This window comes from Ranitomeya imitator, chromosome 9 (assembly GCF_032444005.1).
Source record: "Ranitomeya imitator isolate aRanImi1 chromosome 9, aRanImi1.pri, whole genome shotgun sequence".
NCBI lineage: Eukaryota > Metazoa > Chordata > Amphibia > Anura > Dendrobatidae > Ranitomeya > Ranitomeya imitator.
Genome location: NC_091290.1, coordinates 42,713,701 through 42,842,994, shown reverse-complemented (window position 1 = coordinate 42,842,994; position 129,294 = coordinate 42,713,701). Strand labels below are relative to the sequence as shown.

Genomic DNA, 129,294 nt, shown 5'->3' with positions numbered 1-129,294 from the left:
ACGGGCACAGTCCGGAAGAAAATGGCCGCTCCTTACTCTCCGCAGTCACTGCCCAGTGCCCAGCGCCCACATACTCCCCTCCGGTCACCGCTAACACAGGGTTAATGCCGGCGGTAACCAACGCTATTAACCCTGTGTGTCCCCAACCTTTTACCATTGATGTTGCCTATGCGGCATCAATAGTAAAAAAAGTAATGTTAAAAATAATAATAAAAAAAAAACCCTGCTATACTCACCATCCGTTGTCCGCTCGCGCCTGCCGCCATCTTCCTTTCCCAGCGATGCATTGCGAAATTACCCAGAAAACCTAGCGGTCTCGTGAGACCGCTAAGTCATCTGGGTAATTTCGCAATGCATCCTGAGAACGCAAGATGGCGGCAGCTGCGCGCTCATCGCATCGGCACAGCGCCGTTGGATCCCAGGAGGCAGAGAGACGGGACGCTGAGGAGCAGCGACGAGAATGGTGAGTATGTTCAACTACAAGGGGCCCTCGGATCGTTAGGTGAGTATGTTTATTTTTTACTTTTTTAACCTGTGACATACGTGACTGGGCAATATACTACGTGGCTGGACAATATACTACGTGGCTCTGTGCTGTATACTACGTCACTGGGCAATATACTACGTGGCTGGGCAATATACTACGTCACTGGGCAATATACTATGTGGCTGGGCAATATACTACGTGGCTGGGCAATATACTACGTGACTGGGCAATATACTACGTGACTGGGCAATATACTACGTGGCTGGGCAATATACTACGTGGCTGGGCAATATACTACGTGGCTGGGCAATATACTACGTGGCTGGGCAATATACTACGTGGCTGGGCAATATACTACGTGACTGGGCAATATACTACGTGACTGGGCAATATACTACGTGACTGGGCAATATACTACGTGGCTGGGCAATATACTACGTCGCTGTGCTGTATACTACGTGGCTGGGCAATATACTACGTGGCTGGGCAATATACTACGTGGCTGGGCAATATACTACGTGGCTGGGCAATATACTACGTGGCTGGGCAATATACTACGTGACTGGGCAATATACTACGTGACTGGGCAATATACTACGTGGCTGGGCAATATACTACGTGGCTGGGCAATATACTACGTGGCTGGGCAATATACTACGTGGCTGGGCAATATACTACGTGACTGGGCAATATACTACGTGACTGGGCAATATACTACGTGGCTGGGCAATATACTACGTGGCTGGGCAATATACTACGTGGCTGGGCAATATACTACGTGGCTGGGCAATATACTACGTGGCTGGGCAATATACTACGTGGCTGGGCAATATACTACGTGGCTGGGCAATATACTACGTGGCTGGGCAATATACTACGTGGCTGGGCAATAAAATACGTGGCTGGGCAATATACTACGTGGCTGTGCAATATACTACGTGGCTGTGCAATATACTACGTGGCTGTGCAATATACTACGTGGCTGGGCAATATACTACGTGACTGGGCAATATACTACGTGGCTGGGCAATATACTACGTGGCTGGGCAATATAATACGTGGCTGGGCAATATGCTGCGTGGCTGGGCAATATACTACGTGGACATGCATATTCTAGAATACCCGATGCGTTAGAATCGGGCCACCATCTAGTTAATAATAACAATGTAATCTTTTATCTCATGTATGGATCTCTTCTATCAGCAAAATAACTAGAATTGTAAGTCCGAATTTGGTTATATATTGTTTGTGATGTAAAAGTGATGATATGATACACATTCATATTAAAGGAATTGGCCATTTTATCTTTGTTTTAAAAAATATGTGTCGGTGGCATGATTTGGTGGTACTTACCAGTGGCTTATCATTGATGCAACCTGTGCAGCCACACAGGGGCCCAAGAGGTAAAAGGGCCACTACTGCCATCTCCAAAGTGAGTGAAATTGTGCATTATGATGAGTTATTGGACTGTTAAGGGCCCATATATTGTTCGTGCACAGTCTTTCTGTCTGTGTCTGCCAGTGGCCTTTCCTGCATCCCTGTTCATCAATATACCAAGCCCGTCCACCAGCCTCCTCCAACTGAAAAACACATGAGAAAGCATATGGGATGGTTTGGCAACAAGCTCCTCCACCAGCTGCCATTCTGCGAACAGGAGCTCTCTGCAGTCTGTGAGGAAGGCTGTGCATTGAGAATGTATCCAATTCCTTTAGAGGGAATATAAGCAATGCTTTTCTTTTACATATCACAATCTTGATTACACAACAAAATTAGTAATCTTGCAATGTTCACACTGGCCACTGAGAATTTTTTTAAACTCATATGTCCTATCCTTTCAGGAAGAGTTTTCAGCAGTTTCATTATCATCAGAGGCAGGATTACAATGACATGATCCTCCAATCACAATAGACAAGGTCACAGCTGATGTCCCTGCTCCCCCTCCCTTGAAGATGAACTTTGCACACGCTCATTAGATGTTTTAATACAATAGATAGGGTCAGAGTCTGTTCAGTGCTGCTAATGTACATGTGTGTTTCCTGAAACAACAGGAAGTTAGGGTCTTAAAAAGCCCCAGTGGCCAGTGTGACTATTGCAAGGTATCTATTTTTCATAAGTATTAGGATATGAAAAATTAATTGTCAATCCATGAAATAAGGGAATAGACAGGATCACGTCTTTAGAAAGAGATCAGTCTTAGGCATCATTCAGATGTAAAGAAAAAAAGACCAATTTTCATTAGTGAATTTCTGTTTTGCAAAATAAAATAAAAATTGGCACAGCGCCTTTAGTTTTTGGGATTCAATTTGTGAGGTGGATTCACTTAGCTGCAGTGCGGGGTGAACACACGGGCCAAAGGTGATGGCTCAATAGGCAGAACCTGCCAGATGGCACCTTGGACAAGCAGACAAAAGAAGCAGGACACAACAGAAGACACAGAGCCAGGGGAGGAGACAAACACAGTGTTACAGCGGCTGCTCACCGCTCTGTTCCTGGTCCTCAGCGTGCCGCCTCCGCTCCTCTCGCTCGCTCTTCTTTCAGCGCTCGGCGGGTTGTCCTCTCCTCCTCTCGGGCGGCGCCATCTTCTTCCGTCATCGCTCGTTCCTGCGCTCCTACTTCCGGCGCTCCTGCGCAGGCGCGCAGGCTTCAGCATTAGATACAGCCTCACAGCTCCGGATCACCTAGCACCGGGTGTGGTGCATCTGCAGCCAATCACCATGGAGAGCACGGTATTTCAGGCCACCTCCTCTGCTAGGAGGTGCCTGAGTATCTTTAGTGTTTGCTTAGTCTCTGGCCGTTCGCTGTGTCTCTGTACTTGCTCTGCGCTCCGGCGCTAGTATTTACTGTGTTTGTTTTCCGTTACTTTGTTTCAGTTCCCTCTCCGTCCCTGGTTCTCCTCTGCCGATTCCTGCCTTCCGTTCCCGTGTCTTCTGCCTCTGGATTTTCCGCTGCTGATTCCGGTCCTCAGTTTTGTCTACTCTTCAGCCTTCCCTTTACTTGAGCCGTCCCTTCTGGTATCCGCTACCGTGGTAAGGTAACCTCTGGGCCTGCTCCTAAACAGCCCCTGTATAGGGGTTGGTTAACACCGGGTCTGCTCGCCCATGAGGGGGACTTCCACGGTCCAGAGGGTCCACTCTCGTACCCATCTCTGTAGTCCTAACAGTATACTCAGGCCATGGACCCCGCGGGTGCCGCGTTTTCTGCTCAGAAGGAATTGGCGCACATACGCGACAATCAGCAGCGCATCATGTCCTTCTTAAAAAATTTGGAGTCTCGCCTAACCTCTTTGCAAACCGCCGACCCTGCTAATACTAATCAAATTGCAGCCATGCAGCAGGAACTCTCCCAACAACACGATACGCAGGCGCGTATGCTATCCTATTTGGCTTCCATAGACGATCGTTTATTTAATTTGCAGTCTCTCTCTACGGCTTCCGCCCAGGCTTCGCAAGATTCGACTCCCTCGCCCCATCCGCTTCCTCGCCTCGGCAAACCTCCCAGGTTTAGCGGGGATCCCAAGCTCTGTAGGGGGTTCCTGAACCAGTGTCGCCTCCACTTTGAGCTCCTTCCCCAACAGTATCCCTCCGACCGGGCCAAAGTGGCTTTTATAGTATCTCATTTAGAGGGGGAGGCTTTGGCCTGGATCAATCCTTTGTGGGAGCGGGATGATCCTGTAGTTACCCAACTAGCTTCTTTCTTAGAGACTTTCCACAGGGTTTTTGATGAGCCCGGGCGCCTAGCTTCCACAACTGAGTCGCTTTTCAACCTCCAGCAAGGTTCTCTATCTGTTGGCCAATACGCCATACGTTTTCGTACTTTAGCCTCTGAATTAGGGTGGAACAACGAGGCCCTGGTAGGAGCCTTTTGGCGAGGCCTGTCCAGTCGAATAAAGGATGAGCTGGCTGGACGGGATACCCCAACATCTTTAGATGACCTCATTTCCCTGTCCACGCGCATAGACCTACGCTTTCAGGAGCGAACGCGTGAGACTACTAGAGAAAAGAGGTCTGTTCGTTCTCTACCTCCCATCCGCAGGTCAGGAAGTCCGCGTCCCTTGTGGTCTACCACAACTTCCTTGTCAGAGCCCATGCAAATAGATCGGGTCAAGCTATCAGAGCAACGCCGTCGGGAGAGATGATCCCAAGGACTCTGCTTTTACTGCGGTAGCGCCTCACATTTACTACGAGCATGTCCTGAGAGGCCGGAAAACTCCTCCGCCTAGGACAGGTAAGGGAGGCCTCCCTAGGTGTTTCTGATTCCTCTCAACCCTTGTTTCTGTCCGTTTTGTTAGTGCTAAATCAAAAGCATTTTTCTGAGGCCGCGTATGTGGATTCAGGCGCGGCGGGCAACTTTATCAGTCTTGAGGCGGTTCGGAGGCTTCGCGTTCCAGTTCTCTCGTTGGATTCCCCTCGTCAGATTGCTTCCGTGGATGGGAGACCCTTGCAAGATGCCGTCACTTTGATTACGGAAGAGATAGACCTATGTATCGGGGCTCTTCATCGTGAGAAGATAACTTTCTATGTTTTGCCTAATCTAACCCATACTCTGCTTCTAGGTTTACCTTGGCTCCGTTTGCACGAACCCACCCTGGACTGGCGTTCAGGTGATGTACTCCGTTGGGGATCTACGTGTCAAACACAATGCCTTCTGCCTGTTCGCCCTGTAGTTTCGCTTCCGACTGATTCCGTTCTTCCCGGACTACCTACTCCATATCTGTCCTACATTGATGTTTTTGACAAAAAAGAAGCAGAGAGTCTTCCTCCGCATCGACTCTACGATTGCCCGATCGAACTTCTTCCCGGTTCCATTCCACCTAGAGGGAGGATTTACCCTCTGTCTCCTGCTGAGACTAAAGCTATGTCTGAGTACGTCCAAGAGAATCTATCTAGGGGATTCATCCGAAAGTCTTCTTCCCCTGCCTGTGCGGGGTTCTTCTTCGTCAAGAAAAAAGACGGATCTCTTCGACCCTGCATTGATTACAGAGGTTTGAACAACATTACTATCAAGAACAAGTACCCTCTGCCCCTTATTCCTGAACTCTTCAACCGATTAAGAGGGGCACGAATCTTTACGAAGCTGGATCTTCGAGGTGCTTATAATCTTGTTCGAATCCGGGCCGGCGACGAATGGAAGACTGCCTTTAACACTCGGGACGGGCATTATGAATACCTAGTCATGCCGTTCGGTCTCTGCAATGCTCCCGCAGTCTTCCAAGAATTCGTCAATGACATTTTCCGAGACCTTCTTTACTCTTGTGTTGTAGTATATCTAGACGACATCCTAATTTTTTCGGCTGACCTACCATCTCACAGAAGAAGCGTCCGTTTGGTTTTGCAACGCCTTAGAGAGAATCGTCTTTATGCTAAGTTTGAGAAGTGTCTCTTCGAACAGACTTCACTGCCTTTTCTCGGATACGTCATCTCGGATTCTGGTCTCAAGATGGACCCTGAGAAGCTGAGAACCATTCTCAGTTGGCCACGTCCCTATGGAACAAAAGCCATCCAGCGCTTTCTAGGGTTCGCCAACTACTACAGGCAGTTTATTTCACATTTCTCCTCGGTAGTTCGGCCTCTTGCTGCTCTCACTCGTAAAGGTGCCAATCCGAAGACTTGGACTCCAGAGGCCGAAAAAGCTTTTGAGCTTCTGAAGCAATCGTTTTCCTCCGCTCCCGTTTTACACCATCCAGAGATCAATAGACCATTCATTCTCGAGGTGGATGCCTCTTCTACCGGTGCCGGGGCAGTGCTCTCTCAAAGATCTTCTACTGGTCGCCTGGTTCCCTGTGGCTTCTTTTCCAAGACATTCTCAGCATCGGAACGTAATTATACCATTGGGGACCGAGAACTCTTGGCCATAAAGCTGGCTCTTGGGGAGTGGAGGCATCTTCTGGAAGGAGCCGTTCATCCGTTTGTGATTTTTTCTGACCACAAGAATTTGGCCTATCTTCAGACCGCACACAGACTTAATCCACGGCAAGCTCGATGTTCCCTGTTTTTTGCCCGCTTCGACTTTGAGCTTCGTTTTCGTCCTGGCGACAAGAACGTCAAAGCAGATGCCCTGTCCAGACTATCGCAGCTTGAGGACATCGACGAGGAACCAGCGCATATTGTGGATCCCGGTAAAATCGTTACTGTGGCCCCTTTAAGTATAAGCTGTCCACCTCCGGGTAAAACATTTGTCACTGAGAAGGACAGAGAGACAGTGCTGCGTTGGGGACATTCCTCCAAATTGGCAGGCCACGCCGGGATTAGAAAAACCTCCCTTCTCATCTCTCGCTACTATTGGTGGCCCTCGTTACGTCATGATGTCGAGGAGTCCCAACACTTTTCATGTGTCTCTGCTCAAGCCTGTTGTTCTTAATCGCTTCCATCCTTCTTCCTGTACCTCTCCTCAGCCTGTCCATGCTGATAACATCTTTGAGGTGAGGGATATTCTAGCCAAGAAGAGTATTCGCGGGAGAGAGTTTTTCCTAGTGGATTGGAAGGGGTTTGGGCCTGAGGAAAGATCCTGGGAACCTCGAGAGAATATCGATGCACCTCGTCTACTTAACAAATTCCTCTCTAGTTTTAGGAGGGGAGATTTTAAAGAGGGGGGTACTGTTACAGCGGCTGCTCACCGCTCTGTTCCTGGTCCTCAGCGTGCCGCCTCCGCTCCTCTCGCTCGCTCTTCTTTCAGCGCTCGGCGCGTTGTCCTCTCCTCCTCTCGGGCGGCGCCATCTTCTTCCGGCATCGCTCGTTCCTGCGCTCCTACTTCCGGCGCTCCTGCGCAGGCTTCAGCATTAGATACAGCCTCACAGCTCCGGATCACCTAGCACCGGGTGTGGTGCATCTGCAGCCAATCACCATGGAGAGCACGGTATTTCAGGCCACCTCCTCTGCTAGGAGGTGCCTGAGTATCTTTAGTGTTTGCTTAGTCTCTGGCCGTTCGCTGTGTCTCTGTACTTGCTCTGCGCTCCGGCGCTAGTATTTACTGTGTTTGTTTTCCGTTACTTTGTTTCAGTTCCCTCTCCGTCCCTGGTTCTCCTCTGCCGATTCCTGCCTTCCGTTCCCGTGTCTTCTGCCTCTGGATTTTCCGCTGATGATTCCGGTCCTCAGTTTTGTCTACTCTTCAGCCTTCCCTTTACTTGAGCCGTCCCTTCTGGTATCCGCTACCGTGGTAAGGTAACCTCTGGGCCTGCTCCTAAACAGCCCCTGTATAGGGGTTGGTTAACACAGAAGCTGAAGAGGTCCAGGAATTGGAGCAGTATTTGTAATGTGAAGGCCATAGGAAAGTTTATTATGCTTACAGCAGATGAAGGGTTAATTAGCAAACAAAGTGATAGCATCTGGCAGCAGAGATGAAAAGGCAAACTTGACTACAGAAAAGATAATCTCTGATGAAGGCACATTTGAAGTTTAAACAAGTGGAGTGCACAGTTTGCTATGCTTACAGAAGATGAAGGGTTAATCAACAAAATATGTGAATAGCCCCATAGACTATAATGAGTATGTGTTACATCCGTGAAAAATATGGAAAGGTCATGTACTTGAAAAACAGACATCGGAATGAGGCCTTATTGACCCTCAATATAATATAGAGCCAAAGCAGGTAAAAGCAATCACTAACATCCCAATTATTTTTATTATTTTAATTTTATAGAATTTGAGGTGCATTTACAAAGGACGTTTCCAATAATCGGTCCGACCACCGATTTACGTCTGCATAAAAAATAATTTTAATTGTCGGCACATGACCACATGTCAACAGGGACGCACAACCAACAACATGGTGCTGTATGAGGACAGAACGATCATATTAACTACTTTATTTTCCCATCAGTATTCCTTGTCCCGTGTAAATAAGCGACTGTTGGTTTCTATACAGAAAACCGTTAACGGGTCAGGAGCAACCAGTCTATATGCACCTTTATTCTGGTTGACTGACATTTTGGTTTAGACAGCCTTTCTCATACATTTACCTTTGTAGTGAGGCACTACCTTAAAGGGAATGTATAATAAAAAAAAAATGGCCTATTGTTTATATCAAATTTTGTGTTACACGTGGGGGGAGGGTTTGGTCAATTTTTTCTAATTCACATCAGAATCTGTATTAAAAAAAATTACATCTGTATTAAAAAAAATTACAAATCTTGCTTTGGGGAGGGAACTGGTGCTACTTCAGACTACAACTTTCTCTTAGTTACATAAATCTCATTATTATCACAGGCAGAATTATCATGATAAGTGACATCTCTATACAAAGTTGATGACACAGCATTCACCAAATAGGTAACATCACCTCTAAGGCTTCTTTCACACTAGCGTCGGAATCTCCCCGTCGCAATGCGTCGGGCAGAGATTCCGACGCTAGCGTTTGACGCACTGCACAACGGAGGCAGCGGATGCATTTCTCTGGCGCATCCGCTGCCCCATTGTGAGGTGCGGGGAGGTGGGGGTGGAGTTCCGGCCGCGCATGCGCGGTCGGAAAAAGCGGTCCGTCAAGAGCAAAAAACGTTACATGTAGTGTTTTTTGCTCCCGACGGTCCGCCAAAGCACGACGCATCCGTCGCACGACAGATGCGACGTGTGGCAATCCGTCGCAATGCGTCGTCAATACAAGTCTATGGGGAAAAAAACGCATCCTGCAAGCACTTTTGCAGGATGCGTTTTTTCTGCAAAACGACGCATTGTGACGGATTGCAGTTAACGCTAGTGTGAAAGTAGCCTAACCTGCTTCCCCTTCATACACAGTGACCTTTAAACACACTCATTAGATGTTTCAATACCAAAGATAGTCTATTGCTGCTATTGTACATGCGGATTAACTGAAAGAATAAGTAGGAGTCTAAAATAGCCCTAGTGGGAAATTTACATGATTTTTTTCTTTAGTACAAATGATGATATGGCAAAAAATTTACCAACTATTTAGGAAAAAAATATTTACATAAAAACATTATTTTAAACAGTAATTATATTTTCCTTTTAAATGGTAACCATGTACTTGACACTTTAAAAGGTAAGCAAAGCTAGCTTAAAAAGTTGGAAATGTTTTCTAAATTTCTCTTCCAATAAAAAAGAGGTGAGAAATAATAGATAAATCAAGAAAATATATTTTTTTTCTCTGTTGCAAATTGTACTTAGTGTGCTAATCAACAATAAAACATGTTGAAACGTAACAGAGGAAAGTTCTTACATTGTTAGAATTTACAGGTTATTTTCCAACCTCGCTTGTTTAGTTATCATAAACATAAATAGTCGTGCTGACGTCAGGACTAAGTCATTTTTAGTGTGTGTTATTCCAGCAGCTGTTCACACAGCCATCTGTAACTACCTCCCCATTCAGCAGCATGTAAATATTGGTTGCTACGAACTCAATCTGCTAAATGTTTAATCTGTGGTCAGACAAAGTTTGGTGCAATATTTCAAGTTCGCTAGTAGTATAGTTAATCTCTTAGAACTCCTTTATTACATTTATTATTTTGTGTGTCTGTTCAGAATTAGGGTATGTGCACACGTGCAGAAACACTGCAGATCCGCAATTGATTTACGGTACAATGTAAATCAATGAGAAAAAAAGAATGATGTGCACACTTTGCGGAAAATCCGCTGCGGAAACGCTGCGGTTTTATTGCACCAGTATGTTTTCTATTTTGGGTTATTTCTTTCTATACATTTCTTACATTAATGTTTACACTAAGATTAGCAACTCATATCTCTAAAAAAAAAGATCACAAACACAACATAAATTAACAGTACCCCTATATACAGTATGAGCCCCCCACATATCCTCCTATATATAGAACCAGAAACACATGGGCTACTTGCACAATGAACAAGTCTGTAGGAACCTGTTCACCCACCACCAAGAAACTTTAAGACACAAAAGAGCACAGTGAGGTCAAAAATACTCTGTTGTAAAAAAAAATCACAATAATAAGCAAGTGCTAGTCAAAAGATGGAAAAAACAGGGTATTTAGTTGATACCTTTTTTTGCAAAAAAATGTACCGTATATACTCGAGTATAAACCGAGATTTTCAGCCCATTTTTTTGGAATGAAAGTCCTACTCTCGGCTTATTCTTGAGTCATAACCAGGTGTTGGCAGGGGAGGGGGAGCGGGGGCTGTCTAATTATACTCACCTACTCCTGGCGCGGTTCCTGCAGGTCCCTGGCTTCAAGGCGCCCCAGCTTCTTCCTGTACTGAGCGATCACATGGTACCGCTCATTACAGTAATGAACATGCGGCTCCACCTCTATGGGAGGTGGAGCCGCATATTCATTACTGTAATGAGCGGTAACGGTGACAGCTCAGTGCAGGATGAAGCTGCGGCGTCGGGGAAGCAGGGACTGCACCGTGCCAGAAGCAGGTGACTATAACGGGGAGGGGAGCGCTGCGCGATAGTCACCTGCTCCTCGTTCCGGGCGCCGCTCCATCTTCAGCGTCTTCTGCAGTGACGCTCAGGTCAGAGGGTGCGGTGACGTGGTTAGTGCGTGCCCTCTGCCTGAACGTCAGTGCGGAAGACGCTGAAGATGGAGCAGCGCCGGAACGAGGAGCAGGTGAATATTGAAAGTGCCAGGGGCCTGAGCGACGGAGAGGTGGGTATGTGATTTTTTTTTTTTTTTTATCGCAGCAACAGCAAATGGGGCAAGTGTCTGTGTGGAGGATCTTATGGGGCCATAATGTTTGTGCAGCACTATATGGGGCAAGTGTCTGTATGGAGCATCTATGGGGCCATAACGTTTGTGCAGCGTTATATGTGGCAAGTGTCTGTATGGGGCCATAATCAAGTTTGTGCAGCACTATATGGGGCAAGTGTCTGTATGGAGCATCTTATGGGGCCATAATTAAGGTTTGTGCAGCACTATATGGGGCAAATATCTTTATGGAGCATCTTATGGGGCCATAGTCAGCATTTGTGCAGCATTATATTGGGCAAATGTGTCTATGGAGCATCTTATGAGGCCATTATTAACCTTTATGAAGGATTATATGGGGCATATTTTAATATGGAGCATCTTATGGGGCCATCATAAACTTTATGGAGCATTATATGGGGCTCGTGATTCAATATGGATATTCAAAAACACTTAACCTACTGATTACTTTTGACATTTACCAGTAGCTGCTGCATTTCCCACCCTAGGTTTATACTCGAGTCATTAAGTTTTCCCAGTTTTTTGTGGCAAAATTAGGCGGGTCGGCTTATACTCGAGTATATACGTATACTAAGCTGCTCCACCAATCGCCAAGGTATACCCATATAGAGCAGTCCTACCTAATGTATATAATCCCTATCTGATGTATTTAAAAACCTGATCATCTGTATAGTACCTGTATAAGCAGGGTTCAGAGAGGGAATTTTCATGTGGACATGCTGGATGGAACAACTTTGATGCAAATGACCCATAAAGAGTGGTGGACTCCCTAGTCTTGTAGAAACAAGAGAACAATTACAGAACCAGAAACACATGGGCTACTTGCACAATGAACAAGTCTGTAGGAACCTGTTCACACACCACCAAGAAACTTGAAGACACAAAAGAGCACAGTGAGGTCAAAAATACTCTGTTGTAAAAAAATTGCAGTAATAAGCAAGTGCTAGTCAAAAGATGGAAAAAACAGGGTATTTAGTTGATATGTTTTTTTGCAAAAAAATGTATACTAAGCTCCTTATGGGTCATTTGCATCAAAGCTGTTCCAAAGCCCTCATTTCATCTTGATTATGAATACGTTCAAAGGAGGAGACAGTGACGCCAGCTTTGATTGTGCGAAAGGCTCACATGCCATAACAACCGTAGGTAACCGTACTTTGCTGGAACGGCGCAGGCACGGGAGGTGAGTATAAGTGTTTTATTTTCACGGGCAAACATTCAAGACGGGTTATCCTAGTAATGGACAACCCCTTTAAGCGATGAGAAGTAACAACTAGGGTTGAGGGAAACAGATCGGCACTTTTCAAAAGTCGACGACTTTTAGCAAAGTCGGGTCTGGGATCGGGTCGGCGATCTCTACTTAAAAGTCGGGTTTCGTTTTATATATATATATACTAGATTGTGGCCCGATTCTAACGCATCGGGTATTCTAGAATATGCATGTCCCCGTAGTATATGGACAATGATGATTCCAGAATTCGCGGCAGACTGTGTCCGTCGCTGATTGATCGAGGCAACCTTTATGACATCATCGTCGCCATGGCAACCATTATGATATCATCGTCGCTGTGCCCGTTGCTGATTGGTCGAGGCCTGGCGGCCTCGACCAATCAGAGACGCGGGATGTCTACGTCCTTTATGACATCATCGTCGCTGTGCCCGTTGCTGATTGGTCGAGGCCTGGCGGCCTCGACCAATCAGAGACGCGGGATTTCTACATCGATGCTGTGCCGGTCTCTGATTGGTCGAGGCCTGGCGGCCTCGACCAATCAGAGAGCCAGGATTTCCAGGACAGACAGACAGACAGACGGAAAAACCCTTAGACAATTATATATATATAGATATATATATATATATATATATATATATATATATATATCTATATATATATAATTCAGACACATATATATTTATATTAACTTCAGCGCGATATAGCAGAAAAGCCGGTAATTCAATTACCGGCTTTTCATTTCTCCTGCCAAAACCCGACATGATTTGAGACATGGTTTACATACAGTAAACCATGTCATATCCCCCCTTTTTTTGCATATTCCACACTACTAATGTTAGTAGTGTGTATGTGCAAAATTTCAGCGCTCTAGCTCTTAAATTTAAGGGTTAAATCGCGGAAAAAATTGGCGTGGGCTCCCGCGCAATTTTCTCCGCCAGAGTAGTAAAGCCAGTGACTGAGGGCAGATATTAATAGCCTGGAGAGGGTCCACGGTTATTGCCCCCCCCCGGCTAAAAACATCTGCCCCCAGCCACCCCAGAAAAGGCACATCTGTACGATGCGCCTATTCTGGCACTTGGCCACTCTCTTCCCATTCCCGTGTAGCGGTGGGATATGGGGTAATGAAGGGTTAATGCCACCTTGCTATTGTAAGGTGACATTAAGCCAAATTAATAATGGAGAGGCGTCAATTATGACACCTATCCATTATTAATTCAATTGTATGAACGAGTTAAAAAAAAACACACACACAATATTAAAAAGTATTTTAATTAAATAAAAACACAGGTTGTTTTAATATTTTATTGTACGCTCAATCCACTCGCTGAAGACCCTCGCTCTGTAACAAATAAAAAATAATAAACCAAAAATATCCATACCTTCCGTAGATCTGTAACGTCCCACGTTGTAAATCCATCTGAAGGGGTTAAAATATTTTACAGCCACAAGCTCTGCTAATGCAGCTGTGCTTGTGGCTGTAAACCCCAGCGAATGAAGGTAATGTAGGTCAATGACCTATAGTTACCTTCATTCGCGGTGATGCGCCCCCTGCTGGATGTCCTCATATGACCTCGAGCCTGGGAACTTTTCCCACGCTCCAGGGACATCCAGCAGGGGGTGCATCACCGCGAATGAAGGTAACTACAGGTCATTGACCCACATTACCTTCATTCGCTGGGGTTTACAGCCATGAGCAGCGCTGCATTAGCAGAGCTCCTGGCTGTAAAATATTTTAACCCCTTCAGATGGATTTACAACATGGGACGTTACAGATCTACGGAAGGTATGTATATTGTTGGTTTATTATTTTTTATTTGTTACAGAGCGAGGGTCTTCAGCGAGTGGATTGAGCGTACAATAAAATATTACAACAAACGGTGTGTTTATTTCATTAAAATACTTTTTAATATTGTGTGTGTGTTTTTTTTAACTCTTTCATACAATTGGATTAATAATGGATAGGTGTCATAATTGACGCCTCTCCACTATTAATCTGGCTTAATGTCACTTTACAATAGCAAGGTGGCATTAACCCTTCATTACCCCATATCCCACCGCTACACGGGAATGGGAAGAGAGTGGCCAAGTGCCAGAATAGGCGCATCTTACAGATGTGCCTTTTCTGAGGTGGCTGGGGGCAGGTGTTTTTAGCCAGGGGGGGGGGTCAAAAACCGTGGACCCTCTCCAGGCTATTAATATCTGCCCTCAGTCACTGGCTTTACTACTCTGGCGGAGAAAATTGTGCGGGAGCCCACGCCAATTTTTTCTGCGATTTAACCCTTAAATTTAAGAGCTAGAGCGCCAAAATTTTGCATATACACACTACTAACATTAGTAGTGTGGAATATGCAAAAAAAATGGGGATATGAGATGGTTTACTGTATGTAAACCATGTCTCATATCATGTCGGGTTTTGGCAGGAGAAATGAAAAGCCGGTAATTGAATTACCGGCTTTTCTGCTATATCGTCCTGAAGGAAATGTAAAAAAAACAAAAAAAACAAAACCATAGACTTACATTGGGTTTCGAGTTTCGGCCGATCCCCGACCCCACTTTTCAATAGGATCGGCCGATTTCACTCGACCCGACTTTTGAGAAAGTCGGGTTTCGTGAAACCCGATTCGACCCTGAAAAACTAAAAGTCGCTCAACCCTAGTAACAACTATTTCAGAGCAGTGTCTGTGATTGTTTACAACTTTCTTAAAGTACGGTATTCCATATTGGTACTCGTGCTCTGTTACCAAATACAACCCCCAAAAAAGTATAGATGACAGATATGTGGAAATAACTCAAACCTCTCATAGCTTAGAAAATGCACTTCATTATCTGGTTTGTTGATACATGCCAAGTATTTTATTTGTAGACAGTCCACAGATGTTTATGTACGGTCTGTTCAGTGCAGTGAATTCCTTACATTCTTAAAACTTTACATGGAATTGAAAAATATATCTTAATTTAAAGGGAAAGGCTGGGTTCACATTGCGTTAGTGGGTGTCCGCTAACGGAATCCGTTACATAGCGCCACTAACGCAATGTAATGGATCCGTTAGCGCAGCCATTGACCGCAATGTATCTAACGCATCACTAACGTATGCCATTTTTGGCATGCGTTAGCACTGTCCCGTTATTTTCTGACGGACCTCGAACACTGCTTGCAGCATTTTTGGGTCCGTTCTCGCTAGCGCAGATCGGGCATCTGTGCTAGCGGGATCGCTAAACGCAATCCCTTTTTGTACATTGCGTTAGTGCATTCCGTTAGCGTATGCGCTAAACGGATTGCACTAACGCAATGTGAACCTAGCCAAACTGTCACCTCTAGAATTGCTATTTACGGGGCAATCTGCAGGAAAATAGCATTTAAATCCTTGTTATCCGGCTAACAGGAGCAGCAGCTAGAGGGAGAAAGTAAAGTTTTATTCTCCTCACAGCTGCTTACTTCTGGTCAGTGCAGGGATAGGATACAGCCACAACACAATGGTCGTGGCCGGGATTAATCCCTGGAACCTTGATGGACAGTTTTCTCTGCAAACACAAGCTAAACACTGGAAATAGTGAACACTGGCGCTGTACTGTCCGGGCAATAGAAAAGAGAGGGGGAGGCTAAATAGGGGAGGGGGGAGAAAGGGAAAAGAAATGGAGCTGCTGGTGGGATGGCAGGGTCTGTGCTGTACCCTGTCGAAAATAATTGTAATAAATTATATACCAATGACCCACCTGCGCTTATGGAATAAAAATAGTGCATGCACTTCAGCAAGGAAAACAAAGCCGATTGCGCTCTGATTAGTATGATGGGTTCAATAAACGGGCTATGCCTTAGAGCTGTATATTTACTGACACACTCCTGATTTTCAGCAGGATGGCGATCTAGCCGCTAGGAGCTGACAGTATTGGAGTGCCCGTTAGTAATTAAACATCCACTTACTAGTTCTGAAGGTCCGGATAGTTGCGGGGGTCGGTGGATGTCCAAGTTACTTGTCGACTGACGTGCTGGACTGCACCGTGAAGCTGCGGGGAAGTGCCGAGACCGGCTATGCCCAGATCGATCGCTGTACGCTGGGGCGTCTGGAGGGACAGGAACCGCCAACTCCTAGCGTGCCCCGGCCGGAAGCAACGCCGGAGCAGTAGCGGTGTGGGGGGAGGGGGGCGTGGCTGAGGTCGTGACGTCACAAATTGGCCGGGCGTGTGTCAGGGGAACCAATCCAACGCGTTTCGAAGGAGGTGCTCCTTCTTCGTCAAGCTAAACACTGCAGAGTCGGCTGTCAATCAAGATAAAAGAAAGTGCTAAATTTGCAAATTAGAGGGCAAAACATTGCACTGACCCTTTGGCCATGGTAAAGATGATCCAATGAGCACAAATTACAAATGAGATGACAGTGAATTTATCTACAACTGAAACACTAATGTGACCATAATCCCTTGGAACCGAATGTGTTTGAGATCGTAAAGGCATTGTACGCAACTTTTAATTTCATGATCTATCCATGGGACGAGGAGTATTTGAATTTGTGGCTATTTTCACACTCACTACAGTTCCAGCAAGGTGGATGAGATTTATGTAAATGTCACGGCCACAATGCTGATTTTTTTTATGCTGCACAAACTGACCAGCCTTGCGTTTCTGAACTCTGCAGAACGTCAATTTGATTTGCATTAAACATTCGTTTTATTTGCAGATTTTACTCACAGCAGATAGAAAAGGCACAATCCCTTTGTTGATTTACTCTCCGAAAACAAAACATCTGTTCATGATTTTTCTCATTTTTAGTTGAAAATTCTATTAAAGAGACAACTCATTTGTATTCTGGGAAATTTTGTGTAATATTATTCTCTCACGCTATTTTGCATCACAGGCTCTGCTGTAGTAAGGTGCCTCCTGACATACTCGACTCTGAAACATTGCTGGACAAATCCGAAAAAACTTGGCACTCTAGATGAATAATTATCATATGCAAAAGGTTTATTGATGTGCATCCATAAGGCAAGTCGAACGTTTTCCGTCCACATCCGGACCTTCATCAGAACAAATATAAGAGATATGGTGCAAGGAGAAACGTTAATCCTGTCTCTATAAATTCCAATAGCGTAAATGGCGCCATTTACCCAGCGACTCCGGTCACATCACACATGCACCTACGTGGACAGGACTTCTTGCTGCATCCAGGCTACCCTACCAATATTGGAATTTATAGAGACAGGATTAACGTTTCTCCCTGCACCATATCTCTTTTATTTGTTCTGATGAAGGTCCGGATGTGGACCGAAAATGTTCGACTTGCCTTTATGGATGCACATCAATAAACCTTTTGCATATGATAATTGTTCATCTAGAGTGCCAAGTTTTTTCGGATTTGGATTTGTTGGGCTTGAGCACCTACTCTATACACTACTACGAGTGCCGTGTTGTTCTATTATTACATTGCTGGACAAAGTTACATCAATTTTCACAGTATAAAGATAGCCAATTAGAGTATTTTAATTCTATAATCACCACTAACCTCTAATGTATAAGTATAAAATTCAAATTTTATTCAATATGCCTAAAACAATGCAAATACAATGATTACCCACACGTGAATAAACCCCACCACCAACATAATAAAAATACAGAGGCACCAAAGGGAGGTACCTGTCCCTATATGTAACCTGTCTCACCCTGCCTGACAGCGGAGGTTGGCACCCTATATCCTGCGCTCTGGCGCCCCCACTCGGCGACGGCTCTCCCTGTCTGCCCTATTGCGCCCAACAGTGGCAGGGGAGTGAAAAAAGATGCCTAAAGGGTGAGAAAGATAGTTAAGGACATAAGCTGTTTGTCTTTCAATCATATAATAAAGCTAAATGAGACTAGTCTCTTGACTAAACTAGATATAGTTTGTTATGTAGATATCTTCTTCTATTGATAAATCTTCTTGTATGAATGCTTCTTGTATTGATAAACCTTCTTGTATGAATGCCTAACTGCTGACTGAAAGGTCCATGATAACGCAAGTGGATATTTCACAAGCAGAATAGTGGCCTATTATCTATGGATAGAGGAAATAGAGCATACATTCCTCATATACCAATAACACATACCGTATATGTACAGGATGCTTGAAGTAAACTGAACAAATACGTTCTATGTTTATATAAACTCTCACAGGCCTAGTATGTAATCCCCCCAAAAAATAAACCAAGATGTCAATACTGCTATGGATATAGGGTATAAATGAAGCAAAAAATCTATTACATCCCCTGCCACTGTTGGGCGCAATAGGGCAGACAGGGAGAGCCGTCGCCGAGTGGGGGCGCCAGAGCGCTGGATATAGGGTGCCAACCTCCGCTGTCAGGCAGGGTGAGACAGGTTACATATAGGGACAGGCACCTCCCTTTGGTTCCACTGTATTTTTATTATGTTGGAGGTGGGGTTTATTCACGTCTGGGTATTCATTGTATTTGCATTGTTTTAGACATATTAAATACAATTTGAATTTTATACCTATACATTAGAGGTTAGTGGTGATTATACAAAATTACATCACAGGGAGTTCATAGATGAAATCAACTCTGCTACATTGCTGGGCTCTGCTACTTCAACATCATATGACATACTCTACTCTGCTATGTTGCTGGACAAAGTTATATCTAAGGAAGTTAAATGACTTATTCAACCCTGCTACATTACTGGGCTCTGCTACTTCAACATCATATGACATACTCTACTCTGCTACGTTGCTGGACAAAGTTACATCAAAGGAAGTTAAATGACTTAAAGGGAACCTGTCACCTGAATTTGGCGGGACTGGTTTTGGGTCATATGGGCGGAGTTTTCAGGTGTTTGATTCACCTTTTCCTTACCCGCTGGCTGCATGCTGGCTGCAATATTGGATTGAAGTTCATTCTCTGTCCTCCGTAGTACATGCCTGCACAAGGCAATCTTGCCTTGCGCAAGCGTGTACTATGGAGGACGTAGAATGAACTTCAATCCAATATTGCGGCCAGCATGCAGCCAGCGGGTAAGGAAAAGGTGAATCAAACACCCGAAAACTCCGCCCATATGACCCAAAACCAGTCCCGCCAAATTCAGGTGACAGGTTCCCTTTAATCAGCTCTGCTACATTGCTGGACTCTGCTGCTTCCACATCGTCATATGAGATAATCTACTCTGCTATGTTGCTGGACACAGTTACAACACAGGGAGTTAACTGTTATGGCTGGCAATCAGGCAACACAGCGTGCAGTAATCAGCGCACATACAGAGATCTGGCAATAACCAAAAACAATAGGACGAGCTCTGAGACGTGGAATCTCTGTAGACTGCAGTACCTGATCTATCCTCACACAACTATAAGCAGCAGTGGATTGCGCCTATCACTACCTATGCAACTCGGCACTGCCTGAGGAGCTGACTAGCCTGAAGATAGAAATACAAGCCTGACTTACCTCAGAGAAATACCCCAAAGGAATAGGCAGCCCCCCACATATAATGACTGTTAGCAAGATGAAAAGACAAACGTAGGAATGAAATAGATTCAGCAAAGTGAGGCCCGATATTCTAGACAGAGCGAGGATAGCAAAGAGAACTATGCAGTCTACAAAAAACCCTAAAACGAAAACCACGCAAAGGGGCAAAAAGACCCACCGTGCCGAACTAACAGCACGGCGGTGCACCCCTTTGCTTCTCAGAGCTTCCAGCAAAAGTTAATAGCAAGCTGGACAGAAAAAACAGAAAACAAACTAGAAGCACTTATCTAGCAGAGCAGCAGGCCCAAGGAAAGATGCAGTAGCTCAGATCCAACACTGGAACATTGACAAGGAGCAAGGAAGACAGACTCAGGTGGAGCTAAATAGCAAGGCAGCCAACGAGCTCACCAAAACACCTGAGGGAGGAAGCCCAGAGACTGCAATACCACTTGTGACCACAGAAGTGAACTCAGCCACAGAATTCACAACAGTACCCCCCCCTTGAGGAGGGGTCACCGAACCCTCACCAGAACCCCCAGGCCGACCAGGATGAGCCACATGAAAGGCACGAACAAGATCTGGGGCATGGACATCAGAGGCAAAAACCCAGGAATTATCTTCCTGAGCATAACCCTTCCATTTGACCAGATACTGGAGTTTCCGTCTAGAGACACGAGAATCCAAAATCTTCTCCACAATATACTCCAATTCCCCCTCCACCAAAACAGGGGCAGGAGGCTCCACAGATGGAACCATAGGTGCCACGTATCTCCTCAACAACGACCTATGGAATACATTATGTATGGAAAAGGAGTCTGGGAGGGTCAGACGAAAAGACACCGGATTGAGAATCTCAGAAATCCTATACGGACCAATAAAACGAGGTTTAAATTTAGGAGAGGAAACCTTCATAGGAATATGACGAGAAGATAACCAAACCAGATCCCCAACACGAAGTCGGGGTCCCACACGGCGTCTGCGATTAGCGAAAAGCTGAGCCTTCTCCTGGGACAAGGTCAAATTGTCCACTACCTGAGTCCAGATCTGCTGCAACCTGTCCACCACAGAATCCACACCAGGACAGTCCGAAGACTCAACCTGTCCTGAAGAGAAACGAGGATGGAACCCAGAATTACAGAAAAATGGAGAGACCAAGGTAGCCGAGCTGGCCCGATTATTAAGGGCGAACTCAGCCAACGGCAAAAATGACACCCAATCATCCTGGTCAGCGGAAACAAAACATCTCAGATATGTTTCCAAGGTCTGATTGGTTCGTTCGGTCTGGCCATTAGTCTGAGGATGGAAGGCCGAGGAGAAAGATAGGTCAATGCCCATCCTACCACAAAAGGCTCGCCAGAACCTCGAGACAAACTGGGAACCTCTGTCAGAAACAATATTCTCAGGAATGCCATGTAAACGAACCACATGCTGGAAGAACAAAGGCACCAAATCAGAGGAGGAAGGCAATTTAACCAAGGGCACCAGATGGACCATTTTAGAAAAGCGATCACAGACCACCCAAATGTCCGACATTTTTTGAGAAACGGGAAGGTCAGAAATGAAATCCATCGAAATATGTGTCCAAGGCCTCTTCGGGACCGGCAAGGGCAAAAGCAACCCACTGGCACGTGAACAGCAGGGCTTAGCCCTAGCACAAATTCCACAGGACTGCACAAAAGCACGCACATCCCGTGACAGAGATGGCCACCAGAAGGATCTAGCAACCAACTCCCTGGTACCAAAGATTCCTGGATGACCGGCCAGCACCGAACAATGAAGTTCAGAGATAACTTTACTAGTCCACCTATCAGGGACGAACAGTTTCTCGGCCGGACAACGATCAGGTTTATTAGCCTGAAATTTCTGCAACACTCTCCGCAAATCAGGGGAGATGGCAGACACAATGACTCCTTCCTTGAGGATACTCGCCGGCTCAGATAACCCCGGAGAGTCGGGCACAAAACTCCTAGACAGAGCATCCGCCTTCACATTTTTAGAGCCCGGAAGGTATGAAATCACAAAATCAAAACGAGCAAAAAATAACGACCAACGGGCCTGTCTAGGATTCAAGCGCTTGGCAGACTCAAGATAAGTAAGGTTCTTATGATCAGTCAAAACCACCACGCGATGCTTAGCACCCTCAAGCCAATGACGCCACTCCTCGAATGCCCACTTCATGGCCAGCAACTCTCGGTTGCCCACATCATAATTACGCTCAGCAGCAGAAAATTTCCTGGAAAAGAAAGCACATGGTTTGAACACTGAGCAACCAGAACCTCTCTGTGACAAAACCGCCCCTGCACCAATCTCAGAAGCATCAACCTCGACCTGGAACGGAAGAGAAACATCAGGTTGACACAACACAGGGGCACAGCAAAAACGACGCTTCAACTCCTGAAAAGCTTCCACGGCAGCAGAAGACCAATTAACCAAATCAGCACCCTTCTTGGTCAAATCGGTCAATGGTCTGGCAATGCTAGAAAAATTACAGATGAAGCGACGATAAAAATTAGCAAAGCCCAGGAATTTCTGCAGACTTTTTAGAGATGTCGGCTGAGTCCAATCCTGGATGGCCTGAACCTTAACCGGATCCATCTCGATAGTAGAAGGGGAAAAGATGAACCCCAAAAATGAAACTTTCTGCACACCGAAGAGACACTTTGATCCCTTCACGAACAAGGAATTAGCACGCAGTACCTGGAAAACCATTCTGACTTGCTTCACATGAGACTCCCAATCATCAGAGAAGATCAAAATGTCATCCAAGTAAACAATCAAGAATTTATCCAGATACTCACGGAAAATGTCATGCATAAAAGACTGAAAAACAGATGGAGCATTGGCAAGTCCGAACGGCATCACCAGATACTCAAAATGACCCTCGGGCGTATTAAATGCCGTTTTCCATTCATCTCCCTGCCTGATTCTAACCAGATTATACGCACCACGAAGATCAATCTTAGTAAACCAACTAGCCCCCTTAATCCGAGCAAACAAGTCAGAAATCAATGGCAAGGGATACTGAAACTTAACAGTGATCTTATTAAGAAGGCGGTAATCAATACACGGTCTTAGCGAACCATCCTTCTTGGCTACAAAAAAGAACCCTGCTCCCAATGGTGACGACGATGGGCGAATATGTCCCTTCTCCAGGGACTCCTTCACATAACTGCGCATAGCGGTGTGTTCAGGTACGGACAAATTAAATAAACGACCCTTAGGGAATTTACTACCAGGAATCAAATCGATAGCACAATCACAATTCCTATGCGGAGGTAGGGCATCAGACTTGGACTCTTCAAATACATCCTGAAAGTCCGACAAGAACTCTGGGATGTCAGAAGGAATGGATGACGAAATAGACAAAAATGGAACATCACCATGTACTCCCTGACAACCCCAGCTGGTTACCGACATAGAGTTCCAATCCAATACTGGATTATGGGTTTGTAGCCATGGCAACCCCAACACGACCACATCATGCAAATTATGCAGCACCAGAAAGCGAATAACTTCCTGATGTGCAGGAGCCATGCACATGGTCAGCTGGGCCCAGTACTGAGGCTTATTCTTGGCCAAAGGTGTAGCATCAATTCCTCTCAACGGAATAGGACACCGCAAAGGCTCCAAGAAAAATCCACAACGTTTAGCATAATCCAAATCCATCAGATTCAGGGCAGCGCCTGAATCCACAAACGCCATGACAGAATACGATGACAAAGAGCACATTAAGGTAATGGACAAAAGGAATTTGGACTGTACAGTACCAATAACGGCAGAGCTATCGAACCGCCTAGTGCGTTTAGGACAATTAGAAATAGCATGAGTAGAATCACCACAATAGAAACACAGTCTGTTCAGACGTCTGTGTTCTTGCCGTTCTACTTTAGTCATAGTCCTGTCGCACTGCATAGGCTCAGGTTTACTCTCAGACAATACCGCCAGATGGTGCACAGATTTACGCTCGCGCAAGCGACGACCGATCTGAATGGCCAAGGACATAGACTCATTCAAACCAGCAGGCATAGGAAATCCCACCATTACATCCTTAAGAGCTTCAGAGAGACCCTTTCTGAACAAAGCCGCTAGTGCAGATTCATTCCACAGAGTGAGTACTGACCACTTCCTAAATTTCTGACAATATACTTCTACATCATCCTGACCCTGGCATAAAGCCAGCAGATTTTTCTCAGCCTGATCCACTGAATTAGGCTCATCGTAAAGCAATCCCAGCGCCTGGAAAAATGCATCAACATTACTCAATGCAGAATCTCCTGGTGCAAGAGAAAACGCCCAGTCCTGTGGGTCGCCGCGCAAAAAAGAAATAATAATCAAAACCTGTTGAATAGGATTACCAGAAGAATGAGGTTTCAAGGCCAAAAATAGCTTACAATTATTTCTGAAGCTCAGGAACTTAGTTCTGTCACCAAAAAACAAATCAGGAATCGGAATTCTTGGTTCTAGCATCGATTTCTGATCAATAGTATCTTGAATCTTTTGTACATTTACAACGAGATTATCCATTGAGGAGCACAGAGCCTGAATATCCATGTCCACAGCTGTGTCCTGAAGCACTCTAATGTCTAGGGGAAAAAAAAGACTGAAGACAGAGCTAAGAAAAAAAAATGATGTCAGGATTTCTATTTTCCCTCTATTGGGAATCATTGGTGAGGCTCCTTGTACTGTTATGGCTGGCAATCAGGCAACACAGCGTGCAGTAATCAGCGCACATACAGAGATCTGGCAATAACCAAAAACAATAGGACGAGCTCTGAGACGTGGAATCTCTGTAGACTGCAGTACCTGATCTATCCTCACACAACTATAAGCAGCAGTGGATTGCGCCTATCACTACCTATGCAACTCGGCACTGCCTGAGGAGCTGACTAGCCTGAAGATAGAAATACAAGCCTGACTTACCTCAGAGAAATACCCCAAAGGAATAGGCAGCCCCCCACATATAATGACTGTTAGCAAGATGAAAAGACAAACGTAGGAATGAAATAGATTCAGCAAAGTGAGGCCCGATATTCTAGACAGAGCGAGGATAGCAAAGAGAACTATGCAGTCTACAAAAAACCCTAAAACGAAAACCACGCAAAGGGGCAAAAAGACCCACCGTGCCGAACTAACAGCACGGCGGTGCACCCCTCTGCTTCTCAGAGCTTCCAGCAAAAGACAATAGCAAGCTGGACAGAAAAAAACAGAAAACAAACTAGAAGCACTTATCTAGCAGAGCAGCAGGCCCAAGGAAAGATGCAGTAGCTCAGATCCAACACTGGAACATTGACAAGGAGCAAGGAAGACAGACTCAGGTGGAGCTAAATAGCAAGGCAGCCAACGAGCTCACCAAAACACCTGAGGGAGGAAGCCCAGAGACTGCAATACCACTTGTGACCACAGAAGTGAACTCAGCCACAGAATTCACAACAGTTAACGTAGTCAACTCTCTGCTACATTGTTGAAGCAACAGAGCCCAGCAATGTAGCAGAGTTGATTATGTCAATGAACTCCAGGTGTTATAACTTTGTCCAGCAATGTAGGAGAGCAGAGTGTGTCATATGACATTGTTGAAGTAACAGAGCCCAGCAATGTAGCAACGTCATATGACCTACTCTACTCTCCTACATTGCTGGACAAAGTTACAACACCGGGAGTTCATTGACATGATCAACACTGCTACATTGCTGGGCTCTGTTGCTTCAACATCATATGACATACTCTACTCTGCTACGCTGCTGGACAAAGTTACATCACAGTAAGTTAATTGACATAATCAACTCTGCTACATTGCTGGGCTCTGCTATTTCAACATTGTCATATGACACTCATTACTCTGCTACATTGCTGGGCTCTGTTGCTTCAATGTCATGTGACATACTCTACTCTGCTACATTGCTGGACAAAGTTACATCAAAAGAAGTTAATTGACGTAATCAACTGTGCTACATTGCTGGGCTCTGCTACTTCAACGTCATATGACATACTTGACCCTGCTATGTTGCTGGACACAGTTGCCGCACATGGAATGTATTGATGCAGTCAACTCTGCTACATCGCTGCGGTCTGCTGCTTCAATGTCATATGACATACTCGACTTTACTACACTGCTGGACAAAGTTCCAGCACAGGGAGTTAATTGATGTAATCAACTCTGCTACATCGCTGGACTCTGCTACATCGCTGGACTCTGCTGCATCGCTGGGCTCTGCTGCTTTCATAACCTCATATGACACACTCCAATTTTCTACGTTGCTGGACAAAGTTACAGCACAGGGAGTTAACATAGTGAACTCTGCTACATCACTGAGCTTTGATACCTCACAAGCATTTTTGTATATTCTTTGTTACAAGCTGACCACAACATGAACATAAAATATGGCATAACACTTCTACTTTCAATGCCATAGCAACAAAACATTAGCATCTACATGCCCTTTAATTAATAGCTGTACCCTATGGGTGACCTCGTTGCTTGGCACATGTTATTTTCCTGTGACTCCGGGGGCTGGATACTTTCCACACATTCCTGACGGATTAGGCGGGAAGCAGGCAGCACGCATGCGCGCTGCACTGTTGTGGCCTGCGAGGTGACGTCACTCAGTAGCAGGACTCCTGAACGGGCGGCGGTTTCCACACAGTCCTCGCAGCGCTTCCAACCGGAAAGGGGCGGTGACCTACTGACTATTGGCTCAGGCTTGGAACCAGAGTGAGGCGTGGAACGCAGACGGCGCTCTGCCATTGGCTGTTGGCTGCGGGGGCTTTGTGGTGTCAGCTTCCTGGTTATAGCAGAGTGGGGAGCACGTAGTGAATCAGACTGGTGATACGGGCACTTCTATAAGGTGAGCGCCGCCGTGACTGGGGACGTCAAGGAATAGATTGTAATAGTTTTCCTGTAGTTGGGGGATTTCTGCAGTTGTTTTCCTATAGAATCCGTGCATCTTGCTGTTTCATTTACATTGTTATCATTTTTTACAGGCTCTGACCTGACAAATCCATTTGTAAAAAAAAATAGCATTGTTGTTACATACATATTAATGAGTAACTACACTTTTATTTCAATAATTTTGTCCAGAATGGAAATTTATGAGACTTTGCAAATTACTTTATTAGATGATTTGTCTTCATTCCTGTAAAAAATCTCTATATATAATTGTCTAAGGGTCACTTCCGTCCTTCTGTAACGGAAATCCCGCGGCGCTGATTGGTCTCGCCAGCTGCCTGTCATGGCTGCCGCGACTAATCAGCGACGGGCACAGTCCGATTAGTCCCTCCCCTGGAGTCAGTGCCCGGCGCCCACATACTCCCCTCCAGTCACCGCTCACACAGGGTTAATGCCAGCGGTAACGGGCCGCGGGTACCGCACTCCGTTACCGCTGCTATTAACCCTGTGTGTCCCCAACTTTTTCACTATTGATGCTGCCTATGCAGCATCAATCGAGTTGGGCAACTATCTAGTGTGTGTATATCTATATATATATATAATTGTCTAAGGGTTTTTCCGTCTGTCTGTCTGTCTGTCCTGGAAATCCCTGCTCTCTGATTGGTCGAGGCCACCAGGCCTCGACCAATCAGAGACCGGCACAGCATCGACGTAGAAATCCCGCGTCTCTGATTGGTCGAGGCCTGGCGGCCTCGACCAATCAATCAGCAACGGGCACAGCAACGATGATGTCATAAAGGACGTAGACATCCCGCGTCTGATTGGTCGAGGCCGCCAGGCCTCGACCAATCAGCAACAGGCACAGCGACGATGATGTCATAATGGTTGCCATAGCGACGATGATCTCATAAAGGTTGCCTCGACCAATCAGCGACGGGCACAGTCTGCCGCAAATTCTGGAATCATCATTGTCCATATATTACAGGGACATGCATATTCTAGAATACCCGATGCGTTAGAATCGGGCCACAATCTAGTATATCTATATATAGATATATATACAGTATATATATATATATATATATATATATATATATATATATATATATATATATATATATACCCCTGCTTTTCCCCAGTCTATTTGCCTGCTACTCTCGGCTGCATTGATAATGGAACGTACTCATTTGGAGCACAGATGATGGCAGTGATGGGTCAGCGCCTGTATGACTTTTGGGTTTTCGTTGGCTGTAAGCCATAATCATCAACATAAACAGAAATAAACACATGAAATAAATCACTCTGTAACGACTCTATATAATATATGAGTTTCACCTGTATTGAAGAACTGAAATCAATTAACTTTTTGGCGATATTCTAATGTAGAGAGACGCTCCTGTATATTCCGTGTAGCAGATGTCATATACCCAGTGCTTGCATACAGCTTAGGGCTCACATTGTGCCGTCGTATTCTTTTGTTTCAGCTGCATTGGGATCAGAATGTACCCATTTGGAGTACAGATGATGGCAGTGACCGGGTCAGCTCAACACCTGTGCTCACTAATGCTGCATTCACACATCCATGTGTCACGGTTTGTCCACGGGTCACCTGATCTAAACGTGACAGGCTTATATAGGCCTATAAGACTGTGATAACTCTGGGGAGAAGCTTCTGCAGGAGATTGTTCTGAGAAGCAAAACACTCAGAGGTTTACACAGGGGCTGGCCCATCACTGCCATCATCTGTCCTCCAATTGTGTACCTTCTGATATCCGTGCAGCTGAACACACAGAAATAGACTGGGGAAATGCAGGGTTTGGAACCAACTACAGCAGTAAAGACAAATCCTATAATAAAGTGCTTTTCAGAGTTTCATAACTTTCTGTGATGTACAAAATTATTAAAAAAAAAAAAAAAAGTTTAGTTACTCTTTAAAGTGTCTGTTTCCTTGACAGTTAGGGCAAATGTAATCCATTATGCATGCATGTTACAAGATCATACTGTTTTACGAAATTTCTGCACTAAAAATGTGTCTTTTGGTAGGGAAAACTCTGCTTAAAATACACTTGTTTTTGACACTTTTTTTTCCCCCATTCATTTGAATGGGTGAACAACTCTAAAAGAATTGACATATTGCAGGTTTAAAATGTATTCAAATCTGCATGGAGGAAAAACAATCACCGTGTGCGTCAGATTTTAGAAATCTCATTCGCTTTTCTGGTAATGTCAAATGCTACGTTTTTATTCACGTCGAAAAAAAAATACTGTAAAGAAATGCAACATGTGAACAAGGCCTAATGAATAGTAAAACCTGCAGTGATATGCTGAACAAAAGGTATTGGAAATGCAATGTGGCAACGTACTCTAATGGTTTCCATCATGAGACTGAAAATGGCCCTGAACATGTCCTGCACACACAGGTGCGCAGGTTCTCAGAAGGAAGAGCGCTGATACTCTATAACAAGCAGCGCACTAGTGTGCCGGAGTAAAAACGTAATAACATGTGTTAGGTATATCGCCGACACTTTACAGTATTTTACATGACTGGCGCAAGATTGATGGAAAAGATGAATGTTTGCAGATTAGTTAGTGCAGTTATTGTTGTTTGTTAAATTGTATCGTTGGAATAGAAGGTAAAGTTTGTATCCATTAGTTTTGTATTTGTTCATGATTTTTCCTTCCTGTTTCTTCAGATGGATAGAAGTGGAACATCACCACCATCAGGGATAAATGATTATCTGTTGCGAGGCAGTGTGTCTTCCTCTGGAGCACGATGTATGTGTATAATCGGCATGTGGCAGCTATCTTGTGCAATCATTCTAATGACTTTACAAAAAGCTCACATACATATTAGAGATCGGCCGAATGATTATTCGGTATTAATGAGCGAACGTGCTGGGATAAGGTGTTATCTGAGCATGCTCGGATGCTAACTGAGTGTCTTCAGGGTGCTCGAAAAATATGTTCGAGTCCCCGCGGCCGCATGTCTCGCGGCTGTTAGGGTATGTGTCCACTTTCAGGATGGCCGGCGGTATCGCCGGAGCGGCTTAGCCGCTCTGCGGTAAGCCCCGCCCCCTTTCTGGGACGCGATGATGCCGGATGTGTTCATAGCACACATCCGGCATCATCGCTCCCCACCATAGGGCCCTGTGCTATATCTTGCGGCGACGCAGCGTCGCCGCAAGATATACGGACATGCTGCGATCTGAAAAGACGCGCAGCATGTCCGGAGTCGCAGGGCCGCCGCGTGCGTGTTACCACACATAGTGGAGACGGGATTTCATTCAATCCCCTCCACTATGCTGTAACATCTGGACGCTGTGTGTCTGACGCTGCGGCTCTATGCAGCGTCAGACACACAGCGTTTCCTGCACGTGGACACATACCCTTAGACAGCAGCAACACATGCATAGATGGCTTAACAAACAGGAAATCCATGCATGTGTTGCTGCTGTCTAACAGCTGCGAGACATGCAGCTGTGGGGACTGAAACATATATTTTTTGAGCACACTGAAGACACTCTGTTAGCACCCGAGCATGCTCAGATAACACCTTATCTCAGCACGTTCACTCATCATTTGTGACAACTTACGATGCCCATGCTGTACTGGTATTGTAAGTTAGACCACTCTCATGAGGAATAATGGGAAATCGTGACATTGAGCACATCGTACGCTGTCACGAAAACATAGTAACTGCAGACTTTTGTCTTAAGCCTTTTTCTGTCAATGGGTGCGAGTAAAAAATCACACGGCACACAGACCATTCATGTGCCGTCCGATTTTTATGCACATGTCTTATGCTAGGTTCACATTGCGTTAGTGCAATCCGTTTAGCGCATACGCTAACGGAATGCGCTAACGCAATGTACAAAAAGGGATTGCGTTTAGCGATCCCGCTAGCGCAGATGCCCGATCTGCGCTAGCGAGAACGGACCCAAAAACGCTGCAAGCAGCGTTCGAGGTCCGTCAGAAAATAACGGAATATCGCTAACGCATGCCAAAAAATGGCGTGCGTTACATACATTGCAGTCAATGGCTGTGCTAACGGATCCGTTACATAGCGTTAGTTGCGCCATGTAACGGATTCCGTCAGCGGACACCCACTAACGCAATGTGAACCCAGTACAGGAAACCCAAGTACAGTAAATTCACAGCCCGAACCATCAGAATAGAATAGATAAAATGGATATATAGATAGGTGTCAGCGAGATTAAAGGGAACCTGTCACCTGAATTTGGCAGGACCGGTTTTTGGTCATATGGGCGGAGTTTTCAGGTGTTTGATTCACCCTTTCCTTACCCTAAGGAAAGGGTGAATCAAACACCTGAAAACTCCGCCCATATGACCGAAAACCGGTCCCGCCAAATTCAGGTGACAGGTTCCCTTTAATTATCAGTTCTATGCATGTGTAGTTTTCTGTACTTGTATTTGGCTAATAAGTCTATAAATAAATGAAAAAAATGGCATGGGGTCCTCCTTATTTTTTAATAACCAGCTAAGGGAAAGCAGTCAGCTGTGAGTTGGTCTTAGTAGTAGTCTGGGAAGGGGCCAATAAACATGAAGCTTCCTAGGCTATAATATCAGCTCACAGCTGATATTAGGACAACCCCTTCTCGATCTGAATGTCTGCCACACTCATACTCTCCTTGTGTGCTGGCGCCACTCGAGTTCCCTGATTTGACTTGCGGTTGTTAGGACACTTGAGCCTTGCGCCAAATCAGCACTGGCGTCATAGTCCCCGCCTTTGGATATAATAGTAATCAAGAGGAAATGAGTGGCCAGCACTAGATGTGAGTATTAAGGGTTTTTTTGTTTTGTTTTTTTTTTCACAAGGGCAAACATTCAGATCGAGAAGGGGTTGTCCTAGTAGTGGACAACCCCTTTAACTAGTCATCTATGACTAAGGGCTCATGCAAACGTCCATGTAGCATAGTTTAGATTTAAGTAGATAGGGAAAAAATGGCAATAACAACGTAGCTTAGTTTTTCACCTAATGAAGGGATCAATTTGAACTCAAAATGCATCGTTATAAACCCTTCAATGAGATAAAAATCTGCAACTATCTTTTTGGCATTTGCTTTAAAGGTTTTTTTCCCCATCTTCATTAATGGGTGCTGTCAGCGCTTGTAAACACAAGCAATATTGATATTTACTGCTTATTAAAACGTTCAGCCGTTCATAAAACATTAACACTTTTGTTTTATAGCTCGTTGACTTGCAGCTCTTTTCTATTCTGTTTTGATGCTGACCGGAATCGCTCGAGCCTTCTAATTCCGGCCAACTTCAGCACAGTACTTACGATCTGCACGACAGCAGAGGTGGTCGATCTCCTAGGCAACGAGCTGTAAGCAAAAGAAAAGCATTAGTATCTCAAAAATGGCTGCAAATTTTAATAAACAGTTAATTGCAAAAGTGCTTCTTTTTATAGACAATATCCATCTATGAAGATAAACCTTTATTTCTCCTTCGCCTCATTGGGGGACACAGACCGTGGGTGTATGCTGCTGCCACCAGGAGGCTGACACTAAGTGATACCAAAAAAGTTAGCTCCTCCCCTGCAGTATACACCCTCCTGCTGGCTCCCAGCTAACCAGTTCTTGCTTAGTGTCCGTAGAAGGCACACGGACGGGTCTGCTATTCAGACCCAAAGAACTCTTTTTTACCGTTTTTTACTTTTTACTACGGTCGAATGGGGCGACGGATTCTTTCATGTTCCGATCTCCTCGAACCATCAACAGGCGAGCACGGGAGTTTTACCTCTCCGTATCCTCTCCTGCGACGTGGGAAGCCACTGCCTGAGCTGATTTTAGGGGCGACGGGCACCTTCAAGGGCACCGATCTCCCCCTCCCTTATCAGACGAGCACTGGAGTTTCACCTTCAGTATCCTCTTCTGCAGCCAGGCCTATTGCCGGACATTCAGCCCTGTCCACCAGGTTTTACCCTCGGCTGTACAGAGGCACCTTCCAGCGTGGCGTCCGAGCAGCCCCCACTGCATCACCACTAAAAAAGCGGATGATGGAAGGAGGCAGACGGTTCCTCTCCACCCCTCTTCTGCAGGGATGGTGGATGGAGGCTCCCCAACCCTGCACCGTCCTATCTACCCGGGCACAGATTTACCTGCAGCATCTGCCAACATTGGGGTAAGTGCTGTGAGATTTCGTTCTTTCCGGCGGTCAGAGGAGGGCTCCATAGCGGCAGGGTCTCCACAGAACTTCGCGGCCCTTTTCCCTCTCTCTGCGGGTGCGCGCCGGCCGAAGCCATAAATTTAGTCCCCGGCTTCGGCCCTGTTTAGGCTGCATCCCGGGAAGCCCCGCCCACCGCTTGCTTCCTTCTAGCTGCTCCGCCCCCCTATTCAGGCGCTTCTCGTTCCAGACGAGATCTCGGCGGCCATCTTCTTCCTCCTCCATTGCGGTCACTATTTCTCCTGGAGGGGGCTACGGCCGGCGCTATTCCAGACGGGGGACTCAGAATCTGAGTAAGGTGAATCGCCCAATATCTCCCCCCCCCCCCCCGGCAGCATTAAGGGACTAGCTTTCCCTGTTTTTATATACTTAAGGCTGCAATCTCTGGTGCTCCTGCAACTACAGAGTATATAGTACAGTGGTAAGGTGTGCAGGCTTGCAAACGGAGAGCTGTGAGTTCCCAGCAACGAAAGTTAATTTTTAACCTCCGGTCTCATGACCTCATTCCCTGGTATTTGATACTCTGCCCAGTAGTCGCTGGGCCCATAGGTGCATCCCCAGCTTTCCATGCCTTTTTAATTAACCCAGGACCAGCATTCCCTGGTCTTAAGGGTCCCCTAGTTTTAAAAGGGTCACATCCCCAGCATTCTCTGCTCTGCCAGAAACCGGTCACCTTTTCCTTAGTACTTAATCAGGCCAGTATGCCCTGGTCTTAAAGGCACATGGCCAGTATGCCCTCGTCTTAAAGGCACATGGCAAGTATGCCCTCGTCTTAAAGTCACATGACCAGCATTCCTGGTCTTAAAGGCGCATGACCAGCATTCCTCTCATGACCAGTATTCCTGGTCTTAAAGGCACGTGACCAGCATGCCCTGGTCTTTAAGACACGTGTCCAGTATACCCTGGTCTTAAAGACACGTGTCCAGTATACCCTGGTCTTAAAGGCACATGACCAGTATTTCCTGGTCTTAAAGGCACATGACCAGTATGCCCTGGTCTTAAAGGCACGTGACCAGTATCCCCTGGTCTTAAACGCAATAACCAGTATGCCCTGGTCTTAAAGGCACATGACTAGTACGTCCTGGTTTTCAAGGCACATGACCAGTATGCCCTGGTCTTAAAGGCACGTGACCAGTATACCCTGGTCTTAAACGCAATAACCAGTATGCCCTGGTCTTAAAGGCACATGACTAGTACGTCCTGGTTTTCAAGGCACATGACCAGTATGCCCTGGCTTTTAAAGGCACATGACCAGTATGCCCTGGTCTTAAAGGTACACGACCAGTATGCCCTGGTCTTTAAGGCACGTGACCATTATGCCCTGGACTTAAAGGCTCAGGACCAGTACGCCCTGGTCTTAAACGCAAATGACCAGCATGCCCTGGTTTTAAGGGCACATGACCAGTATCTCCTGGACTTAAAGGTACATGACTAGTATGTCCTGGTTCTTAAGGGCTCATGACCAGTAGGCCCTGGTTCTTGAAGGCACTTGTCCAGCATGCCCTACTTTTAAAGGCACATGAACAGTATGTCATCTTACTAAAGGCGCAAGACCGGTATTCCCTGGTCTTAAAGGCACATGACCAGTAACCCCTAGTCTTAAAGGCGCATGACCAGTATTTACTGGTCTTAAGGGCACATCATCTATCCTAAGCTGGTCACCCTAACTGAGCTCTGGAGCACTCAACATGCTCCCTCTCCTACAATGGGAGCCGTCGGCTAGCAGGGGCCGCAAGTATTCTAGAAAAACGTACAGGCTCTAGAAAATCTCCATCAACAAATTGACGGGTGATGCACTGGACAGAAACCTCTAAATAGGATGCCATACCTGGTCGGAATTTTATGGGCGACGGGACCCTTAAAGGGCTCCGATTTCCCCCCACACCTTCAACAGACGAGCACACGGAGTGTCGCCTCCATGTATCTTCTTCTGCATCCAGGCCTATCGCCAGACAACCTGCCCTGTCCACTCGGAAACCTCAATTCTGGGGATGTACGGAGGCACACATTTGTGGCGTCCCAACAAGGAGGGTTCCCCCCTTTGTATCAGATGCAAGAAAGCGGACGATTCCTCTCCACGTCCCTGTTAAGAAGATGGTGGATCGAGGTTTTTTCCTTATTTTCTTCTCTGCACGACGATGGCAGAGACCTGCTGGTTACAGTCCTGCATTCTGCCACTTGGCAGACTAACCGGGCAGAATTTCTTGTGGTATTCCTACCAGTATCCTGGCCGGTGTATCATCAATTAAGATACCACAGACGGTCGGATAGCAAATCTAGTTCGTTCCGTCTTGTGGTTTCGGGTTCAGCGCTCTACCCTTCCTTGGCCGCCACATTGGTTGCTTGACCAAAGGGAGGGAATGAAAGTCTCCGGGTCACTGACTTTAACTACTTCGTTCCACAGTATAGTTGGCCAAGCAAATCTTCTGAGCGGGAGACTAGCTAGGGATCGTATCTCTTCTTCAGACTCAACCAGCAGTGGAAGCATTGTCCAGGACAGTCTAGATCTAAGGGATCTTGGTTCCAAAATGGAGGGAAGGAAAAGTATCACCATTCCTGGACCTCAAACTTCTAACAACCTTTGACAAGGCCCTTTCTTTTTTCGGATGGAGTTCCTCCGCTCAGCCATTACTTCAACAGAAAAAGGTGTTTTTTTTTCTGGCATCCATCGACATTCGGGATTCTTACCCTCACATGCCTATTTCTCCTCTCTACAATAATCTCTTCGCCTTTCTATTCGCAAACAGCATTTTCTCGACCTGGCCCTACGGCCTGGCTACCACACCAGAGTGGTCGCAAGGGTCATGACGGTTGTCATGTGCTTCTTGCACCTTAAAAGCATGGTCGTCCTGCCCTATTTGGTCAACTTTGTAGCCTCTCTCCTAGGACTACGCTGAGTCGTCTATATCACTTGCAATTACCTCTCTACTGGGCTAGCAGCTAAACTCAGTCAAGTTTTTTTCCCTCATTCCCAGCCCAGCAGATCCTCTTTGAGGATGATCCTGCCCTAGAAGGATGGTTATTCTCTCTCGAGTCTAGGTCGTGGCCCTTCTACAGGGAGCTTGCGCACTTGATCTCTCATTCCCTCGGTTCATTCAATTCGCTAGGAGGGTTCTGAGGGAAAGGACGTCAACGGAAGCGGTTTCCTTCGCTGCGCTCGTTTTCTGCAAGTCAATCAGGCTCTCAAAGGGTAGTCTCTGAGCTCCTTCCTCATCCAGAGCCTTCTCCTGGCCTAATGGCTATTAGGAAATACCATTGCCAGTTTTCTTCTCCCGATCATCTCTCTGTAGATCCGATCGGCATGGCTATTCCTTCAGCAGGTCCTCTGCCTTCTGGCGGGTCTTCAGTTGGATAATGCCACGGCTGTACCACAAGTTAACCATCTAGCAAGTACCCACAGTCAAGCGCCATGGCTAAGGTACCTCGCACTCTCTGATGGGCCGAGATCTATCTTCGGTGATCTCAACAGTACATACCCTGGAGTAGAACACTGGGCGGCAGACATATTCAGCCGTCCGAGTTTCTCCTCAAGTGAGTGGGAACTTCACTCGGAAGTCTTCCATCGGACCTGCCTTCACTGGAGTACTCCAGAGGTAGTTCGGATGGCGTCCAAGCTGAACGCCAATGTACTCCAGTTCATGGTTTGGCCTCGCGATCCAAGTCCATCGCAGTGCATGCTGTGTTCTTCCATGGTACCAATTTCCATAACCCCTCTTCCACTATGTCTGAAATCTTTTCGGAAGCGGGAAGGGCCCCAGTGATCCCGGGAGACCCGCACTGACCATGTCAGGTTTTTCTCGCTTGCGGTACTAGTATTTTTCAGTCTTATTGCGACAAGCTGGAAATATGGTCTTTCTCGCAGGGAGCCTTAACCTGTAGTTCTTCCCTACCGCGTACCGTTAAATCCGTGGGACCTTAATGGTCCTGGGCATCTTACAGTGGACTCCTTTTTTGATCCGGATAGACTTTTCTATCAGGGAGGGTCACTCCCCTTCTTTCTCTGCGTTCTTGTCCTCCTGATAAGTCTTCAGATCTCGACGCTCTGTTCTTTTTCTTTTTTCTTTGTTACCATCAAGGCAAGGTTGCCCTCTAGCCATCCCCTTCCCTCGTTGCCAAGGGGTATTATATTCCCCCTGTTGCAGGGGCATCGTCCTCTCATCTCCTTCGGCTCTAGTCCACAAAGCGGAATGGGTTCTCCATAATCTGGAAGAAGCGAGTGCTCCGAGTGGGTGCGTATCGAGGACGACGTCCTTCCAAAGGTTGGACACTTTACTCGGGTTTTTCGATGGTAAGTAGGCTTCCTGACGGTCGCAGGAAGGGTTTAGCCGTTTTCTTCGGCCATGTTAGCCTGGTGGATTCTTTTCTCCATCCAGGAGTCCTTCCGTGCTAGATGTCAGCCTATCTCCATGCCTGAGGGCTCTAGGCGCCAGACGTCGGCAAGCACGACCGCAAGCTTGCGAATTCCTCCAGGCCGCATGCATTCTTGAAGCACTATAATTCACTCACTTCCACAGATGTGAGTCTGGGCAGGCGGACTTTGCAGGCCGCGGTGGCGCACTTGTAAGTAGCGGCTACACGGCCTGAGGTGATGTTGTCCCCACCCAGGGACTGCTTTGGGACGTCCCATGGTCTGTGTCCCCCAATGAGGCGAAGGAGAAATAGGGATTTTTGTGTACTCACCGTAAAATCCTTTTCTCCGAGCCATTCATTGGGGGACACAGCTCCCACCCTGTTATTAGCTTATGCTTTGTTTTTATCTTTTGATATGTTATACTCTTTTATATATAATGTGACATGCTTTACGCTTATATGTCGTTATTGATCTCCTACTGCTTTTGCACCGAACTGGTTAGCTGGGAGCCAGCAGGAGGGTGTATACTGCAGGGGAGGAGCTAACTTTTTTTGTATTACTTAGTGTCAGCCTCCTGGTGGCAGCAGCATACACCCATGGTCTGTGTCCCCCAATGAATGGCTCGGAGAAAAGGATTTTACGGTGAGTACACAAAAATCCCTATTTTTACAATGAAACCAAAGATAAGACCTGGATAGCATCACTGAAAGATTACAAATTAGACATTTTCATTGATTTTATTCATAACTTTTGTATCAATTATCTTAATCCAAAAGATTATACCCAATGAAAAGCCGTCCACATTTTTCTATTTTCTTAGTGATTGTGCTCCCCCCCTCCTTCCGAGTAAGATTTCCACTTGTTGACCATGAATGGGGGGGGGGGGAATTGTTCACCCAAAAGCAGTAAAAAATAATGACAATAAAAATTGTGAAAATGATGATGGATTAAAAATCTGAAATGGTGAAATCTTCCCTTGTTTCCTCTCCTCAGCCATGGATGTGATCGTATACTTTGTGAATGACAATGCGATCCCGCTCACAGTTGACGGCATTTCCACCACAACGGCCCAGGAGCTACACAGAAAACTGGTTGAGGTTCTCCATCTCCCGGACATTGCCCTGGAAGTGTTTGCGCTGTGGCTCATTTCTCCATTTTTGGGTAAAAAGCTTCAGAATATTAAACATCTGAACATATATTATCCCAGTGATTGCTTCATGTATTGTTTTTTTTTTTTTTTTTATTTGTCCTTTTTGTAGAAGTACAACTCAAGCCAAGACATCATCCCTACAAAGTTTGTAGGCAGTGGCATGACCTTCTGGGACGTTTCACAAATTGTACACTAGAGGATATTCAGCTCGGTAATTTATGGGTTCAGTCCGTGATTTTGTGTTTCCGAATCTGTCACCAGATTTGACAATAGAATCTGTAGAAATCATAAGATAGATCACGTGGACCTGATGAGGCGGTGTACTTACTTTTGCTAATCCTTTCTGAACACTCTACATTTTGAGTGCAGCTATACTTCCAGAATTTATGAGTCTAATGGTATTCAAACTGAATTCTGGCATATGCTAAGAAGATGCTGAAGTCCGCGTTGTCCCACCGTATTTACCCCCGGACCACCAAAAGCCGCTCATTCAGCAGCACTTAAAAGTGTGTAATAAGTTTGTAAGATGATCCCGTGCAAGAACTAAGCTCCCAGGGGGAATGCTACATCTGTTCACATTGTATGTCTGGTAGAATAAGGTAGATCTGCCCAGATTTCAGGAGGGTCTTGGCTGTCAATCACAGTACTGCTGCTTGCTGAGTCCCCCCCCCCCCCCCCCCTCCCCGAGCATAATTTACCTATTTGCCTGGAAATCCTTAGGCTACTTTCACACTTGCGTTTTTAGCAATCCGTCGCAATCCCTCGTTTTGGGCAAAAAACAGATCCTGCAAATGTGCTCGCATGATGTGTGTTTTGCCCATAGACTTGTATAAGTGACGGATGCCCACACGTCGCGTCCTTCGTGCAACGGATCCGTCGTCACGAAAAAACGTTCAAGAGAACTTTTTTTCTAGGTCGCGTCCGCCATTTTCTACCGCGCATGCACGGCCAGAACTCCGCCCCCTCCTCCCCGGACTTCAGAATGGGCAGCGGATGCGTTGAAAAACTGCATCCGCTGCCCACATCGTGCACAAATTCCACAACGTGCGTCGGTACGTAGGACCGACGCTTAGCGACGGGCCCGTATTGACGCAAGTGTGAAAGTAGCCTTAAAGACGAGGCGATTTTCCAGTTTTGCTCTTTTGTTTTTGTCCCCTTGTCTTAGCTGTAACTTTGGTGAGGTTTTTTCATTCACATAGTTATATGAGGGCTTGTTGTTTTTTTGCAGGAAGAGTTGTTTTTGTTTGGAATGACGCCATTCCTTTTCACATTCCATGCATTGGAAAATGGGGGAAAAATCCAAGTGTGGTGAAATTGTGGTGGTGGGGGAGGGAACAAAAGTGCAATTTTTTTCACAGCCTTCAGGATGTGGTAAAAGTGACTCAGATTCCTGATTGTGTGTATTAGGAGAATACTAAACTTGCAAAGAATTTTTATTTTTTATTTATTTTTTTTTTTTAAGTGGAGAAAAATAAATAAAACCCTTTTTTTACGTCGTTCTTTTCAGAAGCACATAACATTTTTAATTATTATGCTGATTGAGTTATAAGGGCTTGTTTTTTGCACGGCAAGTTGATATATTTAATTGCACTAATTTGGGGAACGTATGACGTTTAGAACTGTTTTTGTTGCATTTTTTTTAGGGAAGTGAAGAAACTGAAGAAACAAAAACAAACAATTCTGATGTTTACATTTTTCATCTCCACAGGAGTATCAAGATGGCACTGAGGGGGAAAATCAGCAGTCTCCCGCTGCCATGTTAACCCATGGGTGATCGATGGGAGCCGGTGCGCACGAGTACTGCCACGCTTTCTATTTAAATGCCGCTGTCAGAGATTGACAGTGGCATTTAAAAATTTAAAGGGGTATTCCTCTCTCCAAGTTCCTATTCCAACATGTAGTAGGTGTAAAAATATTCACAAATATCTCCAATTAGAAATGTAGTATAGTTCTCCTGATAACCTATGTCGCTTACCCCATGTTTAGGGCATTACCGTAGCTTAGGTATCCAAGTTTACGACCTCTCATATCTGTTAGAGGTCGTAACCATGGATATCTAAGCTACTGTAATGCCCTGCACATGGGGTAAGTGACATAGGTTATCAGTAGAACTATAACATTTCTAATTGGAGATATTTGCGAATATTATTACAACTACTACATGGTGGGATATCATCCTGGAGATGGGAAAACCCCTTTTAAGTTAATTATTCTGGTTAGTATTTACCACTCATGTGTAACACTACAAAAATTTAGTTTTTGTTCTGTTATTTCTTATCTTAGATGAACCTTCGCTACAGTTACGCCGCAATATTTACTTTCCCAAAAGCAAAGAACTTCAGGTGAGTATGTTAAAAAAAAATTGTATGTGTGTGTGTACGAGAAAAAAAATTATTATAAATATATATATATATATATATATATATATATATATATATATATATATATATATATATATATATATATATATATATACGCGCGCGCGCGCGCGCACACACTAGATGGTGGCCCGATTCTAACGCATCAGGTATTCTAGAATATGTACAGTGGTGTTCAAAAGTCCTGCATAGGATAAATTGATTTTTTTCAAGTTTTAATCGTTTTCTGTCAAATATCTTCGACACACACAGTACAGACCAAAAGTTTGGACACACCTTCTCATTTCAAGATTTTTCTGTATTTTCATGACTATGAAAATTGTACATTCACACTGAAGGCATCAAAACTATGAATTAACACGTGGAATTATAAACTTAACAACTGTGAAACAACTGAAATTGTCTTATATTCTAGGTTCTTCAAAATTAGCCACCTTTTGCTTTGATGGCTGCTTTGCACACTCTTGGCATTCTCTTGATGAGCTTCATGGTGGGAACCAGGCATGCAGAGTCCATCCGTTCACCTTTTTTTTTTTAAATTCGTTTATTAATTTCAGAATAGACAAACATTGCACATATTACATTTATCATTATTAAACATACCATCAGATACAAATGATTACAAACATCATCGCATCCAAAGTTCAGAGGCAATAGACTGTGCATGTTGAATCACTAGTACCTACAAAATACCTACTATACAACTTAAACAACTTTAACCTTTAGTAATAAGTCGCCAAAAGAAAACAGATTCAAGTTTGCTCTGCAACGATGTCCCCAAACCCCATGCCCTCCTCCCCGTGCATATATCTAATCCACGCAGACTACAGAGTATGATGAGATGAGTTCCATCTACCCCAAATTTTTTCGAATTTACCTGGGCATCCTCTATTATGGTACAGTGTTCTTTCATATGGGATAACCGAGTTCACCAGGTCAATCCAAGCTCTGAGAGACGGGGAGGAGCTACCCATCCACCTTAATGCCAGTACCTTTCGTGCTAAGAAGAGCGTTTCTCGAAGGAAGATCCCAGTATGGTGATCCCAGGTCTCTGTATCCCACACCCCAAATAGGCAAGTCAATGGTTCAAGTGGGACAGGGATTAACAATAAAGACGTTAACAATGTCGTGACTTCTTTCCAATAATGAAGGATTACCGGGCACCGCCATATCATGTGGGTAAAATCCGCATCATGTGCGTGACACCGTAAGCAGTCTGACGTCTGAAGGCGGCCCATTTTAAAAAGTCGTGTCGGAGTCAGATAAGTCTGATATGTAATATATAGCTGGGTCATCCTATTGTTAACTGAGGGAGAAACTTTAGTTGGAGATTCCAAAATATCTTCCCACTCCTCTCCCAGTGTATCGGGAAGGAGTCCCTCCCATTTCTTTTTTAAGGTGTTAATAGTGAGCCCATCTCCCACGGATAATAGGTATGTGTATAAAGAGGAAATGAGCCCCTGAGGACCCTGTGATTTGAGAATGCCTATAAGGGGTAAAGATGAAATTGCTCGACCTGCACCTGCATTTCGCATATGTGACTGGAAAGCTGACCTCAGCTGTAAATAACGGAAGAATTGAGATCTTGGGATATTGCAGGTATCCCGCAATTGTTCAAAGGACACAAAAACATCTTGGTTATACAAATTACCTACCGAGAGAACACCACATGAGATCCAGAACTCAGTAGACGGGTGATTTAGTAATTCTGGAAAATAACTATTATACCACAGTGGCATTTCGGCTATTATATCTGTATATTTAATAACTTTTTTAATTTGTCTCCATATTAATCTCGCTTGTCGAAGCAATGGCAGCAAACGGGGAGCACTGACTTTCTCCATTTCCAAAAAACCCAGTGGACAGTCAATACGGGCAGAATGGATTATATGGCTTTCTGAATTAGGTAGGGAGTTGCTAGGCATCCATTTGCTTATCGCCCTAGCCTGCCCAGCAAGATAATATAGATAAAAGTCTGGTAAGGCTGCCCCTCCCCCCCTTGTCGGTCTCTGTAGAGTAGATAGCTTGAGTTTGGGTCTAGTCTTCCCCCATATAAAGGACGTGGTCAGGGAGTTTAAGTTTGCAAAAAAAGATTTGGGTATTGGCACAGCACTATGTTGGAGACAATAATTAAATTTGGGGAGCAATATCATCTTAACTAAATTAATGCGACCTGCAACGGAGAGAGGGAGTTTGCTCCAAGCTATGAATTTAGATTTGGCCAGGTCCAATAGTGGATAAATATTAAGTCGTAGGTCCAGCTGACTATATTGAGACATATGTATTCCTAGATATTTGAAATTGGAGACTACAGGTAGTGACGAGAGATTTTCGAGACGGGGCATCGGCGCATGAGACAGAGGCATCAGAGCAGACTTATCCCAATTGATATAGAGACCAGAGAATTTGCTAAAATTATCTATAGTCGTTATTACTCGCGGTAGTGTTTCTTCTGTTTTATCCATAAATATGATCATATCATCAGCATATAAACCGATGGTGTCTACACGATCCGCAATACTTATTCCCTTGATATCCGTGGAAGACCTTATGCGTATTGCCAATGCTTCTATCGCGAGGGCAAAGAGGGCCGGGGACAGAGGACATCCCTGACGGGTTCCCCTATGTAAAGTAAAAGAATCAGAGATAGAATTATTCACAATTACCCGTGCCCTAGGATTCCTATATAGTGTATCTATCCCTCTAATAAATTTATCTCCAAAACCGTATTTCTGCAGACATGCAGAAAGAAAAGGCCATTCAAGGGAGTCAAACGCTTTAGCTGTGTCTAGGGATGCCAGAGCCCAGTTATTATCCAATTCTAGGGAGCTATATTGAATCACTGATTGGACCCGCCGAATATTAATAGAGGTACTTTTCCCAGGCATAAAGCCTGTTTGATCTGGGTGTATAAGATCTAATATGATTGTATTTAGTCTAGTGGCCAATATTTTAGTGAAGATTTTATAATCTACGTTCACCAATGATATGGGGCGATATGATCCACATTCCAAGGGGTCCTTTCCCTCCTTCTTAAGTACAATGATATTTGCATCATAAAATGTTTCAGGCATAATTTCTCCCTCCCATATATTCTGAAGCACCTTCAATAAGAGTGGTGCCAGGTGGTCCCGATATTTTTTATAGAACTCAACGGGAAACCCGTCAGGTCCAGGGGCCTTCCCGGTGGCCATATCCATTATAGCCTGTTCCACCTCCTCCAGAGTAAACTCGGCTTCCATAAAAGCTTGCTGGGTTGGGCTCAGTAAGGGGAATGCCATGTCTGATAGATAGTCTATACATTCAGGGACCCCAAGACCACTACCCGATTTGTACAGTGACTTATAGTAATTACAAAAACTTTGAAGAATTTCCTCGGTGGAGGATACCAACGAACCATCGAGTGTCCGAATCTGTAGTACCGTGTTGGAGGTGTTATGCTGACGTACCAAAAAAGCTAGGAGTTTACTGGCCTGATTCCCCATTTCAAAATAAGACTGACGGGTAAAAAATAATTTACGTTTTGATTTAGTGTCTATATTTTGGGTGTATAATCTTTGGGAAGTGAGCCACTCCACCCTGTTGCCGTTAGTTTGATTGGCCACATAGGCGGCTTCCGAGTCCTTCAGCCGTCGCTCAATCTCGTCATCTTCCCCCGCCGTCACCCTCTTTATATAGGAGATTGTAGAGGACAGACATCCCCTCAAATATGCCTTTAGAGTGTCCCAGAACAGATTGAGATTCGAGGGGTCTGGGTGAGTAGAGACAAAGCAGTTTAACTGATCAACCGTTCTATCACTAGCATCTATTAGTTTCAGCCAGAAGGGATTCAATTTCCAAGGTATATTATTATTTGACTGACCGTATTTAAGTTTGAGAACAATTGGGCTGTGATCTGATATCCCCCTGTTACCATGTTCGACACTATTCACCCACAGCGCTAGGTCGCTAGATCCAAATATGTAATCTATACGGGATAGAGACTGTCTAGTTGAAGAATGACAAGTATATTCCTTTATCTCAGGGTGACGTATTCTCCATAGGTCTAACCATCCGCTACCGTTCATAAATGATGCCAATTGAGAGGGAGATTGAGAAAGGGACCCCCTTGACATCTCGCCGTCTAGTCTCAGTCTGTCTTTAAGATTATCCATGACTAAATTAAAGTCTCCCATACAGATAACACTAGCATTAGGATAATTTAGGGAGAAACCCAGTGCCATGCGGAGAACCGATATGCCGGCCGGGGGTGGGTTATAAACACATAATATCACATATTCCTTCATATTAATAAAGGCATGAACAAAAACAAAGCGACCCTCGGGATCGCGTCGTGACTCTCTAGCCTCCCACCTGACATTCCTATGTACCAACAGGGAGACCCCTCTGGAGTAACTGGTGTGAAATGCGTGAAGGGACCACTGCACCCACGGCTTTTGCGTACACTTAGCTGTGTCTCTGGTCAAATGCGTCTCCACAAGTGCTACAATATGTGGATGATACCTTTTAATTTGTGAAAATACCTTAATTTTCTTTCGAGGAGTCTTAATACCCCGTATGTTCCACGTCATACATACAATCTCAGATCCCATATCTACGTTCGGGAAAAGGCATAACATACACCACAGCCTGGGCGGGAATCAGGAACATCATACAGAGCATAAGGTTATCACTGGCGACTAATAAACATAACAAACAATTGAAATTGAAACTGGTGTAAAATACCAAACCAAACAACATTTGAACAGTGGAGGAGTGTAATCCTACACTCCTATAGTTGAGTAGAATAGGGGATACCCTCACTGGAATCAGCGTCCGGTATAGTTGACAAACTCAGCACCCACATAGAGAGCTCTAGATTGTGTTGCCATCAGATAGAAAGAGCTACTCAAGAGTCCGGGGTACTAGGCCCCTTGTATGACCGTAACCATTCGACCGCCTCCGCCGGGTCAGTGAAGAACAGGGAGGAGCCTTCATGAACAATACGGAGTCGAGCTGGATAAAGCATGGAGTAAATGATGTTTTTATCCCTGAGCTGCTTTTTGACTTCCATAAATCGAACTCGCTGCTTTTGAAGTTCCATAGAGAAGTCCGGGAAGATTGATATAGTGGCGTTATTGAACTTAATAGGGGCCTTCTGCCTTGCCAAGCGAAGAATTGCATCCCTGTCTCTGCAGTTAAGGAGACGTGCCAGAAAGGGTCGGGGCGGAGTTCCAGGAGGAAGAGGTCTCGTTGGGACCCTATGGGCCCTTTCCACAGAAAATGTTGAGGAGAATCCGTCTCCCAGGGAGGTTTTAAGCCAGTCCTCTAGAAATTGCTCAGGTTGCTGACCCTCCGAGCGTTCTGGTAGGCCAATAATTCGGATATTATTACGGCGCAGCCTGTTTTCCAGGTCATCTGCCTTTTGCTTCCAGGCATTCACAGAGCCAGTGGCCTTTGATAACTTAGCCTCCATTGGGGCAATGGTGTCCTCTATCTGAGACACCCTTGTTTCAACCTCTGAAATACGCCCTCTCATAGTTTGTATATCTTGTCGCAGACGGCCCACTTCAGTATGCACGTCTTCTATTTTCTCAGTGAGAGAGGACCTGGTGAGAGATATAGCCTGCATCAACTGCTCAGATGCTTGTTTAAGAGTCAGTTCGTCTTGTTCTCCCTCCTCATTGCTGTCAGAAAGACGATTTTTGCGTTGACTCTGCGTGGGATTATTTCTGAGAGAGCGTGTATTATCTGGGGCATCTTCTCTGGCATATTTCCTCAACTTGTCAGCAGCCCCCGCTCCTTTAGGATGATGCATGGTGATTGGCAGAAGATCCCCACCAAATGACCAAATTTATTATTATGGCAGTCTATTCTCCACTAGCAGACCGGACAGGGCCAAACACCGGGATGCACCCCCGAGAGGCAGCAAACCAAGCAAAGAGTCTCAGATATCTGCAAATGTATCAATTTAGGAGTTTGCCCAGGCACTGTGTCCCAGAGCAGCCACAGTTCCCCAGGAAGAACAGCAGGGAGGGGGGAACGATCCCTCCAAAGTAATGGTGCAAGCAGGGGTTTTGATAAGGGGAGTGCAGGGCCCAATTTTCCAGGGCGCACACCGCTCTGCCCCTTTTAGTGTTTCAGGCCGGTAGCTCACCTCCTGAATGCACCGCAGTCTTGCTATATAGCGCCTCTCTCCTTGCTGCTGGAGAGTGCGCTGTGGTAATGGCCGCCGTCTCCCAGGGCCCGCCCGCCGCTCCAGACCCGGCACCTGTCTCCTGCTCCTCGATGTTCCACAGCGTCCCCGCTGTATGTAAGTGCCTGCCGTGCTCCCCGGGGGATCCACCCGGCTTCAGCCGCCGCCGGCACTGCGTCCCGCCCGTCGGAGCCGCGCTTAAAGATGGCCGCCGCAGCCCAGGGACCTCGCCGCTCCTCCAGACCGCCACAGATATCGGCTCTCCAGCGTTCCACCGCCGCCACCCGGGGGGGTCGCCGGTCTCCCGAGCTTTCAGAGCACCGCCTCAGCCGGTGCAGCTGCAGTTCAGGGGGATAAATGGCCGGATTCAGATCAGGATAATGGGAGCCTCCAAAAGGTGCGTCTTCTCTCTTGGCTTACATAGCCACGCCCCCCATCCGTTCACCTTTTCTGCGTCACACAAAGACACGGTGGTTGGAACCAAAGATCTCAAATTTGGACTCCTCAGACCACAGCACAGATTTCCACTGGTCTAATGTCCATTCCTTGTGTTCTTTAGCCCAAACAAGTCTCTTCTGCTTGTTGCCTGTCCGTAGCAGTGGTTTCCTAGCAGCTATTTTACCATGAAGGCCTGCTGCACAAAGTCTCCTCTTAACAGTTGTTGTAGAGATGTGTCTGCTGCTAGAACTCTGTGTGGCATTGACCTGGTCTCTAATCTGAGCTGCTGTTAACCTGCGATTTCTGAGGCTGGTGACTCGGATAAACTTATGCTTAGAAGCAGAGGTGACTCTTGGTCTTCCTTTCCTGGGGCGGTCCTCATGTGAGCCAGTTTCTTTGTAGCGCTTGATGGTTTTTGCCACTGCACTTGGGGACACTTTCAAAGTTTTCCCAATTTTTCGGACTGACTGACCTTCATTTCTTAAATGCCTATGCAGCATCAATAGTAAAAAGATGTAATGTTAAAAATAATTAAAAAAAAAAAAAAAAACCTGCTATGCTCACCTTCCGTAGTCTGACAATGCACTCGCGGCTGCCGCCATCTTCCGTTCCCAGGATGCATTGCGAAATTACCCAGATGCCTTGGCGGTCTCGCGAGACCGCTAAGTCATCTGGGTAATTTCGCAATGCATCCTGGGAACGGAAGATGGTGGCAGCCGCGAGTGCATAGGGACAGCTTCGCTGGATCCCGGCGGTTGAGTATATAACTATTTTTTATTTTAATTATCTTTTTTTAACACGGATATGTGCCCACACAGCTATATACTACGTGGACAGTGTTATATAGCGCGTGGGCTGCGTTATATACAGCGTGGCTGCTATATACTACGTGGGCAGTGTTATATACTACGTGGGCAGTGTTATATACCGCGTGGGTTGTGTTATATACCGCGTGGCTGCTATATACTACGTGGCCAGTGTTATATACCGCGTGGGCTGCGTTATATACTGTGTGGCTACTATATACTACGTGGCCAGTGTTAGATACTATGTGGGCAGTGTTATATACTGTTTGCTACGTGGCCTGTGCTATATACTATGTGGCTGCTATATACATACATATTCTAGAATACCCGATGCTTTATAATCGGGCCACCATCTAGTTGAGTATAAAACTCCTAAGAAAGGCAGATGGGAGCGATATGTTCTGATAATCTGAACAGCTCCTTCATTCAAGGGAGCATTAAAGAGTCACTATTAAAATTTGCTAGTTTCATTCAACAAATACAATATTAATTAGTGTGGCCTTGGGGATCACGTCACGTCTGTTAAACAACTTGACTTGAATATTTGCAGATCACTGACGGGGGTATATTGCGCCTTCTGTACGAGGAGGCAAAATACAATGTTCTGGAGGGCAGGTACCCATGCGATGTAGAGGACTGTGAACTTTTGGGTGGTCTGTCTTGCTGCCTGGAACTAGGGCCATACATCCAAGAAAAGCATACACCCTCTACACTAAGGTAAAGTAGTATATTATATTATCATCTCCGTTCTTATATGTAGTATTGAGATTCCTGTCTCTCGATTTGATAACGATTAGAAAAATTTGCTCTAATAGATGAAGGCAGAAATTTAGCTGATGGTCTCAGTGTACAGAATTGTCTGCTTTTTAACGTGTGTTAACCATTTTGTCCTTTTTAAAAAGACCTAATGTGTAACAAAAATAAATTTAAGTTTTTTTTTACATTTTATACTGTTTTTTTAATTTGTATTTTGTACATTTACTGTGCTTCTTTTGCCAGTATTTCTCTTCTTTTTTTTTTTTCGGCTGTTGAGGTACATTCACACCCAGCAGATCTGCTCCCATGCATCTAAATGGGGTCGTTTCTGCAGCAGGCACATGATTAGGAAAGTCGCAGAACTTCCTGCAAAATCTGTACCTTGTGCTAATATACCCGTATTGTTGCTAATTTATTTTAACCTGTTTCCCAAATCTTTCATATGTGGAGTTAAGGTTAAGAGTGCACTGCATCACAGAAAAAGAAAGAGCGCACTGCTTTATCATGGTGTCTATGCCAGGAAAAGCTCCTCACTGGTGCATACATCAAACATATCCATAAGACTCCTTTTATGCATTGGTGGCCATATCCCTTTAAATTCTATCAGGGTGGTTGGCGTGCACAGCAAATATTTTTTTTTTCGTAGATATCATTGGAGGATGCATGAAGCCATGGGTATAGACTGATGCCCTGAAAAAGCTTTATCTTAAGCAAATAATGTTGCACCCCTTATGCCGCCTAGAGAAAGTTAATTAATATCAGCTTGGTGCCAATAAGGGGCAGACACACATTTACCCTTTCAGCTGTGTTCTACTTTTATTGTTTAGTTACTTTTTATCCTTGCCCCTTTGCCATAAGGCGAAGAAGCGGCGCTGAGGAAGTTACAGTTCTGTCTGCCCTTTTTGTTCCCAAAAAGGGAAAACAAAACGCATAAGGTAATTGGTACAATAATGACTTCTCCTCTCATAAAAGGGAATCTGTCAGGAGGAATTCACAACCCAAACTATATGTGCATGTAGCTGCTTCAAAGACAAGTCCAGCAATACCTTTACATGGCCAATCTGTTCCTCAGTGACAAATCGGCATTTGAATTAATATGCAATTGGGGCTGAAGGGCTATGGTAGATATGAAGCCTTTGTCACTCCAGCAGGGCTGCCACTAGAAATTTCGGGGCCCCATACTGGCAAAAGTTTCAGGACCCCTTGAGACTCCGCCCTGGCTCCACCCCAGCCCCGCCTCCACGCTCCACCCCTCAAACTGTCCACAGTCCCACCGCTCTCTCTTGGAAAAACTCCACTTCTCACCTATCACACATTAACAGTTCCCATCACCAGATCACACATATAGCCGGCAGCTTTTGTTTTGGCCAAAAGATTTTTTAAGCCGCCACCATAACACGGTAGACACTTTTGGCCGGGCCCTACTTTACTGTAACCTATTAAATATTTGTTAAAATATGCAATACAATTTAGGTATGTTTTTATTTATGATGATGTGTGCAAAACTGTAAAGCGCAGCGGAATATGTTATAAATATATGCTATATAAAAATAAAGATTTATTTATTTTTCAATTTTTAAAATGACCAATAATATCACATACAAGGAACAAATACCGCAACACCATGTCCAGACCACATATTAAAACCAGTGACCGAATAATATCACATACAAGGAACAAATACCACCGCACCATGACCAGACCACATATTACCACCACACCATGACCAGACCACATATTACCACCACACCATGACCAGACCACATTTTACCACCGCACCATGACCAGACCACATATAACCACCGCACCATGACCAGACCACATATTACCACCACATAGTGACTGAATACTACAATTCTGATCAGTAATAAAAAAAAAGCACCATACTATCACCATAAGTGCCAGTATTCACAGGAGATCTGTACTTAGTATGCAGTGTCTGTGTACATGTAATACAGTGATCACTGGTGACATTATATACAGGAGCCCTGTATATAATGTATAGGTAATACAGTGATCACTGGTGACATTGTACACAGGACCTCTGTATATAGTATAGTGTCAGTGTATAGGTAACACTGACTCACCAGTGACGTCTCTAGGTGAAGTCCTTCATCTTTCATCCAGCACAGACCGCCATCACTTCATCCAGCCATGACTCGTCTCTGCAGGAAATAACACAGTTATCTCGAGCTCCGCTTGTAGAATACATTACTTAATTTTTCCCAACTTCTACATTACGCCACATGAAGGAAAAGAGGCAACATAGTATCACTCTACACAGTATCAGGACCGCCCCCTCATTTAAAACAGTATCCTCAAAAAATAAAATAAATACATCACTGCAGTAATAATATTCCCCATCCTGGCCACCGTGTGTCTCATTCCTGGCGTCAGCCATATGTTCTCCCATCCTGCCCTCGTGAGTATCCATTCTGCCCCATATGATCTCCCCATCCTGACCCATCTGTCTCCATCATATCCATCCTGCCCCATGATCCTGCACGATCTGTCTCCAATTCTGCCCCCAGTGTCTCCAATCATGCCCCCATGTCTGCAATCCTGCCACTTGTCTCCAATCATGCCTCCTGTGTCTCCATTCTGCCCCATCTGTCTCCAATCCTGCCCCATCTGTCTCCAGTCATGCCCCTATGTCTTTCATCCTGCCCCGTGTCTCCAATCATACCCCGTATCTCCATTCTGCCCGTGTCCAGCATTCTGCCCCTGTGTCCAGCATTCTGCCCCTGTGTCCAGCATTCTGCCCCTGTGTCCAACATACTGCCCCTGTCCAGCATCTCTGCCCCTGTGTCCAGCATCTCTGCCCCTGTGCCCAGCATCTCTGCCCCTGTGTCCAGCATCTCTGCCCCTGTGTCCAGCATTATGCCCCTGTGTCCAGCGTTCTGCCCCTGTGTCCAGCATTCTGCCCCTGTGTCCAGCATCTCTGCCCGTGTCCAGCATTCTGCCCCTGTGTCCAGCATTCTGCCCGTGTCCAGCATTCTGCCCCCCCCGCCCCCCGCCCCTGGATCGCCGCTCTCAAAAAAAAAAAAAAAGAGTTCTTACCTGGCCGTGTTCCAGCGGCGGGAGAAGCTCACTTCCTCCACGCAGGTGAATGACGTACTCGCCGGCGGCTGACAATTACGTCAAACACCGGCGAAGCGCGACTGCGCACTGCGGCCGCTCAAGTCAGCTGCCAGCCTCCGACTGGCTGGCGGCGGCTGTTAACTATTAGATAGATCCTGTCAATAGTGTGCCGCAGTGCCTACAGGGGGGGCCCGGTGAGCAGATGAGACGGGGCCCGATGCGGGCCCCCTCTGCCCACCGGGCCCCATACGCCAGTCATGGCTGTAATGCCCTGATGGCGGCCCTGCACTCCAGATCTAATTTTCTCCTTCGCCTCAATGGGGGACACAGGACTGTGGGTGTATGCTACTGCCGCCAGGAGGCTGACACTAAGTAAACATAAAAAAAAGTTTAGCTCCTCCTCCGCCGCATACACCTTGACACCGGTCGCAGGCGAGCCCAGTTCGTGCTTAGTGTCTGAAGGAGGCACACGTCTGGTTCCCAGACCTTTTGGATTCTCTTTTTCGTTGGAAGCTAGACAGGGGCGACGGACCCTATTGAAAGGGTCCGATCTCCCCAAACCATAAACGGTTGAGCATGTGGGTTGTCGTCTCCACGTATCCTCTCCCGCGACGTGGGACTTGCCGGACTAAGCCCTGACCACCCTAAGGTAATGAAACCCTAGGCTGTACAGGTGCGTAAGCATTGTCCGTGCGGCCCCCACTGCATCACCAATGCTAGACAGCGGTGATAATGGGGGCGGATGGTCCCTCTCCTCATCCTATGGAAAGGAAGATGGAGTTAGGGTGCCTGCACCGTCTGCTTGGTTACACTCAGCCCCTCTCACGCGGGCGCCGGAGAAGAGGCTGCCTGTGAGAGGGCTATGAGGGCTCCAGTAGGGCGCATCGTACCGGAGGTCTGGAGGGCGGGACTACTCATCTCTTTCCTGGCGCTGTGGTCTGGCTGCACTGACGATCGCCGCAGTCTCCTTGTTCCTGGCGGCGCCGCGGCCTGTGTGTTACGGGCGGCGCCACACTGCGGACCGCCAGCATCCCTTCCGGGGCAGCCAATAATTTAGTGCTTCTTGTAGGAAGTAGGCCGCGGACGGAAGTCCCACCTCTTCCGGACGCGTCATTTTCCGATGGCTCCGCCCCCTCCCTGTCTTCGCCGAAGCGCTGGGAAAACAACTTCCATGCAGAGACGCTGCCATTTCCGGTTCCGCCCTCTAGTGGGGTGCTCTGTTTCAAAGGCAGCTCGGAGCCTTTGCTCCTGGACAGGTTCCACAGGACTGGGGTAAGTGCTACTCCCCCCAGCCTGACAGTATTTAAGCTCTGCATTGCTATGGCCTATCTAGATCTTCCTAATTCTATTATTGCAGGGCACCGTGTCTAGAAAGGCCAAAACTCACACGGTACTATATAGCGCATGTGTAGTCTGTCGGTCCGCTTTTCCGCATGCCCAGAGTAAATGTCTCTGTGAGGCCTGCGACTCCAAACGCGCTCAGGAGCCCTCCCCTGCAACTCAGGTGGATGCCGTGGTTCCCCTCTGGAATGGGTCGCGTCCTTATCACAGTCTATGACATCCCTAACTAAGGCAATCGAGTCCCTCCAGACCCTGGCGGCGGCCAGGGACAGCGGTTCACCTGCCATTGCGAGGTCTTCTGACTCTCCGGAGCTTTCGGCCTGCAGGGGCCACGCTTGTACTAGGCAGACGCGGGGAAAGCGAACCCACACAGCGTCTCGCGGTCCATCAGGGGCATCTGCTTCCTGGAGTTCCCCCTCTCGTTCAACCTCTCCGGTGGAGAGCGGTGAACTTGGTTCGGACTACGATTCAGAGGGATCCCTCAATCTAGAGGTCCCTGATTACCAGGAGTCAGTAGACAGTCTAATTGAGACTGTCAACCAGACCCTGGATATAGAGGATGAATCCACCTTGACCTCTGGTCATAGGGTATCTTTCAAGAGGGCCAAGCGACTGCCTCATAGGGTGTTCGCTTCTCACCCAGAGTTTGAGGGCTTGGTCCAACGTCACAGGGAGCACCCAGACAGTCATTTTGCGGGTCAAAAGGCTCTGAATGCTAGATACCCTTTTGCTCCTGAATTGCGTAAGAAATGGGCAGAATCCCCTTCGGTAGATCCTCCGGTTTCTCGTCTGGCCTCTAATACACTGTTATCCCTTCCATGTGGCTCCTCTATTAAGGATCCTATTGATCGGCTTATTGATAGTTTGGCTCGTTCAGTCTTTGAGGCCTCAGGTTCAGCTCTCTCGCTCTTTTGCGGGGACGTGGGTAGCTAAGGCCATGATGTCCTGGTCAGAGTCTTTGACCAAGGCTCTTCAGGAGAGGGATCTTCCAGAGGAGCTGACTGAGATGTCAAATCAAATGGCTCTGGCTGGGAGCTATCTGATCAATGCGTCTTTGGACGCAGCAAACTGTGCATCTTCAGCGGCAGCAAACGCTATTGCCATCAGAAGGGCTCTTTGGTTGAGAACATGGCGAGCAGATTCTACCTCTAAGAAATCTCTTACAACCCTTCCTTATCAGGGGGGTCAATTATTTGGAGAAAAGCAGAGGATTAAGCAGCTTTTTCGTCGCCAGTTCCAGGCTCGCTTTAAGCCCTTTCGCAATTCCAGGTGGACCCCAACGTCAAATCCCGCTGCTCCAGGGCGACCCAATCAGGGCAGGGATCATCAGATCTCATACAGGGCTAATCCGTTGGGAAGAATGCGATCTCAGGGGAGAGGAAGGGGATCTAGGTCCCATAGGTTTTTGGCCAAATGACTGGAGTCGGTCTCTGGTCTCCGCCGACAAAGTAGGGGGCCGCCTACTCTCTTTTTCACCAGTCCTGGCTCACTGTGGTTCACGACATATGGGTAAGAGAACTGATGTCCTCAGTATACAAGATAGAGTTTGTCAGCCTTCCCCTGTGCCGATTCTTTCCTGCCCACCTTCCCAGCTCAAAATCCCGGGTACAGGCCCTGTTAAATTCAATAGAGTCTCTTCGACTCCGCGGAGTCATTATTCCAGTTCCAAAGGAAGAAAGATTTCAGGGGTTCTATTCCAACCTGTTCTTAGTTCCCAAAAAGGACGGATCTTTAAGGCCCATTCTGGACCTAAAACGTTTAAACAGGTGTGTCAACATTCGCCCTTTCGAATGGAATCTCTTCAATCGGTTATTGCGTCAATGGAAGAGGGAGAGTTCTTGGCTTCAATAGATATTCAAGATGCATATCTGCACATTCGCATATTTCCTGCACATCAAAGATTCCTACGTTTTTCCGTAGGTAATCTGTATTTTCAGTTCACAGCCTTACCTTTCGGGCTAGCCACCGCCCCAAGAGTATTCACAAAGGTCATGGCGGCCGTTGTGTCCATCCTGCATTCTCGGGGCATACTCATTTTTCCTTATTTAGACGATCTCATCAAGGGGCTGTCTTTTCGGGCCTGCGAGGGAAAACGTCAGCATTACTCTAGACACTTTCTCGTCTAGGGTGGCTGGTGAACCGGGGAAAAATCGTCTCTTGTACCATCCCGGAGAGTTTCTTTTCTGGGGATGTTCTTCGACACCTTACAGGGCTTGACAATCCTACCTCGAGACAAAGTCCTGAAGCTTCGGCAAGAGGTGAGGACCCTTCGCCGGCCTGTCTATCACACAATTCGGTTTTGCATGAGGGTCTTAGGGAAGATGGTGGCGACAATGGAAGCCGTGCCGTTTGCGCAACTCCATCTTCGTCCTCTCCAACATGCTCTGTTATCAGCATCAAAGGAAAAATAAACTCCAAGCAAATGTGGCGCTAAGCACCTACGGATTTTTCGAATGCATCCACTTCCAGTGAAAAAATGTTAATAAAAATTCATTTATTTATTTATTTTCTCAAAATAAAAAAATTAATATATTTGTAAAATATTTTTAAAATACAGTACAAAGCGTTTCGGCTGCTAATATTACAGTGCAGCCTTCATCAGGTAGCAAAAACAAACCAAAAAAAAAACCAGACATACAATAAGAACTATGTATGTCTGTTTTTTTTTTTGTTTTTTTTCTGATGAAGGCTGCACTGTAATATTAGCAGCCGAAACGCGTTGTACTGTATTTTAAAAATATTTTACAAATATATTTTATTTTTTATTTTGAGAAAATAAATGAATTTTTATTAACATTTTTTCACTGAAAGTGGATGCATTTGAAAAATCCGTAGGTACTTAACGCCACATTTGCTTAGAGTTTATTTTTCCTTTGAAGTCGCCACCTATGTGGATCCGAAGCAGGATCAACACGTAGTTCTCCAAAGTGAGCTGCACACCTTATCGGATTATACAACATACGGAGAAGAGTTGTCTAAAGAATTGATTCCTTGAGAATCTCAACGTGCATTTCTTACCAAAAAACGGTGAGCATAACCACAATTAAAAGAATTTTTTTTTAACTGTTGGTAAAAACGTATTATGCTCAGAGGAAGCGCCGCACTTGTTTCTTTTTCCTCTTTCCCTAAACCAGGGTATTTCTAAAGTCTGTTATCAGCATGGGACAAGAATCCATTCTCTCTCAACCCCAGGTGCCGTCTATCTTTCCAGGTCAGACAGGCTCTCTCATGGTGGTCAACGAGCCCATCTCTACAACATGGGAAGCCTTTTCCCCCAGTTCATTTGGCTGGTAGTCACGACAGACGCCAGCCTGCTAGGTTGGGGAGCAGTATTTTACCGCCACACAGCCCAGGGACGTTGGTCCTCACAGGAATCAACCCTTCCGATCAATCTATTGGAGATTCGGACTGGCATTGCAGCATTTTCATCATCTCCTGGCAGGCCGTCCTCTCTGGATTCAATCGGACAATGCTACAACGGTAGCATACATAAATCATCAAGGGGGTACCTGCAGCATGGCGGCCATGCACGAGGTAAGACAGGTCCTCTGCTGGGCCGAGAAGAATTACTCAGTGATTTCAGCAGTCCACATCCCGGGCAAGAAAAACTGGGCTGCGGATTTTGTCAGTCGACAGGGTCTAGCATCCGGGGAATGGTCTCTACATCCCGAAGTATTTCAACAGATATGTCAACTCTGGGGAACCCCGGAAGTGGACCTGATGGCTTCCAGGAGGAATGCCAAAGTACCCAGGTTTGTTGCCCCGTATCGAGATCCACAGGCGATTGCTGTGGACACGTTAGTGTTACCTTGGGGCCAGTTTCATCTCCCATATCTGTTTCCACCTCTAGCACTGCTCCCAAAGGTAATCAGAAAGATCAAGACAGGAGTCCCAGCTATCCTGGTCGCCCCAGATTGGCCTCATCGGTCATGGTATGCAGACCTAGTACAGCTGCTCGCCGGAGCTCCGTGGCGGCTTCCAGACCGCCCGGATCTACTTTCGCAGGGCCCGATCTACCACCAGAGCTTAGGGGGGCCCTGTGGCCATTGAATCTTTGATTCTAACACAGGCCGGACTTTCCCAAGAGGTAGCCGCTAACATGATTAGCGCTCGGAAATCCGTCTCTGCGCGAAGTTATCATCACACCTTTCATGGTGCAGAGAGCGGGGGCTCCCACCACTACGTTTCTCCATCCCAAACTTTCTTGCCTTTCTCCAAACCGGCCTGGATTCAGGGCTTGCACCGAGTACACTTAGAAGACAGATATCAGCCTTGTCTGTACTTTTTCAGCGCAGGATCGCTATTAATCTACAGGTAAAAACTTTCCTACAGGGAGAAGCTCATAAGGTTCCGCCTTATAGAGCCCCCCTAGATACTTGGGACCTTAATCTGGTCTTAAGTGCCTTGCAGGAGGTTCCTTTGGAACCTCTTCAGGACGTCTCTTTAACTTATCTTTCCTGGAAAGTTGTTTTCTTGGTGGCCGTTACTTCAATTAGACGGGTATCGGAGCTGGCTGCCCTATCCTGCCGGGCTCCTTTTCTACGGTTCCATCAAGATAAGGTGGTGCTCAGACCAGCACCCTCCTTTTTACCAAAAGTGGTTTCTTCGTTTCACATTAACGAAGACATTGTCTTGCCTTCTTTCTGTCCGGCGCCAATGCACCGTGTGGAAAAAGCTCTCCATACGTTAGACCTAGTGAGAGCACTGAGAAGGTACGTGTCTCGGACAGCATCTTTTCGACAGACGGATGCGCTGTTTGTCCTCCTTAAGGGTCGCAGGAAGGGACTTGCAGCCTCGAGATCAACCTTGGCCAGGTGGATACGATCGGCTATTCAGGAGTCCTACCATGTCAAGGACGTAGCCGTTCTGGCCGAAATCAAAGCGCATTCCACTCGAGCAGTGGGGGCTTCCTGGGCGCTTCGGCACCAGGCTTCAGCAGAACAGGTTTGCAAGGCCGCAACCTGGTCTAGTTTGCATACCTTTTCTAAACACTACAATATCCACACTCAGACTTCGGCAGACGCAAGTCTGGTTAGAAGGATTCTTCAGGCAGCGGTAGCGCACTTATAGCCGGCAGATGCCTGAATGTTATACCGGTGAGTTAATTCCCCACCCAGGGACTGCTTTAGGACATCCCAGAGTCCTGTGTGCCCCAATGAGGCGAAGGAGAAATAGGGATTTTTGTATTACTCACCGTAAAATCTTTTTCTCCGAGACGCTCATTGGGGGACACAGCTCCCTTCCTGATTAGCCAGATGGCTCTTTTGTTTGTTTTATTTTTTTCTGATTTGTTCATTCAGTGGGGATATTTCTAGACATGTTGTTTTCTGTATTAATAGTAATACTGTATATACTCGAGTATAAGCCGAGATTTTCAGCCCAAATTTTTGGGCTGAAAGTGCCCCTCTCGGCTTATACTCGAGTCAAGGTGGGCGGCAGGGGCGGCGGGTGAGGGCGCTGAGGCATACTTACCTGCTTCCAGCGATCCTGGCGCTCCCCCTGCGGTCCCACGGTCTTCTGTGCTGCAGCTCTTCCCCTCTTCAGCGGTCACGTGGGACCGCTCATTAGAGAAATGAATAGGCGGCTCCACCTCCCATAGGGGTGGAACCGCCTATTCATTTCTCTAATCAGCGGTGCCGGTGACCGCTGATAGAGGAAGAAGCTGCGGCACCGAAGACAGCTGTCCGGGGGAAGGAGCCGGACGCCGGGACCAGGTAAGTATCGCATATTTACCTGTCCACGTTCCAGCCGCCGGGCGCCGCTCCATCTTCCCGGCGTCGCTCCGCTCTGACTGTGCAGGTCAGAGGGCGCGATGACGCATATAGTGTGCGCGGCGCCCTCTGCCTGATCAGTCAGTGCGCAGAGACGCCGGGACCGGACACCGGGAGCTGCAAGCAAGAGAGGGGAGTATGGCTTTTTTTTTTTATTGCAGCGGCACAGATTTATGTGGAGCATCTATGGGGAAATATGAATGGTGCAGAGCATACAGTGGGGCAAAAAAGTATTTAGTCAGTCAGCAATAGTGCAAGTTCCACAACTTAAAAAGATGAGAGGCGTCTGTAATTTACATCATAGGTAGACCTCAACTATGGGAGACAAACTGAGAAAAAAAATCCAGAAAGTCACATTGTCTGTTTTTTTTAACAATTTATTTGCATATTATGGTGGAAAATAAGTATTTGGTCAGAAACAAAATTTCATCTCAATACTTTGTAATATATCCTTTGTTGGCAATGACAGAGGTCAAACGTTTTCTGTAAGTCTTCACAAGGTTGCCACACACTGTTGTTGGTATGTTGGCCCATTCCTCCATGCAGATCTCCTCTAGAGCAGTGATGTTTTTGGCTTTTCGCTTGGCAACACGGACTTTCAACTCCCTCCAAAGGTTTTCTATAGGGTTGAGATCTGGAGACTGGCTAGGCCACTCCAGGACATTGAAATGCTTCTTACGAAGCCACTCCTTCGTTGCCCTGGCGGTGTGCTTTGGATCATTGTCATGTTGAAAGACCCAGCCACGTTTCATCTTCAATGCCCTTGCTGATGGAAGGAGGTTTGCACTCAAAATCTCACGATAGATGGCCCCATTCATTCTTTCATGTACCCGGATCAGTCGTCCTGGCCCCTTTGCAGAGAAACAGCCCCAAAGCATGATGTTTCCACCACCATGCTTTACAGTAGGTATGGTGTTTGATGGATGCAACTCAGTATTCTTTTTCCTCCAAACACGACAATTTGTGTTTCTACCAAACAGTTCCAGTTTGGTTTCATCAGACCATAGGACATTCTCCCAAAACTCCTCTGGATCATCCAAATGCTCTCTAGCAAACTTCAGATGGGCCCGGACATGTACTGGCTTAAGCAGTGGGACACGTCTGGCACTGCAGGATCTGAGTCCATGGTGGCGTAGTGTGTTACTTATGGTAGGCCTTGTTACATTGGTCCCAGCTCTCTGCAGTTCATTCACTAGGTCCCCCCGCGTGGTTCTGGGATTTTTGCTCACCGTTCTTGTGATCATTCTGACCCCACGGGGTGGGATTTTGCGTGGAGCCCCAGATCGAGGGAGATTAACAGTGGTCTTGTATGTCTTCCATTTTCTAATTATTGCTCCCACTGTTGATTTCTTCACTCCAAGCTGGTTGGCTATTGCAGATTCAGTCTTCCCAGCCTGGTGCAGGGCTACAATTTTGTTTCTGGTGTCCTTTGACAGCTCTTTGGTCTTCACCATAGTGGAGTTTGGAGTCAGACTGTTTGAGGGTGTGCACAGGTGTCTTTTTATACTGATAACAAGTTTAAACAGGTGCCATTACTACAGGTAATGAGTGGAGGAAAGAGGAGACTCTTAAAGAAGAAGTTACAGGTCTGTGAGAGCCAGAAATCTTGATTGTTTGTTTGTTTCTGACCAAATACTTATTTTCCACCATAATATGCAAATAAATTGTTAAAAAAACAGACAATGTGATTTTCTGGATTTTTTTTTTCTCAGTTTGTCTCCCATAGTTGAGGTCTACCTATGATGTAAATTACAGACGCCTCTCATCTTTTTAAGTGGTGGAACTTGCACTATTGCTGACTGACTAAATACTTTTTTGCCCACTGTATATGGCACAGCTATGGGGCAGTATGAACGGTGCAGAGCACTATATGGCACAGATATGGGGCAGTATGAACGGTGCAGAGCACTATATGGCACAGCTATGGGGCAGTATGAACGGTGCAGAGCACTATATGGCACAGCTATGGGGCAGTATGAACGGTGCAGAGCACAATATGGTACAGCATGAACGGTGCAGAGCACTATATGGTACAGCTATGGGGCAGTATGAACAGTGCAGAGCACTATATGGCACAGCTATGGGGAAAGATGAACGGTGCAGAGCACTATATGGCACAGCTATGGGGAAATATGAACGGTGCAAAGCACTATATGGCACAGCTATGGGGCAATAATGAACGGTGCAGAGCACTATATGGCACAGCTATGGGGAAATAATGAACGGTGCAGAGCACTATATGGCACAGCTATGGGGAAATAATGATCTATTTTTATTTTTGAAATTCACCGGTAAATGCTGCATTTCCACCCTAGGCTTATACTCGAGTCAATAAGTTTTCCCAGTTTTTTGTGGCAAAATTAGGGGGGTCGGCTTATTCTCGGGTCGGCTTATACTCGAGTATATACGGTATGTTTCCTTTTTTCTCTCCTACTGCTTTTGCACCAAACTGGGCTCGCCTGCGGCTGGTGTCAAGATGTATGCAGTGGAGGAGGAGCTAAACTTTTTTTATGTTTATTTAGTGTCCGCCTCCTTAGCGGCAGTAGCATACACCCACGGTCCTGTGTCCCCCTATGAGCGTCTCGGAGAAAAGGATTTTACGGTGAGTAACACAAAAATCCCTATTTCACCCAGCGCTGCCACCTCCTGTTTCACTGATGGCTCCTTCGCCTTCATAGAAGTTGTCATTCAAGCAGAAGGAGGCAGCACTGAGAGGGGCTATAGATCTGGAGTGACAGAGGCATCAGATGTTCTGGGAAAATAGATCTGGAGTGACTGAGGCTTCAGATGTGCTTGAGAATTTACTTCCTGTTAGATCTATATAGTGTAAGTGTCAAGTGCATGGTGCACAATGACAAATGGCTAACTCATCTGGAATGCTGACATGACTGGAAGCCATGATACAATTTTAATCTGGCGGTATCCGGGTTGTCTGATACAGCCATTGTATTTGGTACATTTTTAGAAAGTGTCATGGTGGATTGAATGAAAGAGGTAATCTAGTCCCCATATGAATCGTCACATTGCCTAACAGAATGTCTGTTACTGGCGCTGGGCTCTGGTTGGCCACTAGTTGTTTGTATCCTGTACGTCTGCTCAGTCACTGAACTCTAAGGCTATTTCATTGCCAGAATATATTTTATAGAAGTGTTTTAATTAAGAAAACCTATCTTATGCTATTTCCTGTTGCTTAAATCTGAAACAATATGGCAGGACAAAGTGGATAGATGTTACATTTGCTGATTTTTAAAGACAATGGTTGCATATCTATTAGTCCTCTAAAAGAACAATACAGTGTGACGTTCTTCCATGACGATTGCTGTGCTCTTTTAACTTCTTTATGCAGACAGTTGTTTTAGAAAACCTTATTTTCCTGGCTTTCTTACAGGCCGCAGCTAGATTCCTTTCTTCCTTCATATTTATGCAAAAAGAAAATGGGAATACTCAATGCATTTCGAAATAGAGGGAATCGGCAAGTAAGCTTCGAAGAGACGCTGGTCAATACATACAAAGCGGCTGCAGAAAATGTTTGTCCCGAAGACGGGGATGTAATTAACTGCAAAGAGTATTTGAAGAAGTGCCACGAGCTTCCTTACTATGGGTAGGTATGATAGCGAGGATTCTGTCACTTTATACCTGCGTCTCTGGTTCTAATCCTATTGGATCATTATTCCGTGTTCCCACGTAGCGTAAACTCTGATTTTTATTTATTATTTTTTTTTTCCCCCGCTGCTTTTTGGCCAGAAAATCTGCTACGTTTAACTATCCAAACAAAGTGGATGCGATTTCATCAACACGCATATCCACTGAGCATTTGAAGATGCTGTTAAACTGCGTTTTTTGTGTTTAAAGGGGAGCAACTTTTAAGCGCAGAGTCGAAGCTTTTCTGCAAAAAAAAAAAAAAAACACATTCAAATACGCATTAAATTAAAGTGGGAAATGCATAAAAAAGGCAATAATCAGAAGGTTCTTTTTGCATATTTTGGCACGGGCATCTGCAGGAAAAAAAAACAAAAAAAAAACGCATTTACACTGCGTGAACACGGCCTAACACTGCCTTAATTTTTTTCAGATGTGCCTTTTTTCAAGGAGAAGTAGACAAGCCCGCTCAAGGTTTTCTCAACAGGAATGGTCGTAAGACTGTATCGGTAGCCATTAATATGGAAGGCGTGTCTGTCATAGACCGCAAGGAGAAGGTATTTTTATTTTATCACGGCTCATGGAATAAAGAATTACTATATAATGTCCTTTACACAAATGTTGGATGGGGTGAAAATAAATATTTTACCTTCTAAAAATAAGTATTTATGGGGGCGTGGCTATGTAGTTGGAGCGAGAAGACGTGCCCTGGATGAGCTCCCACTATCCTGAAAATATCCTGCCGCTCAAATCCCCCACAGGGTGGACCACTCACAATTTGTGCCCCTCACTGGGTCCTGGAAGGTGTGGGGTCACTGCCGGGAGCCTAAGGGGGCCGGAGAGGAGCGGGAAACCAGCGAGCCCGCCGGAGCAGGAGACTCGTGTGCTGACGGCGGCCATCTTGAGAGCGCGCTCTGGGGAAGCACAGCGCGGCACCGGCTCTCATTACCCCCGGGACTCCCCCCTAGGCTTTGGAGGGCGCTGAGAGACTGCGGGGCCAGCGTTTGAATCCAGGTGCGCTGGAGCTGGGGGACTGTGGACGGCGGTACCGGTGGAGCGGCGGTCATTACAGGCGCGCGCTCCGGTGAGAGGGGACGTGACGTTGCGCAACACATATACAGCGCTGTCTGGGAGGTGGATACGCATCCTGCAATATATCAGGGAGCGAACGGTGAGTGCCCTGGAAAATTGGGCCCCACGTTCCCTTATTTAAAGACACCTTTCCTGTTAGTGCACTTGATTTGGAGGGTCTGGCACCCCTCCCCCCTGCTGCCTCTGCCGCTGCTGTGGTCTTCCCCCTCCCCTGGTGCATAGAATCCATTGAAATCTAAGTGCTGCTGCACCTGCAATTACAAACACTTTATATATCCCTGTGGTTGCCCCATAACACCACATTAACAACCTCTGCCGGCTCTGCTAATACACTGTGACTGCAACTGGGCACTGTTCCGGATTATAATCTCAGCTACTCTGCTGCCTTTCATCTTTATTCAAAATGCATCACCCCAAAGGATCGGGGGCGTCTGATAAATTGAAAAAATTCGCTAGAGAGGACCCCATGGATAGTGGACGGACACTCAGAAATACCCCAGCGCAGGTTCAGCGTAAGGGTCAATCTTCTGATAGTAATGAGGAAGGGGCACAGGAAGAATTAACTCTTAAACAAGCCTCTGAACAACTAATGCAGGCCATCTCCTTAACCAGGTCCTCTCTTACAGAAAAAATAGAGGATGTACACACTGAGGTGGGTCGCCTGAGACTAGACATGCAGACCATGGGAGGACGCATTGTGGAGGTGGAAACGAGAGTGTCACAGATAGAAGATACTATTACACCCATGGAGTCTAAACTGACAAAAGTAGCAGGTTCCATTAACGCCTGGAAACAAAAAGCGGATGACCTGGAGAACAGGCTGCGTCGGAACAACATTCGTATTATTGGACTGCCGGAACGCTCGGAGGGTCAGCGGCCTGAAGAATTTCTGGAGAACTGGCTTAAAACCTCTTTGGAAGGTGAATCATCAACCTTCTCTGTGGAGAGGGCCCATAGGGTCCCCACGAGGCCCCTCCCCCCTGGGGCTCCTCCGAGGCCTTTCCTGGCACGCATCCTCAACTGTAGAGATAGAGACGCCATTCTACGTTTGGCACGGCAAAAAAGTCCTATCAAGTTCCACAATGCCACAATCTCGATCTTCCCAGACTTCTCCATGGAACTCCAGAAACAACGAGCACGGTTCCTGGAAATTAAGAAACGACTCAGAGATCGGAACGTCATATACTCCATGCTCTATCCTGCCCGCTTGCGAATCGTTCATGAGGGTTCCTCGATATTCTTCACTAATCCGGAGGACGCGGCTGAGTGGTTGCGGGTTCATGAAGGGTCCAGTATGACGACGTCCTAAAGCATTTGAGTGGATGTTTATATAATGAAGCTCTCCTTGTGGGTGCCTAACCTACTAACAATACCGAACGCTTAATTGTAGCGAGGGTATCCCCGTTTTCATCTGATAATAGGAGCATGGGAGTATGCTCCTACATTGTTTGGTTTTTTGGTTTGTTCTCTTTTCTATGTTTGTTTTATCTGTTTTGTAGACAGACTCGTCGCCAACGGATCTCTCAACCTCTACGTGCTACCCCTAAATTTTGCCTGGACAATTATTACTTATCATATAGTGTAGTGTTAGTATGGGGTCGGAAATAATATACATGACCTGGAATGTGCGCGGCATCAAATCTCCCCGGAAAAAGATTAAGGTATTCTCACAGATCAAGCGCTATCACCCACATATTGTAGCATTGGTCGAGACACATTTGACCAGAGACACGGCCCGGTGTGTACAAAAGCCGTGGGTGCAATGGTCCATACACGCATTTCATACCAGCTACTCAAGGGGGGTCTCACTGTTAGTTCACAAAGACGTTAGATGGGAGATGAGGGAGGCTAGGAGGGACTCTGAGGGTCGATTTGTATTTGTGAATGCGTTAGTCAATTCCCGTGAATACGTCATCTTATGTGTCTATAATCCTCCTCCAGCTAATTTATCAATACTCCGAATGGCAATGAGCTTTGCCTTGAGCTTTCCAGACGCAAACATCATCTGTATGGGGGATTTTAATCTAGTCATGGATACTCGCTTGGATAGGCTGAGATTGGGCGACGATGAGGTGGGGGAGTCCTCCTCTCAAGCTTTATCCCAATTAGCTTCATTTATGGAGGGTAGTGGTTGGGTGGATCTATGGAGAGTGCGCCATCCAGGGGAGAGAGGCTATACCTGTCATTCATCTACCAGACGATCCCTCTCCCGCCTAGATTATATATTTGGATCAGTGGGGTTGGCAACATGGATAGATAGTGTTGAGCATGGTAATAGGGGAATATCTGACCACAGCCCGGTTGTTCTTAAACTCAAATTTAGGCAATCAAATGGCGGCATAGTCTGGAAATTGAATCCATTTTGGCTCAAGTTGATAGATTCCAATGATAGAACTGTGGACCAACTGCAGGGTTTCATTTTATCCCACCCGGAGCCACAGGATACTAATATATTTTGGGATACCCTTAAGGCATATTTGAGGGGGTGTCTATCCTCCACGATATCTTATATTAAAAGGGTGACCTCACGGGAAGATGATGAGGTGGAACAACGACTAAAGAACTCAGAGTCTGCATATATATCTGACCCGACCAGTGGCAATAGACTTGAGTGGCTAACTTCCCAGAGGCTATATGTTCAGTATAAAGATACTAAATCTAAACGCAAACTATTCTTTACTCGCCAGTCCTATTTTGAAATGGGGAACCAGGCCAGCAAATTTTTGGCCATCTTGGTACGCCAACATAATGTCTCCAATACTGTATTGCAGATTCGAACACCAGATGGGTCATTAGTGTCCTCGAATGAGGAGATAATTTGCTGCTTTCATGATTATTATAAATCACTATATACCTCTAAATGTGACTTCGATATTTCTAATAATTTAGATTATCTATCAGATATAACATTTCCCTTATTGACCCCGGCTCAGCAGGCCTTTATGGATGCAGAGTTTACTTTGGAGGAGGTTGAAAAGGCCTTGATGGATATGGCCTCTGGGAAGGCTCCGGGTCCAGATGGGTTTCCCATTGAATTATATAGGAAATATAGAGATATACTAGCACCACTTTTGTTGAGGGTGTTCCAAGGGGTGTGTGAGAGGGGTTCTATGCCTGACACATTCTACGAGGCAAACATTATTTTACTTAAAAAGGAGGGGAAGGACCCATTGGAATGTGGATCATACAGACCCATCTCGCTGGTAAATGTGGACTATAAAGTTTTTACTAAAATTCTAGCCACAAGATTGAATTCGGTCATACTTGACCTTATACACCCAGACCAAACGGGTTTTATGCCGGGTAAAAATACCTCTATTAACATCAGACGGGTCCAGTCAGTGGTTCAGTATAGCTCATTGGTACCATATAACACCTGGGCATTGGCATCACTGGATGCAGCCAAGGCCTTTTACTCTCTTGAGTGGCCCTTCCTTCTAGCATGTTTGAAAAAATATGGCTTCGGAGATAGTTTTTTGAAGTGGGTAGGCCTATTGTATATGAAACCCAAGGCTCGTATAGTTGTTAATGGCTCCATCTCTAAGTCTTTCTCACTATCTAGAGCAGGGGTCAGGAACCTTTTTGGCTAAGAGAGCCGTAAACGCCACATATTTTGAAATATAATTCCGCGAGAGCCGTACAATATGTTTAAAGGGCCATTGACAGATCAATCGCTCCAATGTTCACTTAGTACAGCAAGGAATGCTCCTCCCTGCTGTATAAAGCCACAACTGGACTGAAACAATGGTAATTAGCAGTAAAAAATTAAATAAATAACTTACATTGTGAGCTTGCGATGCATGACATCAGTCCAGCAGTCTGGCTTCTTCTTTTTCCTGCGCATGACTGGAAGCTGGCATTCTTCCCACCTGATGTTGAGAGAATGCCAGCTTTGAGGCATTCGCAGAAGAAAGAAGCTGGAATGTTGGACATGTCACACAACGCATTGTCAGTTATGTCAATTGTCTATTTTATTATTGTATCCATCCTGCCCCATGTCTCCAATCATGCCCCGTGTCTACATTCTGCCCATGCCTCCAGTCCTGCCCCCAGTGTGTCCAGCATATTACCCCCAGTGTGTCCAGCATATTACCCCCAGTGTGTCCAGCAATCTGCCCCAGTATGTCCAGCATATTGCCCCCAGACAGTGTGTCCAGCAATCTGCCCCAGTGTGTCCAGCATATTACCACCAGTGTGTCCAGCAATCTGGCCCAGTGTCTCCAGCATTGCCCCAGTGTATCCAGCATTGCCCCAGTGTGTCCAGCAATCATCTGCCCCAGTGTCTCCAGCAATCTGCCCCAGTGTCTCCAGCAATCTGCCCCCAGTGTCTCCAGCAATCTGCCCCCAGTGTCTCCAGCAATCTGCCCCCAGTGTCTCCAGCAATCTGCCCCCAGTGTGTCCTCCAATCTGCCCCACTGTCTCCAGCATTGCCCCCAGTGTGTCCTCCAATCTGCCTCACTGTCTCCAGCATTGCCCCCAGTGTGTCCTCCAATCTGCCCCAGTGTCTCCAGCATTGCCCCCCCAGTGTGTCCTCCAATCTGCCTCACTGTCTCCAGCATTCTGCCCCACTGTCTCCAGCAATCTGCCCCACTGTCTCCAGCATTGCCCCCAGTGTGTCCTCCAATCTGCCCCAGTGTTTCCAGCTTTGCCCCCCAGTGTGTCCTCCAGTCTGCCCCACTGTCTCCAGCACTGCCCCCAGTGTGTCCTACAATCTGCCCCAGTGTCTCCAGCATTGCCCCCCCCCAGTGTGTCCTCCAATCTGCCTCACTGTCTCCAGCAATCTGCCCCACTGTCTCCAGCAATCTGCCCCACTGTCTCCAGCAATCTGCCCCACTGTGTCCTCCAGCATTGCCCCCCCAGTGTGTCCTCCAATCTGCCTCACTGTCTCCATCATTGCCCCCAGTGTGTCCTCCAATCTGCCCCAGTGTTTCCAGCTTTGCCCCCCAGTGTGTCCTCCAGTCTGCCCCACTGTCTCCAGCACTGCCCCCAGTGTGTCCTCCAATCTGCCCCAGTGTCTCCAGCATTGCCCCCCCCAGTGTGTCCTCCAATCTGCCTCACTGTCTCCAGCAATCTGCCCCACTGTCTCCAGCAATCTGCCCCACTGTCTCCAGCAATCTGCCCCACTGTGTCCTCCAGCATTGCCCCCCCAGTGTGTCCTCCAATCTGCCTCACTGTCTCCATCATTGCCCCCAGTGTGTCCTCCAATCTGCCCCAGTGTCTCCAGCATTGCCCCCCAGTGTGTCCTCCAGCATTGCCCCCCACTCCCCCAGTGTGTCCACCGATAACTGATCCAAAAAAAACAAAAAAAAAACAAGCAGTCTCCTCACCTGTCCGCGCTCCAGGCGGCGAGCTCCCTGCAGCAGCGCACACTCGCCGGCGACTGACAATGACGTCAGACGCCGGCGACGTGTGCGCTGCGGCCGACATCAGCCGCCAGCCTCCAATTGGCTGGCGGCTGTTGTTGTTAACTATTGATGTGCGGGCGCGCGCCCGCACATCAATAGGAAACCGCCGCAGCGCTGCAAGGGGCCCGGTGAGCAGATGAGAAGGGGCCCGATGCGGCCCCCTCTCTCCGCCCACCGGGTCCGGGGGGCACATAAACGCCGGCGGCGGCGGCCGGCACGGGCCGGCATTCACAAATGATTATCAGAGGGTTAATCTGCGGTAGCCCAGGGCCCCCCCAGACCACTGGGCCCTGGGCTACCGCCCATATTGACCCTCTGATAATCCGTCCCTGGAAGTAAGTGACGGAAGTGTGCGGGAGCAGGAGGCGGACATAGTGCGGTGACCAGGGGCGTCTGACTTGCCGGCCCCGGGCCCCCTGTCTGCGAGCCAGATACGGCCATCAAAAGAGCCATATCTGGCTCGCGAGCCATAGGTTCCCGACCCCTGATCTAGAGGGACCCGACGGGGGTGCTCTCTCTCCCCGGCCCTCTTCGCCCTTGCGATTGAGGCCCTGGCGATACGCATAAGATCCTCTGTCGAGATCAAAGGTATAAATATAGCTGATCGGGTGGACACGGTTGGTCTGTACGCTGACGATATGGTGATATTTATGGATGAGGTGGAGGTAACGTTACCGCGGGTGATAGATACCATAGATATATTTAGTAGACACTCAGGCCTGTATATAAACTGGGATAAATCAGCGTTGATGCCCCTTTCTCATGTTCCATCGCCTGGCCTCGGGGCTCTCTCCTCCCTCCCTATTGTACCCAGCTTTAAATACTTGGGCATATATATCTCTCAGAGCAGTAGACTTGATCTACAACTTAATATATTCCCGCTGTCAGAACTAGTTAAACTTAAATTCACAGCTTGGAGCAAACTACCGTTGTCTGTAGCCGGCCGCATTAATTTAGTCAAGATGATAGTGCTCCCCAAGCTCAGCTACTGTCTTCAACATAGTGCTGTGTTAATTCCTAAATCCTTTTTTACAAATTTGAACTCTCAAATTACATCTTTCATATGGGGGAAATCTAGGCCCAAACTTAAGCTATCTACGCTACAAAGACCAAAGTCGGGAGGCGGGGCGGCGTTACCAGATTTCTATTTATATTATTTGGCTGGTCAGGTTAAGGCTCTGAATAAGTGGATGCCCGATAATTGCCTTCCGAATTCAGAAAGCCATCTTCTCCATGTAGCTCAAACAGACTATCCACTGGCTTTTCTAGAACTGGAGAAAATTTATATCCCTCGTATGCTTCCTCTACTTCGCCTGGCGAGATCGGTTTGGAGGCAAATTAAAAAAAAAAAATAAGTATTTATTTGAAGTAGCAATTAAATAACAAGTAATGTAATTTAACCCCTTCTTGACATCGTCAGACACAGATGCGCACACACAGCCAGTGCTGGCAGCGTTATACAGATGGCATCCGTCTCTTGGCAGCAACACTAAGCTCCGATCATTTTTGTTAACCCCTTAAATGTAGCAGTCAATTTGACAGTAGTATTTAAAGCGCATGATCCCGAGGGTGCACCATTTTGTGCACCCACTGTGCCTCCCGTGACACTATTACGAAGTGCCAATGGAGATTGCAATGGCGGCCGAGCCCCAGCTGAAAGGCTGCGGTCTTTGTACCCCTATGAAATTCAGCCACAGGCTGCAATATTGTGTACATAGAACAGGTAATCAAACTATCCTAGGTTTAGGTCCCTTTAAGAGGACTAAAAAAAACAAAGAAAAAAGTTTAGCTTTTTTTTTTTTTTTATGTAAAGTTTTTTTTTCTTTTTGCAAGGTAGAAATAAAGAAATAAAAAAAAAAATGCTATTGCCACTTCTTTAAAAGCCTGATATATCAAAATGAAAAAAAAAATACAGTAGAATTGTTGTTGTTTCTTTTTATAGCACTTTTAGGAGATTAAAAAAGCAATCAAAAAGTCATATGTACCCCAAAATGGTACCAAACAAGTCGTCAACTCGCTACACAAAAAAACAAGCCCTCACCTAGCTCCATTCGATTAAAACGTTATGGTGTCATAAACCATAAGTTTTTTTTTTTTTTCTTGTTTACAAAGGTCTGATTTTTTTATTTATTTATTTTCACCAATTTATCATGTCGTCTGGCCATTTTTACTGCACAATGAACACCATAAAAACAAAAGCTAAAAAAAACACGACAGAATTATTTGGGGAGGGTTTTTCTCAATTTAGCTACACTTTAGAATTTTGTTTTTCTATTTTACACTACATTGTATGGTGAAGTGAATGGTGTCATTAAAACTACAACTCCATAAAAAAAAATACTTACGTAGATGGAGAAAAAAAAATAAAAACGCATGGCTAATGGAAGTACAGTGCCGTAATCCTGCGGCGCTAGCTCCCATAGTGAGGAGGGTAGTGTAGGGGGTAAATCCGGGCCACTCCATCAGTAAAAGATCTCTTCTGCTTCATGCTGCTGCTTAGAGTATTGATGAAGGTTCACTTTTACCTTCCTAAAATTCCAAAACCCAAGTAATCCAGAAAATAGACCTCGTCTCTAAGCCACCGACACTTGAATTAAAGTTTTACTTTTGTTCTATTGCAACAAAATTGTTTTTAGACATAATTCAAGGATTGTTTCCTATTGAACAACACACATATGAGGCTTTAACAGTTCAAGATGGATAATCAAACCTTGTAAGGTGTAGCCCGATTTCCCTTGGAGATATAGAGTATAGACGTATTTTTATTCTATATTGTCTACACTCATTTACTTTTTACTAATTTTAAAGGGTTATTTCCACATGAGGCTTTTGTGGCTGATGGCCGAGATGGGAATAATCCTTCTTTGCTCTGACCGCAGGAATTGGGCGCTGTGTAAACGGCTAAGAGTAGCTGGGCTGCGCTATTTCTGTCCCGCCTATGGAAAATAATGGGTTAAAGGGATATTCTCATCTCCCAAGACCTTATCCTAATATGTAGTAGGTGTAATAGTGATAATATTATTAAATACCTCCTATTAGAAATGTAGTATAGTTCCTCTGATTCACTCAGTCACTTACCCCAGGTCCAGGGCATTGCAGTAGCTTGGGTATCCATTGCTACAGCCACTAACAACTAACTCTCAGTCTGAGTAGTCGTAACCATGGATACTTAAGCTACTGCAATGCCCTGCACATGTAGTAAGCAACATAGTGAATCAGAAGAACTATACTACATTTCTAATTGGAGGCAGTTGGTAATATAGTTATTACACCTACTACATATTGAGATAGGATCTTGAAGATGGGATCATAAATACATTACATGTTAATAACCCTTTTTAAAGGGAGTCTTGTTAGCACGACTTAACTGCTCAAACCAAGCACAGACACTTAAACTTGTATTCCATCTACTTCCACCGTCATCTGGCTCTTGTATAGCCAGGGCTTTCCATTATGGAGGAGGGAGACCAAGATGGATGGAAAACAAGTAGATGGGAACACTGAATTGTTTGGCCACGCCAAGGGTGCACCAAGTGCCTGTGCTTGATTTAAATAGTCATTCTGTGCTGACAGACTCCTGTCTTTAAAGGGCTTGTCCAGCCTCCGCAAAAACTTGTTGACCATTGAGGCTTCTGATTGGCTCAGTGGTCAGGTGATTGGATCAGAATGTCATAGAATGAATGTGCTTTTTGTTTACTCACCATTCCAGTCACCTGACCTTTGTAGCCAATCGCAGGCTTCAGTGGCAAGGCGACTGGAGAAGAGGATGTTATTGCTTCCATTCATTTAGAAGATTAATAAAGCGACATATGATGGATCCATGGAGGCATGACAGCAGGTGAATTGGCCCAATTTAATTATTTTTAAGACCTCTATAGCGCCAGTAAAGTTTTCGTTGATGCTGAACAGCTGCTTTTAAATTAAAGTTGAGTTGTTTGTTTTTTATGGGTTTTGCTTGTATTGTTCAGCTGCTCTATTGTTCTACAAAGAGAGAACACGTCGGGTAATGAAATGGATTTAATATAACATTTTCCACACTTTACTGTCTTCCAGCATGTTCTTCTAAGTTTAAAGTTTTTCGAGCTGTCCTGGGATCACACATACCCAGATGAGGAAGAACACATTCTGTGGCTTGAATTTGACGGAGACAATGAAGGAACACCAGTAAATAAGTTACTGAAGATCTATTCTAAGCAGGTATTAATCCTTTCCATCTAGTAATGTATGTGTGTATGTATATATGTGTGCGTAAAATGTGTGTGTAAAATATGTATGTATGTATATATCTATATATTAGATTGTGGCCCGATTCTAACGCATCGGGTATTCTAGAATATGCATGTCCCCGTAGTATATGGACAATGATGATTCCAGAATTCGCGGCACACTGTGCCCGTCGCTGATTGGTCGAGGCAACCTTTATGACATCATCGTCGCCATGGCAACCTTTATGACATCATCGTCGCTGTGCCCGTCGCTGATTGGTCGAGGCCTGGCGGCCTCGACCAATCAGAGACGCGGGATTTCTATGTCGATACTGTTCCTGTTGCTGATTGGTCGAGGCCTGGCGGCCTCGACCAATCAGAGAGGCGGGATTTCCAGGACAGACAGACAGACGGAAAAACCCTTAGACAATTATATATATACTAGATTGTGGCCCGATTCTAACGCATCGGGTATTCTAGAATATGCATGTCCCTGTAATATATGGACAATGATGATTCCAGAATTCGCGGCAGACTGTGCCCGTCGCTGATTGGTCGAGGCAACCTTTATAACATCATCGTCGCCATGGCAACCATTATGACATCGTCGCTGTGCCCGTTGCTGATTGGTCGAGGCCTGGCGGCCTCGACCAATCAGAGACGCGGGATGTCTACGTCCTTTATGACATCATCGTCGCTGTGCCCGTTGCTGATTGGTCGAGGCCTGGCGGCCTCGACCAATCAGAGGCGCGGGATTTCTACGTCGATGCTGTGCCGGTCTCTGATTGGTCGAGGCCTAGCGGCCTCGACCAATCAGAGAGCCGGGATTTCCAGGACAGACAGACAGAAAGACAGACAGACAGACGGAAAAACCCTTAGACAATTATATATATATATATATATATATATATATATGTATGTACTGTGTATATATATGTGTGTATGTATATATATATATATATATATATATATATATATATATATATATATATATATATATATATATATATATATATATGCATGCATGCATACATACATACATACATACATACACACACACACACACACACACACACACACACACACACACACACACACACACACACTTTTTTTTTATTCAATGCAGATGAATATAATCTCCTAGTTTTTATAAATAACCCAAATTTTTTTTTAATGAATCTGTTCTTTAAATTAAAATGGATCACGCAACAAAACCAAAAGTGCAAGTGCATGGACTGACAAACCCGTAAATGATGTGGTATAGCAATAGAGCCAGATCACCTTTTGCTACTAACTAGTAACCATGTAGAAAGAAAAAACTGCGGGGATGGCACAACGTGTGGAAGCGGCTCCACTGATCACACATTCAAGTCTATGGTGAGTATAGTAGATGCAGTTATAGTCTCACTACAAAAGCATCACCCACCACAACAAAGGTTCTGATGTGTCAAAGCAAAACAATTGGCTGATCGTGTGATCAGTGGATCCGCTTCCACACGTGGTGCCATCCCCACAATTTTTGCTTTCTAGGTGGTTACTAGTTAGTACCAATGGGTGATCTGGTCCTATTGATATAGTCCTATTGATATACCAAATCATTTTTGTGTTTGTCAGTCCATGCACTTGCACTTTTGTGTTTTGTGTGTGTAATCTATTTTATTTTATGAATAGTCTCATTAAAAGGTAATGTTTAACCCTAATTTGCTAGTTTACTCTTTCCAAAACAAAATTCTCAGCATAAGGTGTGATCTTTTTAGGGAGCATGACTCTATTGATGCATTATTTGAGCCGGAAGGTGGAATTGCTTCCCCAACCCCCCCCCCATTTCTCCCAGAAAAAAAAAAAATGAAAGATATTACTTTGTGCACCCAAAAAATGATTCTATTAAAAAGTTCAACTCATCCCCCCAAAAGAAAACAAGCCTTGTATATGGCTGCATGAGAAAAAAATAAACTAATGGCTCTTGGAATTTAGCAGCAGGAAAGAAATTATTTATGTAGTAGTAGTAAATCATGTATTGCCTTAATTGTACCTGCACATAGACTAATAGTAAAGTAACACCATATTTATTGCGCACAGTGAATGTAAAACAAAAAAATATACCATAGTTCACATCCCAACCGTTCTGTGATGATGTCAACGATTGGAATTGGTGTAATTTAGGTTACTTACACATCTGCAATAACGCTGCCAATGTCTGGTTCATGCTGCCATGGTTAAATCGGCATAAATCTTCTGTCTGGTTGCCTTTATTGATTTTCTTCACCCCCTTCTGCTCCATTGTTGGGTAGGTCTGCCATTCTAGAGACTGATAAAGATGAGTACAGTTCTTTTAAGGAATATAATGTGTGTGTGTATGTATGTATGTATGTATATATATAAGGCTTTACCAAGATGAATGACACTAGTTTTTTCTTTCCAGGCTGAGCTGATGAGTGGCCTGATTGAGTATTGCATAGAGCTCAGTCAAGGTAATGACTTGCCGTCTCCAGAAACTATTCCTGGGATTTCACATGACTCCGGGAAACGCACTAATCTACGCAGACAGGAAAGCGTTGTGTGTAATCGCATTAAAAATCTGACTACCATAGATTACGTTGATGATGGTAAGTCTCTAGTAGCGTGGCTGAGTGTTTTCCAAGCTCTTTTATAATAGAAAATCTGGGCTAATCGTTCGATCGCATGATTTGGCAAGCTTTTGTGTCCCTGTGCATTCTTATCGGACAGCGCGCATCATCTGGCCAATGGCGCATCGACCATCCACCATCTCATCCCTGTGTTGGCACATGACCATGTGGTAAGGAGGACGTCCCCTGTCTATGTTGGAACAATCCTCTATCTACAGTGGTACAGATATCATAGTGAAAGATGGGGCAGTTATTAATTTATAATGCAATTTTATCTCCTGGACTCCATACACCATTATAATAAGCAGTGAATAAGCCAAATATGTTGATAAAGACTTGTGAATCCTCATGGTACAAGCTGTCAGGATTTGCAGGAGCGAGCGGGCGGGCGCGTGAATGCAAGTAAGCGATTTGCATACATGCGATCACGTGCCGACTAGACGTGCGAGACCTCGCTCAATACAAGTGAACTCAGAGATGCCAGCTACGTCTAGTTGCCAATCACAGCTCCCAGCACCCGGAGGATCCTGACACTGCGTGCTGTGAGGATTCACAAGTCTGCAGTCACATAGAGTGACTGCAGATTTGAGCCCCAAGCCTGGACAACCCCTTTAAAAATGAATAAGAGAAGCTTTTTAATGCATTTATTTTTTTCATATGTGAAAATCACTCATGAAACATAAATGGTAAAAAAAAATGACCAAACACTGGTGAAACGCGAATCCAAAACACTGATGTCACTTGAACCAGCTTTTTGCAAATGTGAAAAATCACTGAATGGGGCCTTAGTCAATAAAATCTCTTGTTCAGTACAATTAAAAACAGCAGACAGCCTCAATGGTGCAAGCATGTTGCTTGCTCCTGAAGAACATCTCTAGAATCTGTCCCTTCTTCACCATGGAAACAACGAAAACACTCACTGTTGCCCTGATCCACTCCCGCCTCGACTACTCTATTAATTGGCCTCCCCCTAACTCAATTTTCCCCTCTCCAGTCCATCCTTAATGCAGCAACTGGGTAATCGGCACTCGGGCGCCTCTGCTCTGTGCCAGTCATTGCACTGGCTGCCCATACATTAAAGGATCCAATTTAAACTGCTCATTCTCACCCACAAAGCTCTGCACAGTGCAGCAACCCCTTACATCGCCTCCCTAATTTCTGTTTATCGGCCTACCCATTCTCTATGCTCCTCAAGCGACTTTTGACTAACATCCACACTAATCCATACCTCCCACACCCGGCTCCAAGACTTCTCACGAGTTGCACCAATTCTTTGGAATGCTCTATCCCAAGAAGATAGAACTAACCACAACTTACAAAGTTTCAGGCACTCCGTAAAAAGACATCCGTTTAAGGCAACCTATCTCGTTCCCTAATCATAGTCCTTTTATATAGTCCATTCTCTGTTTCTCTGAACATAATTCTCCATCAAACTCCACCGCACCCAAAAGCACCACACATACTGGCTGGTGAGCTGCTCGTGCAGCCTTTATCTATCCCCCACTCCCTCAAGATGGCTGGACCATCATTGTAAATAAGCCCCTGTACTTTGTCTCCCCCACCTCATTGTAAGTGGTTAAGCTCTTACTGGCAGGGGCGTCATTATTTTGCCTTAATTATTGTATTATCTTTAACTATGTTACTTATAACTTTTGTATAAAAACCTCTTATTTGTAATTATGAAAAACTTATTTTCAGCTCACCCACTTACTCCATGCTCATCCACCTGAGGCTCAGACACCGGCATCACCCTGGCATCACATCAAAGATAATAGAAAAAATTGGAGTCCGGCTCAACAGGACTGGATTTTCTTTTTGTTTTTCAAAAGAAATTATAGTGCATACAAAAGAAAAGTGTACATGGTCAACATGACCCAATCTACGCGTTTCGACTGCACTAAGCAGTCTTACTCATGACTACTTATGTCTTAATTGTAGAGCACTTCGGAATATGTTGGCACTATATAAATAAAGATTATTATTATTATTATTCTTGGCTTTGTAATTTCCCTGTGGAGAGGACTGTATTTTGCTGCTTTCATCATCCAGGTTCTTAAATATGAGCTAGTATTAGGTGCAGCTATTGTACAATTCTGCTACTATAATTACAAATATGTGACTTGTCATATTGATGCCCATTCTGCCTTTCTTTTCCTTTCAGGTACTGAAATTAAACGTGTGAAGCCAAAAAGATCAGCGTCATTTTTCAACCGGCAGTCTACCCACAGCTACGCTTCTGTGCAGCCTTCGGAGACTCCTGGGCAGAGTTGACCGTGGCTCCAGTAGAAAGCCAAAGACCAAATTGACTTCTAACGCACTGAACCTTTATTATCGACTGTATGGACCAAGCCAAAAAATTGAGAAATTTTAACAAATGTGCCTAATGATTTCCCTACTGTATCCAAAGTGGTGGACCTTCCAAGTTTCCAGGATGTACATATTACCCTGGGAAGTCAGCCAATCATTTCCTTATGTAAAAAGTGCCTTCATTTCTGCAAAGCAAAAACATCTTGTGACCAAGCTGCATAAATGTCTTCCTTTATAACTCATGTTATCTATCTTCTTTTTGTGTCATACACAAATTATTTCCTGGAACAGTGAGTCAATATCTTAATAACTTTGAATAGGGCAATAGATCCTAAAATCAGACATAAATTGGCCTATGGATTTAGGTATTTGAGTGATCTGGTGCACTTATTAATTTCTACTATGTACAAATAACAATATTCTGTTAATCTCATGCTCTTTATATATAAAAAAAAAGTTAAAATAAACCGCTCTCTACTGTTGCACTTTTTGAGTCATTCATTATTATACAAATGTATCTTTATTATGTGTATGTATATGATATATATATATATATATATATATATATATATATATATATATATATATATAATTACTCTGTCCTCCTTGACCTGTCGGCTGCCTTTGACACAGTGGACCATTCCCTATTATTACAGACCCTCTCATCCCTTGGCATCACAGACTTGGCCCTATCCTGGATCTCGTCATACCTAACAGACCGGACATTCAGCGTCTCCCACTCACACACCACCTCCTCACCTCGCCCCCTATCTGTCGGAGTCCCACAAGGTTCAGTCCTAGGTCCCCTGCTCTTCTCCATTTACACCTTTGGCCTGGGACCGCTCATAGAATCTCATGGTTTTCAGTATCACCTCTATGCTGATGACACACAGATCTACATCTCTGGACCAGATATCACCTCCCTACTAACCAGAATCCCTCAATGTCTGTCTGCTATTTCATCCTTCTTCTCCGCTAGATTTCTGAAACTTAACATGGACAAAACAGAATTCATCATCTTTCCCCCATCTCACTCAACTCCTCCAACAGACCTATCCATTACAGTAAACAGCTGCCCACTCTCCCCAGTCCCACAAGCTCGCTGCCTCGGGGTAATCCTTGACGCTGATCTCTCCTTCAAACCACATATCCAAGCCCTTTCCACTTCCTGCCGACTTCAACTCAAAAATATTTCATGAATCCGTTCATTCCTCAACCAAGAATCTGAAAAAACCCTAGTCCATGCCCTCATCATCTCTCGCCTTGACTACTGCAACCTCCTGCTCTGTGGCCTCCCCTCTAACACTCTCGCATCCCTCCAATCTATTCTAAACGCTGCTGCCCGACTAATCCACCTGTCCCCCCGCTATTCCCCGGCCTCTCCCCTCTGTCAATCCCTTCACTGGCTCCCCATTGCCCAGAGACTCCACTACAAAACCCTAACCATGACGTACAAAGCCATCCACAACCTGTCTCCTCCATACATCTGTGACCTCGTCTCCCGGTACTTACCTACACGGAACCTCCGATCCTCTGAAGACCTCCTTCTCTACTCCCCTCTTATCTCCTCTTCCCACAATCGTGTACAAGATTTCTCTTGCGTATCCCCCCTACTCTGGAACCCTCTACCACAACACATCAGACTCTCGCCTACCATCGAAACCTTCAAAAAGAACCTGAAGACCCACCTCTTCCGACAAGCCTACAACCTGCAGTAACCACCGATCGACCAAACCGCTGCATGACCAGCTCTATCCTTACCTACTGTATCCTCACCCCTCCCTTGTAGATTGTGAGCCCTCGCGCGCAGGGTCCTCTCTCCTCCTGTACCAGTTATGACTTGTATTGTTTAAGATTATTGTACTTATTTTTATTATGTATACCCCTCCTCACATGTAAAGCGCCATGGACTAAATGGCGCTATAACAATAAATAATATATATCAGGGGTGTCAAACTGCATTCCTCGAGGGCTGCAAACCATGCGTGTTTTCAAGATTTCCTTACGGAAATCAAGGGGGCATTCTTTGCGTCTGGAGGAGAGAAGGTTTTTCCACCAACATAGAAGAGGATTCTTTACTGTTAGGGCAGTGAGAATCTGGAATTGCTTGCCTGAGGAGGTGGTGATGGCGATCTCAGTCGAGGGGTTCAAGAGAGGCCTGGATGTCTTCCTGGAGCAGAACAATATTGTATCATACAATTATTAGGTTCTGTAGAAGGACGTAGATCTGGGTATTTATTATGATGGAATATAGGCTGAACTGGATGGACAAATGTCTTTTTTCGGCCTTACTAACTATGTATGTTACTATGTTACTATGTTACATTGCACAAGGTGCTGCAATCATTATGTGTGTAGGTGATTAAATTGTGTGCAGTACAAGGAAATCCTGAAAACATGACCTGTTTGCAGCCCTCGAGGAATGCAGTCTGACACCCCTGAGATAGATATACTAGCTATTGAACCCGTTCTATACCCGGGTGGCGAGCATTTATATTGGTATATGGTCTCCATCCTGGTATGTGTTGCTTCCATCCTGCGCCCTAATCTTGTCATGTGCTGCTACCATCTTGTGCCCCCATCTTGTCATGTGCAGCCCCATCCTGTGCCCCCATGCTGTCATGTGCTGCTCCCATCCTACGCCCCAGTTCTGTCATGTGCTGCTCCTATCCTGCTCCCCCATCCTGTCATGTGCTGCTCCTATCCTGCTCCCCCATCCTGTCATGCGCTGCTCCCATCCTGCGCCCCCATTCTGACATGTGCTGCACCCATCCTGCGCCTCCATTCTGTCATGTGCTGCTTCCATCCTGCACCCCCGTTCTGTCATGTGCTGCTGCCATCCTGCACCCCCGTTCTGTCATGTGCTGCTGCCATCCTGCACCCCCGTTCTGTCATGTGCTGCCCTATTCTGTCATGTGCTGCTCCCATCCTGCGCCACCGTTCTGTCATGTGCTGCTCCCATCCTGCGCCACCGTTCTGTAATTTGCTGCTCCCATCCATATGCCCCATACGCTGCTCCATAAAGGTTGATAGCCCCCATAAGATGCTCCATAGTATATGCCCCGTATGCTGCTCCATAAATGTTGATGGCCCCCATAAGATGCTCCATAGTATATGCCCCGTATTCTGCTCCATAAAGGTTGATGGCCCCCCATTAGATGCTCCATAGTATATGCCCCGTATGTTGCTCCATAAAAGTTGATGGCCCCCATAAGATGCTCCATAGTATATGCCCTGTATGCTGCTCCATAAAGGTTGATAGCCCCCATAAGATGCTCTATAGTATATGCCCCGTATGCTGCTCCATAAAGGTTTATGGCCCCCATAAGATGCTCCATAGTATATGCCCCGTATGCTGCTCCATAAAGGTTGATAGCCCCCATAAGATGCTCCATAGTATATGCCCCGTATGCTGCTCCATAAAGGTTTATGGCCCCCATAAGATGCTCCATAGTATATGCCCCGTATGCTGCTCCATAAATGTTGATGGCCCCCATAAGATGCTCCATAGTATATGCCCCGTATGCTGCTCCATAAATGTTGATGGCCCCCATAAGATGCTCCATAGTATATGCCCCGTATGCTGCTCCATAAATGTTGATGGCCCCCATAAGATGCTCCATAGTATTATATGCCCCGTATGCTGCTGCGATATATAAAAAAAAAATATATACTCACCTATTGTCGCTGGGCGCCGAGTGCTGGGGGGCCTGAGCAGGCGGGGACACCGGCGCGCTGTGGGGGTCAGGTGCCGGAGTCGCCGCTAGCTCAGGCCCCCGACACTTGCTATATTCACCTGTCCCGTTCAAGCGCTGCGCGCCGCCGTCTTCCGGGTCCTCTGGCTGTGACTGTTCAGAGGGCGGCGCGCATTAAGCGCGTCATCGCGCCCTCTGAACTGTTCGTCACAGGCAGAGGACCCGAAGACGGCGGCGCGCAGCGGTGGAACGGGGACAGGTGAATATAGCATACTCATCCTCCTGGCACGTCCCTGCTTCTCCGTTGCAGATCGCGGTGTGCGTTCAGTGCTTACGCATACCGCGATCTCCTGGGCTGCGTCACTCTGTGGGGTCCAGACTGCGCCGGCGCTTGCGCGCAGTCTATAAAGGCTTCGGACAGAGTGACGCTCCCAGCGTATATATATATATATATATATATAGTATTTTTCAGACTATAAGACGCACCTTTGTTTTAGAGGAGGGAATTAAAAAAATAATTTAAGCAAAAAAAGTCAATTCTGTACTTAATAGCCCCTATCCTGGTATATATTGTCCCCTCATCCCTATTCTGGTATGTATGCATGGCCCCTCTCATCCCCATCCTGGTGTGCATGGGCCCCCTTTTCCTTATCCTGGAATGCATGGCCAGTCATCCCTATCCTGGTAGGCATGGTCCCCTCATCCCAAGCCTGGTAGGCATGGTCCCCCTCATCCTTATCCTGGTAGGAATGGTCCCCCTCATCGCTATTATAGTAGGAGTGGTCCCCCATCCCAATCTTGGTATGTATGCATGGCCCCTCTCATCCCCATCCTGGTGTGCATGGGCCCCCTTTTCCTTATCCTGGAATGCATGGCCAGTCATCCCTATCCTGGTACGTACTCCTCCCTCATCCCTATCCTGGTACGCATGGTCCCCTAATCCCAAGCCTGGTAGGAATGGTCCCCCTCATCCCTAAAATGGTAGGAATGGACCCCCATCCCTATCCTGGTATGCAGGTCCCCATCTCAATCCTGGTATGCATGGTCCCATCCTTATCCTGGTATGATTGGCTCCCATCCCCGCCCTGGTGAGCATGGCCCCATCAGAAAACATTTAAGAAAAAAAACATTGCATTTTCTGCGCTCCCTCGCAGCGTCTTGTTCCGGTGCCAGCAGCTGCTTTATGCTTGTAAGTAGCGAATGGTAGGGACGTCATGCGCTGCTTACAAGATGAAGGACAGCTGCCGGAATACTCACTGCTCTCCACGCCAGCCGGGACTATGTGTGTGGAGGGCAGAGAGTATTCATTGCTCTTTAGTAGCACGCACAGTGTCAGCTGCCGGCTTCCTGCAGCTGCCCGCGGTCACATGTGCCGCTACATAAGAGAAATGAATATTCACAGTATTCCATGCCCATGAGAGTGGAGCAAGGTGAATATTAATTTCTCTTAAAGGGAACCTGTCACCCCGAAAATCGTGGGTGAGGTAAGCCCACCGGCATCAGGGGCTTATCTACAGCATTCTGTAATGCTGTAGATAAGCCCCCGATGTTACCTGAAAGAGGAGAAAAAGACGTTATATTATACTCACCCAGGAGCGGTCCCGCTGCTGGTCAGGTCAAATGGGCGTCTCCGGTCCGCTGCGGCGCCTCCCATCTTCATTACAAGACGTCCTCTTCTGATCTTCAGCCACGGCTCCGGCGCAGGCGTACTTTGCTCTGCCCTGTTGAGGGCAGAGGATAGTACTGCAGTGCGCAGGCTCCGAAAAGGTCAGAGGCCCGGCGCCTGCGCACTGCAGTACTTTGTCTGCCCTCAACAGGGCAGAGCAAAGTACGCCTGCGCCGGAGCCGTGGCTGAAGATCAGAAGAGGACGTCTTGTAATGAAGATGGGAGGCGCCGCAGCGGATCGGAGACGCCCGTTTGACCTGACCAGCAGCGGGACCGCCCCTGGGTGAGTATAATATAACGTCTTTTTCTCCTCTTTCAGGTAACATCGGGGGCTTATCTACAGCATTATAGAATGCTATAGATAAGCCACTGATGCCGGTGGGCTTACCTCACCCGCGAATTTCGGGGTGACAGGTTCCCTTTAAGTAGCGTGCACACGTAACTGCCAGAAGCCGGCGGCTGACATGGTGCGCGCTACTAAAAAGCAATGAATACTCCCTGCCCTCCATGACATACCTGCCATGCGCTGCTTACAAGCATAAAGCAGCTGCTGTCACCGAAACAAGACACTGCGATGGAGCACAGTCAATTTGTGACTTTTTTTTTTTAAGGATTTGCAGACTATTGGAGTCGAAAAGTGAAAACATAAATAAATAACGGTTAAAAACAAAAATAATCTTTATTTAGCATCAAATTAATTGATGGTGCAAAAAAAAAAATCAAATTCCAAAGCTAATTTTAAAAAAATGACTTCAATTAATCGCAAATGATTAAGCGGGGCCTTTCCTTTCCCTTTTTTTTTTTTAAAAAAAACAAGTAGTAATTTTCTGAGGCATAGTCCACATTAAATAGGGAAAATTAATGGATCAGAGTGTCCACTAGGTGACAGTATTTGACTTTTAAAATAACAGAGCATAAAATGCTGGTATTTTTCCACTGCTGACATTCAGTAAAAAGAAAAAAATGGATAGATATTCAATTAGAGACAATCAAATATAAAACGCAAATTTCTATGTATGAATGTACTAGGTGTAATGAATATATAGTTCTAATCTGATAATCTGCATTTCATGTATAATCAATTAGATAAAGGGTTGTACAGGATAAGGAAAACATGACTACTTTATTTAAAAAAAAAAAAAAAAAATAGTCCCAAACCGGTCACTTAACGGTGCTAAACTGTAATACTAGATACAATCCATGAAGCCATTGTGTTTCTAATATTTTACAGTCCTTTTTCAGAGTTGCATTTTCTCGTTGCTTTTTTTTTTTTGTCTATACCTGATCAGGCATAAAAAAATAAATTTTTAATGGCTGTAAGGCCGGGATCACGCATGCAAGAAATACGTCCGAGTCTCGCATGTGTGATCCCGGCCTTATTCACATATTGACCCTCCGTCAGGAACAAGGGATCTGACAGGCGCAGCTCTCTTAGTTTCATTTCCCCCTCCTCACATGATTGTCAGGAAATCACCCATCCCCCAACACCCATCCCCCAACACCTTCGGACTCTTGATGCTTTGTGAAACCTGATATCACAGTTGTGCTGCAGAGACTCAGGAGAGCAGATAGAACTGTGCTGGCTTCTCAGACACATTGTTCCGAACACATCACACTATATGAGGTTGGTATGATGTGTTTTTAGTCATCACAATTGTTTATTTAGCTTGTTTTATGAATGAATAGTGCAACATTTGTGGATAGTTCATAGAAATAAGTACAGTTTTCTTCCGAATGAAAGTGTGCTTCTCAGGCACATTGTTCCCTAACACATATTCTCTCTCTTGCTTTAGATTATCTTCTGAAATGGAGAAGGAAATGTATGATCTGTCAAAACCCCTTCACGTTGATCAAGTGAAGATGCTGTTTGATGATGATGATGACGATGATGATGATGCAGACCCCAAACTGCATGAAGATTTAGGAGAAGAAAGTGAGATTGATTCTCATGATGAGGTGGAAGCATGTGAAATTGATTCTGAAACAGAGCAAGATGGTGAGAGTGATGAAGATGAAGAAGATATAGAAACATATTATATGGGAAGAGATAAAAAAACCAAATGGAGCAATAAGCCACCCATGCAAACTAAACCTCAAAACATTCTCACTCACGTTCCTGCCGTTAAAGGAACAGCAAGGAATGCTAAAACTGCAGCTGAATGCTGGAATAGTTTATTTACGGATGACATTCTGGAATCTATTGTCACATACACAAATCAATATATAGACATTATAAAGGACAAGTTCATCTGCAACAGAATCATCAAACCCACAGATGAAATAGAACTGAGGGCTTTTTTTGGATTGTTGTACCTTGCAGGAGCTTATAAGGCAAATCGCCAAAGTTTGGAGGAACTTTGGGGTATAGATGGTGATGGAATAGAAAAATTTGGTCTTGTTATGTGTTTAAAAAGATTCAAGATTCTAATTCGTTGCCTTCGGTTTGACGACAGAACTACGCGAACCCAACGTAAAACTTATGACCGGCTTGCTCCTATTCGCGATTTATTCCAAAAATTTGTTGAGAACTGTAAGAAAAGCTATTGCCCCGGGGAGAACGTCACTATTGACGAAATGCTCCCTGGTTTTCGTGGCAGATGCGCATTTCGTCAATACATTCCATCAAAGCCTAGCAAATACGGAATAAAAATGTATGCCCTTGTTGATGTCGCGAAGACCTACACATACAACCTTGAAATTTATGCAGGAACACAGCCAGAAGGTCCTTACCGTGTCAGCAACAAACCCAGTGATATTGTGAAAAGAATGGCTGAGCCCTTATTTGGATCGGGACGCAGCATAACAGCTGACAATTGGTTTTCAACTTGTGATCTGATTGATTATCTGAAAATGCAGCATCTTTCATATGTAGGCACTGTAAGAAAAAATAAAAAAGAATTGCCGACACAGTTTGTAAATGTGAAAGGGAGAAAACAGTACAGCAGTATGTTTGCATTCAATAATGGAAAGGTTTTGGTTTCCTATGTACCGCGCGAAAAGAAAAATGTAATTCTTGTCTCAACGCTTCATGATGATGATGCCATCGATCCTGGGTCTGAAGCACAAAAAACTCAGGAAATAATTACATTTTATAATGCAACCAAAGGCGTTGTTGATACAGCTGATCAGATGTGCTCAACTTTCAGCGTCAGCAGAAACACAAAGCGCTGGCCAATGGTCATATTTTTCACTATGTTGAATTTGGGTGGTATAAATTCACAAGTGATTTACCTTGAAAACCAGCTTGAACCACTCCGTAGAAGAGCCTATCTGAAAAAATTGGCCCACGAACTAGTGCTTGGAGAGCTACGCAGGAGAAGTATGAAAACTATCGGTATCCCCTCTAGCCTTCAAGATCGGCTCAAAAGATTCCGTCCAGAAGATGATAGTGAAAATCCACCACCTCTACCACCTCCCAAAAGAAGGAGATGCACTACCTGCACCATGGAAAGCGGACACAGAAGGCTTTCTAATTATGAATGTCACAAATGTCATAATGCAGTCTGCCTGTCACATGCAAAAATGACGTGCAATTCTTGCTCTTTGCTCTGCAAATGTGTTTTTTCTGGTGAACCATTAACATCTAATTCTGAATAAATATGCGTCTAATACCATTTTAGGTACCTTAAAATTAAGCTTTTTCCCCTATATTAACTTGTTAATAATAGTTATTCGTTGCAAACTGGGGGCTATTTGGGAGTTGTGAAATGTGTGTACTTTAAAAGTTATAATTTTTATGGTAAGTAAATGGATTATTTTGCACCTGGTTATGTGTACTCTCTTTTATTACATCCCTATGAAGGTCACTAATCAATTTTAGAGCACAGAAATTGAGAAAATGAGATATTATAGGCATTTTTCTAGCATGCGCAGTATTCATTCCTCTTTAATAGCATGCACAGTGTCAGCCGGGAGCCTTCCTGCATCTGCCAGGGGTTAGGTGTGCCGCTACTAAAGGGAATGAATATTCACTGCAATCCACGCCCATGGGAGTGGAATGTGGTGAATATTAATTTCTCTTAATTAGCGGCACACGTGGCCGCCGGCAGCTGCAGGAAGGCTCCGGCTGACACTGTGCACGCTATTAAAGAGCAATGAATACTCACTGCTCTCCACGCATACAGTCTCTGCATGTAGAGCAGTGAGTATTCCGGCAGCTGCCCTTCGGCTTGAATGCAGCGTATGACATCCCTGCCATGTGCTGCTTACAAGCATAAAGCAGCTGCTGGAATCAGAATGAGATGGATGGATAGAGTGAAGGTTATTGTTCGTAAGGGGGTACAGTGTGATGGTGTTAGCTCATAAGGGGGTTCATGTGGCATTTATAGTTCATAAGAGCAGACGGTGTGCCAGTTATGTTTCATAAGAGAGTTGGTATGGTGGTTTTAGTCTATAAAGGCAGACAGTGTTAATGTCCTATACCATAAGAGGGACAGTGTGGGGGTCCTATTTTGTGTAGAGAGCACAGTGAGGGGCAATCATTTATTCAGGAGCAGAGCATGGGCAGATAAAAAATTCAGGTGGCACTATAATAACAGTTACTTTTAAGGTTTCTGTGTCAGGATGTGCTGCAGAAATCTGCAGAAATTAGCTATGATGTGAATAGTCATCATGGTGTTTGAAGCAGACAGAATAGAAAGGGATGAGAATGACTCCTATTAAAGAATACTTCACCTGCAGCCATGACAGGCAGTTGGCGAGACCAATCAACGACTTGGATTTCCTTGACAGACAGAGGCCACGACCAATGAATATCCGTGACAGAAAGAAAGAAAGACAGACGGAAGTGACCCTGACAAATATATAGTAGATTAGTCAGGCAACACAGCTGAAAACAGTAGGATGGAAGAGCATTTATATTTATGTTATATTGCATTTTATGATAGCTAGTGATGAGCGAGTGTACTTGTTGCTCGGGTGGTCTCTGAGTATTTATGACTGCTCGGAGATTTAGTTTTCCTCGCAGCAGCTAGATGATTTGCAACTGTTAAACAGTTTGATTACATGTGGGAATTCCCTAGCAACCAGGCAACCCCCACATGTACTCAGGCTGGCTAGGAGCTATAAATCATTCAGCTGAGGTGATGAAAACTAAATCTCCGAACACTAACAAATACTCGGAGGTCACCCGAGCGTGCTCAGGAAAACCCAGGCAATGAGTACACTCGCTCATCTGGTCATCAGCTGTGCAAAGGTGGTCACTGACAGTCCTTGGGTCCACTGGTCTAAGTGGGTCCCCAGTCCATGCGCCACATTGCTGTAACTGTTGTGTGGGCCACGTTGGAGGTTCCGGAACTTTCTGCAGTAAACCCCAGGAGTCAGTTGGTACTTTGTTATCAGGGCCTGCTTTATGGCCTCAATCTTCATCTTGGTCTGTTGGGAGAGAAGCAAACGCCTAAAGAGCTTTGCCTCTTAGCCCTGCGGTCAAATATCGAGCCCAATGGTCCCCAGGCAGCCGGTACTATCTGCAGGCTTTCTCAAATGCCCGCACAAAAGTGTCCAAGAACCCGTCCTTTTCCATCACAGCAAAGTGCTCTGGCCGGGGTTTGGGTAACTGAGCGTTGCTTGACTCACTGCTCCGCGCGGTACATGGTACGGCTCTGAGTTGGGCCAGCTGCAGTTCATTGTCCCTCTGGGCTTGGGCCTCCCGCCCAGCTCGCTTTTCTGCTTTCTCATGGTATTGCTGGATCAGCTGCAGCCGTCCATCACGGTCGTCGGTTGAGAGTTTTTCCAAGGCCGCCTGCAGGTGGGGGTCCAATCCGCTCTGGTTGCTAGCAGGGCCGGCATTCAGTATTTGGACCTCTGCTGCAGCACCATTTTCGCCTGGGCCGGCTTCTGCATCCGCTGGGCTCTGAGCGATCTGCCGTTGCACCAGAGCTGAGAAGTTGGCTTTTGTTTTTGCCCGTGGCATCAATCTGCATTACCCCACAAAGGGCAATAAGAGTGTCCTTGTCATGCTGCTTATACTAGCCTTCTCCTTTTGAGGCCAACATTGCCAAATAAAAGATAGGATGGAAAAACAAAGAGAAAGGGAGGGGGTAATCGCAAGTACACACTATTGTCTCAGGACTAGTAAACACTGAGCTTGTTCTCCAAAACATTTTTGCATCCCCGCAAGAACTGTGCAAGTTTTTAGTGAGAGGAATGATTGCTCAAACCCAATCACTAATGCTCTATTATACCACCGCTCTGCCACCAATATGTCATGGAACCTGCCGTGCTGCCACCAATATGTCAAGGATCCCGGGGAGGATACCTTTATCGTCCCCACTACTCACCTCAATTTGTCACGAACTGGGGTTGTTTGGTTGCCCCTGATTCCTTCTGAAGGGAATTTATCTATATCCCACTTCCCAGTTCCAGTTTGGAACTTGCATATCTCTGGCACCCCCTTTACCCTCAGGTTAGATCAGATACTGTACCTAGGGTAATTAGTCACCAGCAAGACTGTCTGCTATGTACTGGCTATTGGCACGCTGCAGCAAGGGCGATATAACTACTCCCACTCAGGCGGGAACAATAATTATCAATGCTGCCGGTCGCTACAGAGATTCCCAATCGCACAGAACAAAGTTTGCTGCCACCAGCTCTGATTTCCTAAGGATGAATGGGTCCGGAGCCAACCCAAATCAGTAGCGTAATTCACCTCAGAGGACGTGACAGTTCGTTTAGAGCATGAAGACACAAGCTAGTAAATTATATATTTTACTCCAAAAAAAGGTAGGCAGTGTTTACACTTACATAGCATTCAGATCATTTCATATCATCATGGCTGGCCTGTGGGCTTTGTAGGATCCACACATCTAAATGCATGTCCCATCTATATAGCAGCTACACCCCGGACACAAAGACACTGCTAGCATGCTGTCTCACTAAGATATTCTTAGCCCAAAACCCAGGCACTCCCCTTGTGGTGACATCACTTAGGGGCTGACATCTCCCCTTTACTTAGAATTTACGTTTTGGTTTCACCAAAGACATTCCTTGAATTATTAAGGGGAGGGGGAACGAGTGGCTTTAGGGGATTGGTCTTCTGCAGTTAAAAGCCATAAACTACTCACACATTGGTATCAAGTTGCACAGAGTATCTGCCATAAGGCTGTTTGTTGTACAACCCCTGGCAAAAATTATAGAATCACCGGCCTTGGAGGATGTTCATTCAGTTGGTTAATTTTGTAGAAAAAAAGCAGATCACAGACATGGCACAAAGCTAAAGTCATTTCAAATGGCAAATTTCTGGCTTTAAGAAACACTAAAAGAAATCAAGAACAAAAAATGTGGTAGTCAGTAGTGGTTAATTTTTTTAACCAAGCATAGGGGAAAAATTATGGAGTCGCTTAATTCTGAGGAAAGAATTATGGAATCACGAAAAACAAACAAACAAAAAAACACTCCAACACATCACTAGTATTTTGTTGCACCACCTCTGGCTTTTATAACAGCTTGCAGTCTTTAAGGCATGGACTTAATGAGTGTCAAATAGTACTCTTCATCTATCTGGCTCCATCTTTCTCTGATTGCTGTTGCCAGATCAGCTTTGCAGGTTGGAGCCTTGTCATGGACCATTTTCTTCAACTTCCACCAAAGATTTTCAATTGGATTGAGATCCGGACTATTTGCAGGCCATGACATTGACCTTATGTGACTTTTTACAAGGAATGTTTTCACAGTTTTTGCTCTATGGCAGGATGCATTATCATCTTGAAAAATGATTTCATCATCCCCAAACATCCTTTCAATTGATGGGATAAGAAAAGTGTCCAAAATATCAGCATAAACTTGTGCATTTATTGAAGATGTAATGACAGCCATCTCCCCAGTGCCTTTACCTGACATGCAGCCCCATATCATCAATGAGTGGAAATTTGATTGTTCTCTTCAGGCAGTCATCTTTATTAGGGTTGAGCGAAACGGGTCGAAATTGTTCAAAAGTCGCCGACTTTTGGCAAGGTCGGGTTTCATGAAACCCGACCCGACCCCAGTGGGGGGTCGGCCATGAAGTCGGCGATCTTTTGAATCTGGAATCGGAATTCCGATCCCGATTCCCGATATGTTTAAGATATCGGGAATTGGTATCGGAATTCAGATTAAAGTGTAAAATATAGAATTAAAATAAAAAATATTGCAATACTTACCCTCTGACGCGCCCTGGTACTAACCGGCAGCCTTCCTCCTTCGAATCCGCGCTTCTAGGACCTTGCCGTGACGTCGCGGTGACGTCGCGGCTTGTGATTGGCCGCGCGGCCGCCCATGTGACCGCTCGCGCGGCCAATCACAAGCCGCGACGTCACCCGCGACGTCACCGAAGGTCCTGGAAGGGCTGATTCTTAGGAAGGAAGGCTGTCGGAAGGAAGCAGGGCGCTTCCGAGGGTTAGTATATATCTAATAGCCGCGACGTCACCTGCGACGTCACCGAAGGTCCTGGAAGGCTGATTCTAAGGAAGGAAGGTTCCCGGTTAGTACCAGGGCGCGTCAGAGGGTAAGTATAAGGATATTTTTTATTTTAATTCTATATTTTACACTTAAATATGGATCCCAGGGCCTGAAGGAGAGTTTCCGCTCCTTCAGACCCTGGGAACCATGGAAACCCAATGCACTGCATTGGGTTTCGAGTTTCGGCCGACCCCGACCCCGACTTTTTTATAGGATCGGCCGATTTCACTCGACCCGACTTTTCCAAAAGTCGGGTTTCGTGAAACCCGACCCGATCCTATAAAAGTGAAGGTCGCTCAACCCTAATCTTTATAAATCTCATTGGAATGACACCAAACAAAAGTTCCAGCATCATCACCTTGCCCAATGCAGATTTGCGATTCATCACTGAGTATGACTTTCATCCAGTCATCCACAGTCCACGATTGCTTTTCCTTAGTCCATTGTAACCTTATTTTTTTCTGTTTAGGTGTCAATGATGGCTTTCGTTTAGCCTTTCTGTATGGAAATCCCATTTCCTTTAGGCGGTTTCTTACAGTTCGGTCACAGACGTTGACTCCAGTTTCCACCCATTTGTTCCTCATTTGTTTTGTTGTGCATTTCCTGTTTTGGAGACATATTGCCAAGTTTCCCGTTTTGACGCTTTCATGTCTTCCTTGGTCTACAAGTATGTTTGCCATTAACAACCTTCTCATTTTGTTTGTATTTGGTCCAGATTTTAGACAAAGCTGACTGTGAACAACCAACGTCTTTTGCAACATTGCATGATGATTGACCCTCTTTTAAGAGTTTGATAACCCTCTCCTTTGTTTCAACTGACATGATTCATGTCAGTCCACTTGGTGCAACAGCTCTCCAAGGTGTGATCACTCCCTTTTAGATGCAGACTAACGATCAGATCTAATTTGATGCAGGTGTTATTTTTGGGTATGAAAACTTCAGTGTGTGTCTGGAAGCCATGTAACCTACTGAAACTAAACTCACAATATGGCATTTTTACATTACAGTGATAACATAGTTCAAAAATTATATTAAAGGGGACCTGTCATCATTTTTACCCATACAAAGTAGGGTTAACACTTGTTTGGATGACGTTGGACGTGTCATCCACACAAAACACCAAGGAGGACGGTGATCACAAGAAGAGAGGAGGCACCAGATTAAGACCAGTGATGCCTATTGAACCGAACCATGCCATAGGGGAGTATAATCACAGATATGGATCACAGAGTGAACATGAGTCAACAGTGTGATGCAACAGCAAAAAAGGCAAATGCGATTCTGGGATGTATTAACAGAAGCATACTAGAATACAGTCTAGATCAAGTGAGGCCATTATTGCCCTCTACTCCTCTTTAGTCAGACCTCATCTAGAATACTGTGTCCAGTTTTGGGCACCACATTTAAAAAAAAGACATCATCAAACTGGAGCAAGTGGGAAGAGAGACCAGAATGGTGACCGGTCTGCAAACCATGTCCTATGAGGAACGTTTACAGGATTTGGGAATGTTTAGCTTGCAAAAAAGAAGATTGAGAGGAGACTTTTAATAGCTGTCTACAAATATCTCAAGGGCTGTCACATTGTAGAAGGATCATCTTTATTCTCATTTGCACAAGGAAAGACTAGAAGCGATGGGATGAAACTGAATGGGAGGAGACACAGATTAGATATTAGAAAAAACTTTTTGACAGTGAGGGTGATCAATGAGTGGAACAGGCTGCCACAAGATGTGGTGAGTTTTCCTTCGATGGAAGTATTTAAACAGAGGCTGTAAAGCTGGACAGACATCTGTCTGGGATGATTTAGTGAATCCTGCTTTGAGCAGGGGGTTGGACCAGATGACCCAGGAGGTCCCTTCCAACTCTACCATTCTATGATAATAAAAGCTATTTTTTGTGTTATGCAATACATTGAGGACTTATACAGCATTCTAGGATGCTGTATGTGAGGGCGTATAGGTGTTGGCCCTACTTTATTTGGGAAAAACCTGATGACAGGTTCCCTTTAATTTATAGTGATCGTGCAATTGAAAAGATACAAAAGTAACTAGTAGTTCAAAAGTAGCAGAACACTGAGATAAAACTGGTCACAAAGATGTTAAAGCCAGACATAGTGAGTAATCCTTCTAGGGCGGTAACATCTGACTTTGAGGAAGGCGTTTTGTGTGATCAACTTGTTTTTTTACTGCAGGGAGCAGGAGGAAGGGAGAGACTGGTAAAGAATGGGAGGCGAAGCTGAGCAAGTACAATAAGAAATACTTCTGTAACTCTGTACACCACAAATTTGACTTTTTACTATAAGCTCCATATCAAAACATTCATAAACATGTATAATGTTTCCCTTAGTCAAAAACGTATAAAACCACATAACCGTTAAACAAACTTACACATTCAGTCATGGTTTAAAGTATTGGTACCCCCTAAATTGTTCCAGAAAATGAACCATTTCCCCCCAAAAATTATTGCAATTACACACGTTTTGTTATAAGCATATTTATTTCCTTTGTGCGTATTGGAACAACACAAAAAAACTCTTATCTTTGTCTCATCTGTACACAAGATGTTTTCCCAGACGGATTCTGGGTCTCCAGTTACGCCTTTCATTTAATTCAAATATCGACAGATAGTTCTCACTGACACTGATGCATCCTGAGCCTGAAGGACAGCTTAAATTTCTTTGGAACTTAATTAAGGGTTACTTATCCAGCATCCGGACTATCCAGCGATGCAACCTTTCATCAATTTTTCTATTTCGTCCATATCCAGGCAGATTAGCTAGAGTGCCATGGGTTGTAAATTTCGTGATTATGTTGCACACCGTGGACAAAGAATCATCAAGATCTCTGGAGATGGACTTGTAACCTTGAGAATTTGGATATTTTTCAATAATTTTGGTTCTAAAGTCAATGTTTGTGAAGGTTTTGCTATGGAATTTATAGTAAAAAGTCAAATTTGTGGTGTTAGAGTTTCAGAAGTAGTTCTCCTACGTGCTCAGCTTCGCCTCCTCATGTTGTTTTCAATAGATGAGGCACTGGAAAATTCCATTCTGCCTGCATTTCTAACCAGTCTCTCCCTTCCCCCTTCTTGCTGCAGTAAAAAAAACAAGTTGATGATCTCACAAAACGCCTTCTTCAAAGATGGATGTTACCGCCCTGCAAGGATTAGTCAGTATGTGCTGGCTTTAACCTCTTTGTGACCATTTTGATCTCCGTCTTCTGCTATGTTTGAACTACTTTTGTATCTTTTAAATTGCATAATCACTATAAACTAAAGGGAACCTGTCACCAGGTTTGTCCCATATAAATTAGGGCCAGCACTTATACGCCCTCACATATAGTATTCTACAATGCCGCATATAAGTCCTCAATGCGCTCTGCATAACACAAAAAATAGCTTATATTTCACCTACGGAGCGGTCTGGTCCGATGGATGCCACTGGTCTTCATCTGGCGACTCCTCTCTTCTTATGATCGCCATCCTCCTTTTTGCTTTTTCATCAGTGTTTTAAAGGGAACCTGTCACCTGAATTTGGCGGGACCGGTTTTCGGTCATCTGGGCGGAGTTTTCGGGTGTTTGATTCACCCTTTCCTTACCCGCTGGCTGCACGCTGGCCGCAATATTGGATTGAAGTTCATTCTATGTCCTCCGTAGTACACGCCATAGAATGAGTTTCAAGTACCATGTAAACCTATGGGAAACGAAATCCGCAGTGCACATGCTGCGGAAAAAAAACGTGCGGAAACGCAGCGTTTTATTTTCCGCAGCATGTCAATTCTTTGCGCGGGAATCCGCAGCGTTTTTACATCTGGTCCAATAGAAAACTGCAGATGTACAACCGCAGCGGAATCCGCAATAAATCCGCAGGAAAAACCGCAGCGGTTTTGCACTGCGGATTTATCAGATCCGCTACGGAAAAATCCGCAGAGGAGCTTTCTACATGTGCACATACCCTAAGGCTATGTTCACACTTTGCGGATTTTGCTGCGGATCCGCAGCAGTTTTCCCTGAGTTTACAGTACAATGTAAACCTATGGGAAACAAAAAACGCTGTGCACATGCTGCGGGAAAAAAACGCACGGATACGCTGCGGATTACATTCCGCAGCATCTCACTTCTTTTCTGCGGATTGTCACCTGCTCCAATAGGAAACTGCTAATGAAAATCCGCATAAAAAACCGCAGTAAAAACCGCAAAGGGTTTTCACTGCGGATTTTGGAATTCTGCTGCGGAAAAATCCACAGTGGAATCCGCAAAGTGTGCACATAGCCTTAGTATTCCTTCTTAGGTTACATCAGGATTTAATTACAGCTACCAGCTCTGTACATTCTGGCCAGTGGCCATGAATTATAGGGACGTTTTATATCTTTATTATGTTATCGCTCAGTCAGTCAGTGCCGCACTACTAGTCTAGAATATTCTCGGCACAGCACACTACTACTAGAATATTCTCGGCACTTCTTTTCATGAGGCAACAAAAACCAGTCTCAGCCGGTTTTAGCCAGATCTATATACAGCAGCAGACAATATCCATCCGCTTGTCGCCTAATTATTTAGAAAACAGATCAAAATCAGATCCATACGCTGTGAGTTATGTACTGTATCCTTCCGCAAGGTAAAATCAAACACGGGACATTTACTCTCCATTCTTAAAATAGAAACAAACCTTTTCACTACAATCTCCTATGTACTTACTTATCAGGCTTTATTTTGAAGTAAAATGTTACCTTATAGATGGAAATCTGCAGGAATCCTAACTAGGCGTCGCTAAGCAGGAAGTGCGCATGCGTGGAAGGAATTTTCCAGAAGACCTTTCACACACTCAGTATATGGAATAAATCCCGTGAGGACGGGAGTGCGACTTATGTAGTGCGATTTAATGCAAATTTAATTGCGGCTCGTGCGGTTTCAGAGCAAAGAGAGTGAAATTCACCGAGTAAACAGATGACGCAGTCCGGGACTTTTTTCCCCAATAGCTTGGCGGAAGGATCTCTGCGACAGTGCTCTGTTAGTCCTTGAGAGTCTATATAAGGAAACACAGCGAGCCAGCGAAGCACAACGCAAGCTGACAGGAAGAGGAGCAGACGTGCTGTGATAGCAGAAGGGGCCAAGTGGAAGCTGAGGTGTGTATGTACGCTGCTGTGGTGAGTAAGTATATCTGTGGGGATAGGAAATTCTGACATGAACCCTAGTTTACGTTTCCACCAGAGTAACTATCATGAAGGCGACGTTAATGACCAGTAAACCCCTGACCGTGACAGAAGCCCCATGTAATGGGGGAGGGGTGGTGAGCTCGTATTTATGTATAGGCTTAGGTGTCCTACATGTGTGGTACTTTTCTGACCTTTAGGCTCTGTCAAGAGAAGATAACCCTCAGAAGTGTGTATGTAAGCGAGTAATTCCGTCCTGAGGAGCCCTGCCTAGAAGCCGAGGCTGAAAACACCAGGTGTAAAGTGTCCGCTCGGTTTTTCCCTGGAGAGTGACGTCTGGGTAGGGTGTGGCTGTGCTTGATGAATGTGACGTTACCACTAGGGGGCAGTGTGTTGTACCAGCTATGTCATTAGGTGAGCGCTTATTTGGGAAGGGGGGGGGGGACTTTGAGTTTTCTCAATTTTATTTTCCAGGTATAATCAATCAACTATATGAAGTCTTAAGATGAAAAATTAAAGGTCCCAACAGCTGCTCTAATAAATATAAATGTTCCAAGTTGCTTGCTAAAGGAGGCTTATTACAGGCATCTAATACTGGTATATTACTTTTTTTTTTTTGTCTAGGGGTTGCTTCGTGGGTTCTGTTGCCAAAGTATGAAGTTCTCATGCCATTAAGAGAACTTGACTCTAAAGAGCTTTGTCTAGATAGGAGGGGATGTGCAGGTACTCTGGCTTTGCTCTATTCATTGTCTATGGGACTGACAGGAATTCCCATGTACAGCGCCTAATCAATGAATAGTGGAGGCTGTGTGTTCATACCCCAGCTCCATTCCAGTCCAAAATCTGCTGAGCCTCTTAAAGGGAACCTGTCACCCCCAAAATCGATGGTGAGGTAAGCTCACTGTCATCAGGGGCTTATCTACAGCATTCTGTAATGCTGTAGATAAGCCCCCCGATGTAACCTGAAAGAGGAGAAAAAGACGTTAAATTATACTCACCCAGGGGCGGTCTGGTTAAATGGGTGTCTCAGGTCAGGTCCAGCACCTCCCATCTTCATTCCATGACGTCCTCTTCTGGTCTTCGCTCCGGCGCAGACGTACTTTGCCCTGTTAAGGGCAGAGCAAAGTACTGCAGTGCGCAGGCACCGGGCGTCTCTGACCTTTCCGGCGCCTGCGCACTGCAGTACTTTCGTCTGCCCTCAACAGGGCAGACAAAGTACGCCTGTGTCGGAGCCGCGGTGTGAAGACCAGAAGAGGACGTCATGGAATGAAGATGAGGCGCCGGAGCGGACCTGAGACCCATTTGACCGAACCGCCCCTGGGTGAGTATAATCGAACGTCTTTTTCTCCTTTTTCAGGTAACATCGGCGGCTTATCCACAGCATTACAGAATGCTGTAGATAAGCACCTGATGACGGTGAGCTTACCTCACCATCGATTTTGGGGGTGACCAACAATGAACTTCTTATTTTGGAAACAACCACTTTAGTTATGGCCAATCCCAAATTAAGGGGAGGGGGATATGAAGTTTTAAATGACACTCCTGTATTCCTTATGGTTAGTAGGCAGCGGTGTAGGGACAACTGGAGTTGGGGGGGGGAGGGATTATAAATGGATATGTTTAGATTCTTTACAGAACACACCCGCATGTCAAGTACTACACGATCCTGCCAAGAACTGCAGTGGATCCTTAGATGGTTACCTTATCCCGTGATTCACCGCATCCCAGTGTACCTTAGGAGCCTTGGGTCTTTCTTTGTCTTGTGAGCCAGAGGCGGTCCCCACGTGTTCCAGTGGTTCTCTGCATCCTAAAGTTTCATTACTACTGACCAGTCAGCGGAAGGAGTCCTTTGTTCATGATGATCCTGTCATCGTATCCTAGCTTCCAGGCCCCTAATAAAGATGAGCATCTGTAGCACTGTAACCCCTTGTACCATAAGAGCCAGATGTGTTGCCTCCATGTGCCATTTTTCTGTCCAGCTAGTGGAAGGACGCCTAGGTTCGTGGTGATGCCGTCATTGTATCCTAGCTTCCGGGCCCCCTAATAAAGATGAGCATCTGCAGCGCTCACACCATGTGCCTTAGGAGCCAGATGAGTTCCCTCCGTGTGCCATTCTGCTATCCAGCTAGGGGAAGGACTCCTAGGTTCGTGGTGATGACGTCATCGTATCCAAGCTTCTAGGCCCTTAAAAGATATGCATCTGTATCGCTCACTGCCACTCTGCTGTGCAGTCAGTGGATGGACTCCTATGTTCCTGTCGTTCCCGTCTGTGTCCTAGTTTTCAGCCCCAAATAAAGATTGGCATCTAGTGTGCTTGATTGGGGCGTTGACATGCAAGCAAAAAGATCTATGCCTACTTGTGCCCATGATATTCTGCAATGCAAAGTCCCGTTAATACTGTCTAGTCAGTGAATGGACGTCTTTGTTCTTGTCAGTCATCACACATTTGACCTTGTAAAGATGCAGTCCATTGCTCGCTAGGGGGTTATTTAAGCTGCTGAACTTTGTACGTTTTTGTGATAATTTTTAGCGAAGTCAAGAACTTTTGCCAAAGCGATATCTATGCTAAATCTTGCAACTAGAATGTGAAGGTTTTTTTTTGCCTGCATAACCGTTTTGTATTTGAGAAGTTATTTGTAAATTCTATTTATTTGAATATCTCCTTTTACTGTAACTTGCAATTTTTGCTAACCCTATATTCTTAGTGTGCCAGATAAGCACATCGGATGTATGTTTTCCATATCTACTTTGTATTTGTTGAGTACTTATGAGTCCCAACTGTCTCCTGTGGTTAATTAAGATGTCCAGTAGTGTGTGTGTGTGTGTTCATTAGTAAGCTGGCTTTCTAGTTACAAATGTGAGGGTATATTTGCTGAATGAGGTATAAAATGATTAAAACTCAAAACATTAAAGCTTTATAATAGCATAAAAGCACAACAACTATAACCTAAAAAAAATATATCGAATTCTGCTATCAGCAATAACTGGAAAACATGAAAGGCGTCACCCAGGCTAGAGATGCTGCCCCCCTGGAAGAGACTGAACCAGTTTCTGAAGAAATGAGCTATGCCGCTTACATCAAGGATGTTCTTGTACAACCAGGAGCGAGGCTGTACCTGCGTAAAAACGTCAGAATGCTCTAGAAAATCCATAACCGTTAATCTAAACTTTCATTTGATTGCTTGGATAAACAATATTTCTCCTATTTTATATAAAAAATCTCAACACTTAATAACGTGCCATAATGCCCCAAAATAACGCAGTGGCAATTAGTACCTTATTCATCAAACATGCAAACGCACTTGGGAACTCGTTATGTTCAGTCTTGTTACTTTAATCGTCAACACCAGCATAAAACTACCACAAATTTATATAAATCACCTTTCAATTACGGTAATTAAAAAGGGGACCAAATGGCTGTGATTGTTGCATATAATAAATGCAAAGCTTGCACCATGAAATGGACTGCAGAAGTGGTACACCCAGCATTGTGTATCTTTGTGGTTGCAGTGTGATGCTGGGGTTACATTAGAGCACTTTATTAATGAGCTTTCTGGACCTTGTTGAATGGATGAGTTTGTTTTCAGCTAGAGTATTGAATTTAATAGCCATTTAATGCTATGAATGCTGCACACTGTACCCTCAAGTTAAACCCAATGTGATCCATTTCCTACAATTGAAACACTAATAAAGGCTATGTTCTTAAGACTGTTACAAATTGATTTATTACAACAGGTCATTTAATAACTGAAATTGATGTGATTATTTGAGATGTGTTAACTGGGCCAATAGGTAATATTTTAGGTACACCAGTAATCTATATTCACAAAACACTTCTGATGGCAGGATGTTCTGCCTAAAAGTTTCCTTTCATATAAACTGATGGCGGAATAACTACTTAAGAGCAGTTTAAAATTCTGAAGCAATTTTGTTCTCCATTACAATTTTAAAACCTTGTATAGGAGTGTGCTTTAATATACTCCTTTTGCATTTTCAGGTTAATTTTTTTTTTTTTTATCCCGTCAAAGGGAACTTTCAAATTATTTATTAATATAGCGCCATTTATTCCATGGCGCTTTACATGTGAGGGGTATACATAATAAAAACAGGTACAATAATCTTGAACAATACAAGTCATAACTGGTACAGGAGGAGAGGACCCTGCCCGCGAGGGCTCACAATCTACAAGGGATGGGTGAGGATAAAGTAGGTGAGGATAGAGCTGGTCATGCAGCGGTTTGGTCGATCGGTGGTTACTGCAGGTTGTAGGCTTGTCGGAAGAGGCGGGTCTTCAGGTTATTTTTGAAGGTTTTGATGGTAGGTGAGAGTCTGATGTGTTGTGGTAGAGAGTTCCAGAGTAGGGGGGATGCGCGAGAGAAATCTTGTATACGATTGTGGGAAGAGGAGATAAGAGGGGAGTAGAGAAGGAGATCTTGTGAGGATCGGAGTTTGCGTGCAGGAAAGTACCGGGAGACGAGGTCACAAATGTTTTATAGTGACATGTATAACCAGGTTCTTGTGACTATAAAAAGCGCATTAGTAATGTTGCACATCTGTACACTCGGGCTACATTTCTAGACTTAGCCAGCTTCTAGGAAGGGATAACCTTTGAGCAAAATCAATGTTAAAATCTGTTTAAACTAAAGCATGTTGCCCGAAGTATATATAATTTTGATTTTGTATATTCATGATGTCTCGTCTATACACACAACAACTTTTATCAGATAAAGCTTGGCCTTACACAATAGATGTATAGCTGCAGAACCCACCAGACCTCTACTCTCAACTGAAGGCAGAATTCAAGATTGGTCAGTTCTTGGGCTCTGCTTTTGTAATTTTGTCCCTTTACTTAGATAACCTCTGACACTGCTTTCTGTTAGTATCTCATGCAGAGTGTATGGGCACTTGAGGCAATGATTATTTTGGAAATGTATTTCGGGGGGGAGGTACTTTACTAAAATGCACATTGAGCCAACATCTGTTTGGCTGGTCTAACATAGGTAAACTTGTAGGTAAATGTTTAACTATTGCATCACTTGTTCTTGTTGAATTTCAGGTTCTATATTGTTACCATGTTTCAAAATGCATTGCTCTGTGATGTATTTCTGCACAGTGCTTGCACTGTGAATTGCCTTGTAGGAATTGTAATATCATGGACATCTTAGTAATTTGTTGGTAATTTGTTTGGTTTCTTAACCAAACTGATTGGTGTGTTGGGGTAAATTGTATGCCCCTTTTTGGACAACATTGTGAATCAATAAATGCTGGATGGATCTGGATTACATTGTTGGTATATTCTGCACAATCCACAGGTAGCGTAAATCAGTGTGCCTGTGTGATTGCAGCCTGGTAAGTCCTCCATTTCAGAGAAAACGGACTCAGGACAATGTAGAGAGACTTGGCTAGTCCAATGTGGTCCCCTGCCAGCTTCTCCCCTTACTGCTCCAGTTTCACAGGTCTCCCCCTTATGTGTACATAGGTAGAGACCTGTCTTGTCAACGGAGCACTGACTACTGGATTAGTTGGGTCTCCCCATATGGAGTTTCAATTTGCTTTCTCTGAAATTGTTCAGTTTAAAACATATACCTGGGTGCAGTTACACAGACTCTGCCTGTGGTTTGGGCAGTATGACTAATAATATTTCCCAAGCGGTTATCGTGAGGAAGGGGGTTGTCTAGTCCTATAGGTCAGACATTGATGTGAAGTGTTGACTGTTCATTACTACAATCATGATCCTATGGGGTATTTATAAAGAGTGCCTTACTTTGCCTCTAGTTGTAATGTATTGGTAGTAAATAAGTTTTAGGGGGGGGGGGGGACTTTAGATCAGACCTCCAAACTACCTTAAAGGGAACCGATCACCCCCAAAATCGGAATCGGGCTGATCTACAGCATTCTGTAATGCTGTAGATAACCTCCCGATGTATCCTGAAAGATGAGAAAGAGGTTAGATTATACTCACCCAGGTGCGGTCCCGGTTCTGTTCTGGTCCAATGGCCGTCCGGGGCCTCCCATCTTCTTACGATGTCCTCTTCTTGTCTTCAGGCTCTGGTGCAGGCGTACTTTGTCTGCTCTGTTGAGGGCAGAGCGAAGTACTGCAGTGCGCTGGGCCTCTCTGACCTTTCCCGATGCCTGCACACTGCAGTACTTTGCTCTGCCCTCAACAGGGCAAACAAAGTACGCCGCAGCCTGAAGACAAGAAGAGGACTTCATCGTAAGAAAATGGGCGTCACGGTTCGGGGCCTTTCATCGGACCAGAACAGAACCAGGACCGCCCCTGGGTGAGTATAATGTAACCTCTTTTTTTCATCTTTCAGGATACATCGGGGGGGGGGGGGGGCGCTTATCTACAGCATTACAGAATCCTGTAGATAAGCCCCTGATGCCGGTGGGCTTGGCTCACCTTTGATATTGGGTGACAGGTTTCTCTTTAACAGAGTGGAGCTGTGCTTGCCCAGTTTGCCTTATTGTCAACGAGGCTGGTAGAATTGGCCAATATGCTGTGCTTCCTCAGTCATTTCTGAGGATAATGAATGGAGTGGGGCGGTCAAGAATTCAACATAATGCTCTGCAAAACCTAATTTGTAAGTCTGGAGATATTGTTACAATTCCTTTAACCCCTTAGTGACTAGGCCACATTTTTTAAATCTGACTAGTGTTTTGTGGTAATAACTAGAACACTTCAACAGAGGTCATTTCATGGAGTGATTTTTTTCATGACACATTGTACTTTGTTAATAGTAAATTTTGTCAATATTTTGTTTATAAAAATATCAAATGTGTCAATCTAAAAATTGGCAATTTTCAAGCTGTGAATCATTATCCCTTTAACCCCTTCCCGACATGTGCTGTACTAGTATGGCGCATGTCGGGTCCCCTGCTTTGATGTGGGCTCCGGCGCTGAGCCCACATCAAAGTCGCGACATGTCAGTTGTTTTGTACAGCTGACGTGCGCAATAGCGGCAGGTGAAATTGCGATTCACCTGCTGCTATTAACCTGTTAAATGCCGCTGTCAAATGCTGACAGCGGCATTTAACCGGCGCTTCCGGCTTCGCAGCTGGAAATTAGCGCATCCCCGACCCCTGTCACATGATCGGGGGTGGGTGATGCATCAGGATGGTAACCATAGAGGTCCTGTGGTCGGCGCTCATAGCAAGCTTGCATTTCTGCTGCACAGCAGCGATCTGATGATTGCTGCTATGTAGCAGAGCCGATCGAGTGGTGCCAGCTTCTAGCCTCACATGGAGGCTATTGAAGCATGTTAAAAAAAATGTTTAAAAATATGAAAGAAATACAAAAAAAGTTTAAATCGCCCCCCTTTCGCCCCATACAAAAAAATCAAACCTACACATTTGGTATCGCCGCGTTCAGAATCACCCGATCTGTCAATAAAAAAAGCATTAACCTGATCGCTAAACGGCGTAGCGAGAATTCGAAACGCCAGAATTACGTTTTTTGGGCACCGCAGCATTGCATTAAAATGCAATAACGGGCGATCAAAAGAATGTATCTGCACCAAAATTGTATCAATAAAAACGCCAGCTCGGCATGCAAAAAATAAGCCCTCACCTGACCCCAGATCGGGTATCGAAAATTGTGCTTTTTTTTTTTTTTTTTTTTTTAGCAAAGTTTTGATTTATATATTTTTTTTTCACCACTTTGATAAAAAAATAACCTAGACATGTTTGGGGTCTATGAACTCGTAATGACCTGGAGAATCAAAATGGCAGGTCAGTTTTAGCATTTTGTGAACCTAGCAAAAAAGCCAAACAAAAAACAAGTGTGGGATTGTACTTTTTTTGCAATTTAATCACACTTGGAATTTTTTCTCCCGTTTTTTTAGTACATGACATGGTAAAACCAATGATGTTGTTCAAAAGTACAACTTGTCCCTCAAAAAAGAAGCCCTCACATGGCCATATTGACGGAAAAATAAAAAGTTATGGCTCTGTGAAGGAGGGGAGCTAAAAATGAAAACTCAAAACTGAAAAAAGCTGGGGTCATGAAGGTTAAAAGCAAGGCTCTAAACAACTTCCCTGCTTATAGTTCATTTACAGCCATCTTTGTTCCATTGGTAAAGGCCTGTTGTTGTTCCATGGTGATATAGCAGTTTTAAGTGGTTAGTGTTCTAGATTTATGGTAGAGAATCGGTAACATAGAATTGTCTTAGACAGTCATCCATAATTGTACAGTAGTCATGTGAGGTAACCATAGTCTTCTGGAAATTAATTACAATTATGGTCTATCATACTACTAAAATCTGACCCATTACCTTATTTACTCAGTACCCTTTCATGTTCTGTTGCTCACTAGTGACTTATCTAAAAGATGTGAAATTTGCTTGCCACTAATCTCTATAGTATAGCTTACTATACACTTGCGTTCTGATGTCCTTCCTAATTCATAGTGTTACTCCATTGGTATCTCCTTCGCTGATGACCTGTAGGTACGTCATCGGTCTTGTCCCCTACCTTTGATGCAGGCTCTACCGCTGAGCCCATAGCTTTCCCCGCACATTAGCCAATCAGATCAGCTCCTTTACTCCAATCCTGCTACCACCCTCTACCTTCCCTCGTGTAGGGAGCACTCCATCCGCATCTATTCCCCCTCCACTGGCTGTCATCTACCGCCCCCCAGAACTAACCATCTTCACCTTTCTCGACCTCTTAACCACCTGGCCACTTCATTTCCTCTCTGCTGACATCCCCACTTTCATCATGGGTGACTTCAATATCCCCATTGACACTTCCACCTCAGCTGCCTCTAAACTTTTATCACTGACTGCCTCCTTTGGCCTCACTCAATGGTCCTCTGAGGCCACTCACAAAGATCGCCACACTCTGGACCTAGTCTTCACCCGCCTCTGCTCCCTTACTAATCTTACTAATTAACCCCTCCTCCTGTCTGACCACATCCTACTGACATTCTCTTCCCTCTCCTAGTGTGCAACCCCCACTCCACAAACTTTCTCGCCCTTGCAGAAATCTCAAACACCTCAATTTACAATCTGTGTCCCTTCTTCCTCTTAGACATGGCTTTCCTTCATGACACAGATGCTGCTGCCACTTTTTATAACACCACAATAAGTTACACTTTATTTGGCCGCCCCGCTCATGCATAGCAAAACTCGTACACTCAACAGGCAGCCCTGGCTGACCAGCCTGACGAAAGAACTGAGAAGGGCTTCCAGGATCGCTGAGCGGAGATGGAAGAGATCCCGTGCTGCTGACCACTTCACTGCATACAAGCAGTCCCTCGCCAGCTTCAAGTCCTCGCCACAAAACACTTCTCATCTCATATCCTCCCCGTCTCTCAACCCTAAACGGTTTTTCAATACTTTCAAATCTCTACTGTCCCCCTGCACCCCCTCCCTCCCCTCTCATTTCTGCTGAAGACTTTGCCTCTTTCTTTAAACAGATTGATACGATCATAGAAGGCTTTGGCCCACAGTGCCCATTGTCCCTCTTGGCTGCTCAACCCTGTTCCTCCAAAGCCAGCTTCTCCACCATTGCAGAAGATCAGCTCTCTACCCTCCTGTCTAGATCACACCTCACCACTTGCATGCTGGACCCGCTCCCGTCCCACCTCATACCCTAACCTTGCTGTGGTCTTCATCCCAACCCCAACACACCTCTTCAACCTCACTCACAACAGCTGTCTTCCCCTCATCCTTCAAATATGCTAAGATCACACCCATCCTCAAAAAGCCTTCCCTCGACCCATCCTGTGTCTAGCTATCACCCGATATCTCTTCTCCCTTATGCCTCAAAACTACTGGAACATGTCCATCTTGAACTGTCCTCCCACCTCTCCTGCTCCCTCTTTGACTAGTTATAATCTGGCTTCCGACCCATCACTCAACTGAAACTGCCCTAACGAAAGTCACCAATGACCTAACTGCCTAGAGCAAGCGACACTACTCTGTCCTCCTCCTGGATCTGTCTTCTGCCTTTGACACTGTGGACCACTTCCTTCTGCTACAGATCCTCTCACCTCTTGTCATCACAGCCTTGGCCCTATCCTGGATATCGTCATATCTGACAGACCGAACATTCATTGTCTTCCTCCCCCACACCACCTGCTCACTCCGCCCCTCGTCCATCGGTGTTCCTCAAGGCTCTGTTCTAGAGCCCCTACTCTTCTCCATCTACACCTTCGGCCTGGGACAGCTCATAGAATCCCACGGTATGCAGTATCCTCTCTATGTCTGATAAGCAGATCTGCCTATCCGGACCTGACCGCACCTTCTTATTTACCAAAATCTCACACTGTCTGTTATCTCGGCCTTTTTTTCTGCTCGCTTTCTAAAACTGAACATGGACAAAACAGAATTCATCATCTTTCCCCCATCTCACTCTACCCCTCCATGAGACCTATCCATCAATGTCAATGGCTGCTCACTTTCCCCAGTCCCATACGCTCGGTGCCTCTGGGTGATCCTTGACTCTGCCCACTTTCAAGCCACATGTCCAAGCTCTTGCCTCCTCCTGCCGTCTCAAACTCAAAAATATCTCCCGGATCCGCACATTCCTTGACCGCGACACCACAAAAACACTAGTGCACGCCCTTATCTCCCGCCTTGACTACTGCAACCTCCTACACTCTGGCCTCCCCTCCTCTAGCACTCTGGCACCACTCCAATCCATCCTATATTCTGCTGCCTGACTAATCTACCAGTCTCCCCGCTATTCCCTAGCCTCTCCCCTATGCCAAGCCCTTCACTGGCTTCCTATCACCCATAGACTCCAGTTCAAAACCCTTACAGTGACATACAAAGCCATTCACAACCAGTCTCCTCCATACATCTGTGACATGGTCTCCCGCTACTTGCCAACACGCAGCTTCCGATCCCCTCAAGACCTTCTCTACTCATCTCTTTCCACAACCACATCCAAGACTTCTCCCGTGCCTCCTCCATACTCTGGAACTCTCTACTCCAACACATCACTCTCTCCTACCACAGAAACCATCAAAAAGAACCTGAAGACTCACCCCTTCCGACAAGCCTGCAGTGATCCTCAACCTACTGAACAGCCGCACAACCAGCTCTACCCTCTCCTAGTGTATCCTCACCCATCCTCTGAAGACTGAGAGCCCTCGAGGGCAGGGTCCTCACTCCTTATGTACCTGTGTGCCTTGTTTTTTGCTCAGGTTAAGTTGTATTTGTCTATATTTGCCCCTTTTCACATGTAAAGCGCCATGGAATAAATGGCGCAATAAAAATTTACAATAATAATAATGTGCCTCTTAACAGCCCCAGGTGGATCCGCAATTAACAAGCTAAATGGCGCTTGACCACGGCATATACTACTCACTGACCAGAAGTGCATCACAAGACATGCTAATCTGCGTCCCCATCACATAATTGTGCTGCACCTATGGGTTGTCATGACAGCTGGAGGTCTGCAGAAGCCCCCTGTAACTGTAAATCTCTCATGAAGGCAGTCTTGTCGCTGCTGAATCCCTGCTCTGTGTAGCACAGATTGCAGCTTCAAGTATCCTAAGGGGACTATTGAAGCAAATATTAAATATAATTTTTTTTTTTATCAAAAACAAGTTCAAATCAGTCTTTCTGCACTATTCAAAATTAAACGACTATCAAAATATAAAGTAAATTAGATCGGTAAATGGCGTAGCAAGAAAAAAAAATCTAAATTGCACAACTGCGTGTCTAATTTTTTTTTTTTTTTTTTTTGCCACCACAACATTGCAATAAAGTTAACCAATGGGAAATCTACACATATCTACCCCCAAAATGGTATGAATAAAAATGTCAGCTCGGCATGCAAAAAGTAAGCCCTCAACTAGCCCCAAATCCCTGAAAATGGCGACATTTTTTTTTTTCTTTACCACATAAAAAAAAAAAAAAAAAATCTATACATGTTTGATCTACGTTCTCGTACTCGGAGAATCATAATGGCAGGTCAGTTTTAGTATTTAATGAACATGGTATATAAAATTTAAAAAAAAAAAAACTTGTGGAATTGCACTTATTTGCAATTTCAGCACGCTTGGATTTTTTTTTTTATCCCATTTTCCAGTATGCTATATGGCAAAAATTAATGCTGTAATTCAAAAGTACAACTCTGTCCTCAAAAAAAAAAAAAAAACAAGGCCATATTGATGAAAAAATAAAAAAGTATGGCTCTTGGAAGAGGGGGGAAAAAGTGAAAATCGCCCAGGGGTGAAGGGGGTAAATATTAAAATTGTATCCAGTTCTGTATAGTTTCCATTTGCTTCATTTTGTAACTTGGCTGAGCTTTCTATAGTCCTTTGGTATGAAAGCTTTCATAATTACCCAGGTATGCTATTTTTTTGATTCTGAAGTCTTGCTCTTGGAACCGGTCACCAGAAAAAAAAAAACTTAACCTGCAGGTATAGGGTTAATCTGCAGGTTAATATCGTTACTTAATGGCATTGTAGAAAGCAGAGTGTGGTGGAGTGAAGCTATGGAGGACAGTGGCTGAGTAGTCAGTGTGCGAGGGTCTAGATGTGCGAGATTTCTGCTTGGGTGCGCATGTTGCTGGACATGGGTGACAGGTGTGGAGGACATTGAGGAAGTGAGTAGATGGTGGTCAGATAGAGGGAGAGGGGAGGTGGTAAAGTTAGATAGGGAGCAGAAATGGGTGAAGACCAGGTCTAATGTGTGGGTGGCTGAGGAGGACCAATGAGTAAAGGTACCGTCACACTAAGCAATACCGACAACGATCCGGATCGCTGCAGCGTCGCTGTTTGGTCGCTGGAGAGCTGTCACACAGACAGCTCTCCAGCGACCAACTATGCCGGTAACCAGGGTAAACATCGGGTTACTAAGCGCAGGGCCGCGCTTAGTAACCCGATGTTTACCCTGGTTACCAGCGTAAAAGTAAAAAAACAAACAAACACTACATACTTGCCTTCCGCTGTCTGTCCCTCGGCGCTCTGCTTCTCTGCCCTGTGTAAGCACAGCGGCCGGAAAGCAGAGCGGTGATGTCACACTAGCGTCGTTTGGCCTCCGTCGCAATGTGTCGTTTTGGAGAAAAAACGCATCCTGCAAAGTTGCCTGCAGGATGCGTTTTTTTTTCTCCATAAACTTTCATTAATGACCCTTTTTCCCCTCCTGCGCAGCATTTATGCGAGATAAATATGTAGTATATGTAGTTAGAGATGTGGCGATACCAAATATGACATTTAACCCCTTCATGCCATGGATATTTTCTTTATTTTCCTCCCCTTTCAAAAGCCATAAAAATAAAAGTTAAGTCAATATCACCATATGAGGGTTTGTTTTTGCAGAACTAGTTCATTTGAATGACACCCTTCAACCCTTCATTCTACCATATAGTGTACTGGAAAACAGGGAAAAAGTGCTGTGAAATTGCAAAAGAAAAAAGTGTATTATTGGAATGGCCTGAAGAATAGTTTATGCAAATTAGAGGCATTAAATTACTTATTGCTATAATTGCACTGTCCCACAGAATAGAGAACTATGACTCCCTAGTTGTGCAGAATGTAAATAATGGAAAAATTTAAAACCTAACAAAACCCTTTATTTCAGAAGTTAAATGTACTCCAAATGCTACTGACAAATACAATTGATTCTGGAAAAAAAAATCAAGCCATTTTATATAGCTGTCAATGAAAAAAAAAAATTGGCTCCTGGAATGTCACAATGAAGAAAAATTAAAATGCATTTTTCTCATTTTTTTTTTTTTTTTTCAATCCAAAATCTTTTATTGAGAGCAAAACCTAGCCGAGTACAATAAATGCATAATCGCGGATAAACCGCACATATCAAATTAAAACCATAGAACTGTGAGCTAAACCGTTTGACCTGCAACAACTTGAGTCCAAACTCTCATTTTCTTATAACTGGAAATGCAAACACAACCAAGGGTAGAAGGGGGGGGGAAAGGTGTTGAGTGAGACAAGCGACAGATCTAAAACGAATAATACTGAGGAAGTAGAAAGTAAAGGGCCTAGTAGTAATAAAAAAAAAAATAATAATAATAAAACACCATTAATTCCATGGCGCTGTACATGAGAAGAGGTTACATACAGGGTTATAGATATAGTTTACAGTAAACAAATTTACAATAACAGACTGGTAGAGGGGAGAGGATCAAACAAGTCTGGACTCGGTAAGGAAGGGCATTATCTGTTATGGCCAATAGAGGCTGCTTATGAAGAATCCAGCCAGAGGGCCAAAGAGCGAACTCCTTTTTCCTTCTGCTTGAGGGAATAAGCTAGTAAGTATTTGTATTGAAAGTGAGAATTTACCTTGTTAATAAGCTCTTGAATACAGGGAGGGTTCAGGGACTTCAAATTTGCAGCAACACACAATCTTGCGGATATCAGAACATGTGGGAAAAAAAAAAAAAAACTGTCCCAATCTTGACCGGATAATTGTCCAGACCAAGATGTAAAACCGCCAGACTGGGTTCTGGAGGTATTCGCTGGCCTAAAATGTGTGAGCACAGATCAAAAACCCGAAGCCAGAATGGGAAAATTACCGGAGAGTCCCACCACATATGGCTTAAGGAACCTTTTTGCTTGCAACCTCTCCAGCAAAGAGGAATAATTTGGGGAGAAGTGAGCTATTCTCACTGGATAGAGATACCATCTGAGGTGCAGTTTTTTAATCTGCTGTACGTGATTAATACATCTAGAGATTTTTTGTACTAAACTAATAGCATCATGCCACTTCTGAAGGGATGTAGAGCATTTCAATTTTTTCCCACTTTATCATGTATCGAAGTGTTCTCCAAGGGGGGATTATTGAGCATCTTATAAAAAGGAGATAAACCCAAGTTTTCCCTGCTAGAGGAGAAGTGATCTTTTCAGGGAAGAAGTCGAAGGTAAAGTCCAAGGAGTAGGCCCAGTGTAAAGCAAATGCCTAACTTGAAGGCATTGATAAAAGGACCCCTCAGGGATTGATGAGAAGTCGGGATATTATTAAATGGAATTAAGCCAGTCATCTATAGGGTCTCCCAATGATTTAATACCTGCAGCCTCCCATCTTGACATACTTGGATAGGGTATATGAGGTTCGACTGACCTAATCGACAGATCAGATGGGGATATTCAGTTGGTTTATTGCTTCCAGTATACAGACCCCAACCATTGCCTCCATAGTTAAAAGGATTGGTCTATGTCCTGTAGGTCTGATATATTCAATTTCAAGTGAATGTCTCGTTGGCCCCTGGAAAGAAATGACTCAACACCGGCAGACACTTGAATAAGTAGATTATTTTGGGTAGAAAGACAATTGTAAAGGATTGAATCCTTGCAACCCATGAAAGGATCAATTTAGAGTTTCTCCAATTCTTTCTTAATTGCTAAGAAAAAGGGAGTACATTATATTGAACCAGGAGACTGGAAGCTGACAGATTTATCCCTAAATAAAGAATACTTTCCTCAGCCCACTGAAAAGGTAATGTAGCTGTTAATTTTTCCTTCAAGTCAGTTGGGACTAGGGAAGGATTAAAGACTTGGACGAGTTAAGTTTATAATAAGACCGAGAGAAAATTTTGTCACTGGACATTTTAGCCCGGAGAGATTGCTCAATATTTGTGCAGGCAATAATAACATCATCTGCATATAGACCAATTACATGGTTAGTCCCCCACCTTAATGCCTGACACCCCAGGGTTACTCCTGACAGCCTCCGCCAGGGGTTCCATAACCAGAGTAAAAATTACAGATGAGAGGACACCCCTGGCGGGTTCCATTAGAAATGGAGAACCCGTCCGACCTAAAGCCTGAAGAGAAAATCTTAGCACTTGGGTTTGAATAGAGAGAATAGCTGAGCATAAAGGGCCCTCAATCCCATACTTGCCCAACACCCCCCTCAGGTGGCCCCAGTGCACCCTGTCAAATGCCTTCTAGTGACAGGAGTACACTGGGGGTTGTCGAAAGCTCTGCCATCCTCACAAGGGCAGCCATTCATCTAGTACCAGCCTGGCCACCGGGGACAAACCCCCACCTGATCTGCAGAGACTAGCCCAGGCAGAACTGTGTGTAGCGTGATGGCTATCAATTTGCCATATAATTTCAAATCTCAGTTCAGTAACAAAATTGGTCTGAAATTGCCAGGGGTACAGCTGGCTGGCCAGGCTTTGGAAGGGTCACTATAGTGGCCTCAAGATTGGAGGGAGCAATTGACTGAGCGCCTTGCCAGAAGTTAAATGTCCTAAGCAAAAAGGGGGCAAGTACCTGTGCCAAGGTCCTATAATATTCGTTAGGTAGGCCATCAGGACCCGGCGCCGAATTAGATTTACTAAGACGGATTACCTGATGTATTTCTGCAACATTAAGGGCAAATTATGGTTAAGTTGTGAAGGGGAAACCTGTGGAAGGTTAACACTATCTAGGAATTCTTGACTGTGAGGGGGATGGTTGTGGCATAGCGGGATCACCTTTTTTTTGGTTATATAGTGTCATAATAGTAAGGAATTTGCAATTTCTATGGGGGTTCCTGACGATGGAAGCTTTGGGACCTTTCAGAAATTCTATTTTAGATTTGATTTGTTGTTTCTTCACTCACCTAGCTAAAGCCCGCTAGCTCTGTCCCCCATTGCAGAGAAGGATAGTTTTGTTTTGTTTTTTGTTTTTTTAAGATCACGTTCATATTGGCCGATTAAATGGGAATGGAGTCTAAATCTAAATGGATCTCGTTTGAATTTCTGACTGTGAGGCACATTTTATTTGCCTCCTCTAGTTTTTGAATTTGAGCGATGAGATTAGACTGCTCGTTATCATTTTTTTTTTTTTTTTTTCCCCTGAGAATAATCTATTTTTGAGTTGACCCCGAATCAGATTTGTGCGCAGACCATAATGTCTCGTCACTTCACCATTGTCATTTTCCCAGAAGTAATCTGTTAGCGTTTTTGTAACCTCAGAGATTGTCCCATGATTATTAATAGCCGGGGGTTCAGTCTCCAGCATGGAGAGCAATTCAGAGAGTACTGATCAGAAACCTCCAGGGAAGTTGGGGCATGGTTGGACCAAGTAATTGGTCCTAGAGAAGCAGATACAGTTAGTGACCGAGCGACTATTTACCAAAAACATGTCAATTCTGCTATGCGATGTGTCTAGGAGAAAGAGTAAAATCTCTCTGAAGCATGAAGATATCTTCATATATGTGTCATGGAGATGGAATTCAGAGATTAAGGAACCCAAGTCCATCCTGCGGGCTGACTTTTTAGACGAGGTATCCATCTCTGAAGAAGCCGGAATATTAAAGTCCCCGCAGATAATTTCAAAGCCCTGAGCATCTTTGACTTTTAACAAAACACCACAAATGAAAGCCAATTGACCAAAGTTTGGGCAATATACATTGGTTATCAAAATGCATTTTTATTCTAAAAGAGCGAAAAGGAAAGTTCTTAAGTAGTTAGATGTTGTTTTTTTTTTTTTTTTTTTGTTTGTTTTTTTTTACAAAAATGATACTTTGTCAGAGACCATATTAACAATGGAGGAGACTGATCCTTTAGAATAGCAACAGATATATTGTATGACCGATAATACTAGAGGTCTAGTGACTATTGCCAGAAAAATTCTCGACTGGGATGTGTAAAGTTTCATCACTACCTAGTGCAGTTAATTCCCAAACACAAGCAAAGGCTGTATTTATAGAGCTGTAACTATTATAAACGTGGGGAAAGAACAATGTATTATCAAAATTAATGTTTTTCAAATCTGCAGTATGTTAATTGTTTCAGTATCTTTGCTCCACTTTTCAACCATTTAACCCTGCTGTTCTGTTCGCATTTGCTATACACTTGTACTGTTCCCGGGTCAATATGACCCAACCTATTAATTCTTGATTTTTAGCTACTAATTGTTTTATTTGAATACTTTTTTTCATTATTATACTGTATGTGAACATGGTTGATCATAAACAGATGAAACATTTAAATTTAAACTTAATAATTTATTTTTTTTCATAAAAACGTTACACAGGATTTTAACAATTATCTTTGATTGTTGGCATTCTGCACACAAATAACAAAGAAGCTTTACATTACTATTACTAAAACATGAAATTTAAGTTTTTGAAAACAATATTAATCAACAAATGAAAAATCATAAACTTCAACCTTTTTAGAAAGAAAAAAGAAAAACTGAACATGTTCATGCGTTTTTACACTGAACACAATAATAAGATACATGTCCTTTACACAGATATTTTGAACATCCAGCACATGTCAGATTAGTCTTATTGTCACAGGAAGATGGACAGAAGCGACACCTCTTCCTTTTTTTTGCTGGTAGCTGTGCTGCTGGTGGAGGCCGTGGATGTGGAGTCTTTCTTGAGCATGCTGGACACTTTTTACAATGGCTGTTGCTCCTTCACTTCTGGGGGTCACTTTTCTGCTCTCAATATATGGCCTAACCAGGGATTTGCCCAATTCCTCAAGAAATAATCTTTTATGCAGCTTATTCCGGTTCCAACCGGGGTCGATTTCTCTCCATAAGACAAATGCATTGTATGCAGAAACGTCCAGTATGCTATAAAATAAAATCATTGGCCACAGATTGGTTTTGCGTTTGCATGTATATGTTGATATTGCTTGGTCTAAAGTATCAACTGCTCCTTTTGTGGCATTATAATCCAAAATAATGTCAGGCTTTCGGTCTTCTCTATCACTTATGGCATTGTCATGGTGCATTGTGCTCATTAGAATTACCTAAGTTTGGAAAAGAAAAGAATAGTTGTAAAGATATGTATTCACAGCGTCAGTCAATAGACATTTTAGAAACCTTTTTATCCAAGTTTAAAAAAAATATATATATACCTGTAAAGATGTGTATTCACAGCTCAGTGCTCTCTTTCACAGATTCCAGTGTCTTTCACAGGACATAAGGTACCTTCACACTAAACGATATCGCTAGTGATCCGTGACGTTGCAGCGTCCTGGCTAGCGATATCGTTCAGTTTGACACGCAGCAGCGATCAGAATCCTGCTGTGATGTCGTTGGTCGGGGCTAGAAGGCCAGAACTTTATTTGGTCGTTGACATCGCTGAATCGGCGTGTGTGACGCCGATTCAGCGATGTTTTCGCTGGTAACCAGGGTAAACATCGGGTTACTAAGCGCAGGGCCGCGCTTAGTAACCCGATATTTACCCTGGTTACCATCCTAAAAAGTAAAAAAAACACAAACGCTTCATACTTACCTTCGGCTGTCTGTCCTCGGCGCTGTGCTTTCCTGCACTCACTGTGAGCACAGCGGCCGGAAAGCAGAGCGGTGACGTCACCGCTCTGCTTTCCGGCCGCTGTGCTCACAGCCAGTACAGAGAAGCAGAGCGCCGGAGGACAGACAGCGGAAGGTAAGTATGAAGCGTTTGTGTTTTTTTTTTTTTTACTTTTTAGGATGGTAACCAGGGTAAACATCGGGTTACTAAGCGCGGCCCTGCGCTTAGTAACCCAATGTTTACCCTGGTTACCGGCATCGTTGGTCGCTGGAGAGCGGTCTGTGTGACAGCTCTCCAGCGACCAAACAGCGACGCTGCAGCCATCCGGATCGTTGTCTGGATCGCTGCAGCGTCGTTTAGTGTGAAGGTACCTTTAGCTTCAGGGTGTAAAGGTACCTTCACACATAACGATATTGTTAACGATATCGTTGCTATTTGTGACGTAGCAACGATATCGTTAATGAAATCGTTATGTGTGACAGCGACCAACGATCAGGCCCCTGCTGGGAGATCATTGGTCGCTGAATAAAGTCCAGAACTTTATTTCGTCGCTGGACTCCTGCTGACATCGCTGGATCGGCGTGTGTGACACCGATCCAGCGATGTCTTCACTGGTAACCAGGGTAAACATCGGGTAACTAAGCGCAGGGCCGCGCTTAGTAACCCGATGTTTACCCTGGTTACCATGCTAAAAGTAAAAAAAAACAAACAGTACATACTTGCCTACAGCTGTCTGTCCTCCAGCGCTGTGCTCTGCACTCCTCCTGTACTGTCTGTGAGCCGGAAAGCAGAGCGGTGACGTCACCGCTCTGCTTTCCGGCTCCCAGACAGTACAGGAGGAGAGCAGAGAAGCAGAGCACAGCGCTGGAGGACAGACAGCGGTAGGTAAGTATGTAGTGTTTGTTTTTTTTTACTTTTAGCATGGTAACCAGGGTAAACATCGGGTTACTAAGCGCGGCCCTGCGCTTAGTTACCCGATGTTTACCCTGGTTACCGGCATCGTTGGTCGCTGGAGAGCGGTCTGTGTGACAGCTCTCCAGCGACCAAACAGCGACGCTGCAGCGATTCGGATCGTTGTCTGTATCGCTGCAGCGTCGCTAAATGTGAAGGGGCCTTAAGTCAAATGACTGGTGTCCAATTTATAAGACAACAGTGTCTTCTCTCACAAACTGAAAATGCATTTGACTAAATACTTGATTACTGATGACAGTGAAACCCCCAGCCTTTGAATGATAGACAACCAGTCTCCTCTCTCACAAACAGCAAATGGATAATACTAGATAATTACTTGTTTACTGATAACAGTGAAACCACCACCATTTTGAGATGAAGTACACATAAAAAAGCATAACTTTTGCAGTCAGAAATAATCAGAGACCTGTAGAACAGTATAAAATGCTATCGGGTCATATTGACCCAAAAATCATTTTGGGTCATATTGACCCGAACAGTACAGCAGGGTTAAATGAATAGGAGGGAAAAGTGTCAAATGTGTTTCATATACGTTTTGCTGCAGAAAAATCTGCACATGCTCAGTGCTCACATTATAATGGTGGTTTGTTCTTCTTACTATTGGATTGCTCTTGGCCAGGAGACTTATTGTAGGGCTTCTAAAAATTAGTAATAAAAGTATACTAGTTGGCCTGTGTGAAATTTTTGCACATTGGTTGTCGGGGGCACAGGCAATTTCAGGAAAATCAAGCTGGTCAAATGTAAATGTATTTATTGAGATAAAAAGTATATTTTACTATCATTAACCCCTTTCTGACATATGACGTACTATCCCGTCGAGGGGGGTGGGCCCGTATGACCACCGACGGGATAGTACGTCATAGCGATCGCAGCTGACATCCGGCACTATGTGCCAGGAGCGGACACAGACCGCCCCCGGCACATTAACCCCTGGCACACCGCAATCAAACATGATCGCGGTATAGGGAAGCATCGCGCAGGGAGGGGGCTCCCTGCGGGCTTCCCTGAGACCCCCGGAGCAATGCGATGTGATTGCGTTGCTGCGAGGGTCTCTTACCTCCTCCTTGCAGGCCCGGATCCAAGATGGCCGCGGCATCCGGGTCCTGCAGGGAGGGAGGTGGCTTCACAGCGCCTGCTCAGAGCAGGCGCAGAGAAGCCTGGAGCTGTGCATGTCAGATCGCTGATCTGACACAGTGCACAGCAAAGTGTCAGATCAGCGATCTTACACTATAACATGATGCCCCCATGATTCACATGTGTAAAAAAAAAAAAAAAAAAAATCCTATAAATATATTTCTTTATCTAAATAAAAAAACAATAGTACACATATTTAGTATCGCTGCGTCCGTAACGACCCCACCTATAAAACTATATCACTAGTTAACCCCTTCAGTGAACACCGTAAATAATAAAAAACGAGGCAAAAAGCGCTTTATTCTCATACCGCCAAACAAAAAGTGGAATAACACGCGATCAAAAAGACTAATATAAATAATAATGGTACCACTGAAACCGTCATCTTGTCCCGCAAAAAAACGAGCCGCCATACAGAATCATCAGCGAAAAAATAAGTTAGTCCTCAGAATAAAGCGATGCAAAAATAATTTTTTCTATAAAATAGTTTTTATTGTATAAAAGCGCCAAAACATAAAGGATCTAAATGAGGTATCGCTGTAATCGTACTGACCCGAAGAATAAAACTGCTTTATCAATTTTACCAAACGCGGAACGGTATAAACGCCTCCCCCAAAAGAAATTCATGAATAGCTGGTTTTTGGTCATTCTGCCTCACAAAAATCGGAATAAAAAGCGATCAAAAAATGTCACGTGCCCGAAAATGTTACCAATAACAACGTCAACTCGTCCCGCAAAAAAACAAGACCTCACATGACTCTAGACCAAAATATGGAAAAATTATAGCTCTCAAAATGTGGTAACACAAAAAAATTTTTGCAATAAAAAGTGCATTTCAGTGTGTGACGGCTGCCAATCATAAAAATCCACTAGAAAACCCGCTATAAATAGTAAATCAAATCCCCCTTCATCAATCACCCCCTTAGTTGGGGAAAAATTGAAAAGCTAAAAAAATGTATTTCCATTTTCCGGTTAGGGCTAGGGTTAAGGCTAAAGTTAGGGTTGGTGCTAAAGTTAGGGTTGGGGCTAAAGTTAGGGTTAGGGATGGGGCTACATTTACGGTTGGGATTAGGGTTAGGGGTGTGTTTGGATTAGGGTGTTATAATTGGGGGGTTTCCACTGTTTAGGCACATCAGGGGCTCTCCAAACGCGACATGGTGTCCGATCTCAATTCCAGTCAATTATGCGTTGAAAAAGTAAAACAGTGCTCCTTCCCTTCCGAGCTCTCCCGTGTGCCCAAACAGGGGTTTACCCCAACATATGGGGTGTCAGCGTACTCAGGACAAATTGGACAACAACTTTTGGGGTCCAATTTCTCCTGTTACCCTTGGGAAAATACAAAACTGGGGGGTGGGAAAATTTTTATTTTATTTTTATGGCTCTGCATTATAAACTTCTGTGAAGCCCTAGGTGGGTCAAAGTGCTCACCACACATCCAGATAAGTTCCTTAGGGGGTCTACTTTCCAAAATGGCGTCACTTGTGGTGGGTTTCTACTGTTTAGGCACATTAGGGGCTCTCTAAACGCAACATGGCGTCCCATCTCTATTCCAGTAAATTTTGCATTGAAAAGTCAAATGGCGCTCCTTCCCTTCCGAGCTCTGCCATGCGCCCAAACAGTGGTTTACCCCCTCATATTGGGTATTGGCGTACTCGGGACAAATTGCACAACAACGTTTGGGGTCCAATTTCTTCTTACCTTTTGGAAAATAAAATAATTGGGGGCGAAAAAATCAATTTTGTGAAAAAATATGATTTTTTATTTTTTACGGCTCTGCATTATAGACTTCTGTAAAGCACTTGGTGGGTCTAAGTGCTCACCACACATCTAGATAAGTTCCTTAGGGGTCTACTTTCCAAAATGGTGTCACTTGTGGGGGTTTCTACTCATTAGGCACATCAGTGGCTCTCCAAATGCAACATGGCGTCCCATCTCAATTCCTGTCAAATTTGCATTGAAAAGTCAGACTGCGCTCCTTCGCTTCCGAGCTCTGCCATGCACCCAAACAGTGGTTTACCCCTACATATGGGGTATCGGTGTACTCAGGACAAATTGTACAACAACTTTTGGGGTCCTTTTTCTCCTGTTACCCTTGGTAAAATAAAACAAATTGAAGCTGAAGTAAATTTTTTGTGAAAAAAAGTTAATGTTCATTTTTATTTAAACATTCAAAAAATTCCTGTGAAGCACCTGAAGGGTTAATAAACTTCTTGAATGTGGTTTTCAGCACCTTGAGGGGTGCAGTTTTTAGAATGGTGTCACACTTGGGTATTTTCTATTATATAGACCCCTCAAAATGACTTCAAATGAGATGTGGTCCCTTTAAAAAAAAAAAAAAAAAAAAATGGTGTTGTAAAAATGAGAAATTGCGGGTCAACTTTTAACCCTTAACTCCCTAACAAAAAAAATTTTTGGTTCCAAAATTGTGCTGATGTAAAGTAGACATGTGGGAAATGTTACTTATTAAGTATTTTGTGTGACATATCTCTGTGATTTAATTGCATAAAAATTCAAAGTTGGAAAATTGCATAATTTTCAATTTTCGCCAAATTTCCATTTTTTTTCACAAATAAACGCAGGTAATATCAAAGAAATTTTACCACTATCATGAAGTACAATATGTCACGAGAAAACAATGTCAGAATCACCAGGATCCGTTGAAGCGTTCCAGAGTTATAACCTCATAAAGGAACAGTGGTCAGAATTGTAAAAAATGGCAAGGTCCATAACGTGCAAACCACCCTTGGGGGTAAAGGGGTTAAAGGTCAATACAACACCTTCTCTTACCAGTGCTAGGACTGATGCTTGAGTAGTGTTGAATAATTTTACTTTTAATGTTCCTTATATTAAAATGAAGCTGGTGAATTCGGATGGCCAGACGAAAAGATGTAAAATGCAGCTTGTCAAAGGCCAGATTTGTGTGCAGGGGCTGTCTTTATAAGTGCTCACATTTGTGTCTAATTGGTCAAGCCATGCTCATCCAGGAGATTGAAACAATTTTTTTTTTTCTCATTTGTGATCATTGTGCTATCTTTCTACAATCTGTTTTTTTTTTTTAAATAATAATAATAAATTTTTATTTATATAGCGCCAACATATTCCGCAGCACTTTACAATTAAGCGGGGACATGTACAGACAATAAATTCAGTACAAGTTAAGACAATTTAAACAGTGACATTAGGAGTGAGGTCCCTGCTCGCAGCTTACAATCTACAAGGAAATGGGGGGACACAATAGGTGAAAAGTTCATGTTATTTCAGGTCTGGCAATTATAATAAATGGGGATTTTCATACAAAGCTGCATAATCCGGTCATCAGCCCGTGTGTTTAAGTGCAATAGTCCTTATCAAGTGCAGTTATGTGCATGGAGGGTGTGGAGACAGATGAATAGTAGGGTGCAGATTCACATGCAGATAATATTTGGAAGGAGGGAACAGGACAAAGTTAGTTTACTGAGTAGTTGATGTGGTATGCTTGTTTAAAGAGATGGGTTTTTAAAGCGCGCTTGAATAGGTCGGGGCTAGGTATCAGTCTGATCGTCTGGGGAAGTGCATTCCAGAGAGCTGGCGCAGCACGAGAGAAGTCTTGGAGACGGAGGTGTGAGGTTTGGATTACAGAGGATGGTAATCTTAGGTCATTGGTAGAACGGAGGGCACGTGTAGGGCGATAAAGATGAGGAGATATAAGGTGGTGCAGAACTGTGGAGAGCTTTGTGGGTGAGATGAGTTTATACTGGACCCTGTAGCAAATGGGCTGCCAGTGTAATGACTGGCACAAGATGGAGGCATCGGTGAAGCGGTTGGACAGAAATATGACCCTGGCTGCCGCATTCAAGATGGATTGGAGAGGAGAAAGTTTGGAAAGAGGGAGAAGAAGAGCGTTGCAATAGTCCAGACGGGAATGAATAAGAACGTCAGTAAGAGTCTTAGCAGTTTCAAAGGTGAGAAAAGGTTGGATTCTGGAGATGTTTTTAAGATGCAGGTGACAAGAGCGAGCGAGTGAGTGATCGGATATAGGGAGTAAAGGAAAGTTCGTGTAATCTTTTACATGATCATTTAGTTTCCTATGTTTCAGAATTGTTATGTACCTGTAATAATCTGTTAAACTGATTGTCCATACAGCATACATTTGCTTTTTTTTTTTATTGGATGCACGTGTCCCATTTATATGCAAGTGTGAGTGTACCCTAACACTTGCCCTAGTAATGAAGCAGCTGCCCTTGAACTCAACACTGCTCACATGATCCTCTTTAGCCCCTAAACTTTGTTCGTAGTTTGTTATACTGGTTACAACCATTTTGTATGAAGCTAAGGAACCCAATTTGTTAGTGGTAGTTTGGAAGAAAAAAAAAAAAAAAAACTACATGCGATCACTTTAACTCCTTTCTGACCTCAGACGGGATAGTACGTCTGAGGTCAGATACCGCGCTTTGATGCGGGCTTTGGCAGTGAGCCTGCATCAAAGCCGGGACATGTCAGCTGTTTTGAACATCTGACATTTGCCCGCAATAGCGGCGGGTGAAATTGCGATTCTCTCACCACTATTAACTAAATGCAGACAGCGACATTTAACCGGCCATCGGGCCGGAAATTAATGCATTGCCAACCCCTGTGACATGATCGGGGGTCAGCGATGCTTCTGCATAGTAACCATAGAGGTCCTTGAGACCTCTATGGTTACTGATGCCGGCCTGCTGTGAGTGCCACCCTGTGGTCGGAGCTCATGGTAACCCTGCATTTCAGTTACATAGCAGCGATCTGATGATCGCTGCTATGTAGCTGAGCCGATCGAGATGTGCCTGCTTCTAGCCTCCCATGGAGGCTATTGATGCATGGCAGAAGTTAAAATAAAAAAAAAGTGAAAAATTATGTTTAACCCCTCTGTGACCTTAGACGTACTATCCCGTCGAGGTGCCCTGGGCTTATCTGACCCTGGACGGGATAGTACGTCATAGCGATCGGCAGCGCTGACGGGGGGAGCGCCGCCGATCGCGGCCGGGTGTCAGCTGCTTATCGCAGCTGACATCCAGCACTATGTGCCAGGAGCGGTCACGGACCGCCCCCGGCACATTAACCCCTGGCACACCGCGATCAAACATGATCGCGATGTGCCGGCGGTGCAGGGAAGCACCGCGCAGGGAGGGGGCTCCCTGCGGGCTTCCCTGAGCCCCCCGCAGCAACGCGATGTGATCGCGTTGCTGCGAGGGTCTCACCTCCCTCCCTGCTTCCTCCAGCCCCGGATCCAAGATGGCCGCGGATCCGGGTCCTGCAGGGAGGGAGGTGGCTTCAGAGCCTGCTCAGAGCAGGCACTGTGAAGCCTGCAGCGCTGCTAGTCAGATCAGTGATCTGACAGAGTGCTGTGCAAACTGTCAGATCACTGATCTGTGATGTCCCCCCCTGGGACAAAGTAAAAAAGTAAAAAAAAAATTTTCCAAATGTTTAAAAAAAAAAAAAAAAAAAAATTCCAAAATAATAAAAAAAAAATTATTCCCATAAATACATTTCTTCAACTAAATAATAAAAAAAAACCAATAAAAGTACATATATTTAGTACCGCCGCGTCCGTAACGGCCCGACCTATAAAACTGTCCCACTAGTTAACCTCTTCAGTAAACACCGTAAGAAAAAAAAAAAGAGGCAAAAAACACTTTATTATCATACCGCCGAAAAAGTGGAATAACACGCGATCAAAGACAGATATAAATAACCATGGTACCGCTGAAAACGTCATCTTGTCCCGCAAAAAACGAGCCGCCATACAGCATCATCAGCAAAAAAATAAAAGTTATAGTCCTGAGAATAAAGCGATGCCAAAATAATTATTTTTTCTGTAAAATAGTTTTTATCGTATAAAAGCGCCAAAACATAAAAAAATGATATAAATGTGTTATCGCTGTAATCGTACTGACCCGAAGAATAAAACTGCTTTATCAATTTTACCAAACGCGGAATGGTATAAACGCCTCCCCCAATAGAAATTCATGAATAGCTGGTTTTTGGTCATTCTTCCTCACAAAAATCGGAATAAAAAGCGATCAAAAAATGTCACGTGCCCGAAAATGTTTTCAATAAAAACGTCAACTCGTCCCGCAAAAAACAAGACCTCACATGACTCTGTGGACCAAAATATGGAAAAATTATAGCTCTCAAAATGTGGTAACGCAAAAAATATTTTTTGCAATAAAAAGCGTCTTTCAGTGTGTGACGGCTGCCAATGATAAAAATCCGCTAAAAAACCCACTATAAAAGTAAATCAAACCCCCCTTCATCACCCCCTTAGTTAGGGAAAAATTTAAAAAATGTATTTATTTCCATTTTCCCATTAGGGTTAGGGTTGGGACTAAAGTTAGGGTTAGGGTTTAGATTACATTTACAGTTGGGGAATAGAGTTGGGATTAGGGATATGGGGTGTGTCTGGGTTAGAGGTGTGGTTAGGGTTACCGTTGGGATTAGGGTTAGGGGTGTGTTTGGATTAGGGTTTCAGTTATAATTGGGGGGTTTCCACTGTTTCGGCACATCAGGGGCTCTCCAAACGCGACATGGCGTCCGATCTCAATTCCAGCCAATTCTGCGTTGAAAAAGTAAAACGGTGCTCCTTCCCTTCCGAGCTCTCCCGTGTGCCCAAACAGGGGTTTACCCCAACATATGGGGTATCAGCGTACTCTGGACCACAAAAGTTGTTGTCCTATTTGTCCTATTTCTCCTGTTACCCTTGGGAAAATACAAAACTGGGGGCTAAAAAATATTTTTTTGTGGGAAAACAAAAAGATTTTTTATTTTCACGGCTCTGCGTTATAAACTGTAGTGAAACACTTGGGGGTTCAAAGTTCTCACAACAAATCTAGATAAGTTCATTGAGGGGTCTAGTTTCCAATATGGGGTCACTTGTGGGGGGTTTCTACTGTTTAGGTACATTAGGGGCTCTGCAAACGCAATGTGACGCCTGCAGACCAATCCATCTAAGTCTGCATTCCAAATGATGCTCCTTCCCTTCCGAGCCCCCCCATGCGCCCAAACGGTGGTCCCCCCCCCCCCACATATGGGGTATCAGCGTACTCAGGACAAATTGGACAACAACTTTTGGGGTCCAATTTCTCCTGTTACCCTGGGGAAAATACAAAACTGGGGGCTAGAAAATAATTTTTGTGGGAGAAAAATTTTGTTTTATTTTTATGGCTCTGCATTATAAACTTCTGTGAAGCCCTAGGTGGGTCAAAGTGCTCACCACACATCCAGATAAGTTCCTTAGGGGGTCTACTTTCCAAAATGGTGTCACTTGTGGGGGGTTTCAATGTTTAGGCACATCAGTGGCTCTCCAAACGCAACATGGCGTCCCATCTCAATTCCTGTCAATTTTGCATTGAAAAGTCAAACGGCGCTCCTTCCCTTCCGAGCTCTCCCATGCGCCCAAACAGTGGTTTACTGCCACATATGGGGTATCAGCGTACTCAGGACAAATTGGACAACAACTTTTGGGGTCCACTTTCTCCTGTTACCCTTGGTAAAATAAAACAAATTGGAGCTGAAGTAAATTTTTTGTGTAAAAAAGTTAAATGTTCATTTTTATTTAAACATTCCAAAAATTCCTATTAAATACCTGAAGTGTTAATAAACTTCTTGAATGTGGTTTTGAGCACCTTGAGGGGTGCAGTTTTTAGAATGGTGTCACACTTGTGTATTTTCTATCATATAGACCCCTCAAAATGACTTCAAATGAGATGTGGTCCCTAAAAAAAAAAAGTGTTGTAAAAATGAGAAATTGCTGGTCAACTTTTAACCCTTATAACTCCCTAACAAAAAAAATGTGGTTCCAAAATTATGCTGATGTAAAGTAGACATGTGGGAAATGTTACTTATTAAGTATTTTGTGTGACATATCTCTGTGATTTAATTGCATAAAAATTCAAAGTTTGAAAATTGCGAAATTTTCAAAATTTTCGCCTAATTTCTGGGTTTTTTTTCACAAATAAACGCAGGTACTATCAAAGAAATTTTACCACTATCATGAAGTACAATATGTCACGAGAAAACAATGTCAGAATCACCAGGATCCGTTGAAGCGTTCCAGAGTTATAACCTCATAAAGGGACAGTGGTCAGAATTGTAAAAATTGGCCTGGTCATTGACGTGCAAACCACCCTTGGGGGTAAAGGGGTTAAATCACCCCCTTTCACCCCATTCAAAATAAAACAATAAAAAAAATCAAACCTACACATTTAGTATTGCTGCGTTCAGAATCGTCTGATCTATCAATAAAAAAAAAAGCATTAACCTGATCGCTAAACAGCGTAGCGAGAAAAAAATCGAAACGCCAGAATTACGTTTTTTGGGTTGGTGTGACATTGCATTAAAATGCAATAACAGGCAATCAAAAGAACGTATCTGCACAAAAGTGGTATCAATAAAAACGTCAGCTTGGAACGCAAAAAATAAGCCCTCAACTGACCCAAGATCACGAAAAATGGAGACTCTACGGGTATTGGAAAATGGCGCCATTTTTCTTTTTTTAGCAAAGTTTGGAATTTTTTTTCACGACTTAGATAAAAGAACCTAGACATGTTTGGTGTCTATGAACTCGTAATGACCTGGAGAATCATAATGGCAGGTCAGTTTTAGCATTTAGTGAACCTAGCAAAAAAGCCAAACAAAAAACAAGTGTGGGATTGCACTTTTTTGCAATTTCACTGCACTTGGAATTTTTTTTTTCCGTTTTCTAGTACACGACCTGCTAAAACCAATGATGTCGTTCAAAAGTACAACTCGTCCTGCAAAAAATGAGCCATCATGGGCATATTGACGGAAAAATGAAAAAAGTTATGGCTCTGGGAAGGAGGAGAGTGAAAAACTAATATGGAAAATCCCAAGGTCATGAAGGGGTTAAATTGAAGGATACAGCACAATGGAATGTATGGTGATAAAAAAAAAAAAAAAATCTACAATTAGTGTTTAAAAACTTTTTTTTTTAAATTGGTCTATCTACATAAAAAAATATTTTACTTTTTATCCACAAGCTTATTTTTTTCCAAAATTTCATTTTTATTGAAAAATTACCATTTTCATTTCCAAAAATACAAAAAATAATAAATAGGACACTATCAGGATCGATATATCATAGAATAGTTTAACATTCAATAAAATATCAAGTTATTGGAAGAAAATGGAGGAAAGGAAACCTGTTAAGCCATCAATAATCCAATTATGAGGTTACTAAAATCTAATGGAAGCCATACATAGTGCAGCCAGGCATGGAGCATAGTCAGTAAAGAGGAGAAATGCATTGGAGAAAGGTGGGTCACATCAGTCTGATGAAAGGCGGTAGGCATTGGATTCCTGGAATTCAATCCAGTCTCACAGTATCTATCAGTCAGTGGGGGATTGGGCAATGAAGTGGCCGTCCTATGTAGAAGGGCTATCTCACAGAACCACTCCTCCAGAGTAGGTGAAGAAGGAATGATATTCTTAGCAGCCTGTATAAGATAGCTTATTAAAGCCCTTTTTATATCTGGTGAAACTAGTTGGGATCATAAAGAGATTCAGGGTAGTCTGTGCAGAGAACTTGTCAATTTTTTTAATTGCCTTGAGTCCAGAAACATTTTATTACGGTACGCTTCATCAAATGTCAGTCCACTCCACATTTCCAGCATCTATCGGACACTGTGGGAAACCGGTACCATCTGGAGAAAATCTTAAAGGAGGTCTCTTGAGTTTTTGTTGCAATGGAAGTTTTGTGAGCAAATTGAAAATATTTAGCCCATTGTGAGTCCTCAAGAGTTGCCCATTTCTTTTTCCCATGTAGAGCACTAGGTTTTAGTTTGGACTATTAGGTGATTATAGAATGAGTGCGAGGGTAGAGACTGAGGCAAAGTTCTTCAAAATTTGTAATCTTCAAATAACATGGGGATATAAATGTTGCAATTTTCTATAATCCTAGTTGGCTCTTGGAGGGATAGAGCAGTCCAGAAGTATCTCATTGAGGGGTATTTCAAGGGAAGGTGCCACCAGTTTTCTTGTAGTTTGCTTTTTTTGTGAAATTAAGCTTAAAATAGTGCATTAATACATTTTAATTACTATTTGCCAACATTTGTATATGAAAAACATTATATATTTTCTTACAAACCTCTATAATTTCCACTAGGGGGAGCATCTTCCGTTTTAGACCTCATGCAGCTATAGTAAGGCTTACCAGCTTTACTGTTAGCTGGAAAATTGGAGCAGTAACTGCTGACATCACCATTTCCCTCCCCTTTTGGGTGGTCTAGTATCCCTGGGGCAGAATGAAGAGTAGCATCACAGGGCAGCACCATTTTGTGAGTGACTGCCCTGTAATCGATCACCAGCAGTTACTGTCTCTCATCAGTCTTCACATGTCTCTCACCCAAACTACATGTATCTCGCCCCCCCCCCCCCTCCACAAGTTCACTGCAGACCTGCAGCTCCTTATCTTATCTGAGAGATGAGTCAACAGTAGTGATGAGGGAATATACTCTTTACTCGAGATTTCCTGAGCACGCTCGGTGATCGAGTATTTTTTAATGCCCGGAGATTGTTTTTATTGCCGCAGCTAAATGATTTGCATCTCTTAGCCAGCATAAGTACATGTGGGGGTTGCCTGGTTGCTAGGGAATCCCCACATGTACTTATGCTGGCTAACAGATGTAAATAATTCAGCTGAGGTGAGGAAAACTAAATCTCC

The 129,294-nt window shown here is 44.7% G+C and overlaps 2 protein-coding genes and 2 long non-coding RNA genes across 7 annotated transcripts; 3 read left to right on the top strand and 1 right to left on the bottom strand.

Moving 5' to 3' along the window:
* Positions 1 to 26,501: 26,501 nt before the first annotated feature.
* Positions 26,502 to 78,861, top strand: FRMD8 (FERM domain containing 8). Of its 2 annotated transcripts, XM_069739483.1 has the most exons (11): positions 26,502 to 26,627; positions 29,362 to 29,443; positions 38,199 to 38,366; positions 38,465 to 38,566; positions 40,639 to 40,697; positions 48,703 to 48,869; positions 62,490 to 62,702; positions 63,174 to 63,297; positions 73,291 to 73,434; positions 75,865 to 76,048; positions 78,231 to 78,861. In XM_069739483.1, the coding sequence occupies exons 2-11, from the start codon at positions 29,362 to 29,364 to the stop codon at positions 78,338 to 78,340; spliced, it is 1,353 nt and encodes a 450-aa protein (XP_069595584.1). In that variant the 5' UTR covers positions 26,502 to 26,627; the 3' UTR covers positions 78,341 to 78,861. The 2 variants fall into 2 exon arrangements, with proteins under 2 accessions (XP_069595584.1, XP_069595585.1); XM_069739484.1 differs by lacking the exon at positions 38,465 to 38,566.
* Positions 78,862 to 84,841: 5,980 nt separating this feature from the next.
* LOC138649261 (uncharacterized) lies at positions 84,842 to 96,981 on the bottom strand. Of its 2 annotated transcripts, none has more exons than XR_011315282.1 (3): positions 96,895 to 96,981; positions 86,468 to 86,612; positions 84,842 to 85,715 (listed from the first exon to the last, which is right to left on the bottom strand). It is a non-coding gene; the product is annotated as an uncharacterized lncRNA (long non-coding RNA). The 2 variants fall into 2 exon arrangements; XR_011315281.1 differs by lacking the exon at positions 96,895 to 96,981 and adding an exon at positions 95,580 to 95,658.
* On the top strand, positions 85,299 to 87,702 carry LOC138649253 (piggyBac transposable element-derived protein 4-like). The gene is made up of 2 exons (XM_069739485.1): positions 85,299 to 85,361; positions 85,531 to 87,702. The coding sequence occupies exons 1-2, from the start codon at positions 85,357 to 85,359 to the stop codon at positions 87,332 to 87,334; spliced, it is 1,809 nt and encodes a 602-aa protein (XP_069595586.1). The 5' UTR covers positions 85,299 to 85,356; the 3' UTR covers positions 87,335 to 87,702.
* LOC138649256 (uncharacterized) lies at positions 93,873 to 101,023 on the top strand. 2 transcript variants are annotated; one of them, XR_011315278.1, is made up of 3 exons: positions 93,873 to 93,903; positions 97,144 to 97,290; positions 97,518 to 101,023. It is a non-coding gene; the product is annotated as an uncharacterized lncRNA (long non-coding RNA). The 2 variants fall into 2 exon arrangements; XR_011315277.1 differs by lacking the exon at positions 93,873 to 93,903 and having other exon boundaries at positions 97,007 to 97,290.
* Positions 101,024 to 129,294: the final 28,271 nt, after the last annotated feature.

Bases quoted from the DNA above. Each gene is read 5' to 3' on its own strand.
- FRMD8 (XM_069739483.1), top strand. From the start codon at position 29,362: ATGGATAGAAGTGGAACATCACCACCATCAGGGATAAATGATTATCTG. The intron at 29,444-38,198 runs GTATGTGTATAA...TCCTCTCCTCAG, and splicing joins GTCTTCCTCTGGAGCACGAT to CCATGGATGTGATCGTATAC. The intron at 38,567-40,638 runs GTAATTTATGGG...TTCTTATCTTAG, and splicing joins ACTAGAGGATATTCAGCTCG to ATGAACCTTCGCTACAGTTA.